The sequence below is a fragment of the Neoarius graeffei genome, chromosome 24 (genome assembly GCF_027579695.1).
Source record: "Neoarius graeffei isolate fNeoGra1 chromosome 24, fNeoGra1.pri, whole genome shotgun sequence".
NCBI classification, from domain to species: domain Eukaryota; kingdom Metazoa; phylum Chordata; class Actinopteri; order Siluriformes; family Ariidae; genus Neoarius; species Neoarius graeffei.
Window position 1 is genome coordinate 17,168,058 of NC_083592.1, and position 144,179 is coordinate 17,312,236.

At 41.7% G+C, this 144,179-nt stretch overlaps 2 protein-coding genes across 6 annotated transcripts in view; both read left to right on the forward strand.

The window, feature by feature from the left end:
* The first annotated feature begins 8,253 nt into the window (after positions 1 to 8,253).
* clip1a (CAP-GLY domain containing linker protein 1a) lies at positions 8,254 to 85,838 on the forward strand. 3 transcript variants are annotated; one of them, XM_060906826.1, is made up of 26 exons: positions 8,254 to 8,384; positions 21,502 to 21,736; positions 21,940 to 22,499; positions 22,978 to 23,102; positions 23,236 to 23,449; positions 29,078 to 29,275; positions 29,407 to 29,510; positions 33,871 to 33,931; positions 37,659 to 37,763; positions 43,477 to 44,394; positions 44,527 to 44,643; positions 46,458 to 46,515; positions 46,927 to 47,010; positions 47,113 to 47,269; positions 50,574 to 50,739; positions 52,237 to 52,452; positions 65,662 to 68,190; positions 71,425 to 71,562; positions 74,410 to 74,516; positions 77,026 to 77,146; positions 78,854 to 78,906; positions 79,193 to 79,310; positions 79,918 to 80,095; positions 80,432 to 80,484; positions 82,416 to 82,543; positions 85,095 to 85,838. In XM_060906826.1, exons 2-26 carry the CDS (start codon positions 21,649 to 21,651, stop codon positions 85,321 to 85,323), a joined length of 6,825 nt encoding a protein of 2,274 aa, XP_060762809.1. In that variant the 5' UTR covers positions 8,254 to 8,384; positions 21,502 to 21,648; the 3' UTR covers positions 85,324 to 85,838. The 3 variants fall into 3 exon arrangements, with proteins under 3 accessions (XP_060762809.1, XP_060762810.1, XP_060762811.1); XM_060906827.1 differs by lacking the exon at positions 37,659 to 37,763 and having other exon boundaries at positions 8,255 to 8,384; XM_060906828.1 differs by lacking the exon at positions 65,662 to 68,190 and having other exon boundaries at positions 8,261 to 8,384.
* Positions 85,839 to 93,537: 7,699 nt separating this feature from the next.
* The window catches only part of kntc1 (kinetochore associated 1), a 145,122-nt gene continuing 94,480 nt past the window's right edge, over positions 93,538 to 144,179 (forward strand). For 2 of the 3 annotated variants that reach the window (XM_060906837.1, XM_060906839.1), the window contains exons 1-19: positions 93,538 to 93,945; positions 112,586 to 112,706; positions 112,998 to 113,113; positions 113,274 to 113,352; positions 118,335 to 118,412; positions 118,526 to 118,560; positions 118,655 to 118,765; positions 124,296 to 124,389; positions 124,484 to 124,536; positions 124,810 to 124,922; positions 130,814 to 130,865; positions 131,120 to 131,224; positions 131,337 to 131,380; positions 132,930 to 132,995; positions 133,090 to 133,165; positions 133,639 to 133,764; positions 138,174 to 138,340; positions 140,261 to 140,372; positions 142,407 to 142,550. In XM_060906837.1, coding sequence (XP_060762820.1) covers positions 93,820 to 93,945; positions 112,586 to 112,706; positions 112,998 to 113,113; positions 113,274 to 113,352; positions 118,335 to 118,412; positions 118,526 to 118,560; positions 118,655 to 118,765; positions 124,296 to 124,389; positions 124,484 to 124,536; positions 124,810 to 124,922; positions 130,814 to 130,865; positions 131,120 to 131,224; positions 131,337 to 131,380; positions 132,930 to 132,995; positions 133,090 to 133,165; positions 133,639 to 133,764; positions 138,174 to 138,340; positions 140,261 to 140,372; positions 142,407 to 142,550 — 1,818 coding nt within the window. In that variant the 5' untranslated portion in view covers positions 93,538 to 93,819. The remainder of the gene's footprint in view (positions 93,946 to 112,585; positions 112,707 to 112,997; positions 113,114 to 113,273; positions 113,353 to 118,334; positions 118,413 to 118,525; positions 118,561 to 118,654; positions 118,766 to 124,295; positions 124,390 to 124,483; positions 124,537 to 124,809; positions 124,923 to 130,813; positions 130,866 to 131,119; positions 131,225 to 131,336; positions 131,381 to 132,929; positions 132,996 to 133,089; positions 133,166 to 133,638; positions 133,765 to 138,173; positions 138,341 to 140,260; positions 140,373 to 142,406; positions 142,551 to 144,179) is intronic. The other variant, XM_060906838.1, reaches the window with a different exon arrangement.

Sequence of the window (144,179 nt, forward strand, 5' to 3'; positions counted from 1 at the left end):
ACCAGTAGCAAACTGAGGCATTTCAGGGAGGCGGGTCAACCACAGGCTCTGGGAAACGGTTGGGCTTAATATCTTGGCCAGACCAATAGCTCGGAGAGCTTTGAAGTCGCGTTAGCCAGGCTAGGACGGAGTTTTCTTTTCTTTTTTGATCGGGTAGTGTGACGAAAAAAATGTGCAGGTTGCTGCACTGCTATTTCAAACGGCTATGATAAACTCCCCTGCCTCTATGCCCTATGGACAGTCTGGCTAATGTACACGAACACACTTACACAAATTTGTACTGCTCATGAACGTGTACATGTTCACAAGCTGACCATTAGCTTAACCCTGAAACAGAACAACAGGGTAGGAAGCTGCTTATGTTATTCAGCATCACGACTGCAAAGTGCACAATCACCTTACTACTACTGATATACAATATCATTAAACTTGACGTAACTACATTGCTTACCAGCATTCACATAAGAATTTCACAATAATAAACTGAATCCCTAGCTACATCTGCAACGGCTAAAATCCTCCTACCGCTCACTCTCGTGGCTAACATTGGCTAACGAGGAGTTTAGCTGCTATCACCAAATAACAACACATTAATAAACCTACTGGGCAGAATGGATCTTCAAATGCCGGACGAAATTGGAGGTCGTGGTCTGGCTGTCAGAAATCGTCACATTGCAAATCTTGCACTGCACCATTCATCGTTTACCTTCTAGGCAGTAGCCCTTGAAGCCGAAAGTGATTACTCTTGGGATGGCTGACATGATGATATGATGTGAAATCTGTGAACACATCGTGGCATGGGGCGTGGTATATAGCCCACGCAGAGAGCGTGCCTGATGGACAGGGTGGTGACAACGCAACGGCAGTGCAATCAAAATTACTGAAGTATGTGCATATTACATTTTATTTTCACAATAAAAACACGATGGAAATAACACTCAAGTCACTCAAGTCATCGTAAGTCAAGTCAAGTCCCGAGTCTTAAACTTCCGAGTCCGAGTCAAGTCTCAAGTATTTTCATGTTTTGTCAAGTCAAGTCACAAGTCATGAAAACAGTGACTCGAGTCGACTCGAGTCCAAGTCCCCACCTCTCAAGTCCCCACCTCTGCACTGGTCACATGATTGTGTTCTTTTGTGGAGAGACTGTGAGATTACTGGGAATCACCTGCACTTGAGAAGTGACTGATCCCTGCACGCAAAGCTCGCAGAGCCCCATATTTACGAGAATATAGTAAGACATTGACCTGATTTTTGATGGCTTTTGAGACTGTACAATGTCCATATGTACGACGAACGACAAACATGTACCACCACAGGGTACCTGATTGTAAGTGCAAGGTACCATATCTCAAACATTTGACCACTGGACAATGAAATTTGTATCTTTATTTACATAAGCTAGATGGGTTTTTATCCAACACTTATTTTTAATTTGCTTTTTAAAAAAATAACATGGGATTATTTACTAACAAATTTTATGGAAAATATTCACGACAGTTTCATATAAAACTTCTTTAAAGTTTTTAATTAGTCCACCAGTTTGTTGGACAGTTGACAGTTTCTGTCATGTAAGGGCGATAGATGGATGTAAGTGCAGGAAGTCTTATTGAAAACACGCAAGCAAATTGATCCAAAATGTAGACAAAGACAGAGTCGAAAAACAGGCAGTGGTTATGTGAGGCATAGACAGGATATCATAGGTAATACAATACTCACAGTCCAAAAACACAAACAGGGTTAAAAACGCGACAAAATACAAGGCTTGGTAATGGCAGACACAGGGTACAGATTGCATACTTTGTAAAGTCTGCGTGTTACTGAGAGTTCTTATGTGCTGTGATTGCACTCTAATCAAGAACAGGTGCATGGTAATTAGTCCTAGTGGCACTCTGAGCTCCAACACGCATGGACATGAGAGATGGACCCAGATAACTCTTTGACATATCAAGTTTGATATTCGATCGTAACTATAGAGTAATGATGTAAAGTGAAGACGCTGCTTCACTGCTGTCCACCAGGCACCCAGCAGAGTCACACCATAATAAATGCTGTGGTGTTGTTTCTGGCGCATGGCATGCAGTGTCAAAGAAAGGAATAAATATGTATTCATAACTGCGGCATGTATCTCATTATTGGTATCACTATCACAAAACAATGCTACAATTTATTAATGCGAAATACACTACACTACATAATTCGATGGTTCATATGCTATAATATTATTCTATTCAAGTAGATTTTGCACCCTTGCAAATATTTTACTCATACACTCATCGGGAGCTCCGCTTTTAGGCAGTGCCTAAATATCTATATTAGTTACGGATCACCATGACTGGCATGCACTATGGGTTATATGATACAACCACATTTTAACTGTTAAAAATGGCTCTTTAGGCCACACCAATTCAATTAGTTCAGTGGTCGAAATACTTTTTTCCAGTGTTCTGCAATATTGCAGAATGTTAAAATTTTGTTCTGCAATTTGGAAATATTTTCTGCAAATACACAAGCCTCCATACTACACCCTTCTCAACCTAATAATGCCTATATTTACATCATATCTAGCTTTACAACTCATAGCATTACTGTAATTCTTTATTCTCTCACTCTATTTTTAATTTCAGTCTTCACAGATCCTTCTCTGCAGCAAAGTTATCATTCCATGATACCTCCACAGGTCTTTCATCCCCCTCGCCCTGACACTAAGGGCTACTACAACTTGAAGTACACCAATTAATTCATAAATATACTAGTTATCACACCCACACATTATCCTTCCACACAACATACTAATAAAGGTATCACCACAATAAAAAATAGAACACAACTGTTCTTCAAGAAACAAAACATTAATTTTCATGTTACACGTCATGTTACATTTTGTCAAGATTAAGTTTCTAGCTTGAACAATAGATTGTTACCCAAAATGTACTTCATTCACAGTGTTTGCATCTGCAACCTGTAGTTTTAAATTGAAAGCAAGGTTTCAATTCTAGGGGCTGCACGGTGGTGTAGTGGTTAGCGCTGTTGCCTCTCAGCAAGAAGGTCCGGGTTCGAGCCCCGTGGCCGGCGAGGGCCTTTCTGTGCGGAGTTTGCATGTTCTCCCCGTGTCCGCGTGGGTTTCCTCCGGGTGCTCCGGTTTCCCCCACAGTCCAAAGACATGCAGGTTAGGTTAACTGGTGACTCTAAATTGACCGTAGGTGTGAATGTGAGTGTGAATGGTTGTCTGTGTCTATGTGTCAGCCCTGTGATGACCTGGCGACTTGTCCAGGGTGTACCCTGCCTTTCGCCCGTAGTCAGCTGGGATAGGCTCCAGCTTGCCTGCGACCCTGTAGAACAGGATAAAGCAGCTAGAGATAATGAGATGAGATGAGATGAGGTTTCAATTCTACACTCTGTTACATCTTATGATGATGCAAAGAATTGATGCCATTAAGGAATAAAACCCAACTGGCAAATGGAAAGACGTTTGGGTTCATGGTGTTTGCCTGGCTTCTAAAGTGCAAGGTCATGAACCGAACTGAGAACTACTGCAGGGGCTTCACTGCTCTAAACTAACAACAGAGAACTGGGTACAAACTAATCATGGCAGAACTGAGAGCTACAGAACTGAACCTATGAGCTTTGTCTTCGAGGGCAACTGTTTTACTTTGTGCTAGTCTGCACCACAGGCAAGACAGCACTAGTAAAAAAAAAAATAGAACATGTACACAAAACATGTATTAGTGTAGCTTGGTATGAGAAAACAAAATATTCAAAAGTATCTATGAATAAAGGTAAAATACTGTTGCTGTCTTCAAAAGGGATATAATATCTGTATAATTTTGCATGATTCAACAATACAATATATACAAACCTATACAATTTACCAATATATATGTATGCAAGATAAGAACTAGTCAGAGTCTTCGCTTTCTGAACCAGATCCCGTCTTCATTTTTGTCACCCTCACGGACGCGCGATCTGTCGCTGTTGTTGTTGGAGTCACGCTGGCTGCCGGTTTTGCCGAGATACGATAAAATCGTCCTTGTTTTCTTGGCGTTTTTGTCGGACTCTTGCCCCAAAGAAACAATCCTCTTCTTGGGAGCCATGTTTGTTGTGCCGCATTGAATTCTGGGAGATGCATGGTGGAAACTGCCGAACACTGCCGAGGTAGTTGTCGGGTCCTCCCGGCGGGTATTAAAAGTGACGAAATCTTACATTGGAAAATGGCAACTGCCCTTATTTGGTTGTTGTCGCCTTTCTTTGGTATTACGTAAATATTGCTCAACTTTGACCTGGAAAACGCCGTCAGGTTCGCGCGGTGCAGGTTTCAGTTTATTTACAGCGCCGCTAGTTTGCTAAATTGAGAACCATTGAATCCTGAGCCTGATTTTTTCATTCTGCAAAATTGCAGGTTGTTTAATTTTTCTTCTGCAATCTTGAAAATCATTCTGCAAAATGTAGACTGCAGACGGGTATTTCGAACACTGTAGTTGGTTCTCGGAATCGCCGCTTGAAGAAAATGCAAAATGAAAAAAAAAATCGAAATCAAACTCCCGCCAACAGAAAAGGTCACGTGATGTCGAAAACCAATCAAATCGCCCCTTTCACTTTCGATAAAGACTTATGGAAGAAACATGCCTGTGGAGGGGAGTCCTGCAAAGCCTGTGATTGTTAGGATATTCAGCAAACAGAAGCGTAAAATCTTTGACAGGTGTGTTGAAATTCTGTTTACTGGTTTGCCTGTATTGTTTGGTCTATTTCCACCACTAATTTTACCATCAGAGCATTTTTTAAATTTTATTTTTATTTCGCCTGCTCGCTTAATATTTTTCCTGAAAAAATCAGAGAACCAACTAATTAAATTGGTGTGGCCTTAGTAGCTTTCAAATGACACCAGGCACCACTTGTGAAAGAAGCTATGGAAGTTGGCCGTTTTAGCTGACTTTGGAGCTCTATTTCCAGTTAAACAGTGCATTTAACACGGTGGTGTAGTGGGTAGCACGGTTGCCTCACAGCAAAAAGTTTCTGGGTTCAAACTCAGTGGCTGGCAGGGGCCTTTCTGTGTGGAATTTTCATGTTGTCTGTGTGGGTTTGCTCCGGTTTCCCCCACAGTCCAAAGACACGCAGTTAGGTTAACGTGGGGTGGGCTTGAGCAAGGTACCTAACCCCTGACTGCTCCCTGGGTGCTCTAGTGCGGCTGCCCACTGCTCTGGGTGTGTGTGTTCACTGCTTCAGATGGGTTAAATGCAGAGGATGAATTTCACTGTGCTTGAAGTGTGCATGTGACAAATAAAGGTTTCTTCTTCTTCATAAAATTGTTCTTCAGGTGCTTAATTATTTTTCCTAGAGCAGAGACTTTGTTTATTCAATCAGATGTTGGGGAGAATCAATCAATCAGTCAATAAGATAAGGTGAACCTGTAGTATGTTTTGTTTACAATATTAAACCTTTGCTCTGCTACTGGGTAGGGTGGAGGCTGTTAAAATGAGTCTCCTGCCAAGACTTTTATTCTTGTTTCAGTCTCTTCCAATCAGGATTCCGACATCAGCTTTTAATATGTTAGACAGGCTTATATCTAAATTTATATGGCAGAATAGGAGACCAAGAGTGAGACTTAAAACACTTACTCTCGGGAAGGATAGGGGTGGCCTTGGCCTCCCTAATATAAAACACTACTACTGGGCAGCGCAATTAAATGCGATAGTAGCCTGGATTAGTATGGACACAGAGACAGGATGGGTTGATATAGAACAAAATTCACTACCAGGCATACCTTTATCTGTTTTGGCTTTCCTTAGTAAGCAGTCTCAAAAGAAGGTGACAATTAAGAATATATGGGTGAAACACACTTTAAATGTATGGTTGACAGTTCAAAAGAGAATTAGGGGAACAGATGCCCTTTCGAGGGCCATGCAAATAGTTGGAAACCCAGAATTTCCACCTTCAATTACTGATATCACTTTTAAGAGATGGGCACAAATAGACTTAAAGATTATTGATCAATTATTTTGTGATAATATTTTACAGCCATTTTCATATTTCCAGGATAAATTCTTATTAGCCCAAACTGATATGTTTAGGTATTTTCAGATTAGGCATTACATTATGAACCATAAAGATTGGAATACAATTAAAAATACTCCAACAAACATGGAAAAATACTTCATTAATATAATCAAACATAAGTCACCTACCAAAAATCATGTCTCTCATATTTATCGAAACTTGATGTTGGACATACCAGGTAATACTTTTTACATTAAAAGGAAATGGGAGCTAGAACTAAACATCGTGATTGAGGACAATGAATGGGAAAAAATATGTATGAGATGTCACAAGGGCATTAATAGTAACATGTGGAAGGAGTTTGATTGGAAGATGAAGACAAGATTCTTTAAGACACCCCTGGTGGTTTCAACATTTATAAATGATCCTGATGTAATGAACTGCTGGAGGGAGTGTGGAAAGGTTGGAGACCATTCACATATATTCTGGGATTGCCCAGAGATCATTTTTTTCTGGCAGGGCATAAAGAATGAGATAGATAAAATTTTGGACATTGACTTATCATTTAACCCAAGTCAATTCCTACTCGATCAGACTCCTGAAAACATGTACACTAAAGACCAACAGTATTTGTTGCATATACTATTGATGACAGCAAGAAAAATAGTGACATTAAATTGGAGGAAACCACAGCCACCTACAGTGACTCAGTGGAAACAGAAGCTGAGGGAGGTGTATGAAATGGAGGCTTTGTCTGCTCAACTACAATTGAGGTCTGATGTCTTTTTGAGGAGATGGTCACCTGTAGTAGATTACCTCTTTACTTGAGAGAAAACCCAAATTATGTGCCTTGATGTTTTTTTTTTTTGCTCTCTGAGTGCTGCAGGGTCAAATATGTTTGTTATTTACACTGCTAGGCTTATTATATAGTCTTGTCAAGGAATTTCATGTTCTGTATTGTGTTGTTTAATAAAAAATTAAAGTTCAAAAAAAAAAAAAAACCTTTGCTCTGAGCAATTTTTTAATTATTTAATTTTATACAGACAAAATACAGGGGGCGGCACGGTGGTGTAGTGGTTAGTGCTGTCGCTTCACAGCAAGAAGGTCCGGGTTCGAGCCCCGTGGCTGGCGAGGGCCTTTCTGTGCGGAGTTTGCATGTTCTCCCCGTGTCCGCGTGGGTTTCCTCCAGGTGCTCCGGTTTCCCCCACAGTCCAAAGACATGCAGGTTAGGCTAACTGGTGACTCTAAATTGACCGTAGGTGTGAATGTGAGTGTGAATGGTTGTCTGTGTCTATGTGTCAGCCCTGTGATGACCTGGCGACTTGTCCAGGGTGTACCTTGCCTTTGGCCCGTAGTCAGCTGGGATAGGCTCCAGCTTGCCTGCGACCCTGTAGAACAGGATAAAGCGGCTAGAGATGATGAGATGAGTTAACACTACTGCATGTCTGGGTGAAACCGGCGTACCCAGATAAAACCCACGGAGACACGGGGAGAACATGCAGACTCCATACAGAAAGGCCCCAGTCGGCCACTGGGCTTGAACCCAGGACCTTCTTGCTGTGAGGCGACAGTGCTAACCACCACATCACCCATAAATCAGAATTTAATCATCAATTTAGAATTTTTCTCATTCTCATCTCATTGTCTCTAGCCGCTTTATCCTGTTCTACAGGGTCGCAGGCAAGCTGGAGCCTATCCCAGCTGACTACGGGCGAAAGGCGGGGTACACCCTGGACAAGTCGCCAGGTCATCACAGGGCTGACACATAGACACAGACAACCATTCACACTCACATTCACACCTACGGTCAATTTAGAGTCACCAGTTAACCTAACCTGCATGTCTTTGGACTGTGGGGGAAACCGGAGCACCCGGAGGAAACCCACGCGGACACGGGGAGAACATGCAAACTCCGCACAGAAAGGCCCTCGCCGGCCACGGGGCTCGAACCCGGGCCTTCTTGCTGTGAGGCGACAGCGCTAACCACTACACCACCGTGCCACCCGCAATTTAGAATTTTTATTCAATAAAAGTTTATTCAAAATATTCTGGAAATCGAATTGTGGCCAGATTGTGTGGCTATGTTGTCACACCCTTCATAATAATGCTAATAAGAACAATCGTGACAAACCCACTTGACTTTTGATCTCATACAATGAACCCATGAATGACAAGCAAGCCATTATTAGCGCTAAACTACTTTGGCACACTACTTAGGGCTCGAGTTTGCGGTTTAGAACGCGACCTGAGGTCCAGCGTTGCCACTCGAGCTACGTCACAACGCTACTGATATCTGAAGTTCCCCGGTTTAAAAAAAATCCTAACGAGGCGAAGTCAGAGGGTTTCATCCCGCTTACACACGTCGAGCTGCCCGTTTCCTCGGGATATCACAGGTAAATAAATGGCCCCCGGTTCGGATTTAGGCGAGTGTGGTGTTTTAAAGAGGACCGAGATGGAACCGGGTTCATTTTTAAGCCGCTAGCTTAGCTAGCTGAAGGAATTTCCTGGAAAATGCTAACCTTAGCACGCAAGCTAGATGCCGTTAGCTAGCTGTTTTCGTTTGCAAATTCGCTGTGTGTGTGTGTGTGTGTGTGTGTGTGTGTATAGACGTGGCCATGCTGCCGGTTAGCATGAGAGAAGTGACATTGCGGAATGTCTGAGCTCTGTCAGGTCAACATTACACACACACACTGCCTGTGGTGTTGGACTTTCTCACCTACTCTAAATAGAAAGGCATTTTATATGTTTACAGTCAGTCAGGACTGTCATGGTTCTCTAAAAGCGACTGTTTAATGGTTTCTATTTACCTGCTAATTGTGTTTTTGCCTTAGAACTGAGGCAGGATTCAGATTAATGACCTTGCTACACACAGCACTTTTTTTTATCAATGCACCTACACCACCGTTCAAAAGTTTGGGGTCACCCAGACAATTTTGTGTTTTCCATGAAAAGTCACACTTTTATTTACCACCGTAAATTGTAAAATGAATAGAAAATATAGTCAAGACATTTTTCTGGCCATTTAGAGCATTTAATCGACCCCCACAAATGTGATGCTCCAGAAACTCAATCTGCTCAAAGGAAGGTCAGTTTTATAGCTTCTCTAAAGAGCTAAACTGTTTTCAGCTGTGCTAACATGATTGTACAAGGGTTTTCTAATCATCCATTAGCCTTCTGAGGCAATGAGCAAACACATTGTACCATTAGAACACTGGAGTGAGAGTTGCTGGAAATGGGCCTCTATACACCTATGGAGATATTGCACCAAAAACCAGACATTTGCAGCTAGAATAGTCATTTACCACATTAGCAATGTATAGAGTGTATTTCTGATTAGTTTAAAGTGATCTTCATTGAAAAGAACAGTGCTTTTCTTTCAAAAATAAGGAAATTTCAAAGTGACCCCAAACTTTTGAACGGTAGCGTAGTTCCAAAGCAGCTTTGCAGAAATCCAGGTCTCGCTTTAGATCCTTAATAAACAAACAATGTAGCAATGGCGAAGAAAACCCCTTGAGACAACAGACTCGAAAGGGATCTTCATCCTTATACTCTGCCTGACACCAGATAGCGTGATCATAAATCATTACAGAGTACAGGATTACGAATAAAGTCGAACAGATCTGAATGAGTCATGTCACTCCTGTGGCATGAGCACAGGACAGTGCTTATGATGACACTGGCAGTTCCTGGGTACTAATATACACTGTCCGGATGAAATGAACCACTGACGAAAGGTGAGACTTTGTGAAAATCTGTTTCATCCCCAAGTGAGAACATGAATAGCTATAGAAGGTGAGACACACGTGTCAAAAGCTCCAAGCCTTTGAAGAGAGGCTGAAGATGAATTGGAGAAAGTGAGAACAGCCACAGCAAGAGAAGTGTGTCAGGGTCAGGGAGCAAGAGAGCATGATATTAGGTACATGTGTAGGTTTTAAAAGGATGAACGTTGTGATCAGAATACCAGCAGGAACTCCAGAAGGTCTTTAACTGTTGGGGGTCGTGCCTGGAGGACGCTCTGGACTCTTGCAGTGGTGCTTTTGTGGCTGGGGACTGCAGTTGACTTGCTGACTTTGGGACTACGGTTGTCGTGAACGGTTTTGCGCTCGGGTTTCCGTCGGTGGGCGGTTTCTAGCATCAACGGAGCTGACTTTGTTAGGACTGCTGATGTTATCGTCATCTTGTCTGTTGTTGCCCAAATGAGGATGGGTTCCCTTTTGAGTCTGGTTCCTCTCAAGGTTTCTTCCTCATGTCGTCTGAGGGAGTTTTTCCTTGCCACCGTCACCACAGGCTTGCTCATTGGGGATAGATTAGGGATAAAATTAGCTCATTATTTTAAGTCGTTCGAATTCTGTAAAGCTGCTTTGCGACAATGTTTATTGTTAAAAGCGCTATACAAATAAACTTGACTTGAACTGTGACAGCATTACAGAAAAAGGAGCGCTCGAAAGTAATACAGGCAACCATTTTGATTATTTTCTAAAGTGGGACCTAATTGCTTAACAAGTTAACCTTGTGAAGTGACTGATCACTCTGGATCATAACGAACAAAACGCATTAGAACGGTTAAAAATGGCTCTTGTAGTAACTTTCAGATGTCACCAGTCCATTGAGAAAGAGGCTGTGGAATTTGGACATTGTAGCCCACTTTGGAGTGCTATTTGCAGTTAAAATGATCCCTCAAGGCGTCAATAATTTTTCCCAGATCAGAAACTTTTTCTTTATTCAATCAAATATGGGGGCCTGTCTGTCCTGTCTGACCTTTTCTTTCTTTCTTTCTTTCTTTCTTTCTTTCTTTCTTTCTTTCTTTCTTTCTTTCTTTCTTTCTTTCTTTCTTTCTTTCTTTCTTTCTTTCTTTCTTTCTTTCTTTCTTTCTTTCTTTCTTTCTTTCTTTCTTTCTTTCTTTCTTTCTTTCTTTCTTTCTTTCTTTCTTTCTTTCTTTCTTTCTTTCTTTCTTTCTTTCTTCCTTCCTTCCCTCACTCCCTGTAATACATTTTGTTTGTTCATCTTTATAGCTTGAATATTGCCAGGACATGACACCAAGTCCATGTTTGGATGTTTTACAGACCTCATGCAAACATAAAATTATCTTTTTATGATTTACCATGATGATAAATCCGGGAGTGTGTGGCATTCAGTCAGGGTTCCCGCTGATGCTTGTCACACTCGTCATTGACAAACATAATCCATCAGTGACGAAGAAAAAGTTACTAGCAGTCATCAGTGATTTAATGTATTTGTCATCATTATCAGAAGTAATTTTTTTTAATAGAAATTCCTCCATTTGCTGAAATCCAACCACAGTGAAGAGATGGCGGAAGGCCGGGTGTAAACAATGAGCACGTGCTTGTGACCAATAAAAAAATTGACGACCAAATGGGCGTCAAGCTTTTGACCAGTCGCAATGCGTCTTAATCAGGCTGGTGTGGTGTTGTAATTAACTACATGTGAACCAAACAATGGTGCCGTCTCAGCTGATTAAGTTTTCTTGGGTGGCTTTCTTCAAGCACTGAAGATTATTTAAGGGCCGATACAGCCATGAGGGAGGTACACTCGGAGCCCCGACCGTCGCCTAGCACATCAGACAGTGTCAGTAATATAGGGGTTGGTAAAAAAAAAACCCGCCAAAGTGAAAATGCTGTCAGCCGCAGCAAGCGACTGAAGGGAGCTCTGTTTTGGGCGGCATGGCGTGTTGAGTCTCTGTGGCTAACGTGTGATGTAAAACATGATGTCCTTCTGTGTTTTGCTTCTAAATTGGTGGGAAATTTGGATTCCTTCACAGGGTTCTCGCCAGCGCTTTATATGGTTGCGGCCCGCTACGCTAAAATTTCAGACCGCAACGGTAATTTCCCCCCGCTACGCTAAATTTTTAATATAGCGTAACGGTTGTTTTCAGTTGTTCATCACCATCGCCAAAAGTTTTTTTTTTTTTCCTGCGCACTTGAGCAGTTTTCAAGGTGTCAAAATCAGCCTACGTTTGTTAGGAAACCCATGCCTGGAAATCAGTTCCGAGAGAGAGAGAGAGAGAGAGAGAGAGAGAGATCCTGGCGATAACTTTCTCTTGAGCTGGACTTCGGTGAATGACAATGGATGACGGACCCCCTCGCAAAAAAAGAGACATTCGCTCTTTCTTCACAGTTAGAAATGTAAGTGCACCACTTCTACAGGTTTTCCATCACGCTTGAAAACTTAACCCAAAGCCCTTTGATGAATGAAAACGTCTACTTTGTAAGCAGGTTTAGCAATATGACAGGGCGCACGTATCGGATGATTAGCGCTAATTTACTGGATCCCACTGTGGCTAACATTAACACACTGGTAATCTGCCTGCATGCCATCCATCGTTATATTTCTATAAGGAGACAGGCACAAGAGAGGTTGGAGGAGATGAAGGAAAGGACATAGGAGGCAGAGGAAAGGAGGTAGCAGATAAACGGGCAGAGGATGGAGGTAGGCCTAGTGGGGGAGAGCCCGCTGTTGGAGATAGAGGAGGAGATGGAGGAAGACGAGCAGAGGCTGAGGCCAAAGATGTAACAATTTTCCATCAAGGATATACAACATAAAAAATGCAATTTATCCCCTCCAGGAACGTCAAATATGGCCAATTTTGGGCATGATTTTTCAAAATCTCCGCACCATCCCCCCGCTCGGTCGCTACGCTCCCTCGCCATAACCCATTACGCTAAAAAAAAATCCTGGTGAGAACCCTGCTTCACTATTGGTTGTTCCAGGATTCTTCTTGACTCTCTGTTCAATTGTAAATCAAGTTTTGTGTTGACGTAAAGGCAAAAGGGAGTCCTCATACCTTTTGAATAATTCCATGCTAAAATAACCTTCAGTAAGCTCAAACTAAAGGGGTTTATTTTAGCTTGATGGTGCACACGGTGCCCAAAATCAAGTATTTTCTGGAGTGCAGCCTAAATTTTATGTGTGATGGAGAGGCCTGCATATGTACAAATATTTGAATTGCGCCAGTTTGCATCAAGTCCACTTTGATATGTCGTTAACGAAGAAAAAATACAGACTAAGAAAAAGCAAAGAATAGACTTATTTGACTTGATTTTTCAAAGAAAAAAGTGGAGTATTTTTTGGAACGCCGGGGAACCCTGTTCAGTGACACAATTGCAGCTTTACACTTAGTGTAGTGTAGATGATGGGCAGTACAGTATATGATGTATAGTATGTGTATAACATGTAGATATGGAACCTGTATTAAACAGAGTCTGAGTTCAGGCAATGATGTGAGGCGTTAAGTGTCTTTGGACTCCTTGTCCTGAAGATCCTGTGCTGGCATCCACTTCAAGCTCTTACACTGCCTGCCATAATGCACACTGCCGTCGTGTGTCCTAATAAAGTCATAAAGGGGAACCAAAATGGTAATGACATCATTGTCATTTCCACACTTCACTAAGGAGTTTGTTTCTTTGTGTGTGAGCATCGTCTTGTTAATGGCAACCAGCCAGTCTCTGGTATCTCCAGCGAGAAAAATAGACTGAACTTCAGATTAACTTTAATTAATGCTTGAAAGTATGATGCGTGTCTTAGTCCGAGTCCAGGTCAGAAGGATACCATGTAATACGTTATGTAATCCTGTGTGGCACACTGTTCTGTCATTTATGTTTAGTATTTTTGACAGAATTGTGATTCTTTTTATAAATTGAACATTTCTGTTGAACTACAAAAAGACTTTTGGGAATCCTCCATACTGTTATCTGTACTAGACCAATTGAAAGGTATGTTATGCTTAACAAGAAGTAGGCTAAAATCGGAAGCTACAGTGGTGCTTGAAAGCTTGTGAACCCTTTAGAATTTTCTATATTTCTGCATAAATATGACCCTAAAACATCAGATTTTCACACAAGTCCTAAAAGTAGACAAAGAGAACCCAGTTAAACAAATGAGACAAAAATATTCTACTTGGTCATTTATTTATTGAGGAAAATGATCCAATATTACATATCTGGGAGTGGCAAAAGTATGTGAACCTTTGCTTTCAGTATCTGGTGTGACCCCCTTGTGCAGCAATAACTGCAACTAAACATTTCCGGTAACTGTTGATCAGTCCTGCACACCGGCTTGGAGGAATTTTAGCCCATTCCTCTGTACAGAACAGCTTCAACTCTGGGATGTTGGTGGGTTTCCTCACATGAACTACTCGCTTCAGGTCCTTCCACAACATTTCAATTGGATTAAGGTCAGGACTTTGACTTGGCCATTCCAAACCATTAACTTTTTTATTCTTTTTTTAACCATTTCTTTGGTAGAACGACTTGTGTGCTTAGGGTCGTTGTCTTGCTGCATGACCCACCTTCTCTTGAGATTCAGTTCATGGAGAGATGTCCTGAGAATTTTCCTTTAGAATTTGCTGGTATAATTCAGAATTCATTGTTCCATCAATGATGGCAAGCCGTCCTGGCCCAGATGCAGCAAAACAGACCCAAACCATGATACTACCACCACCATGTTTCACAGATGGGATAAGGTTCTTATGCTGAAATGCAGTGTTTTCCTTTCTCCAAACATAACGCTTCTCATTTAAACCGAAAAGTTCTATTTTAGCTTTTTCATCCACAAAACGTTTTTCCAGTAGCCTTCTGGCTTGTCCACGTGATCTTTAGCAAATTGCAGACGAGCAGCAATGTTCTTTTTGGAGAGCAGTGGCTTTCTCCTTGCAGCCCTGCCATGCAACCATTGTTCAATTTTCTCCTGATGGTGGTCTCATGAACATTTAACATTAGCCAATGTGAGCGAGGCCTTCAGTTGCTTAGAAGTTGCCCTGGGGTCCTTTGTGACCTCGCCGACCATTACATGCCTTGTTCCTGGAGTGATCTTTGTTGGTTGACCACTCCTGGGGAGGGTAACAATGGTCTTGAATTTCCTCCATTTGTACACAATCTGTCTGACTGTGGATTGGTGGAGTCCAAACTCTTTAGAGATGGTTTTGTAACCTTTTCCAGCCTGATGAGCATCAACAACGCTTTTTCTGAGGTTCTCAGAAATCTCCTTTGTTTGTGCCATGAGACACTTCCACAAACGTGTGTTGTGAAGATCAGACTTTGATAGATCGCTGTTCTTTAAATAAAACAGGGTGCCCACTCACACCTGATTGCCATCCCATTAATTGAGAACACCTGACTCTAATTTCACCTTCAAATTAACTGCTAATCCTAGAGGTTCACATACTTTAGCCACTCACAGATATGTAATATTGGATCATTTTCCTCAATAAATGAATGACCAAGTATAATATTTTTGTCTCATTTGTTTAACTGGGTTCTCTTTATCTACTTTTATGACTTTTGTGTGAAAATCTGATGTTTTAGGTCATATTTATGTAGAAATATAGAAAATCCTAAAGGGTTCACAAACTTTCAAGCACCACTGTATGAAAAGTATGAGAAGCTTATTGTGTGTATTAATGGCGGATCATGGAAATGAATCTATGAATGAAGTACTTGAGTCAGCTGATTTTATATAGGTGCAACCTACCTACCGGAACGACGTCAGTCGGACATCCATGACCAGTCTTCTCCACAAATTTCTATCTTCCATTGCTTTCGTTAGAAGTTCTTTCAGGATATTTGTGTCCTCTATCAATTGGTCAATGAAAGTGCATGATCTTTAAGATCGCTTGCCATGTTTGGGTTCCCACAGGATGACTTGGTGTATTATTTTTGCAGTATTGTGTAGTGTATGAAGACTGCATTCTCTCCTGATAATGTTCCTGGATGAACCATATTCTAATTTCCCTCTCAAAGGTGGAAAGTCTTTTGGCCATGAGCTGTGATGTTCTCTTGTTGTACATTAAGACATTGAGTCTGATTAATGCCAAGTGTTTTAACTGTGGGGTGAATGTTTTGTGCTTGCATTTAAGTTATTGAGCTGTTTTTGTGCTTTACTCAAGCTTATTAATATACAGTCATGGTCATAAGTTTACATACAGTGATATGGCAATATTTGGGTTTTCAGTAATTTCTTTGAACTGTTCTTTTTCTGTGGCAGAATGTACAGCATACATTTAAAAAAAAAAACACTAGAATTTGGTGCACAAGTTTTTAATTTTTTTTTGGTTTTCTGAAATCAACACGGTTAAAATTATACATACGTGGTCAAAAATATACATACAACACACCTAATATTTGGATAAAATGTTTCTTCACAAGATTCACCTTGACCAGAAATTTTTGTTTACCATGAACAAGCTTCTGGCAGAATTCTGGTTGGATATTTCATGACTACATGGTAGAATTGGTAGAGTTCAATTAATTAATTAAAAAATTTTTTTCCTTGGCATGAACTCTACTTATAAGCACGGTCCATATATTTTCAATAGGGTTGAAGTCAGGGCTTGTTTTAAGCTTAACGTTGGCTTGCTTTATCCTCCACAACCAGCTCTGATGCATGTTTGGGTTCGTTGTCCTGTTGTAAGTCTCAAGTTGTGTTCAAGTTTCTGATGGTTTATGCTGAAGAATTCTGAGGTAGTCCTTCATTATTCCATCCACTTTGTGCAATGAACCAGTTCCACTGGCAGCAAAACAGCTCCAGAGCATAATGATCATACCACCACCACCACCAGTTAGTACAGTGTCCCTTTGTACATTGTCGTTGTGGCCAAACAACTCAGTCTTTGTCTCATCTGACCATACAGCTTTCCTCCAGAAGGTTTATTTCTTTGTCCGTGTGGTCAGCTTCAAACTTTAGTTCAGCTTGAAGGTGTCAATTTCAAAGCAGGGAGTTATTTTTTTGAATAGCAGCCTCTTAGTCCACGGTGATCTGAAATGTAGACAGTGATCCATCAGCTGCCAGTTCATGGCAGGGCTGTGCCATGGAGGTTCCTGGGTTGTTCCTGACCTTCCAAACCAACTACTTTTCAGCTGAGGGTGACAGTTTGGGTTTCCTTGAAGCAAAGTGGCTTGGCAAAGTGACTACACGTCACAATAACTTGGATACAATTGTTTGAACTAATCTTGGAATTTGCAGTTTTTTAGAAATTGCTCCAAGAGACATTCCGGAGTTGTGTACATCTGCGATCCTCTTTCTTGGCTCTGCACTGAGCTCCTTGGACTTTCCCATTGTATTGTGTGTTGGTCAATCCAGTGAGTGCTGTAAACAAGCCCTTTTTATGAAGCTACAGAGAAGCTACCAGCTGTTGTCAATCATGATCACTAACAGGAAGTTAAGAGATCTCGACCTTGGCAAGATAAGACTTGTTGGAAGTTTCAGCACCTCTGAATTAATAATCTAAGTGAGCGTATGTATAATTTTGACCCTGTGTTGATTTCAGAAAACCAAAAGAAAATTAAAGCTTGTGCACTAAATTCCAGTATTTTTTATTTATTTATTTAATTTTTTTTTTTATAAATTAAAGATGTATGCTGTACAATCATTCTGCCACAGAAAAAAACAGTTAAGAGAAATTACCATTCATATCCAAGATGACAGACATGTCACTGTATGTAAACATCTGACCACAACTGAACCTGTTTAACACTCGTCCTACCAACAGCCGGACCATGTGTTGGTGCGCAGGTGCAGTGCAGCAAGGGGTAGGATTTGGAAAATGCTACAGAGAGTCATGAAAGTGTTCCGGAATTTCCCGGAATTCCGGGTTTTTAGATTTTCCACCAGATTTTTTTCTGCTAATGACCCGGAAATCCAGATATTTGACACAACTCTTGAAAACCTCCGGTTTTCTGAATGGAGAAATTTATTTTTTGGATTTTTCGCGTTGCTAGACACAGCATCGTCCTTGCATGGGCACAGTCCTTAAATAGCCCAAACACAGTTCATTGATTAAAGACAGGTGTTCTTTGTTAATGGCGCGCGTGCCGGAGCTCGTTAGGCACGCGCACCAAGGCGTGCCTTCAAGTGCATGTGCTAAGGCGCGCAAGACTGACCCCGTTCTGCGCAAGCGCAACACAATCGCACTAGAAAGCATGTTCAAGCTGCCAGTGTAGCTGCAGTCTTTTTAGTTGTGAATTACGAGTATTTTCTCTTGTGTTAATAATTCGCCATGTCAGAATAAGCACAACTTTCCTCCTTCTTTCGACGTGAAGAGAGGTAAGCAATTTATTATTTATATATATATATATATAATTTTTTCTTCCCCCATCAAAGTTGTATTTTGTGGTTTTGAAGCTAAGTTTTAGTGCCGTTTCTAGAACACAACATCAAGAAAACGTGGAAGAAACAGCAATAATGGAAGAGCCGGTTTCTAAACTACCTAAAACTAGCAATGGTAATTATTTTTTGTTACATAATGCACTCAGGCTGCCAGTCAGTGTGTGACACACACACACCCTACGCCCCTGATTTACATGAGAAATTTGGTATTCATTGGTGTGTTTAAATTTACAGACAATACGAACTAATGTAAACAATTGGCTTCAACTCGCATAAATATGAATTGGAAATTTTTAGTTCACTTTAGCTTCTGCAAACGCACAACTCTACTAAAAGATTGATAAATGAGGCTCAATGTCCCAAAGATTGAAACCTGAAAGCTTTAGAAACTCTAACAGACCTTTACTTTTTAACAATATTGTTTTGGGATTTTGCTGAGTTTACCTTCAACTGTCTGATTTTTTTTCAAAGTAATGAACTGTGTAGCCAGGAAAATCACCGCGTTTTCTAAATGCACTCCTGAAAATTACTCATTAACTAGGGGAATTAAATTTGATATTTTTGACATGTTAATCATTAATGTACATGAAAGAAAAAGGCTTAAAAGTTATAACTTGTTTTAGTGAAAATAAGTACCAGAATGCAGGGTTTTGCGTGTTATGTTATTAAAATATTTTTGGGGGACGTTGCACAGCCCCCCCCCCCCCCCCCCCAGGTTTTTTTTCCTTTGCTCCAATTTCATCTCTATACAAAACGCCACATCAAGAAATGCATGAATCAGTTGAACCACATTATCCTTAAACGCATCAGTTGAAACATTTTCGTTTGCAAAAGTCAGTAGTTTTTTCTGCTTTTTGCTGAGTGAAGTAAAACCTTTTGGAATTTGGTTGAAGTGTGACTTGTGACTGATGAAGTGAATCAGGTGTGTTTCCCTTAGAATCAGATGTGTGCCTTATGCAATAGAACAGCCTTTCTCAACCGGGGTGCCATCTGGCTTCGTTAGGGGTGCCGTCAAAAAATTATATATTCTAACACTGAAATAAATAAAATGAATTAAAATTCCAAAAAACAATAGTTACACTAATGCAGATCATTGCCGCCCTCATACCCTACATCATCAAAATTTGTCTCACGGCCCCCTTTCCCATGTCACAACGTCACTGCCGGGGTCAGCGTATGGTCAGTGTGACTGTGTATATTTTATATTGGGGTGCCTTGAGAATTTGCATACTTCTGAAGGGTACCGTGACTGAAAAAAGGTTGAGAAACGCTGCAATAGAATCCTGAGAGAGAGACTTTTTAAGCAACTTTTGATGCAGTTTTGGAGATGGTTTCTCATTATTTTTCAGCAACAGTCCTTGTTGATATTTGGTGTCTGAACATGTTTTCTGCAGGCAAAATACACAGAGGTCCTTTTGTCAAGATTCAGAATCTGCTTCATCACGATGACTTGTGTGACATGTGATTCCTCATTAGTCGAGGGTATTTTTACGTTTGAAAGTTTTACGTGTATGCTTTTAAAAGCATGTTTTCTACACTGCTTCAGTCATGAATACCAATGCTTTATTATGGACACTATTTGCCTGATTATTAAGGGGTTTATTAGATTATTCACAAACAAGTTCCAGCAGGATGTCACCCAACATGTCGGGCATGTTTTCCTACCTTATCTTCAACAAGTACACAGTGCAGCACACACTGAACTTTCTCATCATACACAATTCTCTCTGATTTTGACTCTATAAGAGAGCCATCCTTTTTTTTTTTTTTTTTTTCTTCTTTAAGTCGAGGTATGTCAAGTCCTCTCATTCTGCATGTGTGAATTATTTTTTCTGCCAGTATTTCACTTAGTCTGAGTGTCACACAGTCTAACTGATGTGGGAACATCTGGCCTCCTCGTGGCATTTATCGGTGTTTCTTACGGAGTCTGGTTTTGCAGACATAATGTAAACATACCCGTTCAGTCACCTCAGCCTGGCCTGCCTGATCTTGCTTAAGCTGGGCATATAGTGTGCGAATTTTTTTTTTTTTCAATCGCGGTATTCAGCTGCTGCTCACACTGTATGAGTGAATCGCAGGGGTAAACAGCACGCAGCTTATGATTCCTGTTCTCACACTATACGATCCGATGCTCGGATGCGATCTGACTGCTCACACTGTACTTCCATACACGACTCGTCGGATTCTTGTATCTGGAACTGCAACGTGAAAAAGAAGAAGAGGAGACCGGAAGTCTCTGTTTTCTCTTCCGTATCTGTGTTCGCGCATGTGTAGTGTGACAGGTTGAGGTAAATTGGCTCGTGACACTGCTTCAACAGTGCAATAGCCTCACGATGGGCGACCAGGATTTCAAACAGGTTTGATTTTTATCCGATCGATCGGGAGGAGGTCGTGAGGTGTTAATCGCTTGTCGTTACCCCATGTATACTACACGATCCGAGACGCACGATTGAGCCAAAACTCGGCCCGATCTCCAAAATAGTCGCACGAGTGAAAATCGTGTCAAAATCGGGCCAAAACTCGCACAGTGTATGCCCAGCATTAGCGTTTAGGAGATTCAGTTTCTCAAAACGATTTCATGGCTTTGCTCAGACCAGATGACCCACAGCAGTTAAGTTCTTGTGACTTGTCACAAATCAACTGCAGTCGGTGTTCAGTGCTGCTTGAAACGCTGCAGCATTTCAGCATTCAGAGTAACTCGGACTGCCTGCAGAACATAGCTGCTGAACACATTACTCACGAGAGTGTAAAACAAGCGCAGGCATGAGTTTGACTTGCCTCTAACACTCCTCCCTTGTAGCCTGTGTTGACTTCAACGCTTCTTTGAAAAGGAAGTGTTACTTCCACATGTGACACGCCTCCCACAGATGTCCAGTAACGCTTCAGAAGCATATTCAGCCTTTTGTTTTCTTCATGAAACTGAAGCCTGCTGCATTAATAAGTAACTTTTTAACAAGACCAAATATACCTGAGCGGTCGTCACTGTGCCTTGGCGTTCCACCACAGTTAAGTGTGGTCTGACCTCAGAGCAGAGACAGAGCTGTATTTCTGCAAACTGAAATCCTACAAACCTACACGACTATGATAGTCTAGTTAAAGTTCCTAAGGTAAGAGTGTTACTGTAAAACCAGGCAGTATAGTAGAGAACTGTTCCACCAGTGGGCCAATTTGGGCCACTGAGCAAAGCCCTTGACCCCTAACTGATCTAGTGGTGCCCAGAAGGCCTTGTACTTCCTTTTATGTGTGAATTTATATGACCAGTGAAAGGCTGCATTTTAATTGAATACTGCCAAATTTCAAGAAGCAGCGTTTAGACTATATTTTATTGACTTCCTGCTTTCATTTTGCTGATGCTGCTTTTTTTTTCTTCCCTTTTCACTCTCTTTACAGAATCGCCACTTTTCTTACTCCACTTCTCCTTTTTGCCTTTTTATGGTCCCACTTGTAAAATTGTAAATGTGGTGCTGCAAGTTATAAGACCGAGTCAATGTTTTGTAACAAAGTGAAGCCAGCTGACAAGGAACACACAGAGGAATTATGAGTACGGCCAAGCCCAGCGGACTCAAAGCCCCCAGTAAGATCAGCAGACCAGCTGGGACCGGGACCACCAAGACGTCCCCATCAAGTAAGTCCAGTTCTCCTTTAGTACTGTGTGGATTCTAGCCACCTGTTTGTATATGAACTTGGAATTCTTCTGGAAGAAACTAAATGGCTATGCCAGAAATTTGGTCAAAATACTTTTTTATTGTTAAATTTTATCCAAATTAATTCTCACCCATTTTGTCAGGTTTAGTATGGTATATTTTGTCTTTTCTTTCATTTTATTAGCTACTGCTAAAGCAGTTCCAGGTGATAAAGCTTCATCTGAAAATCCGGATGCAGCTGAAGAGTTTAAAGTCGGGGATCGAGTATGGGTGAATGGGAACAAGCCGGGCTACATTCAGTTCCTAGGAGAGACGCAGTTTGCTCCGGGACAATGGGCCGGCATTGTGTTGGATGAGCCAATAGGAAAAAACGATGGCTCTGTGGCAGGAGTGCGCTACTTTCAATCCGAGCCTTTGAGGGGTATTTTTACACGACCTTCCAAACTTTCAAGAACTGAAGGTGAAGCTAACGGAACAACGACAGCACCTGCATCTCCAACACCCTCCACGACGGCTCCGGCGGCGGCTCCGGCGGCTGCTCCAGCAGCGGCTCCGGCGGCTGCTCCAGCAGCTGATCCGGCGGCTGCTCCAGCAGCTGATCCGGCAACTAACGTAGCAACCAAAAAAGCGACCAAGCCTGCCTCAAACCTGACCCGCTCTAATTCCGAATCAGTGTCCAACCTATCGGAGGCTGGTTCAGTGAAGAAAGGAGAACGGGAGCTGAAGATGGGTGACCGTGTCTTGGTGAGAGTGTTTTTATGTAAAAAAAATTTTATGCTATGATATGGCCTAACCTGAACTGAAGTTATTATTACCAAAGATGCATGTTATGGATGCTGCTTTCCCCCCCCCTCTTTCTCTGTCCTTTAAATGTAAAGAATGTCAGCTACTAAGGAGACAATGCGTGGTTTTTTTGTTTTTTGTTTTTTTTTAATTTAATAGAAAGTACTATTGCTGCTGCTGATGATAGATATTATGGTGTAATCTGATTAACAATGCTGGCTACAAACAAGAAACAAAACAAGAAGCTTAATACAAGTTACTTATGATGTTATTACGAATGTTCTCTACAAATAAAGAACATGGTGGTTCAGTGTGAAATGTTCTTTTTAGCTGGATTAGTTAAACATCTTGATACAGAGAGCTCGGTGTAAGCTTTAAAGCTAAATATCTACTAACAATTTATTAATTTATATATTAATGGTCACAATCTATATCATAGGTTGGTGGTACCAAAGCTGGTGCAGTACGCTTCTTGGGGGAAACAGATTTTGCCAAAGGTGAGTGGTGTGGAGTCGAGCTGGATGAGCCATTGGGGAAGAACGATGGTGCAGTGGCTGGAACCAGGTACATGAGTCGTCCTTTTTAAAAATGTATTTATTTTATAAATGTATTTCTTTATTTACTTTTTTTTTTTTTTTTAGTTTACTGAACGCAAATATCAGGACTTACAAAGTATGATTTCTCTTGTGGTTTCCAGGTACTTCCAGTGTCAGCCCAAGTACGGCCTTTTTGCCCCAGTGCACAAAGTGACCCGCATTGGCTTCCCTTCCACTACTCCAGCCAAGGCAAAGGCTACAGCGCGGAAGGTGACTACATCAGCAGGTTTGAAACGCAGCCCAAGCTCCTCCTCAATCAGCTCTATGAGTTCTGTGGCCTCGTCTGTAAGCGGCAAGCCCAGCCGCACTGGTCTGGTGAGTCACAATTGCCCTAAACCTGCTTTTTACGCTCATTAACAGACCAAATTCTTGTTCGAACCAGTACAACAGTCCTGGGAAAACCCATCATTTGTCATTCTTGCAAACAGTTGAAAGAGATGGAAAATTTGGGCTTGTACAGGTTTTCTTCCTGTAACATACTTTGATACATCAAATTTAATAAGCCATAAATGCTTCAATACAGTACAAGCAACTGATACCTTGTGATATGTGATGTAAATGTAGTGTATGTTATTGTGGTAATAAACACACACATGGACACTCGTTGCACTCAGCATGCGGAATTGATTGTTAGCACACGGCAGCAGCTGATGTAAGCAGAGCTAAATAAAATGTTCTGTGACGCCCTGATTAACTAATAGACCCCTTGCACTGACGTCACGCTTGTTAGCGACTGTCGCCACCCTTGTCCTTGGGGACAAGCGGACTTTGTTTACATACTGTTCATATGCTGAAGCCATACGAAGATGTCCAGTGTCTGTTGCTGTTGTCTGAAGAAAACTACAGCTAAAAAAGCTCTACTACCGGATTACTTGGATAATCTTAGTCAGAAAGAAGCAAAGGATAGATATGCATGGAAATTAGAGTTTATTAGCGGTTATGATCCGTACACAATTCCTCAAAACGATTGGAGTGATATAGGTTTGTGGCCTAGAGTTAGCTACATAGATGTTGGAATGTACCTTTTTTCCGAAGAGCCCCTCCATGGAAGGGGAAAAAAAAAAAACCTACAAAAGCAAGAAAACCCTCTTTGTGGGAATAATTTTTCCCGACATCAGCTTTTGGGAACAGGATGTTGCGAAAGCCAAAGCATTTACTCTCAAAGGACTACTACCATTGACTAGACGCCCTCCATGACTCGCCAACCCCAAGTACATCTAGTTACAGAGCTATTTGCACTCTAACAAAGTATCAATGTATAAATGATATTGTTAATATCTGAAGTGTTATTTGTAAAATAACAAAATATCTTGCTCTAGACTTTCAAATACAATATTGTAAGATTTTATTTTTACCTAATAGTGGATGGTATGATAATTACAAACGCTAACAGAATCAGCACATTCCAGTTGTAGCTATAGTCATATAGTAACTATCATCACCCTTGTAATAATAATTTCAGCAAACGGTTAATGTTCAGTTCCCTCTTCATTTATTCTCAATGCAAAAGGCACAACTGTGTCACACAGGTTGAGAAGTGTGCAACTGACAGTAATGATTTTATCCAAAACAGTTTTTTTCCTGCCTTTGTCGATTTATTTCCATTTCACATGCATGCAGCTGTTGTAAAGTGAAGTCTGTTTGCGTAGAGCACTCTCGAACTGTAGGTTCATTATAGGGATGGCAAAAACTAAAAAAAATCTTGACCGACCACCATGCCTCATTAGCCGGTTAAAATCGGTTAACCTATGAGTTTAAAATTCTAGAATTGGAATTATTACAGGGATGTAAACGGCGCGCCTTTTGGCGGATGCCGCCCTCTCCACGGCTGAATCGCGCAGATCCGACCTTCCTTTCCCAAGGGGGGGGCGTTGGAGCGTCCGACCACAACTTCATCAAAGCAAATTCTGCATATCAGCAAATGCCGCCACAGTCCACGAAACACAGGAAGTACAAGCACGAGAAGAAAACAGCAAATCAGAAAGCTGCGCCCGTGCTGAAGCCGCACAAAATTTAATGTGCGCATTCTGATCTACTGATTGCGCAGCTTCCGCGCAAACGTGCGCAGCCCCCCGATCCACTGCCCTCCTTTCACACACCCCACGCCTCATGGACTGCAACGGCACCCGCCTATTTAGTAATTTTAATACAGAATCCACCTTGAAATTACAATCAGACACTCCAACGCCCCCCCCCCCAAAAAAAAACAAACAAACAAACAAACGGATCTGCGCGATTAAAAAAAAAAAAAAGTCGGCATCTGCGCTTTTAGTTTGTGTGGAGAGATATGATCTGCAATAACATGCATTGTTGGCTACAGACCGAAACATACTTTCAGAATGCACTGGCCAAGGCAGGACTAAACTCCATGTGCCTTCTAATAATTAAAAAAAAAAACAATAGTAATTTGTAAGCTAAAAAGCCGGTGTCTACACTTTTCTTTCACCGAGTGGCAGCTGGGCGGGACATGACTGAATGGGTGTTTCTGATTTGTCAGCTGTCTGCTCCAAAATCGGCAGCTTCAAAACGATTGATTTTTTTTTTTTTTTTTTTTTTAACCGACAACCAAAAAAAATTAACGGGTTGACATTGACCGGTGGTTGACCGAATCAAACGGTCATCGGTTAACATCCCTAGTTCATTACTACACTCAGGGCTCGACATTAACGCTTGTCCGGGACAAGTGATACTTTGTCGGACAAGTTCATCGTCTCAGTTACTTGTCCGATCGGACAAGTGCCAAAATACGCCGATATTCGGGTTACATATCAAATTTATCAGTTTATTCACATGATTTCCGAAGCATCTCACTCGACATATTGTTTTGATGACTCGCCGGATGTTTCTATTCGGAAAGAGCGATGTGCACATGCGCAATATTCAGACCCTCCAGGATTTCGCGATGTTGCGATTTGCAACATCAACGCAAATTCAACCAATCCCCGCGAATTCAGGGCGGTGTTGCAATTATACTGTATCCAATCACCGCAACTTTCCTGCAAATTTGACCAATCGTTGGCGTCGTCTTGAGGTGACGTCGACAAACTACCTTCCGCCTTACTTCCGTGTAGACGTTCAAGAGAAGCAGCATGTGCGAGTCAGTGTTTATGTAGGCTTAAATTCTGTTACTGAAAGTGTGTTATGTTTACAGTGAAGCACTGTGTGCACTTTATTTTTTACTTAATTCAAGAAATTAATGGATGCCAACATTTTTGCCAAAATGGTATTTTATTTTCCATTGTTTAGGCAGCTTCAGCATCATACTGTGAGATTCTGTTCAAATTGTTTTTTTTTCTATGAAGCCTGAGCCATTTATTTTATTAGTTTATAATTATTGTTTAATTTAGTCTTCAGGAGAGACTGCCTGCACACAGTACTAGTATTAGTTTTTTTTTTCTTACATGAAAGCTGAGGCATTTATATTATATTTTAAGGTAACTTCATGTTGTGCTGTGAGATTCTATGCACTTTAACTTTTGAACCAACAGGTGCATTTGGATAAGTAAAGCCTGTTTTTCTGCATTTTTGTAGTCCTGGTAATCTTTTATATTGGTGAAGTTGTTTATAGGACCATTTCTCAGTGTCTTTGTTTTTTAATCAATAGTTTCAGTAATAACTTAATATTTAACACATCACTCAATTTTAATCACAGAAAGAGAAAATCGCAACAATTTCTCGCAACTTTCACTTCCTCCCGCAATGTAATCGCAACAAAACCCTAAAAAACACCCCGCAACTTTCATCACAATTTTTTGGAAAACCTCCCGCAACATCAGACATTTTAGCCTGCAACAATCACAAAAAAGGGCCGTGAAATCCTGGGGGAACTGAATATTCCACTTGCGAAACCGGCCGATACCGCTTCGTGTATTTGAGCTGAAAAGTAAACGGTCGTTTATGATTGGTTTTAATCGTGTCATACACGTGGATTTGTTGACATTTCTGTTGGCGGGATCATTATTCAACTGTATATTTACGTTGAGTATGTGGTAATTTCCAAATCTTTGAATTGTTGTTGGTGTTCATTATAAAAATTGAGACATTTTAGAAAATGTCCCTCCTGAAGTTCGGCTTCACAAAGAAGTCTAGTGAATCCGAGGCATCTGGTGCTGAAAAGAAGAGGAAACAATCACAGCAGAACTATGAAAGCAAGAGAGAGTGGAAATTTCTCAATTCTTGGAAGGATGAATTTGAATGGGTCCAAGACACCGGAGATGGAATGCAATGTTCTCTATGCATATCGCATCCTACTTATGCTGATGTCTCGAACAGCATGTTTAAAGGTACAGCTTCATATAGACGAGACATTCTAGTGTCTCATGGCAAGAGTACAAGCCACAAGCGGTGTGATACAAATGCAGTAAAGATTGTTGGGTTACAAATAGTTTGTGTTTTTTTGTTTGTTTTTGTTTGTTTGTTTTTTGTTTTTTCCCCCCTTTCTCACAAATATTTCTTCGGACAAGTCAACTTCACATTCGGACAAGTAAATTTCCTTTCAACTTGCCCGACAGGACAAGTGGTTTCAAAAGTTAATGTAGAGCCCTGTACACTCTGGCTCCATGGTGACACTTTGCACAGGACTGGGTTCCTCTGATAACAGAAGCAAAGCTTCAGCGCTCTCTGCTCTTAATCTTTTCTGTTCTTTCAGGATACATCACGCATGTCGCTCCTTCTTGGTGTGTGGTTTATTTATTTATTTAGGGCGGCACGGCGGTGTAGTGGTTAGCGCCGTCGCCTCACAGCAAGAAGGTCCGGGTTCGAGCCCCGTGGCCGGCGAGGGCCTTTCTGTGCGGAGTTTGCATGTTCTCCCTGTGTCCGCGTGGGTTTCCTCCGGGTGCTCCGGTTTTCCCCACAGTCCAAAGACATGCAGGTTAGGTTAACTGGTGACTCTAAATTAACCGTAGGTGTGAATGTGAGTGTGAATGGTTGTCTGTGTCAGCCCTGTGATGACCTGGCGACTTGTCCAGGGTGTATCCCGCCTTTTGCCCGTAGTCAGCTGGGATAGGCTCCAGCTTGCCTGCGACCCTGTAGAAGGATAAAGCGGCTAGAGATGATGAGATTGATTTATTTATTAAACTGGGTTATGTCTGAGTTGTTTGCTTGGTGCTCAATCTGGGTTTTCCGTGTCGAATAAGGAAGCTGATTCATCTATAAGAAAATTGAACACTTTCATGAAGACACTAACTCAAATGCGAGCAGAAAAAAACCCCCGGATTCTTCTGCAAACTCTTCCATACTCCCTTCCGACTTTCTATTATCTAAATACAAGTTCTTACCGGAAATAAAATGATCGCTATAAACTTCGCAAATTTCTCTGGAGTTTTCAGGCTAAGCTCCTCTTGTCCTATTCTCTTTAACCACTCATTTCTTCGTTGTCCTTGAAGCATTTGCTTCTTTAACATTTTAGGGAAATGATAGGGAAACGGTAATAACGTTTATCTAGTTCTCTTTGAACAACAGTGCAAAAATGAACCATATTTAAGACAGATTAAACCTTGCTTACGTGAAAGACGGCATCTGTTTGTCCCCCAGGTGAAATTATCACGTGATGCGTGACGTCATGCGAAAGGTGTCTACTAAGTAGTTTACTTTTGTCAGGATCAGATTTAGTATCGGTATTGACGAGGACCAAAAACAGATACTCGTATCTGGTCTGAAAAATGTGGTGTTGATGCATCCCTTTATAAATGTTTGGAGGAGATTTGTAATATTTTTATTTATTAAATTTCGGTGAGATTCTCATTCAAATAAGCATCCATTAACTCCTGAGAATTGAGTTCAGTCAGTAAATCACAACCTTAACCTTATCCACTGATCCATCGGCACCAAGTAACAGAACTGAAAAAGCGTTCACGTTAGGAGGAAGAAGACTAATATAAATAGGAATTTCTATTTATAATATAATCAGTTTTACGTCGCTGTCCCTTTTTTATGTCCATGTAGCTGACTGAAACATCATCACGGTACACGCGGAAGATTTCGGGAACAACTGCACTTCAGGAGGCTCTGAAGGAGAAGCAGCAGCACATTGAGCAGCTCCTTGCCGAGCGTGACCTGGAGCGGGCCGAGGTTGCGAAAGCCACCAGCCAAGTCGGAGAAGTGGAGCAGGAGCTCACAATTCTCAGAAAAGGTCAAGAACAGGTCAGGAACTTTTACAACTAACATGGTTAATAGTAGTTGGTAGTGGTGTAATACTTTGGAATATGTATATAATGTTTGGTGTTTTTGTGTCCCCCCCCCCCCTTATTTTTTATTAACGGCTATGTGAATAGTATGTGGCTGAGATGGAGGCCAAAATGGATCAGTTGCGTGCCCTGGTGGAGGCTGCAGACAGGGACAAGGTGGAGCTTTTGAATCAGCTAGAGGAAGAGAGGAGGTGAGGTGGACAGCTGGATTACTCTGGCTGTGGATGAAAGGCTTTGTGCAACAAGGGGAAAGTTTAAATCAGGATGAATCATTTTGGGTCTTGTTCCACCTTTTATTGTGCTTATAGTTCCCAACAAAAACAAATGGAAATGTTTTCGGGGGAAGAAAAATTTGCACTAACCTGGCTGCATACAGTGGTGCTTGAAAGTATGTGAACCCTTTAGAATTTCAGTGTTTCCCACGGAAGTTTGTGCCACTGTGTTTAGTGGCACAGCTCAGACTCTTGGTAGGACTCCGAGCTGTGCGTGAGTCATGCTCCCCGGAAGAGAATTTTGTATGTTTTTAAAGTTAAATGCATCAATTTGGTGTGGGTTGAGAGCAAAAATTAAGAGGTTAGATATATGAAGAGCATTGTGCTTTAGTAATTTAATCCTAAACTCACTGGTTGTATTGGTACAATCAAAGTCGGAATATTAAAGAGTCGTCTTTATGGCAATATTGCAGATTATTACACATGCAGGCGACTTTTTCCATGGAATAAAAACACATTTTGTTGCCTTCTAGTGGGTTTATTGATGGCATGCAGTATTATCATATCGCTTATCCTCCATGTATTACACCACTGTACCTGATGGAGAATGAGTGTGCAATATTGTTATCCTTTGCCTAAAAGTTTGGCTGGGGATATAGAAACAGGTTCCATCCACCCGGCTGTCCGTCCGTCCGGTCACGTTTTCTTTTCTGGGCCATATCTTTTAAAACTACTGAAGATATCGTCATGAAGCTTTGTATGCATATCAAGCAACATGTGAACTGGTGCATTTTTGCTATTTTGGATTTTTGAAAAAAAGGATTTTTCAAATTTTTACATAAATAGATTTTGACTTGGTTTCGAAGAGCAATGTTTGGAAACGAGCATTGGAGCATATATCCAAAACTATTCATGATACGGATTTGAAACTTGGTATACATGTTACCAAGGTGATGTAGATGTGCCTTTTCATACTAAGAAATTTGAGAGATTTTTATTTTTCATGTTTCCATGGAAACAATTTCAGTCTTAGTCTCTCAGATTAGTCTTGGGGGTAGGTTTTGTTTCCAGAGCAGAACTTGAAAACTGAGTGGTATAGTCTTGAAAGTTGGTATACGTGTTGATTTAAGTAATGTATATGTGCCTTTTGATACTAGGAAATGTGAGATTTTAATTTTTAGCTCACTTGGACCAAAAGCCATGGGCTGCTGAGGTCAGTGTAAAGCGGTAGGGTTGGTTTCCTGCAGCAGAACTTAGAAAAATGTGACAAATAATATCTTGAAGCTTGGTATATAGGGCGGGGGATATAGATGACCCTGTCTTCTTGTTATATTGCACGTTGTCAAGACAACACGACGTCACACGCAAAGATCAAAACTTTTCTGTTGTGCATGCGCACGATCGTTTCTTTGTCGTCCAGGAGAGAGAGAAGACGGGGTTAATTCAGTGTTAGGTTTAAGCAATAAATAAACTGAAACTAAAGACACGCTGAACACCCGAAAGGCTACCAAAACTCTTATATATTCTTCATGGGGGCGGCATGGTGGTGTAGTGGTTAGCGCTGTCGCCTCACAGCAAGAAGGTCCAGGTTCGAGCCCTGTGGCCGACGAGGGCCTTTCTGTGTGGCATTTGCATGTTCTCCTCGTGTCTGCGTGGGTTTCCTCTGGGTGCTCCAGTTTTCCCCACAGTCCAAAGACATGCAGGTTAGGTTAACTGGTGACTCTAAATTGACGGTAGGTGTGAATGGTTGTCTGTGTCTATGTGTCAGCCCTGTGATGACCTGGCGACTTGTCCAGGGTGTACCCCGCCTTTCGCCCGTAGTCAGCTGGGATAGGCTCCAGCTTGCCTGCGACCCTGTAGAACAGGATAAAGCGGCTAGAGATGATATGAGAGATTCTTCACGCATATTTGGAAGAGAAAAACATACCAACGGACATTGAAAAACTGGAAAAGAGACCCGTTGGAGATGGAAAACTTCCATGCTAGTGAGTGACTGTTTGTAAACAAACATGGCTGCGAGGTTTGCTTCATTAAAAGCCGAATATTTAAAGAGACAGATGCGCTGAACTCCTGAAAGGCTACAAAAACTTCATTGGATATTCTTCATGCATATTTACAAGAGAAAAACTGCAACAAAGAGCAATAGCGGAAATATTGTCAAAGTTCTACTTGGAGGTGAGGAAAAGTGACAGACTTTTACAAGAGGACTTCACTCATGGACTTCACTCAGCAAAGCCCTTTTGTTTTGAACAACTGCAATGTAACAATTAACTACTACCAAAAGTAACTGAACTTGAACTGTGAACCTGTATGTACCTTGTATACAAGTTGGGTGGTTGTTCAGGCTTTTTGGACTTGTACTATTATTGTTAGAACTTTGTACATTGGATTGACAGAACATTGAATTACATTTGATCAGAATCAGCATTCGATACTGGTAAGTTACCCCCCCTGTTCTTAACTTTTTGTTATATATATATATATATATATATATATATATATATATATATATATATATATATATATATATATAAAATTGTTCCATCGAATGTGTATGAATAATAATGGCAGGCTTTTTTGTGGTATATCAGATGTATTCCATTCAGTTAACATGATACTGAACTCGTTGATGAGTTCAGTATCATGCTAGCTGAATGGAATATATCTGATGTACCACAAAAAAAGCCAGCCAATATTATTTAAATACCTGTATAAAAAGGGCTAATGTGAGGGAGGCCTTTTGTTGCTTAGAAGTTCCCGGAGTTCCTTTGTGACTTTGCAGCCTATTACACGCCTTGTTCTAGGATAGATCTTTGATGCTTGACCACTCCTGGAGAGGGTAACAGTGGTCTTGAATTTCCTCCATCTGTCTGACTGTGGATTGGTGGAGTCCAAACTCTTTAGGCTGGTAAACTTTTCCAGCCTGATGAACATCAGCTACTCTTTTTCTGAAGTCCTCAGAAATCACCTTTTGTTTGTGCAATAATACAGTACACTTCCACAAACATGCGTTGTGAAGATCAGATTTTGATAGATCAGGGCTCGACGTTAAGGATTGCCCAGGGCAAGTGAAACATGCATTTGGGCACGTGGGATATGTGCCCGACTGGGCAAGTTGGAATGAGCATATATGATGAACTAGCACTACAAAAATTAGGCTTTTTGATCTTTTATTTCAGTTCCTAAAAGCGTCCCTCACTTCGTATCTGCCATCATTTCTTGGTTGTTTTCTTAGTCTCGGTTTCATTTACTGCTTTGCAAGTTATTTTATATACCCCCGCTGTTGTAGTATGGTACTCGTTTGTTGTTGGTTCCCCCCCTTTCCTTTTCCCTTTAAACCTAGAAATGGATGATTAAAAAAAAAAAAGATATTCTCAAACACAGTACTGTTCAAAAGTCTTGGCACCCTGTTTTCTTCATACAAACCTTGTTATAGATTTCTATTTTATGATTTCTACATTATCGAGTAATGAGCCTACAGTCTGAGAGAGAGAGTTCTACACACACACTTAACTTTACAGCAGTTGCATGTATGTGAAATGGAAATAACTCTACTAAGGCAGGAAAAACTATTTTGGATAAAATTGTTATTGTCCATTACAAGTAAAAGTAACCAATAACCAAACTTCAGCTTAATGTGTGGTCTTCATTTTATGTTGCAATTCACAACTATTCTATGGCTTTCCAAAAAAAAAGTAGTACTCGCAAAATAGGGGGCAAATGATAATATTGCGGGGCAAGTGGAAATTAACACACACACACCCCCACCGGGCAAGTGGGTTTAAAAGTTAATGTCGATCCCTGTTCTTTAAATAAAACGGACACCTGATTGTCACCCCATTGATTAGAAACACCTGTTGATTTTATGCAGAAGTAGAGAAAATTGTAAAGGGTTCACAAACTTTCAAGCACCATTGTATATCCAGTGTATTTCACTGTATAAGAAACTGCACTCCTTTGTTTCTCATTAGAAATTGTGAAAACTGGGCCAGACTAGTTAGCTTTTTCTTCTGTGGCAAGCATAACCAATAGCACAGTGGGAAGTACTTACCGCTGTAGTTTACTGAGGCTGACTTGACTGGAAATGTTCGAATGAAAACCAGACTTTTTTTTTCTCCCAAACATGTATCTTTTGGGAGTTTGTTGATTTGAGTCCTCCTGTTGGCTATACGAATACAAAAGACACTTGGGCCATTTCTGTTAAATCTAATATGATTTAAATACTTCAAAGGAAGGAGAGCAAATGTCTAGTTCTTTTCTATTGTTAGTTATAAAACTAATCACGCTCAGGGTGTGAATTTGATACTGAATCTAATTAAACCTTTTTCTCCACCAACAGAAAAGTGGAGGACCTTCAGTTTCGTGTGGAAGAAGCTTGTATTACCAAAGGAGATTTAGAGGTAAAGAGGCTTGTTGATGCAGATTACAGCACGCACACATGTATAAGCAAAACCTTTTTATTATACAATTCTTGAGTTTTCATATGTCGCATGCAGTTCACTGTAGGTTTGAGTTTCTGTGGTGTAGAGATGCTGAAAAGATTCCCTCGTTATTTTTCATTTCTCCTGCACCTCCTTTTCATATTTCCTCCACTCTTTCCTCTTCACCCAAAAAATTAGAACATGGAGCAGGGGACTGAAGTCGTCCTGCTTAACAGCAATACACTTGTGTTTCAAAACTCATGTTAATTCTTGAAATGTTTGTTGATTCGCAGTGGTTTTTTTTTAAATATTCGTAAATGACAGTTGTTGATGAAACAAATGACTTTCCTCATACCTTTTTACCATGATGCCAAGAAGATTTTTTTTTAAAACAATAAATCAGACACTTGGCTTGATGACAATACCCCATTTTTGTCATTTGACCTATTAAGCTATTATTTGGCTACTTTCACAGTACAAAAATGACCAAATGCAGTGAGCCATTTATCGATAAGGAGGAATACAAAAAGTATTCCAGAATTATAAAGTGGTATTTGATCTGAGAGCAGGAATGGACTAAAAATGATTTTAGGCCATACATTTAAATGGTATAAAGCTTGAGGAGGAGAGCTTCTCATTACTGGATTGATGATGAGGTTTTCAGTATTTTAAATAACATTTGTGACAAGTAGGAGAAAGATGATGCGAATGGACGTTACATGGTTGATGTCTTAGATGGAGAAAAACTTGCATGTAGGGTGCAGTGTTATTTGTTGGTTGATTACAGGCTTTTATTTAATTTCCTTTAATTTATCTTAATTTCCCTGAGGGAACCCTCCCGAAGGGATCAATAAAGTTCTATCTAATCTAAGTTCTATCTTATGTTGGTTGGTAGAAGGATTAGACCTGGGAATAGAAGAAAGCTTGGACAGTAACGTGAGCGTTAGAGATACTAATCCATTGGCTGACCTTGTTCCATTTGCAGTGAAGCGAAAATTGTTCGTTTGGTTTTCCTGATATTCATTTAATATTGTATTATTTCAGCAGGTAAGAAAAACAGATTTGGGTCTATTACTGATTATGCCATTTTTAGAAAAAAAATTTAATTCGATGCTAACTAAAGTTATAGAGGGGGAGAAGTTATAATGTAGCAGTATAGAATGGACAATTTGAACAGTATTTTTTTTTTTTTTTTTAAACCTGCACTTTGGTTAATCTTCTGATCATCTCCTGTTACAGAACCCTATGGTGGTGTCTTCCTATCAGAACGGGTTTCATATAAAATCATTTTTGTGAGGTAACAAGCTGTAATTACCAAGAGACTCCTTATTTTCTGTCTTTGGTCGTTTTGAGAGTTTCGTTCCTTCATTCATTCATCTACGGTATATCACATTGTCCTGGTTTGGGTTGCGGTGGACTAATGACTGACTAATGGATGAATTAATATTTTCTAACTTGTGTTTGTAAAGGCTACTAACTGAAAACGCAGGACTCATCAGCTGTCTGTTGTCTGGCTTCCTATAACGTTATGGAATTTGAGTCTGTAATGCATGGCTATAACTGTGAACAAAACAATCAAACGACTGTTCATGTTCTCTACTTTTCCTACAGTAAACCGTCTGAAGAGCTCTGCCACAGTACACTGTTTAAATGGTATTTATGTGTATTACAGTAGTGCTGGCTAGCTTATGACTATGTATGAATTGAATAATGATTAATTTATTAGACCGTTAAACTTAACATCCCAGCTCATTTAATGTCCTAGTGTGCAACAGCTGAAAATGTGGGGCCTTTATCTTATAAGGTAATAGATGAATGAAGTGAACAGGAAATGTCATGAATGCGCTCTGTGCTTACAGTGCAGGCCATATGTAATTTGCTTTAAACGGGTATATAAAGTGCATCAAGTAGAAATCGCGGCCTCTTTTACACCAGAAGTATTAGCAAATTAAATGTCATGTTATTTACACTTTGGAGCCTTTTTTTTTTTTTTTGAATGCCTGACTTAATCTGTGACCAACTGCTGTTTGCCAAATTGTAGTTATGTTCTTAGTGCTGTCAGTTTGTGAAGGTTTAAATGATTGAGAACACTGCCTGCTTCCCAGGCCTCTTCAAATTGTTTAATTCTTCATTGGAGTTCACAAACTCCAGTTGGAGATATCTTATGACCCACAACGGTACAGTCAGCGGTCCTGTTACTGAGGGCTGTGTGTAAAAAGGGCTGCGATTCCTCCAGTGTTGATGTTAATGCTGAATCTGAGTGAAAGCTTACATTGCACACTTCAATCATTCTTCATTCTTTCATTTGAAATTCCCTGAGCTGGATATTGAAAGAAACTGGACATTGATTCTTTTCCTATAACAGCATGTCTCCATAGGTGTTTTTTTTTTTTTTAAATAAATAGAAATTCCACTTCTGCTGCAACAATTTGCCAACTCTTCAATATGTATTATTCTTTATTACGGAATGACACATACTTTAACAAGCTATGACCAATTGATACACAGCACTTTATCTTGAAGTTCATAAAAAATGCCGCTTATGTTACTAAGAAACTCCCAAGTCCTTCATGTAAGACTTTCACATGGTAGAAACCATAGTTGCAGCTTTACCTCTAACTGTTACAAAGCACTAACGCTGGAGACTCCTTCCAAAAATGTTAAACGTCTCCTCTTGGAAAGATGACTTCTCATCTCATCATCTCTAGCTGCTTTATCCTGTTCTACAGGGTCGCAGGCAAGCTGGAGCCTATCCTAGCTGGCTACGGGCGAAAGGCGGGGTACACCCTGGACAAGTCGCCAGGTAATCACAGGGCTGACACATAGACACAGACAACCATTCACACCTATGGTCAATTTAGAGTCACCAGTTAACCTAACCTGCATGCCTTTGGACTGTGGGGGAAACCGGAGCACCCGGAGGAAACCCATGCGGACACGGGGAGAACATGCAAACTCCGCACAGAAAGGCCCTCGCCGGCCACAGGGCTCGAACCCGGACCTTCTTGCTGTGAGGCGACAGCGCTAACCACTACACCACCGTGCCGCCCGGAAAGATTACTTTTTTTTTTTAATCCTTTTTATTATTAGCTAATTATCTTTTTATTAATAGATTATGTTGAGCGTCCTCCAGGCAAATTCCTCTGAATTAACGGTTACTACAGAAACAGTGTATAAGAGGTTTATCCTCAATGTAACCATTGATTTGCATAGCAAGAAGTACTGTTCTCTGAGCTGCTGTTATAGAAAATGAATCAACACCTTCTGACCAATCAGAGGCAGGTCTAGATAAAATGGCTTTCTTTTAATAGTTTTAAAACGAGACCTTTTATTTCGTCTAAGGTCATCATGAAGTTTCTCGGAACAACTTTTAATGGGTCTTCAGTAGCTGTGAAGATCTCCATAGATTCTGTCCTTGTTGTGTTGCAGTTGTTTTATGTGCTTGCTCACTCACACATTTCATCCTTTACAAAAACCTGCTGTTTATATTGTCCAGGTATTTCCACTGATGGAAAGCTCGACATGTTTCTGCGTTCAGCATTGTCCTCATGCATCCTTACCTGATTTTTTTTTTAAAAAAACATTTACCTGCATGTGACCCCTCACCCCATTTCCCTTCCCATTTCTCACCTTGTGCATTGGGCTGGCATGTGATGGTGGCACTGGTTGTGTTTTCTTCCTCTCTCCCCCCCCCCTGTACTAACAGACGCAGACCAGACGGGAGCATGCCCTCCTTAAGGAGCTCGAACAAAGTCTGCTCTTTGAAAAGACCAAAGCTGAGAAACTCCAGAGGGAGTTAGAAGACTCTAGGGTAATGGATCTCTGTGTGCTTTGACCAGGTTGCTCAGGATATTTCAGGGCCGAAATGAAGTTAAGAATCTTGGCTGTTCATTCAGTGCCTTGATTAAATCAAATGAAAAATATTTGACACAATTCTCTACACACAGCATTTTAAATACAATTAGGCCTATTTACTTGCGTTTGAACCATTTTTAAAATGCTAGTATTTTCTATAGCCATTCCTGTTCAGACCTGGGGCAAATATATACTTGATTATAATGGTCTTGGATCTGATTGCATTATTTGGCAGGAAAATCTTTTTTTCTTTATTTTATTTGTTTTTGGTAAGAGACTAGCAAAACATCTTTATCAACAATTATTTAGTGTTTTAACGTATTAATATACTGATTTGTCGTTTTGGATTTCATTATGTACATAAGATCATTAAGTTCACATTTGTATTGAGAGTGGGCCATATGACAAATGTATCACTCTATTTAAAGACCTTTGTGTTAGACAGTTTATATCAGAATAGGCAGGTTTACTCAAACTACCAACAAAGCAGTAGTGCTGCTTTGTTGGTAGTTTTGAGTAAAAAAAAAATGTCGACAAAATTAGGTTAAATTAACATTTTTTACAATTTAAAAAATTGGTACAAAATTAGAACAGCAACTTCTTTATTCATCACACGCTTGTGAAATTCCTCTCTGCATTTGACCCATCTGAAGCAGTGAACACGCACACATGCGCGCATGTGCACATACCCAGAGCAGTGGGCAGCCATGCTAACAGCACCCGGGGAGCGGTTGGGAGTTAGGTGCCTCACTCAAGGGCACCTCAGCCCAAGGCCGTCCCATATTAACCTAACCGTGTGTCTTTGAACTGTGGGGGAAACCGGAGCACCTGGAGGAAACCCACGCAGACAAGGGGAGAACATGCAAACTCCACATAGAAAGGCTCCTTCCAGCCGCTGGGTTCGAACCCAGAACCTTCTGGTTGATGATCAAATTAACTTTGATAATCAAATCAACTGTATCCAGCTGTTTCTCAGACATGTATTGGTAACATACACTGCGTGATCAAAAAAAGAAAGTTGCTGTTTGGATTTAAATAAATACTTAAGAGCCTTTGATTGGATAATTACTGCAGTGATCAGTATGTTTCAGCTGGCAACAATTCTTTAAACCCTAACTGATACAGGGAATAGCTTCTCGTTTCTTAAACAAACATGTCGGAAGATGTATCCCATGGTCATGGAAAAGATGTTACTCTATTACAGAAGGGTCACATTATTGGCCTGCATCAAGCAAAGAAGATGGCTAAGGAGATTGCTGAAATGACTGGAATTGGGTTAAGAACTATGCAACGCATTGTGAAAACCCTGACTGACCATAATCAGAGATCAGTAACGTTTTGGTGAAGTTGAATCATAAAAAAATCGACAGCAAAACTCTCAACTATGTTTGTTTAATAGTGAAATTAGGAACATTTTGACACACAGTGCAATGAGAATTTACAAGATTGGGACTAAACAGCTGTGTGGTCATAAGAAAACCACTTGTTAGTGAAGATAATCAGGAGAAAAGGCTTTAGTTTGTGCAGGAGCATAAAGATTGACTTCTGGAGTAATTGAAAAAGGTCCTGTGGTCTGATGAGTCCAGGTTTACCCTATTCCAGAGCGATGGGGAAGAAGGGAAGCACATGAAGCAATGCATCCATCATGCATAGTGGCCACTGTACAAGTGTTATGATGTCTACTCAAATGGACTGAATGACCAGGTTATCTCATCAATGGATCCCCCCCCCCTTCCCTGATGGCACGCAAATATTCCAGGATGACAATGTCAGGATTAATCAGGCTCTGATTGGCTTGAATTGGTTTAGAAAGCATGAAGAATCCTTTTCACACATGATTTGGCACCACAGGGTCCTGAACTAAACCCATTGAAAGTCTTTGGGATGTGCTGTAGAAAACTTTATGGAGTGGTTTGACTTTCCTGCCATCAATACAAGATCTCAGCGAAAAATTAATGCAGCTCTGAATGGAAATAAATGTTGTGATGTTGCTTAAGGTTGTCGAAACACTGCCACAACAAATGTGCACCATAATCAAAGCTAAAGGCGGTCCAACAAAATATTAGTGTGTGACTTTTTTGGGGGGGGGGGTCAGGCAGTGTAATTTCTCATGATGTTTATCACTACAACCCCTGGTAAAAAAAATATGGAATCACTATTCTTGGAGGATGTTCATTCAGCTCTTTTACTTTGTAGCAAAAAAAACAAATCACAGATATGACAAATTATTTTATTTAACAGCTGAACATTCTGGCTTTGTAAAATGTACCTCAAAAAAATTAAATGAAATTGTAATTAATGGCACATTTTTTTTAAATTTATTTATTTATGATCAAGTCGAGAAATTATGAAATCACTGAATGATGAGGAAAACATTATGGAATCACCCTATAACTTGCATTTCTAAAACAAAAACCCGCACAAACCTAAATATGCAAAATAGTGTGCAGTTAAGAGAGTGCTTGTAGACCTTAACAAACTGTTGCACCTGGCTGGCTGACAGGAAGCATGGCCCCAACGAGAGAGCCGTCAGTTGAAACAATGGAAAGGGTTATAATAAAACTCCTTAAAGAAGGTAATTCAGCACAGAGTGTGGCAAAAGATGTTGGTTGTTCCCAGTCAGCTGTGTCTAAAATTTGGAGCAAGTATAAACAAAATGGGAAGGTTGTAAAAGGGATACATACGGGTAGCCCAAGGAGGATATCAAAGCTTCAGGACAGGAAACTCAAAGCAATATGCCTTGAAAATAGAAAATGCACAACAAAAGAAACAGGTGTTGCCAGGCAAAACAAACCTTGCCCGGTAGCACTTAGGATGAATATGAAGGAAGATATTGTGAAAAAAAGAGGTATCCTGTGGGTACATGTGGATACCATGTCCATGCAGTGTGTGTGTGTGTGTAATAATTAATTACTAGGAGGTAGTAGTTCGAAACTGAAACCTCCGAACCGAGGCTGATATACACACGCTGTCGCCATGACCAAAACACTTATTTCCCAGAAATGGCCCAGGGCTAGAGCTCAGTGGAATGGACTTTTACCTCTGTAATAAGCATAAACATGTCTGAAAACGATTTCTTTAGTCCATTTATTTCGAATGATGAACTGAATTGTATACACTCACTGGCCATTTTAATTGGAACACGTGTATGCACATGCGCAGTGCTGTTCTGGTGATGCACAGTGCGTGATTGTTGCACTCTTCCATAGGAGTGTATGAGGCAGTAGCCACAAAAACCTTGACCTTGACTGGATGACCCCCAGAATGTTGGAGGTTCTATTTGAGACCAGTGCCCATCTATCCTGAAATTTTCATGAAGATTGGTCCAGCTGTTTTCCCATAATACCGTTAACAAAGAAACCTGATTGAAAATAATACCTTGCCCCCTGGTGGACTCTGTTCTGAGCGAGGTAATGAAAAACAAATGGGCAGAAACAGGAGTCAATGATTGTGACCCAACTGTAAGAAATCGGCTGAACGAAATGGGATTGACCTACAGAAAAGCCAAACATAAACCATCATTAACACCTAAACAGAAGAAAACAAGGTTCCAGTGGGCTGAAGAGAAGCAGTCATGGACTGTGGATGATTTGGATGAAGGTGATATTCAGTGATGAATCACGAATCTGCATTGGCCAACAAGATGATGGAACTTTTTGTTTGGTGCCGTTCCAATGAAACATAAAAATGACTGCCTGAAAAAAAAAAAAAAAAAGCAAATTTCCAGTCATTGATGATCTGGGGTTGCATGTCAGGTAAAGGACCTGGGGAGGTGGCAGTCATTTACCACCAAAATTTCAATATACACCTGTGCATTTATTCTAGAGAATAAATGCACAGGTGTACATTGAAATTTTGGACACTTCTCATTCCATCAATCGAAAGTACTTTTGGTGGTGATGAAGTCATTTTTCAGGATGATGCATCTTGCCACAGACCAAAGAGCATTCAAACTTTCTTCAGGAAAGGCAGATCAACTCTGTGACATGGCCAGCAAACAGTCCGGATCTCAATCCAATTGAAAATTTATGGTGGAAATTGAAAAAAATCGTCCATGACAAGGCTCCATCCTGCAAAGCTGATCTGCCAACTGCTATACGAGAAAGTTGGAAACTGACTGATAAAGAATATTGTTTTTCATTAGTGAAGTCCACGCCTCAAAGAATTCAAGCGGTCATAAAAGCCAGAGGAGGTGCAACAAAGTACTAATTGAGATTTATTTATTTATTTATTTATTTATTTATTCATTCATTCATAATTCCATAAAGTGTTTTTTTTTTTTCTCATCATTGAGTGATTTTTTTTCCATATTTTTTTCCTCTACTTGCACTTAAAGTGCCATTAATTACACCAATTTCATTTAATTTTTTTGAGGTATATTTTACAAAGCCAGAATGTTCAGCTGTTAAATAAAATAATTTTATCATATCCATAATTTTTTTTTTTTTGCTACAAAGTAAAACAGCTGAATGAATATCCTCCAAGAGTAGTGATTCCATGTTTTTTTGCCAGGGTTGTATATTGCCTAGATATAGTAAGCACAATGTTAAATATACTAATGTGTGTTTTTAAAAAGAAAGACAAACCAGCATGTATAAAATTTAATAAGAAATTGATCTGGATTAAATCGTATTTAGCTTTGCTTGTGTAATATTTATATTGACATTCACTTAAACGTGACCTTGAACTTAATGTGTCTGAGGCTAACAAATCATGGTGTAAGGCAAAAGATAAACAGAGTAGCTTTTAAAAATGGATTTAAATTTTGTTGTAAATAAAATCCCCTGCCAATTTCTTGATGCCAGGACAAGCATCTGTTCTGAAGTCACAAAATTTAAAGTATTTTTAAAAATTCAATAAGCTGTTAGCATAAAGGCAAATGGTTGTATGTTTGACCGAGGTCTGACTGGATTATTACATTGTAAAATTATACACAGTAGGTTTTTGGAAAGTAGCAACACGGACTCTTATCAGGCTAATCAAGATTTACACGTGAACGACTGGGTAAATTATATTGGATGGAGATATATATAATTTATTTATTTTTTGGTGGGGATGCTGTTTTGCTGATTCCCCCCCCCCCCCCCCCCCCCCCCCATATGAATTTTATTGTAGCCAAATTACGAAGTTTGTTTTCAGAATTGATCAATCAGTAAATTTTGTATTTGCTAGTTACTATAAGCCCAAGCAAGTTGTCTTAAGGTCTTTTTGTTTTCTGAGCTTAGTGCCAGAGGAAACTTAAAGCAAAGACGCATGATGCTGAGTTACACTCAGTCCTCTGCATTTTTCCTCTTTTTAGGGTGTTTTATGAAATGCTTTCCTAGCTTTGCTACTTCCACCCCTACCCCCCCCCAAAAAAAAACAAAACTACCCTTGCATTCACTCAGTACCCTATGAACAAGATATGGTGTAGGCAATCTATCCTCACCTATTTGATCTGTTTAGAACACCATGGCTGCACTGAAATAATCCCCAGACCATGTACTTCTTGTTCCCTGTTAGTGTCCTTGAATCCTGTTTTGCTAATTAACTCATTTTTGGTTTACAAGAGATCATAGCATAATCTCTCTCTCTCACTCTCTCACACACACACACACACACACACACCCCTTTTGCACACTTGGAAAATGTTGTTTTTCTGTGGGACTACCGGTTGTCCCTGTCTTTAGGTTGCTACGGTCTCTGAGAAGTCTCGCATCCTTGAACTGGAAAGGGACCTTGCTTTGAGGGACAAAGAAGTGGCTGCCCTTCGGCAGCACTTGGAGGCTGGTCCTGGACAAGCAACTTCTACTGGGGACCCGACAGCTCCAGTCCTCCAGGAAGAGCTCAGTTTGCTTCGTACCCAACTCTCCTCTCAAGCTGCTAGCCATGAGACAGCACTAGCTATCTTGCGTACAAAGCTGGAAACTGAAACAAAAGCACATTGTGAGGCTTTGGCTCAACTCCAGGCCTCTTCGGCACTTTTATCAAAAGATAACGAGCAGCTTCGTACCCGATTGGCCGAGGCAGAAAAGGAGAACGCAGAGGTCAATGAGCTGTGGCGCGCCAAGCTAGCTTCAGCCATCACTTCTCATCAGCAAGCTATGGAGGCGCTTAAGGCCTCCTCAGGTGAGGGAACTGGAGAATCAGAGGCAGCCGAGCTTGTTAATTTGCGAGAAACCTTGGAAGGGCTAAAGTTGGAGCACAAACTACAGCGAGAGGAAAGTCTAGCCAAGTACACTGCTGAGGCTAAGAGGTGGACACAAGATGTTGATGAGCTCCGGAAACGGCTGCATGCCGTGACTGAGGAGAAGGAGCGTCTTGTGGAATCTCTCCGCACTAACCTGGAGAGTGCAGAGGATCAGCACCTGGTTGAATTGGAGGAAGCTTTGGGCAAGCTACACAATGCTGAGATCAGGGTAAAAGAGCTAGAGGAGGGTAACTCTAAATTGGGAGACCAGTTGGAGGAGAAAACTCAGGAGGTCCAGGACCAGAACACTCTAATTCAGACCCTTCAGTCTCACCAGAACCAAGGTGATGAGGCGGTCCAGAGTCTGTTAGTTCGAGTTCAGGAAGCAGAGGGCAATGCCCTTGTGCAAGAGAGAAAGGTAGGTTACTTTCTAACAGCTATTATTAATGAATTATTTAATGACCAGTGGTTTGTTGTAGCAATGTCAAATAGATCTACATTTAATTATTTGGAGGTTTTCTATACACTTCCAGTTCACATTTCATCCTAGGTTACTGAGATGACTGTTGTGTTGGACAGCAAGCAGAAGGAGCTGGATGGGCTGCAACAGAACTTGGCCTCACTGCAGCAAACGAAGAGCTCGTTGGAGCAAGAGCTTTCTGACTTGGTAGGAGATTAATTTACAATCCATTAACAGAAAAGTTGGGATTTTATTTTATTTTTTCCCCAAAATGCAATTAAAAATTTACATTTTTTTTAAATTCACATGAACCTTTATTTAACTGACAAAGTACAAAGAAAGGATTTTCAATAGTTTTATTGACCAACGTAATTATGTTTTGTAAATATAAACAGAGTTAGAATTTGATGCCTGCAACTTTTGTCAGTTAAAATAAAGGCTCACACAAATTAACAAATCACTTTTTTTTTTTTTTATTCATTTTTTTTTATTCATACTTTCATGACCTATGGTCATGAGCTTTGGGTAATGACCGAAAGAACAAGATCGCGGATACAAGCGGCCGAAATGAGTTTCCTTCGCAGGGTGGCTGGGCACTCCCTTAGAGGTAGGGTGAGAAGCACAGTCACTCGGGAGGAGCTCGGAGTAGAGCCGCTGCTCCTCCACATCGAGAGGAATCAGCTGAGGTGGCTCAGGCATCTTTTTCGGATGCCTCCTGTATGCCTCCCTGGGGAGGTGTTCCAGGCATGTCCCCCCGGGAGGAGGCCCCGGGGAAGACCCAGGACACGCTGGAGGGACTATGTCTCTCGGCTGGCCTGGGAACGCCTCGGTGTTCTTCCCGAGGAGCTGGCCGAGGCGTCTGGGGAAAGGGAAGTTTGGGCTTCCCTGCTTAGACTGCTGCCTCCGCGACCCGGTCCCGGATAAAGCGGAAGAAGACGAGACGAGACTTTTTTTTTAATTGCATTTTGGAAAATATCCCAACTTTTCTGGAAATGGGGTTGTATTAGCGGTGGCGAGTGGTTTGGATGTTTTCATATACTGAAGAGAATGTAGCATCTGCAAATATTTTCGATCTAATGTTGTATAAGAGTGACACTCTGGTCTAATTGTACGAGGTGTATCAGTTAGTGGTGGACAAATCAGTAGCTGGGCACATTTTATGCCCAGACTCTTAGTATTTCATTTGTAATTGCCTGGATGGCGTAAAGGAAAACGTACTCCATATTGAGTTTCACAAAACAAAATTTTTCATTGTTTATGTAGTTGTGCTTAAACTTGATGTACTTTTATGGTGATGCGACTCACCTTGATACTGTAACTAGAGCACATGGTGCTTGTTATGAAACTGACTATGATGCACGATCTTATTGATACAAAAACTTTTTTTGGCAGATTAAGAAGCGTAAAAATGAATGAAGGATTATTATCTGAATCGGTGCGTTGTGTTACGCGATCAGTTGTGTGTGAATTTTCCCTTACTTTGTATGAATGCACTTGATGTGGCAGGGTAGTTGGCGAGTAATGGAAGGTCACGTAATGTGATTTATTTATTTACTTTATTTTACGTGAGCTGTGTACAGGGGCGGCACGGTGGTGTAGTGGTTAGCGCTGTCGCCTCACAGCAAGAAGGTCCTGGGTTCGAGCCCCGGGGCCGGCGAGGGCCTTTCTGTGTGGAGTTTGCATGTTCTCCCCGTGTCCGCGTGGGTTTCCTCCGGGTGCTCCGGTTTCCCCCACAGTCCAAAGACATGCAGGTTAGGTTAACTGGTGACTCTAAATTGACCGTAGGTGTGAGTGTGAATGGTTGTGTGTGTCTATGTGTTAGCCCTGTGATGACCTGGCGACTTGTCCAGGGTGTACCCCGCCTTTTGCCCGTAGTCAGCTGGGATAGGCTCCAGCTTGCCTGCGACCTTGTAGAAGGATAAAGCGGCTAGAGATAATGAGATGAGCTGTGTACATTTTATATGAATTGTACGGGTTTCTGTATCTTGTCACTGTGGCATGAAGATCTTTTTGTTTTGTAGAAGCAAAAAGTTACAGCATCCTTCGACGAACAGTCAGCATCTTCACAAGCTGTTCAGAGTAAGTGTGTGCTCTGGGTTGGGTTTGGTTTTTTCTTTTCCCTTCTCCCCATTCAGTTTTAGCATTTTGATGTGGATGTGTTTTTGGACTTAAGAAATCTTTCTCTTATTCTCTTTTATTTCTTTTTATACTAAATTGCATTGAAAACTTGAATTATGTAATGAAAGTCATTATAGAATGTCAGGAGCCAAAATGAACACGAGCTTGCCATCAGAATGTCTTTGTGTGTTAGATTTATCATTGTTATTTAGGCAAAAGTGTTATTTCAGCCCTTTGTATTAAACATTGTTTAAATACAAATTGCAGGTAATGAAATGTAGATAACGCCAAGATTTGTGTTTATTGCTCACCCTTTCAAATTATAAATGAATTTGCTGCCTTTTTTCTTTTTATTTTTTTTCCTTCTTCCAGAGTTACAGGAGATGCTCTCTAAAAAGGAGGAACAATGCACATCTCTTTCGAGCGAAACGGAAACGCTCAAGATTCAGCTCTCTGGTAAGATCAGTGATGATCGTGTTAATCTTGATCGGTTATTTCCCCCCCCCCGTACATAATTTCCAACAAACTGGCACTTTTTTCTCCCCTCTTTCTCCTCAGGTTTGGAAGCCAAGTTGAAGTCGGGCGAAGAGAAGCTTGAGCAGCTAACCAAAGATAAAGCTAAGCTTGAAGGCAACATCAGTGAGCTGATAAAGTCATCTGGAGACAGCTCTACTCAGCTGACCAAGATGAATGAAGATCTCACTCAGAAAGAGAGGTGAGCTGTAATATCCATTCACACTTGAACATGTGTGCTTGTGGATGGAACGAGATGAACATGTGTGCTTGTGGATGGAACGAGATGAACATGTACGGTGGTGTTTGAAAGTTTGGGAACCCTTTAGAATTTTCTATATTTCTGCGTAAATGTAGCCAAAAATATCAGATTTTCACACAAGTCCTACAAGTAGATAAAGAGAACCCAGTTCAACAAATGAGACAAAACTCCTTGGTCATTTATTTATTGACTCAAATGATCAAATATTGCATATCTGTGAGTGGCAAAAGTATGTGAGCGTCCAGGATTGGCAGTTAATTTGAAGGTGAAATTAGAGTCGGGTGTTTCCAATCAATGGGGTGACAGTCAAGGTGTGAGTGTTTGCCCCATGTTGTTTGAAGAACAGGGCTCTGTCAAAGTCTGATCTTCACAGTGCATGCGTGTGGAAGTGCATCACTGCATGAACAAATGGAGATTTCTGAGGACCTCAGAGAAAGTGTAGTTGATGCTCATCGGGCTGGAAAAGGTTACCAGCCAAAAGAGTTTGGACAGTCAGACAGATCCAAGAAATTCAAGAATACACTTGCCCTCCCCAGGAGTGGTCAAGCAACAAAGTACTTCAAGACCAAGGCGTGTAATAGTCCGTAAGGTCACAAAGGAACTCGGGGTAACTTCACCGCAACTAAAGGCCTCTCACATTTGAGTTCATGAGTCCACCATCAGGAGAACACTGAACAGCAATGGTGTGCATGGCAGGGTTGCAAGGGGAACGCTACTGCTCTCCAGAAAGAACATTGTTACCCAATTACAGTTTGCTAAAGATGACCTGGACAAGCCAGAAGCTGATTGGGAAAAATGTTTGTGGAGGAATGAGACCAAAATAGAACTTTTTGGTTTAAATGAGAAACTTGTTTAGAGAGAGGAAAATGCTGCATTCCAGCATAAGAACCTTCACCCATCTGTGAAACATGGTGGTGGTAGCATCATTGTTTGTACCTATTTTGCTGCATCTGGCCCAGGATGACTTGCCATTATCGATTGGAACGATCAATTCTGAATCATTCCAGCGAAATTGTAAAGGAAAATATCAGGATGTCTGTCTGTGAACTGAATCTCAAGAGAAAGTGGATCATGCAGCAAGACAAGGATCTGCACACAAGTCGTTCGAGCAAAGACTGGTTAAAGAGGAATAAAATGAACGTTTTGGAATGGCTAAGTCCAAAGTCCTGACTTTAATCCAGTAGAAATGTTGTGCGAGCAGTTCATGTGAGGAAACCCACCAACATCCCGGAGCTAAAGCTGTTCTGTATAGAGGAACAGGCTAAAACGAACAACAGTTACGGAAATGTTTAGTTGCAGTTATTGCTGCTGAAAGCAAAGGTTCACATACTTTCTTTCGTCAGATCAAGATTCCTTAATTATGAAAGAAAGAAAGAATGAATTAGAAAATCAGTGAGAAGATCTCCCAGAATGCTTTGTTCTTGCCATGGTTTAGACTCATTTCAGACAAACACTAAAAACTTGACTGAGTACTAAAATCGACTTGGCTTTGCTGTACAATAGACTACGTTCGGACTGCACCCTGAAACGACCCATATCCGATTTTTTTTTTTTTTTTTGCCCATATGCGACCTGTATCCGATTTGTTATTGACAATCTGAACAACACAGATCCGATTTTTTTCACATGCGACCCAGGCCGCTTGGATATGTGGTCCGAATTCCGATTCATATCCGTTATTTTCACATGCGACTGCAATCTGACCGGACAGGTCGCATTCATGCGACCTACACGTCATCAACAAGAGACAAACGTCACTATTCTGCGTTGTCTAATCCCGCCTCTTTGGTGGAAAACAACAACAATGACGACATGCGCTACATGAACAGGCGCGCACACAGTTTGTCTCGCGCTCCCTCGCACACTCCGTCATATGCGCGATGCAGACATTAATGTTTCGCGTGCACGTGCTTGCTCACTTGCTCTAGATTCCGGGAGATATCCTCCAATTTGCGGGCATCAGGGAGCCGCTATCAATATGCGGGAGACTCCCGGAACTTCCGGGAGACTTGGGATGTCTGCACTAGACAGTGTTTATGTAGAGAGCATGCGCACTTCAATCAATCTTTCAACGGAGGTTGCTGCCACGGCCCCACTCACTCACACTCTCTCTCTCTCTCTCTCTCTCTCTCTCTCACTCACTCTCTCACACACACACACACACACACACACACACACACCCTCTCTCTCACACAGAGACTCTCTCTCTCTCTCACACACACACACACACACACCCACCCTCTCTCTCACACAGAGACTCTCTCTCTCACACACACACACACACACACACACACACACACACACACACACACACACACACACACACACACACAACCTCTCACACAAAGACACTCTCACTCACACACAGCACACGATGTGCTTATTACGTGTCAATTTGCGCATGCGGGACACTTTTGGGTCGTTTTCCGTTCATATTGGAGATCGCATACGAGTCTCATATAATTGGTAATGTGAACGGCCTAACAAAAAAATCGGATTTCACAACAAATCGGATATGGGTTGTTTCAGGTTGCAGTCTGAACTCCTGTTCTAACAGGGCTTTAGCCTTATGGTTGACAGTCAAGCAGAGGTATTCACACGTTTCTCCCCATGTCCCAGTTTTTTGAGAACTCGCACCCCCTTCAACATCTTTTAGGATGTGTTTAATGAAACCATAACTGCATTTTCTGCACTCCCTCGCAGAAGGGCTACTGTAGAACATAATGCGCACGTGCACAAATATTCTGAAGAGTAGATGATGTGACTGCAGTGCAGAAGAGCAAAGCAATTTCAGTTATTCAGTTCTAATTGGCAAGAATTCAATCCCACATAAAGCACAGGTGCGCCACATCAGCACACCTTTCCGGCAGAGTTCAAAACATCTGTGCAGCGGTCAGTCATCTTTATGAGGGGGAGAGAGGCTGCTCTTTTGGTGTATTTTTGCTAAAATGTGAAGCTCCTGTGCAAAATGCGTAAAAGTTGACAGGTCTGAAACGGTCATTTATAGATTTCTTATTTTTCATATCGCCCATGCCTCAGTTTGAATACCTCGGTCCTTGACCAAAACCCATTTGAACTAGTGTGAGGCAATGGGGTTTTTTTTTTTTTTTTGAGAATTCACTCCACACCTGTAAGTCGTCTGCTAAGTGCTGTCAATCACATTTCTATTGGGGAATAGTTGGCTCTTTTGAAATTAATTTCATCTCTTCAGCAAATTGACAAATATTTGTAATTTCATTCACAGGAGACTCGAAGAGCTTCACAATCAGCTTTCAGAGCAGAAGGAGTTGGTTGCTCGGTCTGAGGAGAGCAGGAGTCAGGAGCAGGCTCGAGCGAAGCAGGAGCTGAAGGACACCAACGAGAGACACCAGGAAGAAGTTTCCAAACTACAGGAGCTCATCAAACAGCTGGTATGAGCAGAATACACACTGTCTGAGTTTTCCTGAAGTGTAATATAGTTTAAGCAAAGTTATAACACTGCACTGTTGAATTCTTGATACTCATTAGTCAGAAGGTTCCTGAATTTTCCATGACAGCAGCTCTGAATGTAGTTCTGGCTGCAAGGTAAATCACAAGGTTTATAGTAATGTGCTTGTTCTCTTGTTATTGTTTCTATAGTAGCAGCTTGTGCTATAATCTAAACTTAATAGGGGTGAAATTGTTGTAATTTAATTAAGGTTTCTGTTAGACGATTACCCATCATTTATGGAAGGAGTCGGCACTTTGTAGTCAGCAGTAAAGCTGCAACATTAAGTTTTCTGCTATGGGAAAGTCTTTAGGGCAGAGAGCTGGTGCTTTTGTGGTTTCTCAGTACCACGTTGCACTTTTGTCTTAAAGGAACAGTCCACCGTACTTCCATAATGAAATATGCTCTTATCTGAATTGAGACGAGCTGCTCCGTACCTCTCCGAGCTTTGCGCGACCTCCCAGTCAGTCAGACGCGCTGTCACTCCTGTTAGCAATGTAGCTAGGCTCAGTATGGCCAGTGGTATTTTTTGGGGCTGTAGTTAGATGCGACCAAACTCTTCCACGTTTTTCCCGTTTACATAGGTTTATATGACCAGTGACATGAAACAAGTTCAGTTACACAAATTGAAACGTAGCGATTGTCTATGCTATGGAAAGTCCGCACTATAATGACAGGCGTACTAACACCTTCTGCGCGCTTCGGCAGCGCATTGATACGGAGCTCAGATATCAATGCGCTGCCGAAGCGCGCAGAAGGTGTTAGTACGCCTGTCATTATAGTGCGGACTTTCCATAGCATAGACAATCGCTACGTTTCAATTTGTGTAACTGAACTTGTTTCATGTCACTGGTCATATAAACCTATGTAAACAGGAAAAACGTGGAAGAGTTTGGTCGCATCTAACTACAGCCCCAAAAAATACCATTGGCCATACTGAGCCTAGCTACATTGCTAACAGGAGTGACAGTGCGTCTGACTGACTGGGAGGTCGCGCAAAGCTCGGAGAGGTACGGAGCAGCTCGTCTCAATTCAGATGAGCATATTTCATTATGGAAGTACGTTGGACTGTTCCTTTAAGTTCAGTGGAAAGTGAGGGAATGACTGTTTGTTTATAGCTGCTATAATGAAAGTGATGACATGAACTAACTTGTTTCATGGACATTCTAGATCCTTAAATATAACTATAAATGGATAAAAAATGATTTGCATGATGTTCTTTTAATAAAAAGTATTCTAATGTGCCCCAAGTTAGCGATACAAAACTTTAGAACATTGTTTATAGGAAAATAATCTGCTTCAGTTTGGTAACAGTGTCGCACCACCATAACACACACTGTTATGTTTCGTTTACCTTCAGCTGTGTTACATTCACTGTCTTTGTGTGTATATGAACAGTGGGTTTTTTTTTCCCACTAAAGACTTGCCATGTGTTGTGCAGGAGAAGAATGTTGAAGAGACTCAAGTTAAAGTTCATGAAGCTAAGGCCTCTGGAGAGGAAGCACTTGCTAGTGCCTTACAGAACCATGCAAAGGAGCTACAGGAGTTACAAGGTCAGGTTGAAACAGCACAGCAGCAACGCTGCATCTCTGAGGAGAAGTGCCAAATACTTAAAGAAGAGGTGGAAGAGTTGGTGCCCTTTAAAGAAAAGGCTCAGGTATGGAAAAAAATGTCTAATGGTGGACCACTTGTGTATTCTTTTAGTTGCTGATGTTGGTGTGAACCAACTATTAACCCAAAAGCCACCTGAAACACTCAAGCAAAAGAAATGAGATGCTCAGGAGAAAATGGGCAGGGTGAAATGGCACACAGATGAGCTGACCTCTCCCTCTATGGCTCTCAGATAAATCCACTAGATCACTCGGTGCTTATTGCACTCCGTTCATATTATGGAGATTGCTGATTTGCTGTCAAAATGCACAACACAGTGAAAGCACTTTTAGTTTGGAAATGGTTTGTTTGAAGCCACTGATGGCATTCCCCCTCTGAATATGAGCAGTATTCATAGCATTGTTTGCTGTATTTTCAGTTTCATTTAAAGCTGAGACATTGGCCAGTATTGACTGTTAGTGGTAGATGTTGTAAATGGTGCTGGGGTTTCTGTAGTTAGTGTACCTGATTGCAACAGCTCTCATGCAATCATACATCATGATTGCACAGCTTTTGGCAAGGGAAGACAATGTGACAGTTGTGGTCAGAAGTTTGCATACAGTGCCATGAATGTTATCTTGGATATGAACATCATGGCAATATTTGGACTTTCAGTAATTTCTTTGAACTGTTCTTTTTCTGTGGCAGAATAAATCTTAAAAAAAACAAAACTAGAATTTGGTGCACAAGTTTTAATTTTCTTTGGGTTTTCGGAAATCAACACAGGGTCACAATTATACATAAATGGTCAAACATTTACATACGCTCACTTATGCTACGTTCACACTGCAAGGCTTAATGCTCAATTCCGATTTTTTTGTGAAATCCGATTTTTTTGTGAGGTCATTCACATTAACAAATATATGCGACTTGTATGTGATCCTCAGTATGAACGAAAAGCGACCTAAAAGTGTTCCGCATGCGCATTGCAGGATACGACGACGTCACACGCAGTGAGCATGGCCAGTGTTTACGGAAGTAAAACCGCCCGGTTGCGGTATGACCCATCCAATCTAGGTTGAATAGCTGCATCCCCCCAAATGGAAATCAGCTCCCTAACCTCTGCATCCTTCCATTGAGAAGATTCAGAACCTTCACAGCCCGAAGCGTCCCTCGCATTGATGTCATGCGCAGGGGCGCAGATACGTTTTTTTGAACTGGGTGGGGACAAAGCTGCCAGCAAACCAACCCCAACCCCGATATGCCTGTCAAACTTGTTGTTAGTAACCATAGCAACCAAGCTCGAGCTCGCAACCTGTGCAGTCTGCGCAGCTCAACCAACCGAATATCAGTCTTTCTTTTGTTTTATGTGATTTGTTGCAACTATGTATACACTGCCGTGCACCTCAATAAACCGAATGGTAATTAGTCTTTTGATTTTTCCGTGAGGTTTGCCTTATGCAAAGAAAGACAGCATAGACGTTTTTTCCTCCCTATAAGTGGGGGGGGACCGAGCGAGGTGAATTTAAATCTGGGTGGGACGAATCCCCCCCTCTATCTGCGCCCGTGATTATGCGCCATGTTGTTGTAACTTTTTTTGAGAGACCCGCCGCCTACTTCAGCGCAGAATAGTGACGTTTGTGGCTTGTTGATGACGTGTAAGTCGGATGAATGCGACCTGGCGGTTCAGACTGAAGTCGCATATGAAAAGAGCGGATAGGAATCGGAATTAGCACCACATATCCAAACGGCCTGGGTCGGATTTGAAAAAATCGGATCTGTGTCGTTCATATTGTCAATAAAAGATCGGATACAGGTCACATATGGGCGTAAAGATCGGATTTGAGTCACTTCAGCCTGCAGTGTGAACGTAGCCTTAGATTATTAATTCAGAGGTGCTGAAACTTCCAAAATGTCTCTTATCTTGCCAAGGCTGAGGTCTCTTAACTTCCTGTTAGTGATCATGATTAACTACAGCTGGTAGCTTCTCTGTGCCTTCATAAAGGGTTTGTTTATAGCACTCATTGAATTGACCAACACACAGTAAAATGCAAAAGTCCAAGGAGCTCAGTGCAGATCTGAGAAAGAGGATTGCAGATATACACAACTCCGGAATGTCTCTTGGAGCCATTTCAAAACAACCGCAGACCCCAAGATCAGTTCAAACAATTGTGTCCAAGTTATTGTGAGGTGTAGTCACTTTGTCAAGCCAGTTTGCTTCAAGAAAACCCAAACTGTCACCCTCAGCTGAAAGGAAGTTGGTTTGGAAGGTCAGGAACAACCCAGGAACCTCCATGGCACAGCCCTGCCATGAACTGGCAGCTGATGGATCACTGTCTACAGTTCAGATCGCCATGGACTAAGAGGCTGCTATCCAAGAAATAACCCCCTGCTCCAAAATTGACACCTTCAAGCTTCAACCACACGGATAAAGAAAAAAAAGCCTTCTGGAGGAAAGCTGTATGGTCAGATGAGACAAAGATTGAGTTGTTTGGCCGCAATGACCACCATGTACAGAGGGACACTGTACCAGCTGGTGGTGGTGGTAGGATCATCATGCTCTGGGGCTGTTTTGCTGGAACTGGTTCATTGCACAAATTGTTGGATTAATGAAGGAGGAGGACTACCTCAGAATTCTTCAGCATAAATCATCAGAAAGTTGTACATGGCTTGGGACTTACAACAGACAATGAACCCAAACACGCATCAGAGCTGGTTGTGGAGGATAATGCAGGCTAACATTAAGATTAAAACAAGCCCTGACTTCAACCCTATTGAAAATATATGAACCGCGCTTATAAGTAGAGTCCATGCCAAGAAATAAATTTAATTGAACTCCATCATGAAGAGTCGTGAAATATCCAACCAGAATTCTGCCAGAAGCTTGTTCATGGTAAACAAAAATTGTCTGGTCCAAAGTGAATCTTGCAAAGAAACGTTTTACCCAAATATTAGGTGTGCTGTATGTATATTAGGGTGCATCAGTTGCCCTCACTTTCATAAAATCTGATGCATTTTTGTTTGGGTGTTCCTTTTCACCAATAAAGACATCCTGTAAAAAATTTTTGACCATATTCACAAGTCTAATGGTGGCACCATGAGGTTCATTTTTTTTTACCAAAAAATGCTTATTTTATGTTTTCGTGTAAGGTTTGAATCACAATGTTGAACTCCATTTATTGATTTCTTGTGACCCAGAGATCATGTTAAGAACCTTTGCAAGGGATTGAGAAGCATTAATGTGATTCATAATACATTTGTATTGTTTAAAAGTAGTTGAACAATGATTCAATGAACAGCTAAAACTCAAACTGTGCTTGATAATATATTTAGAATATGTACTAAAAATGTGTATCCAAGATATTTGGTATACTCTATAAGGTGCCATAATGTTTCATGAAAAGTGATTTGAAATTTTGTCACAAGTCATAAAATAGCAGCTTTTTCCATAACTTTGAGCTCCTGGTGCCACCATTAAACTTTTTGAATTTTGTCAAAATATTTCACCCAGTGTGTTTTCTTACCAAAAGGAACATAAAAACAAAAATGCATCATGATCGGAGGAACTTTTCATTTTTAGGGGGCAACTGATGCACCCTAATGTATATTTTTGATTATTATGTATAATTTTAACCCTGTGTTTATTTCAGAAAACCTAAAGAAAATTAAAACTTGTGCACTACATTCCAGTGTGTTTTTTTTTTTTTTTTTTTTTTTCCTTTTTCTTTTTAAATTAAAGATGTATGCTGTACATTCTGCCACAGAAAAAGAACAGTTCAAAGAAATTACTGAAAGCCCAAATATTGCCATGACATTCATATCCAAGATGACCTTTGTCACTGTATGTAAACTTCTGACCACCACTGTATATAGTGCACTGGGTGTCAAAGTGGCGTCTGGGGACCGGGGGTTTGTAAAGCACAGGCCGTAGTGAAAATTACAACCCACTGTTATCAAAGTAATTATATTTATTATCGAATTCTTAGACTTCTTATTCTGTTTAACTGGTCACTTGAATTAAATTGATATAAAATTTAATAACTGACAAACTGAAAAGGTCAATAAATAATATTTACGTGAACCTAGTGGCTGAAGTATACTTGCTTTCAACGACAAATACACAAGATGGCTACCATATGCTGTAGTTGTTTGGCGCATCGTTTGTGCACGTCCTGAAAAATGAACGTGAAGCATCTACGTTATACTGGATCCAGTGTTTCTCCTGGTGCTGGATGAGGATGGTCACCTGCAGACCTGCAGGACCCCTCCCCACGGCTCCTATTACAGAGCATTTGGACCTGAACAAACAGTTTAAGAGTCATTTAAATATTCACATTCATTTTAGAACAATAATTGGGCGTATCAAATGCTCGCTGGCCAGTTTTTACAGTAGAATTGCCTCCTGTTATGCTATTAGGCCGACCCCCACCCCCACCCCTCCCAAAAAAAATAAAAATGGTAGGGGACACACTGGGATCAATGTAATACTATGTCAACAGCTGACTAAATGAAATTGCATACTTGTGTCCTTTTTTTTTTTTTTAAAGATATTTTTTGGGCTTTTTTCACCTTTATTGGATAGGACAGTGTAGAGACAGGAAATGAGTGGGAGAGAGAGATGGGGAGGGATCGGGAAATGACCTCGGGTCGGAATCGAACCCGGGTCCCCGGATTTATGGTATGGCGCCTTATCCGCCTGAGCCACGACGCCCCTACTTGTGTCCTGTTTTAGACCATGACCAAGTATTAACACTAACCATTTTTCCTTTTACAGTTAGTGTTCGAACTTTCAAAACCTCTTGTATAGCTTTCAGACCTACCAACAGGTTGGTTTTGTGTACCAGTCTTCGAGATTTTTAGATTAGTAACATGGTTTTGAATGTAAACGTAAGTGCATTTGATTTGATTTGTTCAGGTCCAAATGCTCTGTAATCGGAGCCGTGGGATCATGATGATGGCAGAAAGTGTTAGAGACCGAACTCGGCAGTGTGTTTTAAAAACCCTGAGTGCTTTGCAGTTCGTCTCGGAAACCAGATAGGCAGAGATGATGTGGCTCTGACATGCCATCTAGTGACTGTTACTTTTAATCTTCCAGCTGCACATAAACTACACAGGTGATTTTTGTGAACAAAGCTGCTTACATTGCTGCTGCTTCTGCACGTGCATGCAAGTCTACACCAGGCTTCTGTCAGTGGAAAGTTCTGGAAATCAGTATTGTTAGATTGTGAAGTCAGTTTTCTGTTTCCCTATTTAATAAAGATTTGCAAGCAGGCACCAAGACTTAAAGGGGAACTGAAGTCATTTTTAAACTTGCTTTATTTCTTAATTAGCATGTTATTCAATTACGTTTTCGGTTTTAGTAACCTTATATCGTGACCCGTATTGGCAACTAATTGCAATTAAATATTATACTTGTCGGCCTATTCGGTTTTTAGCCATGTTGAATTTAGTTCGCTTGGTCCACGGCAGGCGTCGCTTACCCGCGCGATTTTCACGAGACTTGTGCAAGACTTCGAAATGTGAAGTGTCAGCCAGGTGTCGGTGCTACCATTTTGAAAACTGTTTTTTAAACAAAATCTCATCTCATTATCTCTAGCTGCTTTATCCTGTTCTACAGGGACACAGGCAAGCTGAAGCCTATCCCAGCTGACTACGGGCGAAAGGCAGGGTACACCCTGGATAAGTCGCCAGCTCATCACAGGGCTGACACATAGACACAGACAACCATTCACACTCACATTCACACCTACGGTCAATTTAGAGTCACCAGTTAACCTAACCTGCATGTCTTTGGACTGTGGGGGAAACTGGAGCACCTGGAGGAAACCCACGTGGACACGGGGAGAACATGCAAACTCCACACAGAAAGGCCCTTGTCGGCCACGGGGCTCGAACCCGGACCTTCTTGCTGTGAGGTGACAGCGCTAGCCACTACACCACCGTGGTGCCCTCCAAACAAAATATTGCACAAAAATTAGTTTAAATGACAATTATTGCCTACTTTCTTTAAACTTTCCTGATTGCTATCAAAACAAACAACTAACTTCTGGCTTGATTACGTCAGCGTTCGAAAGAGGGCGTGCGCGTCTTTTGACATCGGCAGATGTTGGTCACTTTGATTTCTGCTGTACGTTTTACTTCCGTCCTACGATGTCTCGCACAGGTCTCAACGAATCTCGTTTACGGCCATCGCTTTGACCTATGGACTTGTACAGCACATTTCAGACACTCATAACTTGCTATAGCAGTGACAAAATAGCTATCAAAAATGCATTCCTATATTTAATAAAATGAGAAATAGAATTTTGATGATAAATTTGCCTTCAGTTCTCCTTTAATGAGAGAGGTAGATGGATTTTATTAAAGAAGCTTCATGAATATACACCGGTGTTGTCCGAGACACGCGCTCTCTCTCTGCATGCCCCAAAAAACCAACACTTTCACTGATTATCTGGTTTCTCACAACAAAAAGGTCTTTCTCAAAACCTTTAATGCATAACGTAGATAAGGATGTTCGTATGGATGGGGGGACACTTTTCCTGATGGAGGGGGGGAAAAAAGGATTTCACATATTCTGAAATAATAATTTTATGAAGCTCTTAACCATTCTTCACGATCTTGTACACATTTGAACGCAAGTGACAACAGTAGGTCTCGCTCCACACCCATGAGAGACAAACTACAAGTGAGACAATGACTTGCTCACTAGTGTTAGAAATGAGCATAAGGCCATCAGGTTTATTCTCATACGTTGGGTCCTGTTTGCCTTTTTGGACTTTTTAATACTTTGTCTGTATTTGTTTTCTGAATTTACAATTCATACTGTTAGGGCAGCTCTTGTATCAGTTCTGACTGACTCTGACATCCTCGGGATAGGGAATGTCTGTTGTGGTTAGGGTTGTTTTACAATCTGGGTACAAAGTTTGTCACAGGGGTCCAAAATTCAAATTGATTCAAACTGGTTCTTGTACCAGTTTTTAAGTGAAGGACAAGTTAAAGAACAGATTTCAGGTAACTTTTTGACGTGTGTATGGTAGTTTTGTGTAATCTGCTATAAGATGGGAGAAACAAATGAAGGGATTCTCGGAGAGGACATTTTTTTTTGACAATTCAGAATCCACTACTTCCATAGTGCTTTTAAATATAAGGCTGTAAGCTTTGTGTTAGTTGTCTCTAATATTTATGTCCCAGTATCTTGACCACATTTTAGGATGAAAATAATCATTTTTTAGATATGTTATTTTATATTGAAAAATTAGCTGTCTTGGAGAAGACATTTTTTTTGACACAATTACATACTAATTTGATCAAAATAGTCTGAAAACTTACTGGCATTCAACATTAAAACTTAACTATGTTTCCAATGATATGGAACCAAATATTTGTTTTATGGTATAAAGAATGATTTAAGTGCATCCCTTTTGGAGCTACCTGTGGTCAAAAAAAGCACTTTTTCTAAATGACACGAGTAATTTTGCTAAATATGACGTATATTGCTATACATTCACCAAAAATAACGTTATCACCAAATTTTTTTTTTTTTACATGGTAAATAGAGCTATCACAGGGCTACAATAAACAACCAAGTTTATTTAGTCAAGCCTTTTGATATTGAAGATAAGTGTTAAATGTGATTTTTAGCTTGCGTACCCTGATTGTAAAACAACCCGTTAGCTATTTATTCTGAATGTGGTGCTGACAAAGCAAAGAAAGGTGTGTGTTTTTGTTTTTTTTTTTTTAAATTTATTCCTTGGATCATTTATGAGGATTATTATTTTAAACACCCCCACCAAACAGTCTTTAAAGGTCCCATGGCATGGTGGTTTGTTGATGCTTTAAACGGGCTCGTGGAGGTTTCCGGATGTTATATCCGCAGCCTTTCTCGAAATGAACCCTCGGCACGTAGATATAGCCTCCTGGGAGAAAGCCCCATTTCAGCGCTTTTCCCAGTGCGTCGTTTTACTAATGAGAAGCAGGAGGCGGGGAAGGGTAGAGGGTGGGGACGGGTCTTATTAATATTCTATGACATGTAAACGTGTTACCTCTGATTGGCTAACAGCACTGTGATGCTACCTCCAGTGGGTCAGAACAAGCGGATGTGGGTGTCTTACTATGGCGAGAGAGAAGGAACAAACCGCGAAGGGAAAAATACCGCGCGCTGACGTCATTAAGGTGCGACGCGAGGAAATAAAATAAATTCAACAAATGTTTGGGTTTTTACTGAACAAACAAATAAAATGAACAAGTGACTTAAAAAAAAAGAATGTGGGTGTCTTTGTAAAAACTGTTTTGATTGGCTGTTATAACAGAGCATGCTGCATGCTTTTTGGTTTTGTAGCGCAGAGTACCTGGCTAACTGCAGGAAGCGGTTAGCTGCACAGCTAATGTAGCCATTGCAAGGCTAACGCACCGATTTTAAAACACGGCAAAACGACTTAACAGTTATACACTTACTTGTTCGGTGTTTGTGGCTGATGTGGCAGGGATGCTTGGTACGGACCCAAGCTTCAGTGACAGTTGATGTGCAAAACCTGCCCTGTACTGTCCCAAGTTGTGGAAACATTCATCAGGAAAATGCTTCCGACAAACATACACCGTCTTAGGTAGACTCGACGGCGTATTATTGGAGTAAATAAAATTAAGCCACTGCGTCTTCAGGGGCTCTCCCGTCGGCAGTAAAAACAGACTCCTTTCTGTGTTGTCACATCCATGTACAGCGCAACTTCCATGTTTGGTAGCAACTTTTGAGCTGGGCGGGCAATCCATACAGTGGGTGGGAATCCAGAGGGGGGGCGTGGGGATCATCTCCTTTGCTGACGTAGGCAAGGGAAGAGTTTATCAACGCGTCGTTTTGACGCGCCATTCTCAAATGTTGGGCATAGTTTGGTTTACCCATTATGAAATTTCTAGCCACTTGGGTGACTTAAGAAGGTCAGAGGAACTCATTTTAACGTTAAAAAAACCTCAGAAAATGAAAATTTCATGCCATGGGACCTTTAATACACTTTTTTTGTTGTTGTTCAGATTTGCTCTATTTGTACCTGTAAATTTACTTGGATTGTGTGAATATGTACAAGCTTTGATATTGGTCCTGTATTGATGGCTCCAACATTTGCATTTTTCCATCATCCCATCTTAAGGTTTTTAGATCACCACTGGGGCATTGTTGGTTTTCATCTTGCACGTTACAGCTAACTCATTTTTCATTTATGGTCTTTCTTCAAATTCACCTTTCAGTGTGGGAAATAAGGAATTTTAAGCAGACTGTCACAGGACAGACAAGTCTGAAATGTTGTCTGTCCGTCCAAATTTCTGCCTGTCCGAATGAAGGGCCAAAGGCCTGGAACAATGTAGCTGAGGATCCGAGGCCCTAATGAAGCTGAAGGGCTTTAGATGCCTGGTAATGGTTTCTCAGCTGTTTCCAGGCACATTTTTGTGATCTTCAAAGGCCAAATTATGCTAGATGTTAGTTGCTAATTACACTACAAATTGAATATCAGATTCAAGAAAAACATGCTTAAAGTTCTACCCAAGAAAACGGTAGCACACACAGGTCAGTTCCATGTCTAGGAAAAAGTATGAGGGGCAAGGATGTTGCAGTTGGTTACAACTTACTGGTACTCATATATATATACTCACCGGCCACTTTATTAGGTACACCATGCTAGTAATGGGTTGGACCCCCTTTTGCCTTCAGAACTGCCTCAATTCTTCGTGGCATAGATTCAACAAGGTGCTGGAAGCATTCCTCAGAGAGTTTGGTCCATATTGACATGATGGCATCACACAGTTGGCGCAGATTTGTCGGCTGCACATCCATGATGCGAATCTCCCGTTCCACCACATCCCAAAGATGCTCTATTGGATTGAGATCTGGTGACTGTGGAGGCCATTTGAGTACAGTGAACTCATTGTCATGTTCAAGAAACCAGTCTGAGATGATTCCAGCTTTATGACATGGCGCATTATCCTGCTGAAAGTAGCCATCAGAAGTTGGGTACATTGTGGTCATAAAGGGATGGACATGGTCAGCAACAATACTCAGGTAGGCTGTGGCGTTGCAACGATGCTCAATTGGTACCAAGGGGCCCAAAGAGTGCCAAGAAAATATTCCCCACACCATTACACCACCACCACCAGCCTGAACCGTTGATATAAGGCAGGATGGATCCATGCTTTCATGTTGTTGACGCCAAATTCTGACCCTACCATTCGAATGTTGCAGCAGAAATCGAGACTCATCAGACCAGGCAACATTTTTCCAATCTTCTATTGTCCAATTTCGATGAGCTTGTGCAAATTGTAGCCTCAGTTTCCTGTTCTTAGCTGAAAGGAGTGGCACCCGGCGTGGTCTTCTGCTGCTGTAGCCCATCTGCCTCAAAGTTCGACGTACTGTGCGTTCAGAGATGCTCTTCTGCCTACCTTGGTTGTAACGGGTGGTTATTTGAGTCACTGTTGCCTTTCTATCAGCTCGAACCAGTCTGGCCATTCTCCTCTGACCTCTGGCATCAACAAGGCATTTCCGCCCACAGAACTGCCGCTCACTGGATATTTTTTCTTTTTCGGACCATTCTCTGTAAACCCTAGAGATGGTTGTGCGTGAAAATCCCAGTAGATCAGCAGTTTCTGAAATACTCAGACCAGCCCTTCTGGCACCAACAACCATGCCACGTTCAAAGTCACTCAAATCACCTTTCTTCCCCATACTGATGCTCGGTTTGAACTGCAGGAGATTGCCTTGACCATGTCTACATGCCTAAATGCACTGAGTTGCCGCCATGTGATTGGCTGATTAGAAATTAAGTGTTAACGAGCAGTTGGACAGGTGTACCTAATAAAGTGGCCTGTGTGTGTGTGTGTGTGTGTGTGTGTGTATATATATATATATATATATATATATATATATATATATATATATATATATATATGTATGTATGTACTCATGAAACATTGTCAACAATGACTCTTATTTAGGGCGGCACGGTGGTGTAGTGGTTAGCGCTGTCGCCTCACAGCAAGAAGGTCCTGGGTTCGAGCCCCGGGGCCGGCGAGGGCCTTTCTGTGCGGAGTTTGCATGTTCTCCCCGTGTCCGCGTGGGTTTCCTCCGGGTGCTCCGGTTGCTCCGGTTTCCCCCACAGAGAATGAGATGAGACTCTTATTTATTTTTTTATACGATGTTTATAATAAGTCTATAAGAAACTTGGTAATTAACAATACAACTATTCTTACACAACAGAGTTAAAATTGAGGATGAGATTCCAAGTAACTTTGTAACAAAATGACTTAATGACGCAAAACTAGACATGGTAACATCATTTGGCATTCAGACTAAAATCTGCTGGACTAGAACTTAGAAGAAGAAAACTATTAAAATATAAATCTACATCCTCTAAAGTATATGACTATGACTGTCATTCTTATTATGAATGGGGAAAAAAAATGCACATAATAATAACTGAACCACTGATTAGCAGTTTGGCACTTAACATAATACCGTACTGCAAAGTTTCATGTAAGCTGAACTCTTAATCAACTGACTGGATCAATCAGATACTGTCAACACTAGTTCAACTGGATTGTGCAATAAAAACAAGAGTGAATACTGGTGTATTATTATTGTCTTATTCAGTGTGCTACTCTGGGAGAGGGAGGTGCCTGTAAATTTTGGCGGGGCTAGGACCTTCAGTGGCCGGGTTACGAATTTTGAAATCCCCGCATGCAAGAGAGGCTGGAACAAGGGCTAGCGCTAAAGTTTTCCGCGCTTCATCCTGACGACGGATCGGGCCGAGCCTGGGCTCGTTTGAAAGGTCTCGAGGAGAGGGACGTGCCTGTAAAGTTTGGCGGCGCTGGGACTTTGGTTGGCCGAGTTATGAATTTTTGAAGGCTGGCTCGAGCCAGGGCTCATGTTAAAGTTTTTTGGGGGCTCCGGGGTGAATAGTAGGCCATGCATGGGCTGATTCGAAAGGCCTCGGGGAGAGGGACGTGCCTGCCAAATGTCACAGGGCTAGGAGCTTCGGTGGCGGAGTTATGAATTTTTAAAGTCGGGCCTGCGGTGGCCCCCGTTTCACAGGTCATGTTAAGACATAATGTATTCACCCAGTGTAACATTTGGAAGAAGATTAGAAGTAGATTAGACCCATCGCTTTAGAATTTTTCATGGACTGTCCGGTTTGATGCTTTTGAAATACAGACAGACGAATACAAAAATTACCGGTAAATGTCCGCCAGTCCAGCCTTATTTCCCACACTGCCTTTTCACTCTTGATATTAGTGTAAAACCACTTTACAACTTAAATCACTTCTGCTGACTATTTGGTTGGGCTTTTTTTTTCTTCTCCATTCCTAGCTGCTTGTCTCTGTGGCTTCTTTCCACAGTGTACACCGTGTGAGATATGGGTGTGATTTTATTATTTTCCTTTAACCACTAACCTAGATAGGAATAATAAAGTGAAGTCAGGTGAAATAGGGCCATCAGGTAACATGGACACCAAGTTTGGAGCGAGCATGCGTTTTAAATTTTCAGTCAGTTTCTAATAAACTTGATATTCTTGCCACAACTGGACTTGACATGGAGCAAATCAGTTGATTTGCCCTAAATTGTGTGTGTGTGGGGGGGGCATTTGCATTTTTGGAGATAAAGCAAACAGCATAGTGAGTGTCTTTAAAGTTTAGGATGAAAATCTTTGTGACCTTTTAATTAAGCTGCTGAGATTTGCGAAATAGTCATTTTTGCTGAAAAAAAAAAGATTTTCAGTAACTGGTCCATTTTTAGCAAAGACAAAGAATGTATGTCACATGTATTCAGATTTGTGTGATTTTTAAAGCTGTATTATGCAAAATTATGGTTGCTCACTTCAGCTCGGTGGCACATTTTATAGCAGTCGGTCTCATTTAGAAGGGAGACAACTGACGCTTTTTCTTAAATGTTTTTAACAGAATAATATAGATACTAAATATAAAAACTAAACATGCATCATATGCAAAATTCATTTTAAGAGTTGCAAAGAGTCCTAACGTAGCCATCTTCACCTAAATTAGTGCTCTTCACACACAAGGTTGTTCATGTTGAATTAAATTAATCTTGACACTAAATACATACCTCATTTTAATCTACATGTACATTTTTTTTTTCCCCATTGTTTGAGAACTTGTGCCATGTGATGTTGCTTCTTTTCCCCTGTTTCCTTTGTTTTTTGCATCAGGATTTTATTTAACATTTAAAAAAAAAATCAACATAACCTTCTCCCTTTCTTTTTTTCCCCCCTCCCTCACTCAGTCTCTCACTACTGAATTGGCTTGTTCCATGCAAGGGGCTGAGAAGCTTGCTTCTGAGGTTCATGATCTCAGGTTGTTGTCTGAGCGTCTGTCTAAGGAAAGGGATGATGTTCTTGCTCAGAAGGAAAATGCGGAAAAGCAGATTTTAGAATATCGCGTGACGATCTCTAGCCTGGAGGAGGTTCAGAAAGATCTCTCGTCAAAAAATGATGAGCTGAAAGCATCTAATGAACGAGTAACAAATGAAGTGAAGGAACTGCGTTCCAGCAGTCAGCAGATGTATGAAGAAAAGTCATCTCTCAACAATGAGAGAGAGCAGCTTTCCAAAGATGTACAGAAATTAATACAAATCCAGGAAGAAATGAAAGCTGAGAATGCAAGCCTGAAAGAGACTAAAGCACAGCAGATTATTCAAGTAGAAGATCTTGAAAAGCGTAACGCGCAGCAACAAGAAGTTGTACTGAAATATCAGCAGGAGCTTCAGCAACATGAGAAAAATAGTGCAGATCTGGCCCAAAAGCACACCAAGGTCTGTGAGGATAGGGATGAGCTTCAGCAGGAGCTGCAGTCCTCTAGATTGCTGTGTGCAAAAAATGCAGAGCTTCAATCAAAGTTGCAGGCTGAGAAAGAGGAGCTCTCTGCTCAGAACGTTGCATTGCAGGCAGAAACTGAACTTCTCCGTAATGAGAATGAAAAGGTGGGATCAGATCTCAAAACTGCCAATTCAGATAAAGAGTCTCTTGCAGCTGAAAAATCAGAACTTCAAAACCAACTCGATGCCACGAAGACAACACTGGAGCAGTTCAGGAGGGACAACGCTGAGCTCCAGGCCTCCAAGAACAGCTTTGCCAGAATGCTTGAAGAAATCAAAACTAGCAGGGAAGTCACAGACTCTGAGAGGCTTTTACTTATGGAAGAAAAGGAAAACCTCCTTGAAACCCAGAGGAAAATGTCTTCTGAGAAGCAAGACCTTACCAAACAAATTGAAGTGCTGATTGAAAAGTTGCGTCTCAGCACTGAAGAAGCCAAAGCCGCCAACGAGAAGATCAAGCTCGATACAGCAGCTTTTGCTCAGGAGAGGCAAATGATTAACGCAAAGCTGTCAGAGACTGAAAAGATTCTTCAGACCCTTGAAGAGGAAAAAAACAGCTTACAGTCTGCTCTTAAAAAACAAAATCATGAACGGCAGCATGTGGAACAAGAAATGAGCAACTTGAAGGAGAAGTATGAAAAGGAAATATCAGAACAGGCTTCTGTCTTGGAAAAGAAAATTCAGTCAGAAGCTGACTTATTAAGTGAGAAGAACAGTCTGAAGTTGGAGCTGGACAAAACGAAGCTGATAAATGAGCAGATAGATTCAGAGATGATGAAACTGAGGCAAGATAATAATGATTTACAGACTCTTCTGCAGAAAAAGAGCTCTGATGTAGAATCTCTAGAGAAGTCCAATGTCGGCTTAACTGAACAAAATCAGAAATTACAGCTTAACTTGGATCACATAAAGGAGGAATATACACAAAATGCTGATACCTTTGAAAAAGAGAAGCTTTCCTTGAACAGTGTGATGGAGGAGCTGAAGAAGACGAACAGTGATCTGCTCCAGAAAGTTGAACATCTCTCAGATCAGAACAGCTTACTCTCTGAAGCCAAGAACAACTTGGAAGCTCATCAACAAGCACTAGAAATGGATAAGAATGAATTCTCTGTTGTGAAGGAAGAACTTTCTAAAAAAGTTGAGGAACTAATGAATAAGGTTACTGATTCTGAAAAAGAGAGAACCAGCCTTTTGGAAGTCAAGTGCAAGCTTGATGGTGAACTTGTGGCCATCAGGATGGAAAAACAGAAGGCAGAAATGGGACAACAATTGCTTAGCACTAAAGTAGAGCAGTTATGGAACTCTTTAAATGGAATGTGTTTGGAGAGAGAAGCTAATTTACAAAACCTTAACCAGACTTCAGTTTCTAGTTGTCAAAAAGTTGAAGAAATATTCAGTGCACTTCAGAAAGTGAGTGAAGAGAGAACCTCTCTTGCCAAAGAAATTGAGCTTTTAAAAACTGAGCAGAAGAGGAGTGAAGAAGACAGATCAGATCTGGCTGTTGCAAAAGAGGTTCTCGCTTCCAAAATTGCAGAACTAGAGACCACCATCATGTGCCTTATTAAAGAGAAGACGGACCTCCTGGAATCCCATGGATCTCTGGAACAGGAAGTCGTGTCTCTTCGTCAAAGCGTGGAAACTGGTGACAAAAAGCGCTCCGAAGAGCTGCTTAAAATAGAAGAACTGAAGAAATCGCAGCTTGAGTTGGAAGCAAAGTTACAAAATCTTCATAACGACAACGTTAAGCTGGAGGAGCAACAGCAAGCTGCGGAAAAGCAGGTGATGGTTTTAGGCAAAGCCAAGGATGAGATGGTCTCCAGCCTGGCTGCGATGCAAGCTGAGAGGGATTCTCTGCAGGCAGAAAAGGAGGTGGCCAACGTTATGGTGACTCAACTTGAGGCCCAAAACAAAAGTGCTCTAGCAAAGCAGTTTGAGGTATTCTGCAACTAAAAACAGGCTCCTCAGACCTAGTGGTACACTTCTGTAGTTGAATTGCTTCCTGCATATTAACAGGCTTGCCTTGCTTTATCACTTTAATCTCACCCTTTAGTTGTTTTCCATTAACATGCATGTTGCTAACTCAGTCTAATTATTCTGTACCTGCAAGTAGGCCAACCAACCACGTCATTGTATCAGGGATGAATCGGGTTGGGTCATGGATGAGTTCAAGGCAAATCTGTAACAGAGCCAAGGTCTGAGCACATTCCTCGAAACATGTTGAAGGGTAGAGAAGAATGCTGGTGCAAAATTGATAGAACCTGAAGAAAGGATGATAAACTGAGAGATTTTAGCAAGTAGTAGTGACCTTTGACCTGGCTCCTTTTATACAACTCCAATTCCAAAAAAAAGTCGGGACGCGATGTTAACTATACATAAAAACAATGCTGTAATTTGCAAGTCATGGAAACCCTATATTTCATTGAAAATAGTACAAAGACAGCATATCAAATGTTGAAACTTTTTTTTTTTTTTTTTTAACTGTTTGCTCATTTTGAATTTGCAACATGTTTCAAATAAGTTGGGACAGGGGCATGTTTATCACTCTTGCATCACCTCTACTTTTAACAACACTCTGTAAATGTTTGGTAACTGAGGAGACCAATTACTGTAGTTTTGAAAGAGAAATTTCCCATTGTTGCCTGATGTACAATTTCAGCTCAACAATTTGGGGTCTCCTTTGTCGTATTTTGTGCTTCATAATATGCCAAATGTTTTCAATGGGAGACAGGTCTGGACTGCAGGCAGGCCAGTTTAGCACCCGGACTCTCTCACTACAGAGCCATGCAGTTTTAATATGTGCAGAAAGCGGTCTGGCATTGTCTTGCTGAAATCTTTTTCCCTGAAAGATTTTGTCTGGATGGCAGCATATTGCTCTGAAACGTGTATATATCATTCAGCATTAATGATGCCTTCCCAGATGTACAAGCTACCCATGTCATGTGCACTAATGCACCCTCGTACATAGCATAGATGCTGGCTTTTGAACTGTGCGGTTATAACAAGCCGGATGGTCCCTCTTCTCTTTAGCCTGCAGGATGTGGTGTCCATGATTTCTAAAAGGAATTTCTACTTTTGATTCGTCAGACCTCGGGACAATTTTCCACTTCGCCTCGGTCCGTTGTAAAAGAGTTCGGGCCCAGAGAAGAGGGCAGCGATTCTGGATATTTATATCTGGTTTTAACTTGCGTTTGTGGATGCAGTAATGAACTGTGTTCACAGACTATGGTTTTCTGAAATGTTCCTGAGCCCATACAGTGATTTTTCCACAACAGACACATGTCTGCTTTTAATGCAGTGTTGCCTGAGGGCCTGAAGCTCACAGGCATCCAATGTCCGTTTTCAGCCTTGTCTCTTGCATACAGAGATTTCTCCAGATTCTCTGAATTTTTTAATGATATGTACCATAGATGATGTGATCCCCAAATTCTTTGCAATTTTACATTGAGGAACGTTATTCTTAATTTGTTGCACTATTTGCCCACATAGTCTTTCACAGAGCAGTGAACCCCTCCCCATCTTTACTTCTGAGAGACTCCGCCTCTCTGTTATGCTCTTTTTATACCCAGTTGTTACTGATCTGTTGCCAGTTAACCAAATTTAGTTTTTTTTTTAAGCATTACACAACACTTTTTCAGTCTTTTGTTACCCCTGTCCCAACTTTTCTGAAACATGTTGCTGACATCAAATTCAAAATGAGCGCGCATATTTAAAAAAAAACAATAAAATTTCTCAGTTTCAACATTTCAAATGTTGTCTTTGTACTATTTTCAATGAAATATATAGGCTTTCCATGATTTGCAAATCTTCCCTTTTTTTTCTTTTATTTTTTAGTTATTTATTTTTTAAAATTTGTTTTACAGTGTCCAAACTTTTTTGGGATTGGAGTTGTAGTTAATAAAGGGCAGTGTTGAGGGCAGCGTCATTGCGGTAATATTGTAGTATATTGTTAGATTCAATTGAAAGTATTACAGAGGTGCTAACATCTACAGCAGTATCATTCACCATTTTTGCCCCCTTGCCATAGTGATATGGGAGACGCCTGATGACTATACTTTTCTGTTTTCTTATTTAAAGCAGTGGTCAGGCCAAACGTGAATAAAACTCACTGGGGGGGTGGACGCAGGACATGAAAGACATCTGCGCAGTTGCTTCTAATAGAGGTTACTTTTGTTTGCGTTTTTTTTTTTTTTTTTTTAATCTAGATCATCTTTGACAAGTGAATTCACAAACTGCGATCTTGTGAGCCAATAGAAAACAGGAAGGCGGGATTGTGGCCTCATTTGTTGGTTAAAAATGTAGTGATCACAACTGACTGCTTTGCTGTTTTCTTATTGTTGCATGGTGCAAGTTGTAAATAAAATGAAGAAATTTTTTTCCGTCCCCTAACATACATGATTTTTGAGGAGTACATTAAAGTTGGCACCTCAAGTTCAAACTATATAGTAGGATTAGCTGTTTGTGCAGCATGTCATACCAAGCCATATTGCATTCATAAGTCATAAGAGGGTGGGTTAAACAGAATAGACTAGAATGGTTCTTTATTAAACATGAGCAGCTCTTTGATTGCTAAAAAAATTGCTAAAAATGCTAGTTAAGAATAAATTTGGGCTGTTTGACAAAAGCAGCCAATAAATAATCAATGAATTTCATATTTGACATTTATTTCGTCAAAAAAAATGGTCATTGAAGAGGGAATGTTACGCACCTTGTTAATATTACTCAAGTAATATATGATGTGTTAGTCTCAACAGTACCAGGGGTTTAATTTTCCTAACGCATGGCCTACTCATCCTCATGATTGTATTAAATTTAACACCTCCATTTCAGGCTGTATTTGATTTGTTCAGATCTGTTTTAACAATAACCAATAAGATTTTTGCATGACACGTTAATTCACTGACTGAACACTCGACACCAGTCTTTTCTACACCCTGTAGATTTGTGAAAGCTTTAAAACTGAAGACAAAGAATTGCAAATTCACTTTTCTAAAATCCTTAAAGCATGATTTCAAATTTACTGAAGGAACACTAACATTTAGAAGTTGCGCATTAATGGTTGAAACGAGTTCATCTTGGCTTCTGTAACAGTTTGGATTGACTCACTCTCTCTAAGCCCGATACCATCTGACGTTTCTGGAAGTTACCTTTTCCTCTTATGTTCTGTTCTAGGCTGCAGAGAGTGCTGGGCACACAGCACAGGCCCTGGACAAACTGACCCAGGAAAAGATTGCTTTGCAAAAGGAAAAAATGGCGGCAGAGGCTCTCGTCCAGGAGTTTAAAAATGCCAAAGAAGACATGCAGAGTCAGGTGAGTGGATGGATGAAGGCATGGACCTGGTCATGTCATTGGTCTGATTTGATTTGATTTCTGCAGTTACATGTAGAAAAGTGACTGTATGCTTTTGCATTTTTGTAAAAAATAATAATAACTAAGATTGTAAATTGGTTCATACACTGATCAGCCATAACATTATGACCACTGACGGGTGACATGAATAACATTTGATTATCTCCTTACAGTGGCACCTGTCAAGGGGTGGGATATATTAGGCAGCAAGAGAACCATTAGGTCTTGAAGTTGATGTGTTGGAAGCAGGAAATATTGGCAAGCATAAGGATCTGAGTGACTTTGACAAAGGCCAAATTGTGATGGCGAGATGACGGTGTCTGAGCATCTCCAAAATGGCACATCCTGTGGGGTGTTCCCGGTATGCAGTGGTTAGTAGGCCTGCCTACCAAAAGAGGTTCATGGAAGGACAACCGGCGACAGGGTCATGGGTGTCGAAGGCTCATTGCTTCGCCTGGGGAATGAAGGCTAGCCCATATGGTCCAATCCCACAGAAGAGCTACTGTAGCACAAACTGCTGAAAAAGTTAACACTGGCATCTTTCTGTTTTAGCAATCACAATTTAGCCCTTGTCAAAGTCGCTCGGATCCTTACGCTTGCCCGTTTTTCCTGCTTCCAACACCTCAACTTTTGAGAGCTGACTGTTCTGTTGCTGCCTAATATATCCCACCCCTTGACAGGTGCTATTGTAATGAGAGAATCAATGTCATTCACTTCACCTGTCAGTGGTCAGAATGTTATTGCTGATCGGTGTATATCAAAAAGATTTTCCTTATGGGTCTATGGAAAATAACAGTTACTGTGAATTAAAATAACAATGGAATATGGCACTTTTTAGTAATAAATCACTATATAGAATGCGACCTGATGGCTAAAGTAGAGTGAGGGACTGTTTTGGAAATAACTGAGAAATTTGTCAAGCACCATATTCCATTTCTACTTTAATTTCTTCTCTAAAGATACTATACAATTGTACAAGCGCATACAGTGCCTTGCAAAAGTATTCATACCCCTTGAACTTTTTTCACGTTTTTCCACCTTACAACCACGAACTTAAAAGGTTTTTTTTTATTGAGATTTTATGTGATAGACCAACACGGAGTAGCACATAATTGTGAAGTAAAACGATAAATGGTCTTCAAAATTTTAAGCAAATAAAAATCTGAAAAATGTGATGTGCATTAGTATTCAGCCACCCTGCATCAATACTTTGTAGAGCCACCTTTTGCTGCAATTACAGCTGCAAGTCTTTTGTGGTATATCTCTACCAGCTTTGCACATCTAGACACTGAAATATTTGCCCATTCTTCTTTGCAAAATGGCTCAAGCTCAGCCAGATTGGATGGAGAGCGTCTGTGAACAGCAATTTTCATGTCTTGCCACAGATGCTCAATGGGATTTAAGTCTGGACTTTGACTGGGCCATTCTAACACATGAATATTCTTTGATCTAAACCATTCCATTGTAGCTCTGGCTGTATGTTTAGGGTCATTGTCTTGCTGGAAGGTGAATCTTCTTCCCAGTCTCAAGTCTTTTGCAACCTCCAACAGGTTTTCTTCCAGGATTGCCCTGTATTTAGCTCCATCCATCTTCCCATCAACTCTGACCAGCTTCCCTGTCCCTGCTGAAGAAAAGCATCCCCATAGCATGATGCTGCCACCACCATGTTTCACAGTGGGGATGGTGTGTGCAGGGTGATGAGCAGTGTTAGTTTTCCGCCACACATGGCACTTTGCGTTTAGGCCAAAAAGTTCAACTTCGGTCTCATCTGACCAAAGCACCTTCTTCCACATGTTTGCTGTGTCCCCTACATGGCTTCTGGCAAACTGCAAACGGGACGACTTATGCCTGTCTTTCAACAATGGCTTTCTTCTTGCCACTCTTCCAAAAAGGCCAGATTTGTGGAGTGTACGACTTATAGTTGTCCTGTGCACAGATTCTCCCACCTGAGCTGTGGATTTCTGCAGCTCCTCCAGAGTGATCATGGGCCTCTTGGCTGCTTCTCTGACCAGTGCTCTCCTTGCTCGCTCTGTCAGTTTAGGTGGACGGCCATGTCTTGGTAGGTTTGCAGTTGTGCCATACTTTTTCCATTTTTGAATGATGGATTGAACAGTGCTTCTTGAGATGTTCAGAGCTTGGGATATTTTTTTAATAACCTAACCCTGCTTTAAACTTCTCCAGAACTTTATCCCTGACCTGTCTGGCGAGTTCTTTGGTCTTCATGATGCTGTTTGTTCTTCAGTGTTTTCTAACAAACTACTGAGGCCTTCACAGAACAAGTGTATTTATGCTGAGAGTAAATTACACACAGTAGGACTCCATTAACTAATTAGATGACTTCTGAAGGCAGTGGATTGTATTTAGAGGGATCAGAGTACAGGGGGCTGAATACTAATGCACACTTTTTTTTTCAGATTTTTATTTGTTTAAAATTTTGAAGACCATTTATCATTTTCGTTTCACTTCACAATTATGTGCTACTCTGTGTTGGTCTATCACATAAAATCTCAATAAAAAACTTTTTAAGTTTGTGGTTGTAAGGTGGAAAAATGTGAAAAAGTTCAAGGGGTATGAATACTTTTGCAAGGCACTGTATTTATCCTCATGTCATCTCAGGGAGATTTTCTTTACTGCTGTCGCCCCTGGCTTTTTCATTAGACATCAGAATCTACATCGAGTTTTTTGTAAAGCTGCTTTGTGACAGTTGGTAAAAACTCAATACAATAAACACTGAAACTCAAACAACAATACTTGCTGTAATAAGATTTTGTTTCTATAATCTGAAATTGTTTTCTGTCTCTGATGCAGCTGGACAACCTCTCAAAACAGAACTCGCAAAACCAACAGGAGCTGAGTAAATCCAAAGAACAGCTGATCTCCGAGAAGGACAGGATCAGCAGTCTTTGCAAAGAAATGTGAGTAACTGTTCTTTACTGCAGGGGTTTTCAAAGTGTGGGAGCAAATAAACAACAGCGCCCCCCTTACAATTTTTGTTGTTGCTATACTTAATGTTCCTTAAATATCTGTGCTTTTTGAAAACATCTTTTTTTACACATTTAAAACATATGAGCTTTATTAAAACATCTTGTTTTACACATTTTAAACATCTGTGATTTTTGAAAACATCTTTTTTTTTTAACACATTTTAAACATCTGTGCTTTTTAAAACATCTTTTTTTTTTTTACACATTTTAAACGTGCTTTTTTAAAACCTCTTTACACATTTTAAACATCTGTGCTTTTTTAAAACCTCTTTACACATTTTAAACATCTGTGCTTTTTAAAACCTCTTTTTTACACATTTAAACATCTGTGCTTTTTAAAACATCTTTTTTTACACATTTTAAACGTGCTTTTTTAAAACCTCTTTACACATTTTAAACATCTGTGCTTTTTTAAAACCTCTTTACACATTTTAAACATCTGTGCTTTTTAAAACCTCTTTTTTACACATTTTAAACATCTGTGCTTTTTAAAACATTTTTTTTAAACATCTTAAATGTCTGTGCTTTTTTTTTTTTTTTTAAACATCTTGTTTTACACATTTTAAACATCTCATAGCATCGTTAGCTAGCACCTCTTGGCAGACAACACACTGTGGCAGTGGAGCATCTTCAGATCCAGTCCATGAAAATCCAAACTTTAAATAATCGTGGTCATACTTCCTCCTTTTTTTGCTTGGTCCAGACTCTGTCTCCTCACTCACTGTAGCTTTAGGTACTAAAAATCGATCCATTTTGTCTCTGGCAAAGGCTAGCTGAAGTTCGCTAAATGTCCGCAATAGTAACTTATTCTGGTTTATTTTTCCTGACGTTGCGCCCCCCCGAAGAACTCTGGCGCCCCCTAGGGGAGGCGCGCCCCACACTTTGAAAAGCCCTGCTTTACTGTAATTCATAAATTTTATTCAGTGTCCGTTTAGGGGCTTGTATTTTTTTAAATTATGATACATTTATAATCGGTGTGTGTGGGCGGGCTTTGCATAAGCTATGTGTTCTGTGGGATCTGTGATCACTTTCATTTCTTCCTGTATATTTCAATTAAATGAATATTTGGGGTATTGTATCTCAATACTTGTGTGTATTACACGTTTTCAGAAGTTATAAATGCCATGTTGCTCTTTCACGCCAACATTTTCCAACAGCTGTCAGTAGATGGATGTATTGGTTGGCCATAGCACAAAAAATATGCATTAAGACGTGTGGTAGCCTGAGAAACCCTTTCACATGGCAAAATGTTTCTCCTTTGAGTTTCTCTACCACAAGTGTTTTAAAGTGCATATTCTGGACCAATTTCATGGTTTTGTTTTTTTAATATGAAAGTATGTCCCTTTACACACTCATCCAAAAGGGTAATTTTGCACAAGGCCATCTGTCTACAGCAGAAAAAATAAAATAAAACGCATCTGGAAAAATCCCAAGGGAGTCTGGAGCCAGATTTGTGACGTTCTCTGCGGAAGCGCCAGCAGGCTGCGCGAGCTTTGCACGGTTTCAGTGCACAGCCTGTGTAGACCAAGCGCTCCCATTTCTCTCTCATTGTCCAGTCTTTTGGAAAACAATGAGTACTAATCCCATCAAGATTGGTGTTGCTACATCTTCCTACGATACATCTGTTAACCATTTTAATAATTACACGATAACGTTGAAGAACTTTGCAGAAAACCACCAGGTCGTTTTCTCATAAACCAGTGCTGACGTAGGATTCAGAAGGAGGCGTCCCGCAGATGACGTCACGAAAATCAATGTTTGCCGGGAAATTCAAATACCAAGTTTTTTTCAGAGGTGGACCAATTCGCCTCAAATGGCTTGATTTCAACTGAATTTTTCTGGTATTGCGCAAGGTAAAAAAAAATTGCAGAGAATGCAGAATGTTTGACCAAAGTTTAATATAAAATAGGAGAATTACATTGATCTTGCTCCTGAATTTACCCGTGATATGCACTTTTAAAGTCTGGTTACCCCTAAAAGTGAAAAGTCTCAATAATATAATTCTGACTTTGGTGCAGGAGCATCAGACATTTTGATAGCCAGTAACTGATTACAAACTGAACTGATGAGGCTTATGTCCATTTAACTATGGCATACATCCTGCAGTTTGTTTAGTCACTGTTTCAGGAAATCACACTTTAGCTAGACATCTTTCTGGCTCTTTGCCTAGTATGAAATTTGCATGAAGACTACGAACATGGGGTTAGAAATAAATTTTCACTTTGTTTTGGTGAAATATATTTATGCTTTCTTAAAATTGAGGTGTCAACAAACAGCAGATTTCTAATACAGCTAGTGCCAGGGTTATTTGTTATTGGAGAATTCGTACTAGTCTAGATTAGAAATGGAGAATCACCGATTGAGTACCTCTTTTGTCTCTGTGCCAATGTCCAACGTTATTTTTGTGTATCTGTTTATGGTTGTTGATCATCTCTCTCAGTGAGGAGCTGAAAAAAGCAGCATCTGAAAGTGCCCTGGCTGTGGAAGCTGTGAAGCAGGAAAAGGCCAAGCTGGCTGAAGAGCTGTCCAGCAGCCGGAAGGAAAATGATGGTCAGCAAAAAGTATGTTTACAAAAACAAGCACTTTTATACACTGCCTGGCCAAAAAAATAGGCAAAGAGCCTTAAAAGCCTTTGATTTAGATTAATTACTACAGTGATTTTATATGTTTCAGCTAGCAACAATTCTTTTAACTCTAACTGATGCAGTGAGTATCTTCTCATTTCTTAAACATGTTGGAAGACGTATCCTGGGGTCATGGAAAAGATGTTACTCTGTTAGAGTGGTGAAATTATGGGCCTGCATCAAGCAAAGAAAATAACTAAGGAGATTGCTGAAATGGCTGGAATTAGGTTAAAAACGTCAACGCATTATTAAAACTTGGAAGGATAGTGGTGAACCATCAACTTTGTGGAAGAAATTTGGTTGGGGGGAAAACAAAATAATAACTGACCCTGTTTGGAGACCACTTGAATGCTTGAAGTCGAATCATGAAAAATTGACAGCAGAACTTGCGACTGTGTTCAATAATGAAAGTAAGAGCATTTCAACACACAATGCGATGAGAATTCTCAGGATTGGAACTAAACAGCTGTGTGTCCATAACAAAACCACTTGTTTGAGAATAATCGGAAGAAAAGGCTTCAGTTAGCTAGGGAGCTGGAGCAATGGAAAAAGGTCATGTGGTCGGATGAGTCCAGGTTTACCCTATTCCAGAGCGATGGGTTCTGTCAAGGTAAGAAGGGAAGAACATGAAGCGATGCATAGTGGCCACTGTACACACCTCTGTAGGCAGTGTTATCAGTTGGTCAGGTTGAGGCTCAGCAATGTTATGTGGCAATAAAATGAAGTTGGCTCACTACCCGAATGTACTGAATGACCAGGTTATCGCATCAATGGAATATTCCAGGACGACAATGTCAGGATTCGTTGGGCTCAGATTGGTTCAGGAAGTATGAGGAATCATTTTCACATATGAATTCGCCACCACAGAGTCCTGACCTTAACCCAGTTTGAAAGTGTTTCTGATGTGCAGGAGAAGACATTATGAAGTTATTTGATTCTCCCACCATCAATAGAAAATCTCAGGGGGAAAAATGAATGCAACTCCGGTTGGAAATTGTCTAAACAATGCCATGGCAAACTTGCACCATAATCAAACCTAAAGTCTAATATCCAGTGAAATTATATAGTGTACTTTTTATCCCCTGCTGCCCGAAAGGCCCGAAGGGGGATTGTCGTGACGATGTCTGTCCATACGTCCCGGAAAGGGTGATCACCTTCTGAAATTAATTCCTCTTACAATTTTTGGAGGAATTTCACGAAACTTGACAGGATTCTTTGTTATATGTCGGTAATACACATTTCGTTCAATTCAGTCACATTTTACCCGAGTTTTGGCCCCTGATTACCAAACTTGTACTTTGACAGTTTCATGAGGGGTGTATTAAGCACTTGTAGCATAGATACAGTTGCCAGCGGGAGATATTGTGCTATTGAGATATTGTGTCAGAGGTCCCCCCCCCCCCCCCCCTTTTTTTTTTTTTTTTTGGTCAGACATTTTATTTTTAACTTTATTTTGCACTTGAGGTTATATGATGTGCTGTATAGTAATTTGGGCAGCTGGGATATACTGACCTGCACATTGTTTACAGTGAACTGATTCATCCTAATTTTGATAACATTTAAATACGTTTTATGATCAGAAACCTTAAGCTTAAATACATTCCTTGAAATGGAGAAAAGAGAATCTGTTATTTTACTTTGCAGCTCAAGGAACACTTGGAACGCCTCAATAGTCAGATAAAGGACATGGAAAAGAGGTGAGAAACAGGACATTTCCTGAGTCATTGCCTCATTGCTTTCCCTGCTGTAGTCCTGAACTGATTTTTTGAGTTGATCTTGGAAATGCCACATGATTTAAACCTCTGCTCTGCTCTTCCCTTTACTGAAGGAAAAGTTTTGTCCCATAATGCCACTTGTCAGCAAAATTGATGTGTTGAAATCCAATTCATCTTTCTGTATTTTTACGGGAATTATCCCGTAAAAATTATTTCTCTCACTTTTTAAAAAAAATTTTTTTTTATTTATTTGTTTACGTTTAAACAGGGAACTCGCCCTGAAGAACGAATCAGACACAGAGAAATCTGCTTTACAGCACTCTATCCAGAAAAACAGTGCCTTGATTTTAGAAAAGAACAGAGAACTAGAAACGCTGAAGAATGAGGTAATGTATATGATCTTTACCTATAACATCCTTTTTCAACAACTGGATCTGTATTGAAAAACAAAATCGGTTAGTTTTAATTTGAATCAGCATGTACTGGTTGTTGTAAAGATTGGTTTAAACAAAATGTAGCTTTTGGATCATATACAAAGGCAGAAGCAGCAATAACAAACTTGGATTTTCTGAAACTGACTAAGAATTTGCTTTTCCTTTTTGCTTTACAATTCGTTTGACCATCGGTTTAGATACAACACTTGGAAATTATGTCGAAGCAATTCTGCTATAGGATTGTAATGACTGGAAATTGGCAGGAAATTTGTCGGGAGAGAGAAATGTTACATAAGTGTGTGGCATATAGTATGGGTTATGAAATATTACTTACTTGGTTACACATGACCAAGGGCATGTTCACAAGGAGTTTTTGGCATCTGTTGTAAAATAATATAAATATACAGTCAGTGCCAGAAATATTGGCACCCTTAGTAAAAATGGGTTACAAGGGTTATGAATTAAGGTCCTTGAGCTTAAAACTAATAAAATAAAACTCTTTAAAAATGTGGTTAGTTTCTTGTCCATTTTCTTGTAATGCTTTTCCTCTTGCGAGCAGGTATCGGTGCTGCGTCACGAGAGTGCAGCTGCAAGCACTCTCCAGAGCACTGTGAAGTCTTTAGAAAGTGATAAAGCTCAACTGCAGGAGCGAGTGCGCACTCTGGAGAAGAGCTTAACAGCAGCTCAGACACTGACTCCTGCAGCTCAGGCATCAAGTTCTGCAGACATCCCCACAGGTAAGCATGTAACGTGTTTATTTAAAAAAAAAAAAGTATTCCAAGTATAAAATTGTTCTTTTATAAACTTATGAAAAATTGCTTTGTTACATCTATTAGCTATCTAAATATCATTTAATTTGATCTTGAAAGATGCGGGTTGTGTAACAGAAGCCAGAAGGAAACTTGGTTTTTGTATTATGTGGAGGTTTTTTTTTTTTGTCAGTTTAAAAATCAGACTTTGCACTGACCAGCTACAAAAAATTTCAAACAGACAACAAAAAAATACCCCAGCAGTAATCAATATGGAAAGCACTGATGAGAAACTGGTCTTAATAAAGATCACTGTGCCTGTAGGGTCTTCTGCTCTGGACGAGATGAGAGAGGCGAAGGAAACGGCTGAGTGTCAGGTACTCAAAATTTCCCGTGTATTACTCTTGTATCAAATCTTCCCCACTGATAACTGAATCACATTGTTATAAAGAAAGGATAGCAATCGGACAATTATTTATTTTGGTGTTTTAACGCCTTTTACAATTGTGTGCAGTTTTTCACATACCATGTGATTTTTAATTGTGTTGAGACAAGGCATTTAATTTAGTTGCCTGATGAAAGCATTAAATAATAACTCAAGTTCACATCTCGGAGGTTGAACAAATTCAGACTGTAGTAGTGCTTTAAATTTGTTAAATCTACAATGCCACATTCATGGTCAGACGGTTAGAGTTCATACATCAGATTTTGTGACGTTTGGCCAGTAGGGTGCATCAGTTGCCCTCACTTTCATAAAATCTGATGCATTTTTGTTTGGGTGTTCCTTTTCACCAATAAAGACATCCTGTAAAAATTTTTGACCATATTCAAAAGTCTAATGGTGGCACCATGAGGTTCATTTTTTTGCCAAAAAAACGCTTATTTTATGTTTTCGCGTAAGGTTTGAATCACAGTGTTGGACTCCATTTATTGATTTCTTGTGACCCAGAGATCATGTTAAGAACCTTTGCAAGGGATTGAGAAGCATTAATGTGATTCATAATACATTTGTATTGTTTAAAAGTAGTTGAACAATGATTCAATGAACAGCTAAAACTCAAACTGTGCTTGATAATATATTTAGAATATGTACTAAAAATGTGTATCTAAGATATTTGGTATACTCCATAAGGTGCCATAATGTTTCATGAAAAGTGATCGAAATTTTGTCATAAAAGTCATAAAATAGCAGCTTTTTCCATAACTTTGAGCTCCTGGTGCCACCATTAAACTTTTGAATTTTGTCAAAATATTTCACCCAGTGTGTTTTCTTACCAAAAGGAACATAAAAACAAAAATGCATCATGATCGGAGGAACTTTTTTCATTTTTAGGGGGCAACTGATGCACCCTATTGGCCAGTGCTAAATCTAAAGCTTTAAAGCTGATTGGCCGAGAGGATCATTGTGTTGTTCATTTCTCAGGAGAAACCTTTATCTAAATACAACACGCAGATGATGAAATAATGGCTTCTTCTCACTATTTAGTTCCCTACATGTTCAAATTGCTAGACATTGACCTAAACATGGATCATTTCCAGGAAGACTGTAGTGTGATCAAAATCGTGCGCTACTTTATAACAATGACCACGTCAGATGTGAGTCTGTTGATATGGATCCCTCAATTAGGCAGACAGACAGGTGTGTGTGTGTGTGTGTGTGTATTGTGATTATTATATAAATGTTGTATAACACTAAAATGCATTTTTGCTTCAAGCATTGAAAATGTAATCCACATGCACAAAGTGAACAACTACAACCCTTATTTTACTTCGGTCACTGTTCCATAGCTACTGAGCTTATAATGTAGCTCCATATTTCATAACGGGTACATTGTGGTCAGGATGTGGATTTCAGAAGAATGAACTTGAAAATACTATAGCAGAGCCAATAAGCAAATGGGGGTGGGGTGGGGGGTATTTGTAGTTCAGCAACTCTGGTTGTGACTTCTGGAGCAAATCCTTGTTTGTGGTTTATCCAATCGCATGCAGGGCAAATATTTAGCTGAAAGCAGCTTATCAGACGAGATTATCTACAGGCCTCGTGACATTAGTTCAGATTTTTCACTTTATTTAACCGCTCTGCTCTGACTTGGCAGAACAGCAACATGGGTTTGTTTTCAGTAGTTGCTGATACAATGTTTAAATACAGTGTTACTGTACAGAGAAGGATTGTGTTTATTCTCTCTGCCATTGGTGCAAACTATGAGTCCAGTGTTGCTGTGGATACGTTTTGAACTGCAGTAATGAGCATGCCATAAAATGTGGCTAAAGTGGCAATTATTCATGATGATTTTATGTTGTGTGGCAGGTTGAATTCCTGAACTCGGTCATCGTGGATCTGCAGCGCAAGAATGAGGACCTGAAATCGAAGCTGGAGAAGATGGCCGAGGCAGCACTTAATGGAAACGCAGCCAGTGAGATGGACGACCACGAAAGGTGAACTGCATGGTCTTCCTCCCTTCAGTCATCCAGTCTAATACTCCAGAGTATTTACACGTTAACGTTTTAACACTGCTTTCACAATAGTAGGTCGGTTTGTTTGTTTTATTTATGGGTTGTTTTACAATCAGGGTACGCAAGCTAAAAATCACATTTAACACTTATTATCTTCAATATCAAAAGGCTTGACTAAATAAACTTGGTTGTTTATTGTAGCCCTGTGATAGCTCTATTTACCATGCAAAAAATATTTGGTGATAACGTTATTTTTGGTGAATGTATGGCAATATATGTCATATTTAGCAAAATTACTCATGTCATTTAGAAAAAGTGTTTTTTTGACCACCGGTAGCTCCAAAAGGGATGCACTTAAATCATTCTTTATACCATAAAACAAATATTTGGTTCCATATCATTGGAAACATAGTTAAGTTTTAATGTTGAATGCCAGTAAGTTTTCAGACTATTTTGATCAAATTAGTATGTAATTGTGTCAAAAAAAGTCCTCTCCAAGACAGCTAATTTTTCAATATAAAATAACATATCTAAAATGATTATTTTCATCCTAAAATGTGGTCAAGATATTGGGACATAAATATTAGAGACAACTAACACAAAGCTTACAGCCTTATATTTAAAAGCACTATGGAAGTAGTGGATTCTGAATTGTCAAAAAAAAAATGTCCTCTCCGAGAATCACTTCATTTGTTTTTCCCATCTTATAGCAGATTACACAAAACTACCATACACACATGTCAAAAAATTACCTGAAATCTGTTCTTTAACTTGTCCTTCACTTAAAAACTGGTACAAGAACCAGTTTGAATCAATTTGAATTTTGGACCCCTGTGACAAACTTTGTACCCAGATTGTAAAACAACCCTTATTCATTCCTTCTAAACTGCCAGCATGTAGTTTCCATGCAGCTCTATGTGAAATGACCGCTTTTACAAAGGCTCAGAATGAACTTCAGCTTGGAAAAGTGCAGAATATCAAGCACTGCCTTTTTTTTTTTTTTTTTTTTAAAGGCCACAAACTTGGTTGGTAACCCAGAAAACTCAATCACTGAAAACAAAGTGCATCTGGGGAAAAAAAAAGTTTTGTTAGTGAGTGAATTGAAGGAGTTTTATTATCCCCTGCTGGCCGAAAGGCCCGAAGGGGAATTATGTTGTGGCGATTTCCTTCCGTCCGTCCAGGGAAGGGTGCTCACCTTCTGAAATTAACTCCTCTCACAATTTTTGGAGGAATTTCACGAAAGTTGGCAAAAGGCATCGTTGCATGTCATTACTATGCATATCGTTATTTTGTTCAATTCAGTCACGTTTTACCAGAGTTGTAGTCTTTGATTAACAACCTTGTACTTTCACAATTTCATGAAGGTGTGCTTGCCTTCTGAAATCAACTCCTCTCGCAATTTTTGGACGAATTTCTTGAAGTTTGGCAAAAGGCCTCGTTATATGACGGTAATACGCATATTGCGATTTAATTTCGTTTGTGAAGATTTTACCAGAATTTTGACCCTTGATTAAACAACTTTGACAATTTCATGAGGGTGTACGTTCTTCTGAAATCAAGTCCTCTCACAATTTCTGGAGGAATTTCACCAAACATGGCAAAAGGCTTTGTTATGGCAGTTATACGCAGATTGAAATTTCGTTTAATTTGGGCAAATTTTACCAGTTATGCCCTTGATTATTAACAAACTTGTACTTTGGCAATTTGATCAAGGTGTACTTGCTTTCTGAAATCAACTTCCGTCACAATTTTTTATTATCCCCTGCTGGTCAAAAGGCCCGAAGGGGGATTATGTCATGGCGATGTCCGTCCCAGGAAGGGTACTCACCTTCTGAAATCAACTCCTCTCACAATTTTTGGAGGAATTTCACGAAACTTGACAGGATTCTTTGTTATATGTCGGTAATACGCATATTGCAATTTTGTTCAATTCAGTTGCATTTTACCGGAGTTATGGCACAGTTGCCAGTGGGGGATATTGTGCTCTCAGAGCACTCTTGAGAAATGTTAAATTGAAAAGATCAATTCTGAAAATATTTCAACATTTGCAATATAAGTAAAATTAACCTGTCTGTTTATATACAGACTGGAGCTGCATCCAATCAAGTTGCACAAACGGATCCTTTTAATTTATCTCCAAAGCTACAGCACAGACAAACAAGCTCCTCACCAGCAAAACTACACCAAACGTTGTATTTTGTATATGATATGTCTTTACTGATGCTGATAAATCTAGTCTAGATAGCAAGCTAGGCTAGTTAGCTGATAGTTAGGACTGGTAAGAGTTTTTGTGTGAAAGCAGCCCAAGTGTTCACTCATGAACTATAAGGAGACGTAAAGTTATTGTCTGCTGACATAATTATTTTTTCCTTTTATAATGGTTTAACAATATTTCCCAGTTTGGCTTTGATTTTAAATGCCATAAGATGATGTGCTCCTCGTCACAGTGTACCATATCCAACCGATCTGAAAAAATGTAGGACATTTTATCAAGTCATTTACTTTAACAGCATAATGTGCATCCCCCCCGCAGCTTGTCCGAGTCTAAAGCCAAAAAGAAACCACCACCGCGCCTCTTCTGTGACATCTGTGACTGTTTTGACCTCCATGACACAGAGGACTGTCCAACGCAAGAGCAGCTGCCAGATTCTCCTCCTCACACAACCTACCACGGCAGCGCCAGCGAAGAGAGGCCGTACTGCGACATCTGTGAGGTGTTCGGCCACTGGACCGAGTCATGCAACGATGACCAGACCTTCTAAGTTGGCAATACCCTTTTGCAATACCGCACACGCCTTCAACAACACGTTGCACAAGTGTAGAAATGTCCATCTGTTGTGTGTGTGTGCGCATTCACTCATTTGCCATGCATCTCTACACAGTCCTCAGATTTTTTTTTTTTAAACAGTGTGTCTGATTTAATGGCTTTAAGTTGTATTCATGAATGAGACTATATTGAATTCTTTAAGAGACTGTTAAAAGATTTTCATCTTGTTTTTTAATCTGTAATGTGGGTGATGGATCTTAGCTTAGTCACCATTAATTTTTGGACCTGTTCCAGTCACTGCGTTGTCCTAAGTGCTTGAAAGAAAAGGGCGTGACAATGCTAATGCACTTTACTCCAACATCCTCTTCCCTGATTTCAGCTCAATGAAGAACAAGACGGTTTCGTAAACAGAATGTAATTCAAGGTTCTATTAATGCTGTTACTTTTTAGTGGTTTTTTTTTTTTGAATATTATACATCTGTATAAATGAAATAAATATTGTTGAAATCATGTTTTTGATCATGGCCCATCATTCTATAATTCATCTTTTATGAAAAATTGTTTGAACTCAACACCAAACGCTGAATTAGTATTGTAGATGGAGAATTGGCCAGTTCTGTACTGCAAATCATTTAGATTCAGTCACCCACATGAGTTACTCATCCAAATGCTAACATTATACTAATTAACCCCAAATACACCTGGGCTAAAGACAGTTGAACTCGGTTTTTCTCAGCTCCACACATTTCATGTTGCTGTACATTTCCTGTGTTGAGTCAATTTGGGTGTCTACTTTTATTTTCATGAGAGGTAATTTCAAAAATGCAAATTAAGACTTTTTTTTTTTTTAAATATATTTTCAGCAGGCCAAAAATTTGACAACGTTTACTTTGTGTTTGGCCTTTTAAACACTAAACTTGGATTAACCTCTTGGCATATCCTCTCACAAGCTTCTCATAATATTTTGCCAGGATTTTTGCCTGACAGAACTGATGTAACTCAGCATTGTGGATCTCATTGCTCAGACACCTTTTTATTTCAGTCCACTCCAATACTTTCACTTTAAACCTTTTTGTTCCAACTTCGGAGGTCTGGATAGGATCATTGTCTTGCTGGAAGACTGAGTTGGGAACTAACTTTAACTTGCGGTCTGTCTTGAGGTGTTTCATGGTTTCTAGATGTCTTCTGTATGCCATCTGGTATCTTTTCCAGCAAAATATGCCCACAACATGATGTCTCTCCCCCCCCCCCCCCCCCCCCCCCATGCTTTGTGTGGGATGGTATTTTAAAAGCCTCAATCTTTTCCTTCCATGCATAGCACTGATTGTTATAGCCAAAGTTTAATTTTTGTTTCATCTGTCCAGAAAACACTCCTCTAAAAAGCAACTGCAAAACTCTTGTGGTTTTTAGATTTTTTTTTTTAATGTTGGTCAGCATCCTTGCGCAACAACCTTTCAGACCATGATGAAGTTGAATACTTATGATGGATGTATGTACATTAGGGTGCATCAGTTGCCCTCACTTTCATAAAATCTGATGCATTTTTGTTTGGGTGTTCCTTTTCACCAATAAAGACATCCTGTAAAAATTTTTGACCATATTCAAAAGTCTAATGGTGGCACCATGAGGTTCATTTTTTGCCAAAAAACACTTATGTTTTCGCGTAAGGTTTGAATCACAATGTTGGACTCCATTTATTGATTTATTGTGACCCAGAGATCATGTTAAGAACCTTTGCAAGGGATTGAGAAGCATTAATGTGATTCATAATACATTTGTACTGTTTAAAAGTAGTTGAACAATGATTCAATGAACAGCTAAAACTCAAACTGTGCTTGATAATATATTTAGAATATGTACTAAAAATGTGTATCTAAGATATTTGGTATACTCCGTAAGGTGCCATAATGTTTCATGAAAAGTGATCGAAATTTTGTCATAAAAGTCATAAAATAGCAGCTTTTTCCATAACTTTGAGCTTCTGGTGCCACCATTAAACTTTTGAATTTTGTCAAAATATTTCACCCAGTATGTTTTCTTACCAAAAGGAACATAAAAACAAAAATGCATCATGATCGGAGGAACTTTTCATTTTTAGGGGGCAACTGATGCACCCTAATGTACATTGTTACCTCATGCCTTCAGCAGTTCCTTTTTTGTTGACCTTGGGGACAGTTGAACCTTTTGGGCCAAATATTTGTTGACGTTGAGTTAATTTGTGCCTCATTCCTGAATGATTTTACCTTGCAGCTAAGCTGGTGGAAAATGTTCTCCACTTAACTTGGGAAATGTCTTCAGACTAGAAATGTGCATCAGGAAAGGGATTGTGCTGGACCCAACAAAGATGCAGAATTATTATTTTTAAAAAAATATATGATCCTTTGAAGTCTCATTGGTGACAAGTTAAAAAATGTGTGGCCATGATTTAACAACCTTTGGGAACAACAAACCCCTCCTAGAACTGCCACCTTGTTGTGGTGGAGGGGTTTGTGTGCTTGAATGATCCTAGGAGCTATGTTGTCGGGGGCATTATGCCCCTGTCAGGGTTTCCCAAGGCAGACAGGTCCTAGGTGACAGGCCAGACTAAGAGCAGTTCACCAAAACCCCTATGGAGAAAAATCCGAGGCCCGGGATGACGCAGCCGGGGCCCCACCCTGGAGCCAGGCCCGGGGTTGGGGCTCGTATGCGAGCGCCTGGTGGCCGGGCCTTTGCCCATGGGGCCCGGCCGGGCTCAGCCCGAAGAGGTGACGTGGGCCCGACCTCCTGTGGGTTCACCACCCACAGAGGTAGCAGTAGGGGACTGGTGCAATGTGGATTGGGTGGCAGTCGAAGGCAGGGGCCTCGACGACCTGATCCCCGGACACAGCGGCTGGCTGTTGGGACATGGAATGTCACTTCGCTGGGGGGGAAAGAGCCTGAGCTTGTGCGGGAGGTTGAGAGGTACCGGCTAGAGATAGTCGGGCTCACCTCCACGCACAGCTTGGGCTCTGGAACCCAGCTCCTCGAGAGGGGCTGGACTCTCCACTTCTCTGGAGTCGCCCGTGGTGAGCGGCGGCGGGCTGGTGTGGGCTTGCTTATAGCTCCCCAGCTCAGCCGCCATGTGTTGGAGTTTACCCCAGTGAACGAGAGGGTCGCCTCTCTGCGCCTTCGGATTGGGGAGAGGGCTCTTGCTGTTGTTTGTGCCTACGGCCCAAATGGCAGTATAGAGTATCCGGCCTTCTTGGAGTCCCTGGGAGAGGTACTGAGGAGTGCTCAGACTGGGGACTCCATTGTGTTACTGGGGGACTTCAATGCTCATGTGGGAGATGACAGTGACACCTGGAGGGGCGTGGTTGGGAGGAACGGCCTCCCCGATCTGAACCCGAGTGGTGTTTTGTTATTGGACTTCTGTGCTAGTCACGGTTTGTCCATAACGAACACCATGTTCGAGCATAGGGGTGTCCATAAGTGCACGTGGCACCAGGACACCTTAGGTCGGAGGTCAATGATAGACTTTGTAGTCGTTTCATCTGATCTCCGGCCCTATGTCTTGGACACTCGGGTGAAGAGAGGGGTTGAGCTGTCAACTGATCACCACCTGGTGGTGAGTTGGATCCGCTGGCGGTGGAGGAAGCTGGACAGACCTGGCAGGCCCAAACGTATGGTGAGGGTCTGCTGGGAACATCTGGCAGAGCACTCTGTTGGGGAGGTCTTTAACTCCCACCTCCGGGAGAGCTTTTCCCAGCTTCCGAGGGAGGCGGGGGACATTGAGTCTGAGTGGACCATGTTCTCTACCTCCATTGTGGACGCAGCTGTTCGGAGCTGTGGCCGCAAGGTCTCCGGTGCCTGTCGTGGCGGCAATCCCCGAACCCGGTGGTGGACACCAGAAGTAAGGGATGCCATCAAGCTGAAGAAGGAGTCCTATCGGGCCATGTTAACCTCCAGGACTCCCGAGGCAGCTGACTGGTATCGGCAGGCCAGGCGTGCTGCAGCTCGGGCAGTTGCGGAGGCAAAAACTCGGAACTGGGAGGAGTTCGGGGAGGCCATGGAGAAGGACTATCAGTCGGCCTCGAAGAAATTCTGGCAAACCGTCCGGCGCCTCAGGAGGGGGAAGCAGTACTCTGCCAACACTGTTTACAGTGCGGGTGGGGAGCTGTTGACCTCGACTGGGGACATTGTCGGGCGGTGGAAGGAATACTTTGAGGATCTCCTCAATCCCACCGTCATGTCTTCCACTGAGGAGACTGAGGCTGATGACTCAGAGGTGGACTCGTCCATTACCCAAGCCGAAGTCACTGAGGTGGTTTGCAAGCTCCTCGGTGGCAAGGCACCGGGGGTGGATGAGATCCGCCCTGAGTATCTCAAGTCTCTGGATGTTGTGGGGCTGTCTTGGTTGACACGCCTCTGCAACATCGCGTGGCGGTCAGGGACAGTGCCTCTGGAGTGGCAGACTGGGGTGGTGGTCCCTCTTTTTAAGAAAGGGGACCGGAGAGTGTGCCCCAATTATAGGGGAATCACACTTCTCAGCCTCCCAGGGAAGGTTTACTCCAGGGTACTGGAGAGGAGAATTCGACCAATAGTCGAACCTCGGATCCAGGAGGAACAATGCAGTTTTCGTCCTGGTCGCGGAACACTGGACCAGCTCTATACCCTTCATAGGGTGCTCGAGGGTTCATGGGAGTTTGCCCAACCAGTCCACATGTGCTTTGTGGATCTGGAGAAGGCATTCGACCATGTCCCCCGTAGTATTCTGTGGGGGGTGCTTCAGGAGTATGGGGTTCGGGGCTCTTTGCTAAGGGCTGTCCGGTCCCTGTACGAACGGAGCAGGAGTCTGGTTCGCATTGCCGGCAGTAAGTCAGACCTGTTCCCAGTGCATGTTGGACTCCGGCAGGGGTGCCCTTTGTCACCGGTTCTGTTCATAATTTTTATGGACAGAATTTCTAGGCGCAGCCAGGGGCCAGAAGGAATCCTGTTTGGGAACCACAGGATTTCATCTCTGCTTTTTGCGGATGATGTTGTCCTGTTGGCTTCTTCAAACCAGGACCTTCAGCATGCACTGGGGCGGTTTGCAGTCGAGTGTGAAGCGGCTGGGATGAGAATCAGCACCTCCAAGTCCGAGGCCATGGTTCTCGACCAGAAAAGGGTGGCTTGCCCTCTCCAAGTTGGTGGAGAAGTTCTGCCTCAAGTGGAGGAGTTTAAGTATCTCGGGATCTTGTTCACGAGTGAGGGAAGGATGGAGCGTGAGATCGACAGGCGGATCGGTGCAGCCTCCGCAGTGATGCGGTCGCTTTACCGGTCCGTCGTGGTGAAGAAGGAGCTGAGCCAAAAGGCGAAGCTCTCAATTTACCGGTCGATCTACGTTCCGACTCTCACCTATGGTCATGAGCTTTGGGTAATGACCGAAAGAACAAGATCGCGGATACAAGCGGCTGAAATGAGTTTCCTTCGCAGGGTGGCTGGGCGCTCCCTTAGAGATAGGGTGAGAAGCACAGTCACTCGGGAGGAGCTCGGAGTAGAGCCGCTGCTGCTCCACATCGAGAGGAATCAGCTGAGGTGGCTTGGGCATCTTTTTCGGATGCCTCCTGGATGCCTCCCTGGGGAGGTGTTCCAGGCATGTCCCCCCGGGAGGAGGCCCCGGGGAAGACCCAGGACACGCTGGAGGGACTATGTCTCTCGGCTGGCCTGGGAACGCCTCGGTGTTCTTCCCGAGGAGCTGGCCGAGGTGTCTGGGGAAAGGGAAGTTTGGGCTTCCCTGCTTAGACTGCTGCCTCCGCGACCCGGTCCCGGATAAAGCGGAAGAAGACGAGACGAGACGAGACGAGGGGAACAACAAACTTAATTGGCTTCATGTTACCAAGTCATGGTCATGCATTAGGATCTTGTTTCCACATTTTATCCATCATAACCCCACATTTTTTAATGAAGTGGGGATGTCTTCATTCAGGCTCTGAAGAAGATGGTATCTGAAATCAGCTGTTGACAGTCAATCCTGACAGTGTGGAACAATCCTCATGACACACAAACAAACTCATACATGGTGATTTATAGTTCAAACCTTACCAAATAGGATTAGGAAGATAAATAGGGTATACATAACTTTTTTTTTTAGAAGTGTCCTTTGAAAAGAGAGAAATTATTATTCAGTGTCACCAGTTCCCTTTGGAGCTTTAATAAAATTAACTGAAAAGTCTTTATGAGCTGAAACATCTAGAACAGGGGTTTTCAAAGTGTGGGAGAGTCAGCCCCCCAGAGAGCAAATAAACAGCAGCACCCCCCTTACAATTTTTGTTGTTGCTATACTTAATGTTCCATTCATATTTAACAAAAATGGTTGTTGTACACATTTTAATTTTTTTTCTTTTACACATTTTAAATATCTGTGCTTTTTGAAAACATCTTTTTTTTTTACACATTTAAAACATATGAGCTTTTTAAAAACTTTTTTTTACACATTTTAAACATCTGTGCTTTTTGAAAACATTTTTTTACACATTTTAAACATCTGTGCTTTTTTAAAACCTTTTTAACACATTTTAAACATCTGTGCTTTTTTCAAAACATTTTTTTACACATTTTAAACATCTGTACTTTTTTTTTTTAAACATCTTGTTTTACACATTTTAAACATCTCATAGCATCGTTAGCTAGCACCTCTTGGCAGACAACACACTGTGGCAGTGGAGCATCTTCAGATCCAGTCCATGAAAATCCAACCTTTAAATAATCGTGGTTGTACTTCCTTCTTTTTTTTGCTTGGCCCAGACTCTGTCTCCTCACTCACTGTAGCTTTAGGTACAAAAAATCGATCCATTTTGTCTCTAGTAAAGGTTAGCTGAAGTTCGCTAAATGTCCGCAGTAGTAACTTAGGCCCTGTCCACACAGCAACGGATTCAGGTGAATCCAATACAATTGTTTATCGTTTCGGCCTGGCGTCCACATGGCACCGGCGTTTTGGGTGCCCCAAAACGCAATCTTTTGAGAATGGGTTCCAGAGTGGAAAGATCTGGCAACGTTGCCGTTGCGAAGTCGTCTGGATGAGTGGAACGGATTTGTTTACGATGACGTCACAACCACATGTGCTTCATGCCGGGTAGAAGTGTAACAAACTCGATGCGAGTTGTCAACAAATCCTATAACTTGGTTCATGAAACGCGCTTACAAAATATTTTCACTGTGAATATTTATTGTGTAATGGTGCAAAGTGAGAGAGAGAGAGAGAGAGAGAGAATAGCCCTTAGGCAGAGTCAATCCCGCCAGCAAAAATAGGGAAAAAAAGGAGCGATCTCACCTCTTCAGATGTTGGTTTAAGTCCTACAATACATTCCTCAAAAAGGGCGTAGAAGAACAAATTAATCCATCAACATGTAGCATTCAATTTGTTCCAGACCATTAAAGACGCTGCCTTCCGCGTAGAATCATACGTCATCCTCGCCGCCATATTGGATAGGTCAAAGCGGAGAATAAAGATGCCTCATTCATGTGCTGCGTTTAACTGTACCAACAGGTTTACCGTCCAAACGAGATCACATGGGATTACCTTTCACAGGTGAGACTGGAAAAATACTTTTCATTGTATTTGGTCATTATAATGTAATTTTACGAACAGATTTTTCTGACTTTGTGGCTAATATGAAGTCTCGCGCATAATAGTTTATGTGCATGCGTCCTTACTACTATTATTCTGGTGTCTCCGAAGGGACCGTCTTACAGCGCCCCTAGAGGTGTGGCATGTGTATTGCATCGTTTTCAGCAAGCGTTGCGTTGCCATACGGACCTGATATTTTACTGATCGTTGCCCATTTGGACGCGATATTTTTTTAAATAACATCTCGTTGCCATTGTCGTGTGGATGTAGCCTTATTCTGGTTTATTTTTCCTCACGTTGCGCTCCCCCTGAAGAACTCTGGCGCCCCCTAGGGGAGGCGCGCCCCACACTTTGAAAAGTCCTGTTCTAGAACTCGAGTGCATTAAAAGCTGCACTTCATGATGTCGGACAGAAGATGGCGCTGGTGGTGTAACAGTGCGCTGTGCTGAAAAGCTAATTTTCAATACGTTTGGAATGAAAACTTTATTGCTTCGGTGGGTAAAAAAATCCGTTTCGAAAAAAAAATTTAGTTTCGAAACCATGAACAGATTTTCGAGATAACAGGAGAAGAAAAAAACGCCGAGCTCTCCAAACATGCTAAAGAGAAACCGGAAGTGAGCTTCGAACTACAGGAAGTGCGCGTGCAGGGCGCCAAATGTGAGATTGTTATGGCGATGCCTTGGAGAGAGCCGTGATTATAAAGATTACATTTATTGTATATTCCTGCGAATAAAAGTGTAATGAATTTTTATGAGAGTTTTAAGTTTTTTGAAACAGAATTAAAAGGTGACGCGGCGTTTCTTTTTGTTGTGAATGAAGTCTAACAGTGTCTGAGTCTTAGCTCCGGTTATCAGTAGCCGCAGCTGGAAAAGGTCAGAACCCAAACTGCGACCGGATTAAACCTCAGAGCTGGGTTTATTTTCAGTCATGTGGAATAACATCGAGCTGTTGGTGAATGAGGACACGAACACGGTGCGGCTGTGCGGGGAGCAGGAGCCGGACAGCGCCCTGTATCAGCTGGACACTCTGGTCAGGATCTCCGCCTCGGGAAAGGTAACGAGCCGGTGGGGTTGGTGTGCCAATAGATTTCCCTGCCTAGTCCAGTATAAGCGTTCAAATGAACAGTCAGGAAATGACAATTCCACAATAATTTAATTTCCTTCTCAAAATCAGCAGTTTCACAGATAAACCAAGTTAACAATTGACAGCTATATTAGGCTCCATTTATGCTTTGGTATCCAATACAACAGGGCTTTTCAAAGTATGGGACGCGCCTCCCCTAGGGGGCGCCAGAGTTCTTCAGGGGAGCGCAACGTGAGGAAAAATAAACCAGGATAAGTTACTATTGCGGACATTTAGCGAACTTCAGCTAGCCTTTGCCAGAGACAAACGCTACGTTCACACTGCAAGGCTTAATGCTCAATTCCGATTTTTTTGTGAAATCCGAATTTTTTGTGAGGTCGTTCACATTAACAAATATATGCGACTTGTATGTGATCCTCAGTATGAACGAAAAGCGACCTAAAAGTGTTCCGCATGCGCACTGCAGGATACGACGACGTCACACGCAGTGAGCATGGTCAGTGTTTACGGAAGTAAAACCGCCCGGTTGCGGTATGACCCATCCAATCTAGGTTGAATAGCTGCATCCCCCCAAATGGAAATCAGCTCCCTAACCTCTGCGTCCTTCCATTGAGAAGATTCAGAACCTTCACAGCCCGAAGCGTCCCTCGCATTGATGTCATGCGCAGGGGCGCAGATACGTTTTTTGAACTGGGGGGGGGGACAAAAAACTGGGGGGGGGGGGGGGGGACAAAGCTGCCAGCAAACCAACCCCAACCCCGATATGCCTGTCAAACTTGTTGTTAGTAACCATAGCAACCAAGCTCGAGCTCGCAACCTGTGCAGTCTGCGCAGCTCAACCAACCGAATATCAGTCTTTGTTTTGTTTTATGTGAGTTGTTGCAACTATGTATACACTGCCGTGCACCTCAATAAACCGAATGGTAATTAGTCTTTTGATTTTTCCGTGAGGTTTGCCTTATGCAAAGAAAGACAGCATAGACGTTTTTCCTCCCTATAAGTGGGGGGGACCGAACGAGGTGAATTTAAATATGACTCGTCCCACCCTCTATCTGCGCCCGTGATTATGCGCCATGTTGTTGTAACTTTTTTGAGAGACCCGCCGCCTACTTCAGCGCAGAATAGTGACGTTTGTGGCTTGTTGATGACGTGTAAGTCGGATGAATGCGACCTGGCGGTTCAGACTGAAGTCGCATATGAAAAGAGCGGATAGGAATCGGAATTAGCACCACATATCCAAACGGCCTGGGTCGGATTTGAAAAAATCGGATCTGTGTCGTTCATATTGTCAATAAAAGATCGGATACAGGTCACATATGGGCGAAAAGATCGGATTTGAGTCACTTCAGCCTGCAGTGTGAACGTAGCCAAAATGGATCGATTTTTAGTACCTAAAGCTACAGTGAGTGAGGAGACAGAGTCTAGGCCAAGCAAAAAAAGAAGGAAGTATGACCACGATTATTTAAAGTTTGGATTTTCATGGACTGGATCTGAAGATGCTCCACTGCCACAGTGTGTTGTCTGCCAAGAGGTGCTAGCTAACGATGCTATGAGATGTTTAAAATGTGTAAAACAAGATGTTTAAAAAAAAAGCACAGATGTTTAAAATGTGTAAAAAAAAATGTTTAAAAATGCATAGATGTTTAAAATGTGTAAAAAAAGTTTTCAAAAAGCACAGATGTTTAAAATGTGTAAAAAAGAGGTTTTAAAAAAAGCTGATGTTTTAAGTGTGTAAAAAAACGTTTTCAAAAAGCACAGATGTTTAAAATGTGTAAAAGAAAAAAATCAAAATGTGTACAACAACCATTTTTTTTTAAATACGAATGGAACATTAAGTATAGCAACAACAAAAATTGTAAGGGGGCGCTGTTGTTTATTTGCTCTCTGAGAGGGGCTGACTCTCCCACACTTTGAAAACCCCTGCAATACAATACTCAAGTTCTTGAGAGAAGTTTACAGCAAGGGTATGATTTCAGCTGAATCTATACAAATCAACTGTGTAGAGGTTGTGTGTGTGTGATTCTAATGCCGCTTTTCCACTACAAACGCGGCTGAGTCGGGCTGAGCCGTGCCGTGCTGAGTCGGGCTGAGCGGGGCTGTTGGAGTTGCATTTCGACTACAACCGCGCTGAACCGTGCTGGCTGGAAGTGGGTGGACACATTGGGTGGAGTTAGCGAAAGTGGGTGGACGTCACGTGATGTCGTTAAGCAGCGCAAACAGTGACATCAGTGAGCTTTTAAGCGGTAGTCTCACGACCCGAATAGTAAACAATAAACATGGAGGGCATGGAGTCGTTAGTGTTGCTGGTCTTGGTGCTGTGGCTTGTTGTCACCGACAACGCGGACAGATACTGGCAAGAGCGTATAGATGAGGCGAGGCGCATAAGGCTTCATAATTCTCGTAATTCGTAATTATTCTCCTTCCGGGTTTGCGGTGTTTACAGATCCCAGCGCGCTCGCGGGGCGTGTGTGGGCATGTGAGGACACTCCTCCTCACCAATCAGTGCACAGGGGAGTGTCTGCTCACGCCCCCAGCCTCACTCGGCACGGCTTGGCTCGCTTCAGCCCCACTCCAAAACGGTGCGAGTTTTAGGGGCTAAGCAGGGCTGAAACGAGCTGAGTCGTGCTGGTTTTTGGTAGTCGAAACGCGAGCCGTGTCGGGCTGAAGTGAGCTGAAGTGAGCTGAAAAAGGGTAGTGGAAAAGGGCCATAAGGTGAGTACGATTTCTGTTTGAGAGAGTGACTATAGCCTCGGTCACAACCGGCCGTACGTGCTCCTACGGCCGGTCTACGTGCAAAAAAACGCAAGAAACACATGGAGGGCGCGCGTGTGACGTGCTGATTTTCGAGCCGTAGACTGGCTGCAGACCGGCTGCAGAGGTTCTTTGTCATGTCAAACAAACTCTACGGGCGCTTACATTTTTTTCAGGTTGCAAGACAAACTTGCAGCCAACGTGCGTCTTTCTCCACGAACAAAAAAAACGCAGCGATTTGGGGAAACGCCAAAAATCGCACAGCCAAAAAAATCGTACGTCTGGTTGTGACTTAGGCTTATGGAATGAGATGTGTGTGTGTGTTCTGAGTTAGGTGTATTTCTGTGAAACACAGTGTTGACACTCTTGTTGTGAATACAAACTATGACAAGAAAGATGTGATTTATTGTCCAGTATGAACCAAAAGTCTAGTTTTGAACATCACCTCTAACCAGAGAGAGAGAGACGTTTTGTGTAGCAGGGGCGAAATTTCCAGCGCCTCATCTCATTTCATTATCTCTAGCCGCTTTATCCTGTTCTACAGGGTCGCAGGCAAGCTGGAGCCTATCCCAGCTGACTACGGGCAAAAGGCGGGGTACACCCTGGACAAGTCGCCAGGTCATCACAGGGCTGACACATAGACACAGACAACCATTCACACTCACATTCACACCTACGGTCAATTTAGAGTCACCAGTTAACCTAACCTGCATGTCTTTGGATTGTGGGGGAAACCGGATCACCTGGAGGAAACCCACGGGGAGAACATGCAAACTCCGCACAGAAAGGGCCACGGGGCTCGAACCCGGACCTTCTTGCTGTGAGGCGACAGCGCTAACCACTACACCACCGTGCCGCCCTGATTGGCCAAATATTTATTATTTTTCCCTAGCAACCATACACGTTTGGCTATTTTGCTGCACTTCTGGGGCGCTTTGCCAAGCGCACAAGAAGAGAAATGATCCGAGTCTGTCGGTGGAAATTCACTGTTGAATGAGAGTTAGTTGGTGGAAATGTTGTTTAAATAATTCAGATTGTATGTAGGCACACACTAAGTAAAACTGACATTAATAATAAAATTTGTAAAAAAAAAAAAATTCCCCCCCAATTTGGGAGGGCGGCGCCCGAGCGCCCCCTATGGGCCAGCTGCCACTGTAACAAGCTTCATCAACTTTCCGACATTTAACCCTGGAACTAATCACGACAACATTCAGTAACTGGACTGCATTTCCGCAAAGAAAATGCAAAGTGTGCTTGCTGAGCTGTAGCAGAACAGAAGAAAAAAAAGAAGGAAAAAAAGGAAAAGACGAGTGCAGTTCAGACCCGATTGCATGAATGTGTCAGGGGAGTTGGTCTGAAATATCACATGAAGTTTGGTGCATCTTCGATGGAGCGTGTCTGAGTAGGATGACTCGATTTGTGAGTCCTATTCATTTTCTATGGGAAAAAACAACAAGGACGACAATGGGTGCATCGATTCAAAAGCTGTATACAAGCACACCACACCACTGGATATGTGGTGAAGTGTTATTGAGCAAAACTCTGTTCATTTGAATGGGGCCAAAAATCAATGGAAGCCTATGGAGGGGAAAAAGGATGTGTGAAAACCAAGAAAATACAAGTGCAGGTCTCAGATGAGGGGATGGATATGTGTGGGGACTTGCCCTGAGGCATCATATGAAGTCTCTTGAAGTTTGGTCACTCAGTTAAAAAATTTGACGCAGAGTGAAAGCTTTTTTCCCGAAACACCATTCATTTTCAATGGGGCCCAAAAGTGAATGGATGAAAAAGTGGGGCATGAAAAGAAAGGAAAAAATGAGTGCGGGTCAGAACCGAATGCATATATGTGTCTGGGGAGTTGGCCTGAGGTATCACATGAGGTTTGGTGCGTCTGCGATGAAGCGTGTCCGAGCAGGACGATTCGATATGTGAGCCCTATTCATTCTCTATGGGGGAAAAAAATGACAGAAAGACAAGAACGAGAGAACAGGTGTGTCGATCCAAAAGCTGAAAACAAGCACGCCATTCCAGATTGGGCCCTACGTTTCAGCGTTGGAACGGTGTCTCTATCTCGAAAGCCCTAGGAGGAGTAGTGGATCCAAAAAACGGGTGAAACGGAATAATAATAAAACTTAAGAACAATAGTGTGCTTTTGCAAGCACACTAATAATAATAAAGACTGTACACTAGTTGAAATTGTTTGTGTAACTTGTCAAACAACAATAAAACTTGAAGGAGTTCCCATGTGTATTGAGCTCTTTGTTGGCTGCTTTTCTTTCACTCCTGTGGTTCAGTTCATCTCGAACCATCTCAGCTGGGTTCAGGTCGAGTGATTGTGGAGGCCAGGTCAGCTGATGCAGCTCTCCTTCTTGGCTAAAAAAAAAATCCCTTACAGAGCCTATTGTTGCAAAATAAATGATGGTCCCAATAAGGCCAAGTTTACATTAGACCGTATCTGTCTCGTTTTCTTTGCGGATGCACTGTCCGTTTACATTAAACCACCTGGAAACGCCGGGAAACGGGAATCCGCCAGGGTCCACGTATTCAATCCAGATCGTGTCAGCTCCGGTGCTGTGTAAACATTGAGAATACGCGGATATGCTGTGCTGAGCTCTAGCTGGCGTCGTCATTGGACAACATCACTGACATCCACCTTCCTGATTCACTGGCGTTGGTCATGTGACGCGACTGCTGAAAAGCGGCGCGGACTTCCGCCTTGTATCACCTTTCATTAAAGAGTATAAAAGTATGAAAATACTGCAAATACTGATGCAAATACTGCCCATTGTGTAGTTATGATTGTCTTTAGGCCTGCCATCCTTCCACTTGCAAGTGGTAAGTGATATGCACTGGGATCACACACACAGCGGCTCAGTCCCGAATCACTGCTTGTGCACTATACTCGCGCGCTCTGTGAGCTGCGCAAGGCCGGAGTGCGCACCCTCCAGAGGGCACTCGCTGTTCAGGGCGGAGTGATTTGGAGCGCAGGATGCCTGCGGAGCCGAGCGTATCCGTGTCTTGGTGTTGCTGTGTGCATGCAAATCGTGTATTGGTGTTGCTGTGTGCACACTAATCGTTTTAAAAACGTTAATCTGATGATCCGCTGATACGGTCTAATGTAAACCCCGCCTAAGCCAGTATCTCACTGGGCTGCGACAGACAGTTGCAGGTCTTGTAAAGAGGGCAGCTACTTGGTAAAATTCTCAGACGATACAGCACTTCTGACTCTGCTCCAAGGGTCAGAGTCGGCCCATGGCAGCGCCCTGCCTGATTTTGTTAACTGGTGTGATGAAAAATTTCTTGACTTTTAATGTGAATAAAACAAAACACAAGAGCTTGTCCTTGATTTCAGAAAAAACGGTGTAAAACCTAAGGCAAGTTCAATTCATGGGAATGAGGTCGAAATTGTTGAAACTTACAAGTACCTAGGTACTGTGTTTGATTCCCAGTTGAAGTTTGATAAAAATACTGAATGTGTTGTCAAACGAGGCCAGCAAAGAATGCATTTATTAAGAAAGCTGAACTCCTTTTAGGTCTGTAACAGAATTTTGTGTGCGTTTTATCAGTCTTTTATCAAGAGCATTTTAACTTTCTCCTTCACCTGCTGGTTTGGTGGTCTGTCTTTAAAAGACAAAAGCAGCCTTTGCAGCATTGTAAAGGTCTGTTCTAAAATAATTTTTTGTAACTTTTATATTCATGTATGTGCAATGCATCTCTGTATGCCCACTTATCATTATTTATTTATTTGTATTTTTCTGTTACTTAACTGTGCCACTCCATACAATTATGCACTGCTGTCTGCTGCTTGTTGTCATGGTTGTTGGTGTTTTTTTTTATGTTCAGGAACTGCTTGAACTGAATTGCCCTCTTGAGGACTAATAAAGTTAACTGAACTGACAAATTGCGAACGTCATTTGCGAGAGAGTTTCAAAAGTGTCTTGAAACATTCGCGGGGCTTCTCAGTTTCCTCGCATGAGTCATAAAGTGTCGCTCCTTTGTCGCTGAAATTTTGAAAATGTTCAAAAAATTTGTGCGACAAAATTTCTCTCAAAATAGCCGCAAATGCGTCGCTGGTGTCGCAAAGCCGTCGCAAACCCTTCTCAAGTCAGTTTCCGTGAGGCTTCCTCTACTTCCCTGCCTGCCGAGGGAAAGCCAGGCTGCGACTAGTTGGAGACACAACGATTGCGGTAAAATATGCGAATATAAATTCAGTGTGATTCCAAGTGAAAATTGTCGCTAATTTGCATATTTTATCGCAATTGCTGTGTCTCCAACTAGTCGCGGGCTGTCTTAGCCCAGTGAGATACTACCCTTACTGGAGAACGCTGTATTAGTCATACTGGTTCAAAGTGCCTTCAGTTTTGAATAAATCACCATCACAGCTCCTCCTTCATGCTTGACGGTGGGAACCACATGCCCTCTCCCCCCCCCCCCCCCCCCCCCCCCCTTGTTTTATATTGGTAAATCTAAAAAGGTGTCTAATTATGGACTGAACCAGTAATTTTTATGATTAAAGTGATTCATATAGGTAGCAGTCTGAGTGAATGCAGTGTTTCCCACAGACCAGGTAGCAATTTGTGGTGCTCCACTGTGCCGATGAGGGAATCGTGCACGGTGATGTCATGGCGGAGTCGGTCACTGGGGTGTATGCAAAGTGTCTACAGCGGGCGGTGTTCAAACACACAGTATTTTTCTTCAGAGTCACCTGCTGGGACTATTTTAAAGCTGCAAGAAGCATTTGAGATTATTCAGTTCAATCTAAATTATTTTAAGTTCTTTAAGAGAAGACAGCTAAAACAATTTTTACCAGAACCCTGCCTGGTTTCATTCCTCGACCCAACTTTACATTACAGGGCAAGCCATTCGTTTGCTGGGCTTGATGTTGGTGGAAAACCTGTCTTTTATATTTATGAAAATTACTCACCAAAATTGAAGTTAAAGTTTAGTTTTTGCTAGAGATGCACTGATTGCAATTTTTTGGGCCGATTCCGATTTTCCATGGAGTGTGACCTGCCGATACTGATTTTGGCTGATTCTGATTTCATTTTTTCAAACCACTTCACAGCACACACAAAGACTATTTTCTTTTTATCTTTAATAGAACATTCTGCCAGATTTTCAGTAATAAATTTTCAACACCTCAAAGGTTGAAAACAAACAAAAAGACATTGTTCTTTGTAAAATCTTTCTTCATGTTTGGTATTAACATATTAATTCCTGAAATAGGAAATTCACACAAACATTTTTTTCTTTTCCCATCCAATATCTCACACAAAAACAACTTCCCCCTCATATATTATTTGCCTACTGCTATGGAACACACTTTCATAAGCCTATTTAGATCTGAAAACTTATGCCTTTATAGAACAATCCATTTCTTCATTCAATAGATAGTTTTCACATGACGTCACAGAGTCGGGGAGTCCCTGGTGGCGGCCATCTTGGAGGGCAAGCTTACCGTACGGGTCACTGAGCACACATTGTAGCGCGCGAGTTACATTCATTTATATATTATTTACATTTATTTAAAGCTAGCAATGGTGCAAACTTGTTGTATTCACGGCTGTCGTAATAGGTCAGATGATGAAGTCAAGCGGAGCTTTTATGGAATTCCCACTGTACGGGAGCACGAAGGCAAGCAAACAAACTCAGCATACAAAGGAGAAATCTATGGCTTGCGAGAATCAACCGCAAGGATTATCAGCCTTCCAAACACAGCAAAGTCTGGTCCGATCATTTTATAAGTGGTAAGTTGTTTAAATAAACAATCAATTGTGTTTGTTTGTTTTTGGAAACCAAAACATCATGTGAACAATCTCTGGAGAATGCCTAACTGGAACCGCTGAGTGTACATTTACATTGTAATGTACACTTAATATCGCTCGTTTGTCACGTTTCTATTTGACACTTGTCACTTCACTCACGCAAGGGTCATTTTTGAAAAACATTTTTAGGTCTATTCTGTAGTCCTGAGCGGTGTGCAGGACTGCGCAAATGTGCGCAGCTTCCCGATTTAAACTGTTTTTTTCTCATCCTTATACTTCCTGTTTCATGGACTGTAACGGATTTGCTTATTTAGTAATTTTAATACAGAATTTACTTTGAAATTGTAATCAGACACTCCAACGCCCCCCCCCCCCGAAAAAAAAAATCGGATCTGCGCAATTCAGGCGGCATCCGCCAAAAGGCGCACTGTGAATATATAAAGTTGTATATATCAGACAGCCTTTAAAGTTTGATGAAGTCAGTTTCAGGCTTTGGAGTAGGCTTTGGCAGTTTCAGGCTTTGGCAGCCCTGCATAGTCACTTGAAAATGCATCTTTGTCCACTTCGTAGGGGTCAATTCCCCCAATCAAGGCCAGTTTGGCTGCATACCGTGAGATGTGTATCTATATACTTCTGTTTGTTTGATTTTGCCGACATTGATCTTTATTTTAGAAAACTGACTATATAACTTCATAAATTCGTCCGAGATAATGTAGCCAGTAGTGGCGATGGTCCGTTTTGTTTGCCCTCCAAGATGGCGGCTGGGGGGCGTTCCCCGGAATGCCGTGACGTCAGTGAAAACTATATCAAAATCCAAAAATAATTTCCAGTCATACTTATACTATAGCCATTCTATCATCTTTGTCAAATGTGTATTTGTAGAGTAATTTCCAATGGAATCAAGTGTAACCAAGGTCGTAAAACAAACAAAGACATTTTTTTCTCTCTCTCTTTGTACAAATCTAACTAGATGTTTGGTAATAGGCTAACGTATTAATTCCTGTAATGGGAAATTCACACAACCACAAACGTTTTCTTCTTTTCACATCCAGTATCTGGCACAAAAAAAATTCACTATATTTGGATATCCAAATATAGTGAAATTTTTTATTAATTTATTTTTGTTAACGGCGCGCACGCGCCGGAGCTCGTTAGGCGCGCAGGACTGACACTGTTCTGCGCAAGCGCAACACAATCGCACTAGAAAGCATGTTCAAGCTGCCAGTGTAGCTGCAGTCTTTTTAGTTGCAAATTACGAGTATTTCCACTTTCATCTCTATGTGATACACAAGTTTTAATTGGCATATTTTAATTTTGATCAGCCGGTCGCCGGTCATGGCCGATCACGTGAAAATTGGCCGATTCCGATTGGCATCCAGTCAGTCGGTGCATCTCTGGTTTTTACCTTAGTTTTTTGCATTTTTGGTGGCAATCTTTCAATCATTCTTTAGTTGACATTCAAGGAATAAATTGCAAAAAACAAGCTGGAGGTTTTTATTTTAAATATTGAACTCAACACTTACCTCAACCAATACTAAAATGAAATAAATAGTATAATGTAACAAAATAATAATAAAATATCATAATTAGATGTAAGAAACCACTTAAGGTAACACCAAGGCAACTAACAATAATGAAAAAGCATTACCCTAATTGGTGCAAAGTCTGCATGCCCTATCAGAACATTTAATTCTGCGTGGCTTCCTGAAAAAAAAAAAAACTCCAGTGCCCTATCGTAAGGGAAGTGATTGCTGAAGCGGGATAAACAGGATAATGCAATAAGGCTGGTTCCTCGCGTCAGGCTGCTACTGTATGCATCAAAATTGGTTTATAGCCTGACTCAGGGATGTCCATTTCCTGTAAGCCAAGAAGGCTATGATAAAGCTCATCACGAGCACGACGTAGGCTACCTTTTTAAAATAAGGGGTTGGAAGGCGAATCGGGAAGGCTGCGTTATTTTTAATTAGCCTAACAGGCCTACTCGCAGTCCGCGTATGCGCAACGGCAGGCCTGTGGACACGCCTCTCTGTGTGTGGGTGTGTGCGCGCGTGAACGAGAAGAAAGAGCACTATGAATGAATGGAACGATACGCAACAGAACTCTGACAAGTCTTCGGCAGACTCCTGCATTCAGGCTCATCTCCAGCCGTCTTGACCACGTCTTGCCACTGGAATCTGATGATCCTGTTCAAGAGAGTGTGGATGATGCTGCGCAAGTTCTCTACACTATAATCAAAGTCAACGCGCAAGTCACGACTTCCCGATCCATCTATCTTGATAGCGCTTGCAAGTCCTGTGGCGACAGGCGAGCGGTGACATAGCAGGTGTGGAATCACTGGCAGCTACAGTCGCAAACCTGCACACAGGCGGCTCAGGACACTGGTCGTCTTCCAATGATCGAAGCAGCTGCGGAACCCGGCAACACCCTGAGTGACTGAGCAGCCCTATTTAGGATTGCACTGCTCACCTCCCACAGTGAGGAAGGGTCTAGAAAAGGTGACCTAAACATTGCCTGCTTCAACATACCTGGGCCAGCTAACCGCGGCTGGCAGGGATCCTACATAGCGGTCGAAATAATAAGAAATTTACAAAGGTGTCCAGGCTTACTGTAGCTGCCTGGAATGTTCGTACATTATTAGACAATGCAAGTTCTGCTAGACCGGACAGAAGGACTGCCCTTGTTGCAAGTGAACTCAAGCGCTATAACGTCGACATTGCTGCTCTTTCAGAAACAAGATTTGCTGATGAAGGGCAACTCACTGAAAAGGGAGCGGGCTATTCTTTTTTCTGGAGTGGACGTAAAATTGAAGAACGCCGTGAAGCTGGAGTAGGCTTTGCCATCAAGTCTAATTTAGTAAGAAAGCTTGAAAGTTTACCAAAAGGTGTTAATAACAGACTAATGGTCATGCATCTCCCACTCTCAGACAAGAAGCACGCAACCTTAATTAGTGCGTATGCACCTACCATGACAAATCCTGATGAGGTAAAGGACAAATTTTATGAAGAACTTGATTCACTGATATCAAGTGTCCCTAGAGCAGACAAGGTACTAGTTCTTGGGGACTTCAATGCCAGAGTTGGATCTGATTACGAGGTATGGAATGGTACCATTGGTAGACATGGGGTGGGAAAGAGCAATAGTAATGGCCTCCTTCTTCTTCAGACCTGCAGATCACACGACCTCATCATTACAAACACACTATTTCAGCTCGCAACCAGGAAGAAGACCACTTGGATGCATCCGAGGTCCAAACACTGGCATATGCTGGATTATGTCATCACCAGAAGGACAGATCAAGGTGATATACGTGTAACTAAAGCAATGTGCGGGGCTGAGTGCTGGACAGACCACTGCCTAGTCATCTCTAAGCTTGACATTCACATCAAACCAAAGCGCAGACCTCAAGGAAAGACAACACCTCCCAAGAGACTGAACACTTCAAAGTTGAAAGAGGAGCAAACGGCCAACAGCCTTATTAGCGATCTCAATAATAAGCTTGCTAACCTTACTTCCGAAAATACATCTGTAGAGGAAGAGTGGGAAACTCTCAAGAACATGGTGTATACCTCATCATCAGAAAAGCTGGGTCTAGTTAAAAGAAAACATCAAGACTGGTTCGATGAAAATGATGTTCAAATAAAATCCCTATTGGACAAGAAGCATAGACTCCATCTTGCCTTTCATTGCAATCCAAACTCAGAGTCAAAAAAATCTGCGTTTATAGAATGTCGGCGCAAAGTACAACTTAAACTCCGTGTCATACAAGACCAATGGCTAAGTGTAAAGGCAGATGAAATACAGTCGTATGCAGATTGTCATGACACGAAAAGATTCTATGATGCTCTTAAAATTGTTTTTGGTCCTACACAATCTGGATCCTCACCACTTCTATCTTCTGATGGTAAAACACTGTTGATAGATCGTTCCCAAATTCTTGATCGCTGGGCAGAACATTTCGACTCTGTGCTGAATCGGCCCTCTTCAATAAATGAAGCAGCAATCAACCGGCTGCCACAAATAGAAATTAACAAAGAGCTTGACTTGCCACCTACCACCAAAGAAGTGACCAAAGCTATTAACCAGCTCTCATGTGGTAAAGCCCCTGGTGCAGATGCTATCCCCACTGAGATATACAGATCAGGTGGACCAGTGTTAACCCAAAAGTTGACTGAGCTCTTCTCATTATGCTGGAGCAAAGGAAGTCTTCCTCAAGATTTTAAGAATGCCTCCATCGTTCATTTGTATAAGCGAAAGGGAAATAGACAGGACTGCAACAACCACAGAGGGATATCGCTGCTCTCTACTGCAGGGAAAATCCTAGCCAGAGTGTTACTGAACCGTCTCATAAAGCACTTAGAGCAAGGCTTACTCCCAGAAAGTCAATGTGGCTTCAGGGATGGCAGAGGTACAGTCGATATGATATTCGCTGTAAGACAACTTCAAGAAAAGTGCCAAGAACAGCACTGGAATCTCTACGCTATCTTTGTAGACCTGACAAAAGCGTTTGATACTGTCAGTCGAGAAGGACTGTGGCAAATCATGGCTAAGTATGGCTGTCCTCCAACCTTTATCACCATGATACGTCAGTTTCATGATGGCACATGTGATCGATGATGGCCAAACCTCTAATTGTTTTCCCGTCAGCAATGGAGTAAAACAGGGATGTGTTCTGGCTCCTACACTGTTTTCCATCATGTTCTCAGCCATGCTTTCCGATGCATTCACTGACGAAGATCTTGGTCTTGAAATTTGGTACAGAACTGATGGCAAACTTTTTAATCCGAGACGTCTGAAAGCATCAACCAAGGTACAACTGACAAAGATAGTTGATCTGCTCTTTGCTGACGACTGTGCCTTAATTGCTACTACCGAAGTGCAGTCACAGCAAACTATGGATATATTTTCGGGAGCATGTGATAATTTTGGTCTCACCATCAGCACCAAGCAGACGGAAGTATTGCACCAACCTGCACCTGGTGCAACATTCATAGAGCCTAACATCAAGGTCAAGGGTACCAAACTTGAATCAGTCGACAGTTTCACATACCTTGGTAGCATAGTTTCTCACTGCGTCCATATAGACGATGAAATTAACAACCGTATTGCGAAAGCCAGTGCAGCATTTGGCAGGCTAAGACACACAGTATGGGACAGAAGAGGTATCACTCTGGCAACCAAGCTCAAAGTCTATAAAGCAGTTGTCCTCACCATTCTCTTGTATGCATGTGAAACCTGGACAGTCTACAGCAGGCATGCACGCAAATTACAGCACTTCCATACAACAAGACTACGGAAAATTCAAAAAATCAAGCGGCAAGAAAAAATTCCCGACACAGAGGTCCTAAAGAGAGCAGACTTACCATCCATTCATACTCTTCTACAGAAAAATCAACTTCGTTGGGCTGGTCACTTACACAGAATGCCTGACTTCAGAATTCCAAAACAGCTTTTTTATGGCGAGCTCTCAACAGCCAAGAGGACTGTAGGTGGACAGAAAGAGATACAAGGACGTCCTTAAATCTTCCCTTAAGGCTACGAACATTAACTGGGAAAGTTGGGAAGCCTATGCCAGCGATCATGCAAACTGGCGTCATATGATCAATCTTGGTGCAAACTATGCAGAACAAACAAGAACACTCACTGCTCAGGAAAAGAGAGCCATCAGGAAAGCCAGGTCAGCCAGCGCCTCAATTACAACAGAGAGCGACTACAAGTGCCACCTTTGCAATGGCTACTTTCGTGCCCGGATTGGACTTATCAGCCATCTTTGGACACACCGAAATCAACTTTCAACATAGAAGGAAGTCTTGGTCTTCATCGTTACGATGGACGAACAACAACACACAACGGAATTTTTTTTTTCAAAATCACGAGTCTGATTGTGTGGCGCTAGGAATCCATTGTGTGGCGCTGCGCCACACAATGGTCTATGTATGGGAAACCCTGGAATGACAGTATAAACAGAATGAACAATGTAAACGGGAACAGCAGTCTGACAGTATAGTAGGCAGGGCTCTACAGTGCGCACATTTCACTCGCATTTGCGAACGAATTTTTCGGCATGCGAACGACGAAAAAAACCCACGCGTATTCGTGCGAGGGCTTCTTGCGGCCGACAGTTTAGGAAAGCACTGAGCACAGACGCGACGAGTATATTAGATACATTTAGATACATTCTAAAATGTATCAAACGTTAAACTGCAAAGTATGTAAATCCAGCGCTGGATAGCCTCCCTAATATAGTGTAACGAGTAACGGCCTGTATTGTTGCAAGTGTGTGTGTTCAGTGTTGTGTACGTGTGTGTGTGTTCTGCCTGCGCCTTGCTCCCTGTCTGTAGTTGCGTGCATTGCCCGTCTTGCACCTGCGGTGGTTCCCACGGTAGCCGGGGAGGGGGAGTGAAAAAGTTACATTTTTTTGCCGTTCTGCTACATCTTTCTGTGATTGCCCCTCTTTCCCACAGTTGTATGTTGTGGATGTAGCATTAGGTGGGAAAAGTGCTTTTTAGGGATTCATCAGATCATTCATCTGAGAGATAACAGAGCTGGTTCGGACCGAGCTGAGAAATATATTCGCTATGCAGAGAATAACGGCGTTTTTTAAAAGCAATGATGGTGGAAACAAGAATAAAAGAACGGACGAGGAAGAAAGTGTAGTGAAGAAAGGTAGAACAACAGGAGAAGGTGCGGGAAAATTATATAATGAGATGGAAAGCACACACCCCAGTGCAAACATTTACGTAGATGGGAACATACAACACAGCAGAAAAACAAATAATATATATGTGTGTGTATATATGTATATATGTGTATATATATATATATATATACACACACACACACACACACACACACAACTGGGCGTGTTGAGTTGCAGATGTTAATTGCACATTAGTTATAGAAACTCAGTTCAGCTACAAAACTCAGGATATTGCACTGTATTTGGTATTGCATTGTATTGGGTATGGATGTAAAAGTGTAGAAATATAAATATAAAATATACAAAAGCTATAAAAACTAAAAAGTTGCTCTGTGAGGTTGCACTGTAATAAGTATTGCACTGTATCAGGTAAGTGTGAGAATATTGTCCTTTTAGGTCCTTGTTGGTGCATTGTTGCACCTGCCAGAAGTGGCATCAGTCAGTGCATGTAATTAGCCTTTTTCACATTACGTCACTTGCAGAAGAACCTCACATCCGTTTTCAGCCTTTTGAATGGAAGAAGAGGCGGCATGCTAATCTGCTGGCTAACAAGTAGCAACCATAGAAAGTCAGTAAACTTCCTTTCCAAAACAAGGCGGATAGGTGACTGGAATGGTCGCTAACAATACGTAACGATAAACAACAATGCGCAATATTATTATCAATCTTATCTGTGAATGACAGTTTTGTTAACATATGTTGCCGCCGTATACCTCTTCTTCCATTCAAAAGGCTGAAAACGGATATGAGTTCCCCTGCAAGTGACGTAATGTGAAAAAGGCTAATTGTTCAAGGTGGTTATGGCCTGTGGGAAAAAACTGTTTTTGAGTCTGTTGGTCCTTGCTGTGATGCACCTGTAACGCCTGCCTGAGGGCAGCAAGTCAAAGAACTCAGAGCCAGGGTGGGAGCTGTCCTTGATGATGATGTTAGCTCTGCTGAGCTCTGCTCTCTGTTTAGCTACTGTTTGTTTATTCATTCAGTTGTTCGTTATTCACTTTATTCATTCGTTCATTCATTCATTCTCAATTGAATTTTGCGTTTTATGTGTTGGTGTGTCTAAGGTTTGCGCTGCAACAAACCTCTAAAATGAAAACCTGCTTGTGCCCCTATTTTTTCCCCTGTGCTCCTAAAATTTTTAACTTAGGAGCACATGTGCTCCTGAAAAAAAAGTTGGTGTAGAGCCCTGATAGTAGGGCAAGATAGCACGATATAAACAGAATTATCAGTATAAATATGGCAGTATGAGCAGAATTTACAGTATGCATAAATATGGCAGATATGACAGTGTAAACACTATTGAGGTATTTCACCTGACGTCACAGGGTCACGTGACGCCCCGGTGTCCGCCATTTTGGACGGCAAGCTAGCTAATGTCAACAACAGTAGCTAGTATGTTACTGTAGCAATGTTTACGTTCAGTCATTTGGATGACTGTTAAAACCTTTCAGTCTCAAGTTTTTCCTTTACTGTATTTACTAGTTTACTGAGCCAGCGAGCCCCGGAGCGCTAGCTAGCCGGCCAGCCAGCCCCGGAGCGCGCTCAGTAAACTAGTAAATACAGTAAAGGAAAAACTTATAACGGGCCATGTCTCAACAGACTAAGAAGTTATTTCAATGACATTTAATAACATTTTGTTTATCCTGAGGACCGAAAGTAAATGAAAATGTGAAAAAATCTTAGCTGTCAGTGAACAATCCTGGTAGAAGCAGGTAAATGTCATTCTCTAAGCCTGCTAACCTCAATTTTTGCAAATGCCTCTCCCAGGGGCGTCACTAGACCCAAGACCATACTGGGGCACAAAAGGGGCACAGGAAATGTATGCGAAGCGCGCGAGCTAAAAATTTTGCACTATATTTATATTTATATTTATATTTTTTATATAATATATATTACATTTTATGTAATATATATTATATTTTATGTAATATATATTTATATATTGATATTTATATTTAGAAACGGCCTGCTTAAAACTAGTCACTAGAGCTGTAAAACTCAAAATGATTACGAGGACACTGAATCCAGGTCAATCATTTAATAATAACAGTATGAATATTTGCAACATTTGTGATAATAGCAATGTAATACTTATACTGTTGGTAATATTGTAAAAGAACATATTAACATACAATACAACACCGCCGAGTTTTTAAACTCAACCAAGAGTACTTAATGGCCAACAGTATTCACACTTGATACCTTTTAAATCACCAAACATATCTTTGTAAGCACACGCATTTTCAGCATTGAACATCTCTAAACACAATCCAAAAGCCTCTAAAAGCACCACTGTGTGTGTGTGTGTGTGTGTGTGTGTGTGTGTGTGTGTGTGTGTGTGTGTGTGTGTTACAAAAATGACAGTGGAATTACTGTCTACTAACCTGTAAACAGTTGAAAAACACGGAGAGATGGTTTCCCCTGCTCTGAATTTCATTGCATCTGAGGGCTGCTGGAGTCTGCGGTCCCCATAGCAACCAAGATGTTACTCATGTCACGCGCACACTTTTTTCACATTGCTTAGTGTGCGCGAGGCCAGCCAAAACTACCAATGTAAAAGCATTGTAGATGGTCTTCTTCGCGCATCGGTTAGCCTACCCCACGTTATGAATTAATTAAATTGCAGCTATTCCCAAGTTTAAAATTCAGAGCGTTTCGTCACTGGATTTTTTTTACTGGGGCACTACAGATCTATACTGGGGCACGTGCCCCAGTAAAATACCCCTGGCGACGCCGATGGCCTCTCCCTCTGCTCGCCCTGTAAATGCCCTACGTCGCTGGATAGTGAAGGTGTTTTCTGCATATCGCTCCTTTTTCTTTTATGTTTTTCGTTTGTCGCCTTCCTCGCATTCAAACTGATTCGAGCCGTGCCATCCAAAATGGCAGCATCACATGACTTGGTCACGTGAGTGAAATACCTCAATAGCAGTGAAGTGTAAACAGTTTTTATATAGTGCAGTTGAGTAAAAAAAATAACGTGTAGACAGTATTGTAAACATTTTTTACATAGTGCAATTGAATTTCGTTGAAGTTCATTAAAGTGGCTGGTGACATTTGGTTTGTGTATTAAGGGAAGGGGGTACTGGCCTGGGAGGGAGTTCAGCATCCTGACGGCTTGGTGGATGAATTACATATTACAGATATGTAATATTGGATCATTTTTCTCAATAAATAAATGACCAAGTGTAATATTTTTCTCTCATTTGTTTAACTGGGTTCTCTTTATCTACTTTTAGGACTTGTGTGAAAATCTGATGTTGTTTTCGATCATATGCAGAAATATAGAAAATTCTAAAGGGTTCACAAACTTTCAAGCACCGCTGTTGGGGATTAAATGCTCACAGGCGGCTGAAGTGAAGATTAATCTGTCCGCCCCCTTTTTTTTTTTTTTTTTTTTTAGGTGCTGCCTGACTCCAATATCTATGCCTCAAATAATGCGAATTGCTGCGTTGTTGTGGCTGACAGCACCGTGGTCCTTTTTGACCCCAGTTTCCAGACTGTTCTGCATCACCTGTATTTTGGTAAATGCACCTACAGCCATCATGGCACCTCATGTCTGAAAACCAGGACATGGCACTAGATACAGTGGTAATTTATTCATTCACTGGCAATGGTCAACTCACGTTAGATTCGTCATCATGACAAGCAGGAATCTTTTAACTGTATGTCAAGATCTGTCATGATCATAATGCATATTCATATCATGAGATATTGATGATTTGAATCCTGCTATAGTGTATTGTAGTATAGTACATGACTAATAAAGCGAGTAAAGTGAAACTGATTAAAAGCTGTGTGTACTTTATGTGCAGATACGTTCGTGGATGCTGCAAGTGTTTGTCCTCAGGGACAGTTTTTGTTTGTTGGTGAGAGAAACGGCAACCTTCATATCATATACATCCCCCTGAAGAAAACCATCCTGAGTAAAGTAAGTGGGTGACGAAAATCATCTTTGAGATACCATGTCCATTTGATGAAGCATTTGACTTTCTCAGCTCCATTACTGTTAATTTAAGAATGTCTGTCTTATTTAGTAGTTTAATAGCTGTTCAGTGGTACATTGTTACATGCCACTAATATTTTCCCAGGCTCTACAGCGAAATCCTGCAAATGACCACGAAACGACCTACAAGAGCCTGATACTACATGAAGCACAGAGCTCTCCAGGTACTCTGAGAACTGGAACAAATCGCTGTTGTCTGTTTTTTGATCTGAACCAAGAATGTTTACAGGCTCATGTTTACAGGCTCTGTGTAAACCACTCAGGGTTTCCCATACGTAGACCATTGTGTGGCGCAGCGCCACACAATGGGTTCCTATCGCCACACAATCAGACTGGCGATTTTGGGGGAAAAAAAAAAATTCCGTTGCATATCGTTCCGTTCATTCATAGTGCTCCTTTCTTCTCGTTCACGTGCACGCACACACCCACAGAGAGAGAGAGGCGTGTACACAGGCCTGCCGTTGCGCATATACCCAGACTGCAAGTAGGCCTGTTAGGCTAATTAAAAATAACGCAGCCGTCCCGATTCACCTTCCAACCCCTTATTTTAAAAGGTAGCCTACGTCGTGCTCGTGATGAGCTTTATCATAGCCTTCTTGGCTTACAGGAAACTGACATCCCTGAGTCTGGCTATAAACCAATTTTGATGCATACAGTAGCAGCTTGACGCGAGGAACCGGCCTTATTGCATTATCCCGTTTATCCCGCTTCAGCAATGACTTCCCTTACAATAGGGCACTTGAGTTTTTTTTTTTTTTCCCAGGAAGCCACGCAGAATTAAATGTTCTGATAGGGCATGCAGGCTTTGCACCAATTAGGGTAATGCTTTTTCATTATTGTTAGTTGCCTTGGTGTTACCTTAAGTGGTTTCTTATATCTAATTATGATATTTTATTATTATTTTGTTACATTATACTATTTTTCATTTTAGTATTGGTTGAGGTAAGTGTTGAGTTCAGTATTTAAAATAAAAACCTCCAGCTTGTTTTTTGCAATTTATTCCTTGAATGTCAACTAAAGAATGATTGCCACCAAAAAGGCAAAAAACTAAGGTAAAAACCAGAGATGCACCGATTGACTGACTGCTGATCGGAATTGGCCGATTTTCACGTGATCGGCCATGACCGGCAACCGGCCGGTCAAAATTAAAATGTGCTGATTTTCTGCCGATCAAAACTTGTGTATCACATAGAGATGTAAGTGGAAATACTTGTAATTCGCAACTAAAAAGACTGCAGCTACACTGGCAGCTTGAACATGCTTTCGAGTGCGATTGTGTTGCGCTTGCACAGAACAGTGTCAGTCCTGCGCGCCTAATGAGCTCTGGCGCGCGTGCGCCATTAATAAAAAAAAAAATTTAATTATATTTGGATATCCAAATATAGTGAATTTTTTTTTTTTTTTGTGCCAGATATTGGATGTGAAAAGAAGAAAATGTTTGTGGTTGTGTGAATTTCCCATTACAGGAATTAATACGTTAGCCTATTACCAAACATCTAGTTAGATTTGTACAAAGACTACGTTCAGACTGCATCCTGAAACAACCCATATCCGATTTTTTTGCCCATATGCAACCTGTATCCGATTTGTTATTGACAATCTGAACGACACAGATCCGATTTTTTCACATGCGACCCAGGCCGCTTGGATATGTGGTCCTAAATCCGATGCATATCCGATATTTTCACATGCGACTGCAGTCTGACCGAACAGGTCGCATTCATGCGACCTACACGTCATCAACAAGAGACAAACGTCACTATTCTGCGTTGGCTAATCCCGCCTCTTTGGTGGAAAACAACAACATTTGTACAGTTTTCAGAATTTAAATAGACTTTTAGAGAATTGATCAAGCTAATGGTGGATTTGGTAGGGACCTGGATGTTGATCTGTTAGCCTGATTAAATAAAACAGTTTCTATAACTGATTTATAACTTAAACCATCCTGTATTACAAGATTATAAGATTGTTCTGGAAATTTCCAGTAATTTGACACCTTCGGTCTCATTAGTCTGCTGTTAATCAGATTATTGTGTGAGTTCCGCCACTGCCACAAAAACCACATCGCCAGGTCTCGCCTCATCTCCATCGCAAACTGCACTGGTGTTTATGCACCTTGAGCCAGCGCTGAGAGAAGTTGCAGAATTCAGCTGGCTATAAACAATCTAAATAAATATTTATAAAAATGTAGAAAAAGTTTATTAATATGACGAAACAAATATGTGCAAATTATTAAGCCTGAATTAAGAGTTTGGTAATACAGCGGCCGTATCCCAAATGACTGCCTACTGAAGCTCGAGTGCACTATATAGAGTTTAAAAATCCATTACTTCCTAGTAACATGTAGTGCACTTATATAGAAATTAGAGAGACATTTAGGAGTCAACCCTCATTACCAGGCTACACGTTTTCATTTCAGTTCAGAAACAAAAACACACACGAGACCTCACACTTTAACACTAACCAGATAATTAAACAAACAAAAAAAAAAGAAATCATTAAACTTGAAAAGTGCGCTTTTTTTTGTTTACGTATTACGTAGATGTGCTTATTACGTGTCAATTTGCGCATGCGGGACACTTTTGGGTCGTTTTCCGTTCATATTGGAGATCGCATACAAGTCTCATATAATTGGTAATGTGAATGGCCATTGAATGAAGAAATGGGTTGTTCTATAAGGCATAAGTTTTCAGATCTAAATAGGCTTATGAAAGTGTGTTCCATAGCAGTAGGCAAATAATATATGAGGGGGAAGTTGTTTTTGTGCCAGATGGGAAAAGAAAAAATGTTTGTGTGAATTTCCTATTTCAGGAATTAATATATTAATACCAAACATGAAGAAAAATTTTACAAAGAACAATGTCTCTTTGTTTGTTTTCAACCTTTGAGGTGTTGAAAATTTATTACTGAAAATCTGGCAGAATGTTCTATTAAAGAAAAGATAAAAAGAAAAGTCTTTGTGTGTGCTGTGAAGTGGTTTGAAAAAAATGAAATCGGAATCGGCCAAAATCGGTATCGGCAGGTCACACTCCATGGAAAATCGGAATCGGCTCAAAAAATTGCAATTGGTGCATCTCTAGTAAAAACTAAACTTGAACTTCAATTTTGGTGAGTAATTTTCATAAATTTAAAAGACAGGTTTTCCACCAACATCAAGCCCAGCAAACTAATGGCCTGCCCTGTAATGTAAAGTTGGGTCGAGGAATGAAACCAGGCAGGGTTCTGGTAAAAATTGTTTTAGCTGTCTTCTCTTAAAGAACTTAAAAGAATTTAGATTGAATTGAATAATCTCAAATGCTTCTTGTAGCTTTAAAATAGTCCCAGCAGGTGACTCTGAAGAAAAATACTGTGTGTTTGAACACCGCCCGCTGTAAACACTTTGCATACACCCCAATGACCGACTCCACCGACCGCCATGACACCACCGCGCACGAGTCCCTCATCAGCACAGTGGAGCACCACAAATTGCTACCTGGTCTGTGGGAAACACTGCCACTGTGTCGTCACTTTTTCACAACATCAAAATTAGTTTGTTTGATGTTTTCCTACAACCAAATGTGGTGGGTTTTTTTTTTCCCTTTCGTATCACAGGAATGTTAATGAGTTACCTTTTTATGTTAATTAAAGAACGATACAATACTTTTTATCCACTTTGAGTTGCATCTAATTTTGTGGGACTTTTGTGAAACACGAGCCCTTGCGCTGCTTGACGAGCAACAAAAGGAAACAGTCTCCCTGTTTTTTTCCTCACTTGTGTTGGAAAACTGACTGGAGATGACTTCTATAAATGTTAAACATCACTGAAGAGAAAACTTCACATCAGTAATTGTTATACCCCCACTCTGAAGGAGGGGGTGCATACTGGTTTACCTCTGTCCGTCCGTATTTCCGTCTGTCCAAGACACCCTTTTTCCCAGCAACCACAAGTCATAGCCGCTTGGGGTACTATACCATTTCCAGGTCTGTCGCACATCGGCTTCCTGTTTACCGACTGAATGTATTTACGAGACGTATAGGATGGATTTTGACTTTATTTCAAGAAGCAAAATTCTGTTTCAAAATGGCAGTTTATCAGGATGCTATTTGAAATCCCTGGCAGGGTTTTTTCTAGAAAAATTTAGTATGAGGGCGCTCACCATGGTGAGGGAGCGAAGCGGGGGGGGGAGATGGTGCCGGTTGCCCTCCCCCCGCCGTGCAAAGCCTTTGAAAAATGCTCCAATGGGACATTCTGAGGCTATCTGAGAGGGAAATTGTAACAAATTGTCTGTCAACATTGAAAAAGAAAGAAGTAATCTTCTTCTGCCCCGGACAGTCTTTGGCTTTCTTCTGCTTCGTGCCGCGGGATGACATCTTTAAATGCCCAAGTGTCAACAAAAACAACTCGCGAACTACTTCTGTCAAAAGCTCCCGCGCCGGTGGGTGAAAGGTCATTCAGTCTCGAGAAATCTCGCTCTACAAGTCAGCCGACCTTGTATGTAACCCATGTCAAATCTTGCGAGAGCAGCCGCGACAAGTAAACAACTAAACAACATGGCGCCTCAGTCTGGAAAACGCCAATTCGGATTGTTTTTGCACCGTCTGGCGGTGTATCTACTATGATTGGAATATTTTTGGAGCAATTATAACGTATTTGATGATCAGACACATTGTCACATAGTGTTGCTGGGATGTTTTCACGGAGTCGGTAAGGGGGCGCATGCCGAGAGTAAGAGGGCGCAGCGCCCCTGTTCCCCCGTTTAGACGAAAGCTTGCCTGGGGAGACACTGCTCTTTACTTGTACTTGCTCCTCTACAACGCTCTTTCTCTCGTGGACTCGTCCTCCAGCAGTAATCAGGCAGTGTGTGTTTTTTGTTTTGTTTTTGTTTTTTTTTTGACGAGTCTGGCTTTGAAGGGAGAGGGTGGGATTTTTCATGTGGATACTTGGAAAATCTCGTTCATTCTTGCTGGTTTGTCAAATTACCTACCCTGCCTTGAATATAAAGGTCCTTGCAGCTGAAGCCACTGTCAGAGCAGCTGTTCTAGAACATTAATCAACAATTTCTGACCAGTCAAAATCAAGAATTCCTCAGCGCAGTGGTATAAAAATGTTTGTTTAAAGCTGTTGGCCGAGTGTCGGTTGTTAACTTGGTTTGTCTCTAATTCTTAGGATTATACCATCTTTTTGTCATTGTTCACCATGGATTCTTGCACGTGTCCAATCTTGCTCTGGAGAAGATGCAGAAAGGTTTGTGAAAGTTTCTGCTCTACTGCACAAATCAGTACAGCAGTCACGGTTAGTGTTCTGTAATTATGTTAGAGTGCATGAGCATTTTCTTTTTTCTCTCTTTATATCAATAGCGATTGAAAACGTGGATCTCAGTACCTTACATGAGGTATGTTTGAATGATCTCATTTTCACAACATTTTAGCTGTGTATGAAAGTTTGACGGCTTTATATATATATATATATTTTTTTTTTCCCTGCAGATTCAAAGTAACATCCACATGGACTTCTGCTCTACTAAAGAGATCAGTAAAGAGGGCTGTATCTCGGCAGCGTTGGCCAGCTTCGGCAGCGAGGTCCACCTCATGATTGGGGTAATGTGAACTCTCACAGAACCATGCTTGATTTTACGTTGAGAGCAAAAATAAAAATGAGGCGTTTCTTCTGTACATTGTGATGTGTCAAACTCACTCGACTGTTTCTCCTGAAGCACATTTGCCTCAGCTAACTTTGGTGTGGGATTAGTGATGTAGCTGATGGTAACATTTGAAGCATTTGGCTGCGTTAGTCGTGCTGTGAATCACCTGACTGGTTTAGTTTAATGGCCGGTGCGTCTAAGTTTACTCTTGCCACGCCAAAATTGATTATTTTCTTATAACGACACATCCTGAAGTGTTTTATTCCTCTTATACTACATCATTTTAGCAGTTGATCTCTCACTAGCCCCCTCCACTTTGATATTACGACAAAAAAAAAAAGAAATTGGCTTCTCACTGGATCTTTGCAATAACTCCAATGTGTGCTGTCATGTTGTCTTGACAACATGCAATATTGTAAACCATGTTGCATGCTCATTCTCCATTGAGTAGAGTGATGTAATGCACACAGAATAAGCAATATGCTAACAATATTGCATGCTACTGAACCAAATTCATGTAACCTGCTAGAAAGGAATAGAATGTTTTTATTCCATGGAAAATGTGTCCTGTATGTATAATATTTGGCCATATTGTTTAAAAGGTCAGTTACTCTATATTAATTTCTTGTTTATGGAACTGTTGTATTAAGCAGTATCACACTCACGGTCATGCTGGTGTACTGAACATGAGCATAGCTGTGGCAGTCGGGCAGCTGAAGCATAGCTGCGCTGATATTCAGTACAACAGCACTGTGATGAGTGTGATATTTCAAGTATATCATTATAAAGGTATGCTGCTACAGACAATTCACAGCTTTGTTTTGGTTAAGAATAGGGATGCACCGATACATTGGTCAAATATTGGTATCGGCCGATATTCCCCTTGTTGACTACCATTGGCCTATCAGTGAATCTGCCGACATCAGTCGCTGATGTTCTGGTTATTTGCGGTCAGACTTGGACAGTAGTCCAATAGTAGCAACATGCACAGATAAAACCTTTTGCACAAGGCAAAAGGTGCCGAGCGCACCTGTGGCTTGTCTTCAAAGTGAGTGGAAAAATATCGGCTGTGTGGGGAGTATTTCACCGTCTCGGAGACAAATCCGCGATATGCAGTTTGTAAGACATGTTCGAGTGACATTTCATGAGGAGGTGCTATATCTAAGAATTTTAACAAACCTCATCAACTATCTGAAAAACAGACACGAGGGAGAATACAACAATTACCTGAAAGCAGATTTTTTTTTTAAATGGCGCGACGAACTGGACAAGAAGAGGGAACAAACTGCCACCAGCAGAACTCAGTCCTTGCCCATGTTCCAGCTTAGTTTGTGCTCAATAGACATGAACATTTACATTTTGTGTTTTTCATACAGAATACAAAAGAGCCCTATTTATCTGACTCATTATTTTTAAATTATATATTTATTATAATTAATGTATTATTTAAATATTTTATATTATAAATTATATTATATATAACTTAAATATTATATATTATTTTATTATTGTGGTGGAGGGGTTTGTGTGCTTGAATGATCCTAGGAGTTATGTTGTCGGGGGCATTACACCCCTGTTAGGGTCGTCCTAGGTGACAGGCCAGACTAAGAGCAGTTCACCAAAACCCCTTATGGATAACAATCGATCAAGGACCGTGACGTCGCCCGGTATGGCGCAGCCGGGGCCCCACCCTGGAGCCAGGCCCAGGGTTGGGGCTCGTATGCGAGCGCTTGGTGGCCGGGCCTTTGCCCACGGGGCCCAGCTGGGCTCGGCCCGAAGCGGTGACGTGGGCCCGACCTCCTGTGGGTTCACCACCCACAGAGGTAGCCGTAGGGGGCTGGTGCAATGTGGATTGGGCGGCAGTCGAAGGCAGGGGCCTCGACGACCTGATCCCCGAACACAGCGGCCAGCTGTTGGGACATGGAATGTCACTTCGCTGGGGGGGGAAAGAGCCTGAGCTTGTGCGGGAGGTTGAGAGGTGCCAGCTAGAGATAGTCGGGCTCACCTCCACTCACAGCTTGGGCTCCGGAACCCACCTCCTTGAGAGGGGCTGGACTCTCCACTTCTCTGCAGTTGCCCATGGTGAACGGCGGCGGGCTGGTGTGGGCTTGCTTATAGCTCCCCAGCTCAGCCGACATGTGTTGGAGTTTACCCCAGTGAAAGAGAGGGTCGCCTCTCTGGTCAAGGTAAAGGTATCTTTATTGTCCCAAAACAGGGAAATGGGTTTGTAGCCAGAAAGATGCACACAAAGATATTCACAAACAGTACACAACAACAGACAACATGTCATGGGCAGGGTCCATACAAATTAAACATGAGCACTAGACAATTACTAACATGGAGTTAAATGCCATTCAGCACCTGGATGGCAATGGCGCCTTAGGATCGGGGAGAGGGCTCTTACTGTTGTTTGTGCCTACGGGCCGAATAGCAGTATAGAGTATCTGGCCTTCTTGGAGTCCCTGGGAGAGGTACTGAGAGGTGCTCAGACTGGGGACTCCATTGTTCTACTGGGGGACTTCAACGCTCACGTGGGCGATGACAGTGACACTTGGAGGGGCGTGATTTGGGAGGAACGGCCTCCCCGATCTGAACCCGAGTGGTGTTTTGTTATTGGACTTCTGTGCTAGTCACGGTTTGTCCATAACGAACACAATGTTCGAGCATAGGGGCGTCCATAAGTGCACGTGGCACCAGGACACCTTAGGTCGGAGGTCGATGATCGACTTTGTTGTCGTTTCATCGGATCTCCGGCCCTATGTCTTGGACACTCGGGTGAAGAGAGGGGTTGAGCTGTCAACTGATCACCACCTGGTGGTGAGTTGGGTCCACTGGCGGAGGAGGAAGCCGGACAGACCTGGCAGGCCCAAATGCATGGTGAGGGTCTGCTGGGAACGTCTGCCCGAGCACTCTGTCAGGGAGGTCTTTAACTCCCACCTCTGGGAGAGCTTCTCCCAGCTTCCGAGGGAGGCAGGGGACATCGAGTCTGAGTGGACCATGTTCTTTGCCTGCATTGTCGACGCGACTGTTCGGAGCTGTGGCCGCAAGGTCTCCGGTGCCTGTCGTGGCGGCAGTCCCTGAACCTGGTGGTGGACACCGGAAGTAAGGGATGCTGTCAAGCTGAAGGAGTCCTATCGGGCCATGTTGGCCTCCGGGACTCCTGAGGCAGCTGATGGGTATCGGCAGGCCAGGCGTGCCGCAGCTTGGGCAGTTGCGGAGGCAAAAACTCGGAGCTGGGAGGAGTTCGGTGAGGCCATGGAGGAGGACTATGGTAGGCCTCGAAGAAATTCTGGCAAATCGTCCAGCGCCCCAGGAGGGGGAAGCAGTACTCTGCCAACACTGTTTACAGTGCGGGTGGGGAGCTGTTGACCTCGACTGGGGACATTGTCGGGCGGTGGAAGGAATACTTTGAGGATCTCCTCAATCTCACTGTCGCGTCTTCCATTGAGGAAGCGGAGGCTGATGACTCAGAGGTGGACTCGTCCATTACCCAAGCTGAAGTCACTGAGGTGGTTAGCAAGCTCCTCGGTGGCAAGGCACCGGGGGTGGATGAGCTCTGCCCCGAGTATCTCAAGTTTCTGGATGTTGTGGGGCTGTCTTGGCTGACACGCCTCTGCAACATCGCGTGGCGGTCGGGGACAGTGCCTCTGGAGTGGCAGACTGGGGTGGTGGTCCCTCTTTTTAAGAAAGGGGACCGGAGAGTGTGCTCCAATTATAGGGGAATCACACTTCTCAGCCTCCCAGGGAAGGTTTACTCCAGGGTATTGGAGAGGAGAATTCGGCCAATAGTCGAACCTCGGATCCAGGAGGAACAATGCGGTTTTCATCCTGGCCGCGGAACACTGGACCAGCTCTATACCCTTCATAGGGTGCTCGAGGGTTCATGGGAGTTTGCCCAACCAGTCCACATGTGCTTTGTGGATTTGGAGAAGGCATTCGACCGTGTCCCTCGTGGTATTCTGTGGGGGGTGCTTCGGGAGTATGGGGTTCGGGGCTCTTTGCTAAGGGCTGTCCGGTCTCTGTACGAACGGAGCAGGAGTCTGGTTCGCATTGCCGGCAGTAAGTCAGACCTGTTCCCAGTGCATGTTGGACTCCGGCAGGGCTGCCCTTTGTCACCGGTTCTATTCATAATTTTTATGGACAGAATTTCTAGGCGCAGCCAGGGGCCGGAAGGAATCCTGTTTGGGAACCACAGGATTTCATCTCTGCTTTTTGCAGATGATGATGTCCTGTTGGCTTCTGCAAAACAGGACCTTCAGCATGCACTGGGGCAGTTTGCAGTCGAGTGTGAAGTGGCTGGGATGATCATCAGCACCTCCAAGTCAGAGGCCATGGTTCTCGACCGAAAAAGGGTGGCTTGCCCTCTCCAGGTTGGTGGAGAAGTCCTGCCTCAAGTGGAGGAGTTTAAGTATCTCGGGATCTTGTTCACGAGTGAGGGAAGGATGGAGCATGAGATCGACAGGTGGATCGCTGCGGCCTCCGCAGTGATGCGGTCGCTTTACCAGTCCATCGTGGTGAAGAAGGAGCTGAGCCAAAAGGCGAAGCTCTCGATTTACCGGTCGATCTACGTTCCGACTCTCACCTATGGTCATGAGCTTTGGGTAATGACCGAAAGAACAAGATCGCGGATACAAGCGGCCGAAATGAGTTTCCTTCGCAGGGTGGCTGGGCGCTTCCTTGGAGTGAGAAGCACAGTCACTCGGGAGGAGCTCGGAGTAGAGCCGCTGCTCCTCCACATCGAGAGGAATCAGCTGAGGTGGCTTGGGCATCTCTTTCGGATGCCTCCTGGACGCCTCCCTGGGGAGGTGTTCCAGGCATGTCCCCCCGGGGAAGACCCAGGACACGCTGGAGGGACTGTGTCTCTCGGCTGGCCTGGGAACGCCTCGGTTTTCTTCCCGAGGAGCTGGCCGAGGTGTCTGGGGAAAGGGAAGTTTGGGCTAACATGCTCAGACTGCTGCCTCTGCGACCCGGCCCCGGATAAGCGGAAGAAGTCGAGAAGAGAGAGATTATTTTTCTCTTCTAGTCACTTTTACATTTATATTTAATTCATGTTTCACCAAAAGGATGTTTTTGTTGGGCTATGTAAATACAGAAAATTCTTCTTAAGTAGCCAATTGTATAACCGGCTAAAGGAATTTTGAAGCAGGTTTTCAAATAATTAATTGTTAAAGGTTATTAAATATTGTTTTCATAAATTTGTCCAACTGAGTATGTGCTCATTTGAAGACAGTGTAACGATGAGTTATTTTTTAGAATGATTTCTTTGTTTCCCTGTGGAATAAATAACAAAACATAATAACATCAAAAAACCCTTAACTATCGGTGTATATATTGGTTGTCGGCCAAATTCTTATTTTAAAAATTGGTCTCGGCCTCGAATTTCCCAATCGGTGTATCCCTAGTTAAGAAATCCTTCTTCATGCTGCAGGCTGAGGTTGTTAAATGCTGGAATTTAACTTCAGACCATTTCCCAACTTTGCTCAAAGGCTCATGGCGAAAAAAGTATTTCCCAATGGTGCATGGAGCATGATCAGAGGACGCTGTCGCTGGGCAATGTTCTGGACTCAACATTAATGCCAGGTAATGCTTTGTGTCAAAATATTAAAGCGTTAAGCTTGCTTTGGAAGTTAATGTGGTCTTTGGAACTCATTTGATGTGTTTCTGTCTTCCTCAGATGTGAAGAAGATTCAAGTGGTGGACAATTTGATGTATGTGCTAAATGAAGAGGTGAGAAACAAATAATTTTCCATTTATTCATCTAACAGATGATCAGTTCTTGGTTTCCAGTAGTGCAGTTTTCATCTGGATAATGCTGGTTAAACAGAATAAGCGTCTTTGCGGGATGCTCACATTTTACCTTTTAGTCGTTTGAGTGATGCTCAAACAAGTAAAGAAACCTAACCCGGCCTACGTAAAGTCTTTACTTACAGTAGTAAGTAGCCTTACTTGCAGGCTACTTACAAAATTGTAGCATTTGATCTCTTGCTGTGCTGTATTCAGGACATGCTGAGTTTGTGGGACACTCGCTCACTGGTCATGCTGTGTTGCTGGCCTGATCTCCACATCCTTGACTTCCTCCTGATCACAGAAGGAGACTCGGGGTCCATTGGGATGTAAGTGTCTGCCGTTTTGATTTGTTTGTGTGTGCTGTGCCTTTTTTTCTATCATGAACACAACACGTGTATTAAAAATTAAGGGAAAAAGCGACGTTTCGATGCCGCTCGGACACTATTATCAAGCGAGTGTTCTAGGGGTGGCACGGTACACAAAACTCACGGTTTGGTACTACCTCGGTTCTGACCCTACAGTTCGGTACATTTTCGGTACAGTGCAGGAAAAAAAAAACAACCAAAAGGCTATCCTCAAAGGCAGCTTTTTATTGTTTAAATCCCCAGCTGAGATAGCTGCAACTTTCTGTAAGTAAAACAAGTGAGCAAGCACCACATTGAATTGTCATATATTGATATACCGTATTTATCCTAATAAACGCACCCGGGCGCGATGCAAAACATGAAGGGGGAGCGTCAATTTCGACCCTTAAATGACAAAAATCGAACATGACAAAATCATCGGAATTTAAAACATTTATTTTGAAACACATGAAAATACAGTTATATGTCCAAAAAGTCAATTAAACAATGTCCAGCTCGCTTATAAGGATAACACTGGTAAGTAAACTATTTGTAGTGACGTCACAATTCACGTCATCGTCGATGTTTATGAGCTCACAAAACAAAATGGCGTCCTCAAAACGATCCTTCACCGCTAGTTTTAAGTTAAAGGTTGTAGAACTGGCAGAGCAGAAAGGCAAACACTTAGCTGCAAAAACATTTAATGTTCACCGTAAACGTGTACAAGAGTGGTGCAAACAAAAGGTACGTCTCCACCCGTATTGATATCCGCAGCAGAGTGAATGTCCGTATTTTATACTGTCCATGTTTACTAACACGATTTCCGGTAAAAAAAAATCAGCGGTGAAATTGAACGTCTCTGTTGTGGTTTGTTGGATTTAAAGTTTGTTAAATGAAGAAAATGGTTGGTAAATACTATTCTAGCTCTGAAAATCGTGGAGGCGCGTCAAATAGGAAGGGTGCTTCTATAAGGATAAATACGGTACATGATTAGTCATATATTGATAGGTGCATCAGTGCAACACATGACCTTTTTGGGTACTTTAACATACTGTACAATACGCACAAGTGCCTAAACACTTTTTTACATTCACGTAGCTCAGTGAACATGAGCTATAGGCCTCACAGATCACAACATAACACTTTTTAAAACATTTGCATTTCACAATAATCAACTGTGTACAGCTGTGTACTGTCCACCTTCATTCAACTTTAAGGTTTTTCTTCAAAAAAACGAGTTTGTCTACACTCTCAGTGCTGAGTGCCGATCTGGTGGCACTGACTGTCACCTGCTGTTGAAAAAACCCTTTCACTGGGTACTGAAGTGGCAGGTATGACCAGGTAACTTTTTGCCAATACGGCTAGATTAGGATAAACAGACTCATGCCTTTTCCACCAGGAAAGCGGGTCAGAGTCAACTGAGGTGCAGTCCTTTGCCATGTAACCACTGACTTCTTCCTTCAACTGCTGTTGCAAATCAGGCTGGTTCCTTTGGTCAACTTTGAACAGTGAGCCAAAAAGTTCTGCCATGGCTGACCTCTTTGAAGGAGGTTGGGAGGAGGATACCTCTGACTCTTCTGCCATCCCTGGCAAAGCAGTGGCCTGGGCCTGTGAAGTAGATGGACTGTCCTCTTCTGCAGACAGGGGGGTGTCATTCTGCAAAATCAAATGACAAAGACAATAATATTAAAGAATTATGGAGTTAGAGCAGATTCCCTTAAGGAATAACATTTATAGTCAGTGTGTGTGTGTGTATATATATATATATATATATATATATATATATATATATATATATATATAAAACATATATAATAATGATAAGTGCAATCAGAGATGGCAACCTGGCCCCAAATTTGTGGATGTGCAGTAATGTTACATTACAATATTGAGACGGCCACCTACAGGCGTTTTTTAGTATTGCAGGTAGACAGTCATTGCAATACCTGGCTAAACCCCATCTGAAGCAGGTTCATAATAATAATAATAATAAGGTATAAGAAAATTATTTTCTGCTCTGCCCAGAACTTCTCTGATGAGATCTTCATGAACTTTCTGCTGACAGGCTGGATCCAAGTGATTGAGTGTTTTGAACCTGGGGTCCAGTGCTGTACATTTATTTAAGAAGTCCCGGAGGTCTGGGTCATCATATCGGCCTTGAAAGTTGTCCCTGATGGCATTTTTCATGTCTCTTGCAATTGGAGAATCAGCTGTATTTGTTTCTGTTGATTTCAGAAGTGTAGTTTGCAGTGGCAGGATCATGGAAAGAGATGGGGTGGTTTCTGTGCTGATTACTGCCGTGATGGTCTTCAGAGGCTTCATCACGTCAACTATGGCTTCTGCGTGGGACAGCTCCAGATCGGAAAGATTCCCGATGTCTTTGCTTCTCACATTCCTCTCTGCTAAGGCAGAATAAACAGCAGCTTGCTGCTCGAGATACCGCTCCACCATCTCGAAGCTCGAGTTCCACCGAGTTGCGACATCATTAATGAGGCAGTGTTTCGGCAAGCCCAGCATTTCTTGCTTGCACTCCAAAATGTAGGCTGCGGTGGTGCTGCGGTGGAAAAATGCGACAGTAGATCTCATTTTTGCAAGCACATGCGACACCTGCTTGATCTTGAGGGCTTTTTTTGCGGCCAGGTTGAGGGTGTGTGCAAAGCACGCGATATGCGGACCGAGCCCTGCTTCACTGACGGCATTAACAATGTTCCTCGCATTGTCTGTGGTGACAGCTATGGGCATCCCAGGTCTTTCTAACTTCCATTCGGTCACGACTTCGTTCAGCTTTTCAGCCAGATGGGTGCTTGTGTGTTGTTCGTGTAAGGGGCGCGTTTGCAGGACTATGGTCCTCATGTCCCACTCAGAGCTGATGAAATGAGCAGTGACGGTCAGGAAACTTTCGGTTGCCCGAGAAGTCCATGAATCCGTGGTGAGCGCAATAGAATGCGCAGCTTTTAACCCCTGTTCCACAATTTGTCTCGTTCTGTTGTACAAGGCTGGCACTACTGATTCTCTTACATGGCTGCGGGATGGAGGAGCATAGCGAGGTTCGAGCACATGTAATAAATATTTGAATCCCGCCTCTTCTACAGTGGAATATGGGCGCATAGCGGATGTGATGTAAATTCCAATTGCTTCGGTAATTTTTTTTTTTGCTCTGCAATGTATTTGTGTCAAGGGGCTGTTGTCAGACATTTGGGAGACGTAATTGGACACTTTTCTTCCGTCTCGTCCCGGTGATGGGGATGTCTGGGTGGTGTCGCCGGATATGTGTTAACATGTTTTGAAGTGTTCCCACTCACGTAATGAACAGATGTCGAACAACGACAGCAGACCGTCTTTGTTTTGTCAACCACTCGCTCACCATTGCTGTTATAACTCACGGGGAACCCGAAGTTATCCCACACCACTGACTTAAATGGTGATGGTGGGTCTTCTAGCTCTTCACCACTCGCCATTGTTAGCCCTCTCTCGCAACAACAACCACCACCTAACAGCGGTACCTTCCCACAGAGCAGAGTTTGTATTTGAAGGTGGAGTTTGCTACCTAGACCAATCCATGTCTATGGACATGGAAATTAGAATCAGAGCTTGCAGGTGGCAGTGGTTAAATGTGTTCTGAAGGAAACTCTTGCGAAATAATAGATCTGCGTTCAGATCAATATTAAACTTCTGTACCTTGTGTATTCTCCGTGAAAACACGCGCACCGAACCGTGACCCCCGTACCGTGACAGTTCGGTACGAATACATATACCGTGCCAGGCCTAGAGTGTTCATAAGCTAAGTCAATGTCAAACTATATAAAAATATATAAACCAGCCCTGTGATGACCTGGCGACTTGTCCAGGGTGTACCCTGCCTTTTGCCCGTAGTCAGCTGGGATAGGCTCCAGCTTGCCTGCGACCCTGTAGGACAGGATAAAGCGGCTAGAGATAATGAGATGAGATATATAAACCAAACACAGAATGAAACTGCGTTTTGCATCATACATCTGCCACGGGGACTCAACACGCCGCGCCCCTTGAAATGTAGCTCCCTTCAGTCGCTTGCCGGCTGACAGCATTTTGGCGTGGCGTGTTTTTTTTTTTCTTTCTTTTTCCCCCCTCCTTTTTCTTTACACCGACCCCTGTATTACTGACACCGTCCGATGTGCTAGGGGACGGTCGGGGCTCTGAGTGTACCTCCCCCATGGCTGTTACACGGGGGAGGTAGACTGTCGCCTCACAACAAGAAGGTTCTGGGTTCAAGCCCAGCGGCTGATGGGGCCTTTTTGTGTGGAGTTTGCATGTTCTCCCCGTGTCTGCGTGGGTTTTCTCCGGGTGCTCCAGTTTCCCCCACAGTCCAAAGGCATGCGGTTAGGTTAATATGGTGCAGCCATAGCCTTGGTTGGACTGAAGTGCGCTTGAGCAAGGGCACCTAACTCCCAACTGCTCCCTGGGTGCTATAGCATAGCTGCCCACTGCGCTGGGTATGTGTGTGTTCATTGCTCACTTGTGTGTGCATGTGTATGTTCACTGTTTCAGATGGGTTAAATGCAGAGGAGGACTTTCACTGTGTGCTCAAGGCTGTGCGTGATTGTATGTGTGACAAATAAAGGCTTCTTCGTTTTTCTCGGCTTACAACTTCTCAGTAAGTCCTGTCATATCGAAACTCAAGTGTATGTCAAGCCAACAAACACCGGCCTCCTTCTACATTATGAAAGTCACATTGACGACCGCTATAAACGATGCTTATTTAAAACAATGCTGGACAGAGCCTATCGACTACTGTCCTCATGGTCCTATTTTAATGATGAATGTGACCGTTTAAGGAATGTGTTCCTTCACCTGAAGTATCCACAAACCTGAACTGACAATACCGTTAAAGGATTTGTCGACTTTAAACTTTGTAAACATCCCGGTACACCGGAAGTTTAAAGAACCAGACATCGTCATAATCGCCATACCATTCAAGGACCAACGTTCAGCTAATGTCATCAGAAGGAGGTTACAAGACCTGGGTAACAAGATAAATATTAGAATTCGACCTTTATTTGTGAGCCGCAAACTCAACGATGCGCTAAACCTCCAAGAGGAAAAACCACCGATTGTAAATCAGCAACAGGTGGTATATAGTTTCAGTTGTGACTCTTGTGATGAGTTCTATAGGTTACATCTGTAGACTCTTCCATGAGCTTATCGAAGAGCATAAAGGCGTGTCTTCAAGCATCGGTAAACACTGTAGGATTGCACACGGTATTGCACCTAAAGACATTAACAAGACCTTTGTTGTCTTAATTAAGGAAGTGTCAGAGTAAATTCGACTGCTTATTGTATGAAATGCTCTACGTTAGAGAAAGGAGACCGATTCTCAACATGCAATCGGATTCCTTAGAGGCCAAACTTTTTGTTTAGCATTATGCTAATCTATTTTGATATGTTTTGACATTGACTGAGATTACGAACACTCGCGTGACAGTGGTGTCCAAGTGGCACCAAAACATTGCTTTTTTTTCCCTTAATTTTTAGTACACTTTGTTTTTCTAAATCTTCATTTATAAAAATACAGCAATCTAATTTAAATCCAAAGCAGCCTAACTGACCATTTAGTAAAATCTGCCAAGACATGAAAGCCAATATGTGTGCCCTGGAAAAGATTCAGGAACACAAGTTGTTGGTTTAAGACTGTTCTAGTTCAATTTAGCAAATACAACAGAAAAAAAAAAATAAACCCACTTGGTGTTGAACATCCGTGAGGTCAGGATTAGAGATGTGTACTGGTGTTAGAATACCTGGTTAACAGTTTCAGACCTGAATGTTCACTGAATCAGTTTTTGCTCATTTCAAATTTGTAAATATGCACATTCAGGGAGATTACATTTGTTTAATTCCAGAAAAGAGGGCACCAGTATGAAGATCATGACTTTGACTGCAGCCGATAGCAAGGTGCGTCATGTGTTTCTCTCGATTGTGTTTGGCATTTTGTACTTTATAGTCTGCAGATTTTCTTTCCTCCTCATTATACAATAGCTTCTATAATTTCCTACCCATGTAACTAATAGTAGTTAACTATTATGAATAATTTTATTACTTTTGATATCTCATGCTTTTGGAGAAAAAACCAGGTTGTTTTCATACGTTTAGTTTTGATTAGACTTGAAAGCATGTACTAATAATTCCTTCATGATGACCGGTGATAGCCTCATCTGAGGAAGCTTCTGGTTCAGTCCCTTCCGACTATGGAGGTTCTTTACTCACTTGAGATCTCCGCTGTATCATCGTTGGTACAAAATGCCATTAGTATGGTACGTCAGCAACCACAACCAGATTATTTCTTTCAATAAAATTGTAAATATCACTGTCCATTACAGATGTTATTTTTTTCTCTAATTGTTTTCATTCTCTAAATTAAATTAGGATGTCATCTATTTGCTGGAAGGAGTTTCAGATAATTCAACAAGGTGAGCTGAGAGGAGTTGGATTTTTCACACTGAGTTTGGAAAGGACAAGTTCTCCTGTAGTGCACAAAGCTATAATTTAATTATGTAGGCATGTAACGAGATATCGTGTGACAATAAATCGTGATGGAGATTTATGATGATTTGAATTGATGAGATAAAAAAATGAATCACGATTATCAGGCTGCGTAATTTCCGAGTTTTTCCTATCTGTAATTGTGTTAATCTGTAGCAATAACGTACAATAGTGGGAATGCTCATGACTTCACCCTGGGCAGAAGTAACACCGCTCTAATGCTGCAGGGGAAAAAAAACCAAAAACCACAACCCAGGTCTAAAATGGGGAAGAGCTCTTGTGTGATTGAATGTACAAATAGATTTAACAAGATATTGGAGCTCTCTTTTTACAGACTGCTCAAAACTAAAGAAAAATGGAGGTAGCTGCAAATGTTCATAAACGCTTTTAAGAAAAGGTCTATTTATTATTAACGTCTATCATTTTTATCCCCCGCTGGCCAAAAGGCCCGAGGGGGGATTATGTCATGGCAATGTCCATCCCAGGAAGGGTACTCACCTTCTGAAATCAACTCCTCTCACAATTTTTGAAGGAATTTCACGAAACTTAACAGGATTTTTTGTTATATGTCGGTAATGCGCATATTGCAATTTCATTCAATTCAGTCGCATTTTGCCAGAGTTATGGTAGAGTTGCCAGTGGGGGATATTGTGCTCTCAGAGCATTCTTGTGAAATAAAAGGAATATTTTAGTGAAGAGGCTGTTGCATTTCTCTCCAACACAAATGTGGGTAAATGATGGTTGTTGGTTATTAAGAAAATGTGAATTGTTTTACCTGTTGGGTTAGGTGATCTTGCAATGAGAAATGTGATCTGATCCAAGTGCATTACGATCTCACGGTAAGTTTATAGCAGTTCAAAAACTTGGGACACTTGGACAATCAGGAAGTAGCGAATAAGCAACCATATTTTCATACGACAGATCTTGTTGCTCTGTGATTTTTCTGCAGGTGGACGTTGCTGCATCTTCAAAGAAAGAATATTGTGGAAATGTCTCAAGCTGCAATATAATTTTATATTTTCGCAGTCTAGTAATCAGTAGGCTATAACTCCACCCCAAGCTGTAAACTCATGTTGTAAATTGTACATCACAAACTGGACTCCAGATCTTGGATATAACATGTAGTATGTTAGTTAAGGATATATCGGCTAAACTGGCACAGTGACCCTGTTCGAACTCCGTGTACAACTGCTATAAAAAGCAGCATAGTTGTACAGTTTTATTATTAGGATCAGTCTGGGCTCCGTTTTGTAGGCGAGAAAATGGGCACAAAATATAAAATAATTATACTGAAATGCTCTTACACAAATGGAGCAGGTATATGTTTGAAGTGCACGATTATCTTGTTTAGGTGTTGAGGAAAAAAGCAGTACGGTATCTGTAGCTTTTATGGTGAGAAGTGCACAGTTTTGTTCTTGTTTTTTTTTTTCTGATTGTGAACTTTCATTTATACTTTGTGTGCATGTCTGTATAAAGCAGTGCTGAGGGATCTGCCTTGGGTTTAGTCCTGAGACGTTTCACAGAGGCTCTTCCAGAGAACAGGTATAATTATATACTGTGTTTTAACAGTCGATTTATTTAATCCAGTCTCTTTGACAGTAACGTTGTAAAGTCCTTTTATTTCTCTCATCTGCAGGTTGAATAGACTTCTTTACAAACACAAGTTTGAAGAAGCTGAGAAATTTGCAATAGCCTTTGAGCTTGATGTTGAGGTAAAAAATAAAATAGAAAGAACATTGGCCTCTCGGCCTTGTAACTTTGAATCTTTTCTGGTTTTCACTTCGTTCCAATTTTTTGATGCTCATTTATTCAATTCAGGCTACATTTCACAAGGACATTTTGGTGGGGTTCAGGGGAAAAAAGCACCAAAATTTGTCAGTTTAGGGGGGAAAATGATTATCAGTATTTTTGAAATAACTTATTCTAACATGTTCATGCCTCAGACATTTTAGTGTCAGTCTGGAACAAAGTGGTCCAATGAGTTTTCCAGTTATTGCTGATTTAAAACAAAACAAAACAAAAAAACCCACCATCAGTCTCCACCAAGAAACTAGCAATACATAACGATGTGTTTTCTAATGACTGGCAAACTGTCCTTGTGTAAGCAATCTCAGTGTGACCTATTGAACACAGCATTTTATATGGGGTTTTATTTATTTTCCCCTTCTTTCCCCCTTTTCCCTAGCTGGTGTATAAGGTGAAGTTGGATTTTGTGATGGAAAAACTGGCTTTAGTGTCACTCAATGATCAAGATCATGAAGTGGGAATGAAGCTTGTCGAGGAAGCTAAAACAAACCTGATGAAGATTATGGTACGATCTTAACATGCATACATAATCTATACCAAGTAAAATAATTAAACCTGTGTGCACAGCGTATTTATATGGATGTATGGCAGTGTCATGTCAGACATCTAAATTCTGGCAGTCAAAATAACCAAAAATTAGGTTTTGACCTGAACGTTTTTTTTAATTTTATTTATTTATACCTTTACTTTCAACAAAATTCTGTAAACTTTGTCTACTTTCTAAAACTTGCCAAGGCTTTGAGTTGTAGATGCAGTTTAATAAACATGGCTGCAAAAACAACTGTAGAATATGAATCATGGTGTATATGAAGATAGACCTAGTTTTCTGATGTATTTTTTTGCATTTAAAAAAAGTTGATGCAAGAGAAGGCAATGAATAGTTTGTATATAGATAACCAATGTGTTTGTGAATCTCACTGCAGACAGGATAGAATATTTAAATGTAATTTAAAAAAAAATTTTAATACTTTGAGTGAAACAGGACTTTAAAATGTTTCTGGTTGAGATGCATGCAAAATAGAAATGTACGTTGAAGAAAACCTGGAGTTTTCAGAACTATTTATAGTATGAACGGCAAAACTTGACCATCTGAAGAGTAGGGCTGCAACGATTCACCACAGTGCACCGAAAATCGAGTTCATACCTGCTGTACCGATTATTGATCCATGTAGCTGTAATTTCGGTTCGATTCGGCGACATTTTTTATTTCAATTTTTACTGATTTATAAATGAGCTTTTACCGCGTAACCATTACACTTACGTTGTTAAACCGATGTGAGAAAGCGATCGGCTGGAATGGAGCACAGCTTTACTTCTAAATAAAACGTGCTATTTGATTGGTTTGGGCCCTTGCTCTTGTCCAATCAGAGTAGCCGACACTTTACATGGCAACGCTGTTGCTGGGAACCAGAATGGCGGAAGCCAAGCTTAAAGAGCCTTTGTCTCATCTTAAATCGAAAGTTTGGCTCCGTTTTGGTTTTCGAGAAGACACTAAGGACATTGCAATGTGCAATCACGTGTTATGTTGATGTGAAGTATAAGGGAGGGTCAACTACAAACCTTGCAAATCATTTAAAACGAAAACCCAACGTGGATGTAAACGAAGTAAGTGCTGCCGAATTGAAAACTGAAAGTGTTACGAAAGTAGTAAAACCAGGTACGCGGGGACAGTTAAAACTGACTGACTGTTGTCAACAGACCAAAACTGAATGAAACTAGAAATAAAACTATTTCGAAGGCTATTGGCGGCTACCTCGCCTATGATATGTGGCCATACTTTACCATACAGAATGATGGGTTTAAAAACATGATAAATGTTTTTGCATACGGATGCATACAGAGTCACACCCCTCCCCCCACTAGGGAAGTCTGACCACAACCTGGTTCATCTACAGCCGAAGTACCCCCCCCCGGTTCGAAGGCAGCCTGCAACAACTAGCTCCATCAGGAGGTGGTCCCCTGAAATGGAAGATGCCCTCAGAGACTGTTATGACACCACGGACTGGGATGTGCTGCTTAGCCCACACTGTGAGGACATAGAGGGTCTGACACACTGTCTGACGGATTACCTCAACTTCTGTGCAGACATGGTCTCCCCCGCTAAGACTGTACGGTGTTACCCTAATAACAAGCCATGGGCGACACAGGAAGTCAAAGCTGTCCTCAACAGGAAGAAGGCCGCCTTCAGGAGCAGGGACAGGGAGGCGATGAAAGCAGCACAGCAGGAGGTGAAACGCTGCGTGAGGGAAGCTAAGGACCGCTACAGGAGAAAGGTGGAGCAGAAGCTGAAGGAGAACAGCATTAGGGAGGTCTGGGAAGGTGTGAAAACCATCACAGGCCACGAAACAAAGGCCAGTCATTGAGGGAACAGTGGAGAGGGCGAATGAGCTGAATGACTTCTTCAACCGGTTCAACCAGCCCACATCCTCCCCACCCTCCCCCTCACTGCAGCCATCTCTCCTTCTTCCCTCAACACACCTCCCCCCAGTCATCGCAGCAGGCCCCCCCACACACACACCTCAACACAGATTCTTCCATGCATTACTGCAGACTAGGTCAGAGGTCAACTGAGGAAGCTTCACCCCAGGAAAGCAGCAGGCCCGGACAAGGTGTGTCCCCGACTACTGAAGACCTGCGCTGCTGAACTGGGTGAACTACTCCAACGCATCTTCAACCTCAGCCTGCAGCTGGGGAGAGTGCCCACCCTCTGGAAGACATCATGCATTGTTCCAGTTCCCAAGAAGAACCGGCCCAGCGAGCTGAACGATTTCCGACCGGTGGCACTCACTTCACATCTGATGAAGATGTTGGAGCGGCTCTTCCTTCCCAAGTGCAGGACTAACAGACTTAAAAACTCCTTTGTCCCTCAAGCCATCAGACTGTACAACTCCTCTCTGGGGAGGAGGAGGGGTAACAGGAGGACAGAGGACGGGAAGGAGCAGTAGCCTAGCCTGACAATAAGCAATACTGGACAATGTGCGATATAAATGTGCAATACCTCTCCTGCTGGACTTTTTTCATATCTTTTTAACATATTTGTATATGGAAATAATTTATTTATCTAGAAGTTTTCTGAAGACTTAATTTATCTAGTTCTCTTTTTTTTATTCTATTCTTTGTTTATCCTATAATGATGCTACTGGAATTTTAATTTCCCTGAGGGAACCCTCCCAAAGGGATCAATAAAGTTCTATCTAATCTAATCTTTGAGCCAAGATATTCCATTCCTAGTAGGACATATTTCAGTAAATGCTCAGGAATTCATCAATTCACGTTGCCAAAATATCCTTATTTTAACTTTTGTTTTAAGCATTTTACACTTGCATATCCTGTTCCCTAGTCAGCATTTGGAAAGTTTTCATCTTTCCAGACATTTCAATGGGATTTTATTAATTAAAGTTTAAAATCTGAGGTTTGTTTGTCCTTTTATATTTAGTTACAGAATCAAATGAAAATCAATCGAATCGAAGGGTCTGAATCGCGAATCGAATCAGTGTCTTAGTGGATCGTTGCAGCCCTACTGAAGAGTTTTCGCAGACTGTCAAACATATCAGGAAGTAGTCTGTAGTAAATATGAATAGGAGTAATGCTTCTACAGAATAAAGCATGAAGTTGGAATATTATATTTAAGCTTATGCCAAAATAAGCTTTTTTATATATATATATATATATATATATACAGGGATGTGATTTTTCCGCGAATTTGCGGAATTCCGCTTTTTTCACCTCAGAACTTGAAAAAAAAAATGCTTCCGATTTTTCCCTCAAATCCACATTCGTATCCTATTCGTTCCGACTTTGTTTGAAAGATGGCAGCCTCGGATTTGCATCTTTACGCCTCGATCACGGAGGCTGCCATCTTTCAACTCTTTGTTTGAAGCGAGCGCATTCATTGGTTGTTACAGAGCGATGGGCCAATCATGTACCTCGTTTCATCTCATTGACGTAATTACGTCATTTACGCAATTACATCATTGAGATGAAACGAGGTACGTGATTGGCCCATCGCTCTGTAACAACCAATGAACGCGCTTGTTAGATAGCTGTACATAAGCTCGCTTCAAACAGAGTTGAAAGATGGCAGCCTCCGTGATCGAGCGTAAAGATGCAAATCGAGTTAAAGAAATCGACAGAATAGTGAAAAACAAGTTCCGCTGGGAATGGTTGGAGAAAGAGGTTGCTACAGACGTTGGACATGAGACTCTGAGACATTTGTTCAGCGATTTCGTTCTTTGGGGAGAGGGCAGAGGTCTCTGGATGTCAAGTTTGGGGATGCTGGGACCTCCCCTGCCCGAGCTACGAGCGTCCAAAGTCGGGCTGGAGCCCGGGATAGAAACGAAACCTAAGCGGAGCGCCGCGGCTCGCCTCGGGGCGAATTACATCCCAAGGCGCGGGGCTAGCGGGCCCTGCCGCGCTGGTCCTTTGGGGTGGGGGTGTGTGTGAGTGAGAGTGTGTGTGAGAGCGAGAGAGAGAGTGTGTGAGAGCGAGAGAGAGAGAGTGTGAGAGCGAGAGAGAGCGCGAGAGTGTGTGTGTGTGTCAGAGTTGCATGTTGACCATTAAATTGGCTTGAATTTGTTAATCATGACAAGTTTTTTCTTGTGTGTTTGCTTGCCATTTTAGTACAATTTTTAAGTCAGAAAACCCCAAAACCCAGGAGCTTCGGGGGGCTTCCCCCCTTGTCCCCCCACCAGGGTGCTGCCCTGGACCAGTTGGGGGCCTGTGGCCCCCAGACCCCCGGCTAAAATTTTCAGATAATTTCACCAGCCCCAAATCACATCCCTGTATATAAGCAAATAATGTGTTGGATAAGTCGGAGTACCTGGGGATATACTTCTGAAAGTTAATTTCTTCAAGAGCCACAATCACACGTGTAATACTCCCTGCATGTGCATATCCCTCTTTTCTCTCCACCAGGACGAGCAGTATGTGGTACAATACTGTCTCAACGCTTTCTGGCCCACACTCTCTACAGCTGAAGAGATGCTGAACTACGCTGCTAATCGCTTCCCATCAGCCCACATCCACTCAGCTCTGGCCAAACTTGCCACCTTCTACAGCCTCTACGGTTCAGACAAATTTAAGTACGTTTTCTTGACTAGTCCTTGCATGCATGGGCTGGGATTAAATGGCGAGAAGTTTTCCAAATTAAAACGGCACTCAAAATATCAGTATGTTGCAGATTGTTTGTAATGTTTTGTGTACTCATTTAAAGCATCTTCCATTTTGCTTGTGCATTAAATAAAATGTCAGCTTTCATTAGTTTTCCATTTACCCCAGATGTAGTTGTTTGCTTCTTTAGTGTTCACACAAAGGCTGTAAAATTAATGTCACTAACAATTAGCCAGTTTCATTCAAGTAGTTTAAATTATTTACCTTTTTCTCTCGATAAACACCATGTTAAATATAAATAACTGGTGTATAGGAGCCATGGGTATTAAATAATGAGACTAATACTGTAATTAATTTATTTTTAATGAAGAAAGCCTACAGTTCAATTCCGTTCCCCTTCTGCGACTACACACTGCTGCGTTCTGGTCTTCTGCTGATCAAAGCAGTGCATTATTTGCCTCAGAAGCGCAGTTGTTTTTGTCTCCACTTCTGGACCAGACTCAAAGCAGGTTCCCTTGAGTGCAGACTTTTTATTTTTGGCAAAAGAATAAAGTCTCATGGTGCCAGGTCAGGTGAACAGGGAGGACACGATGCATTTCTCAGCTAAAAACTGCTCTACCGAGAGTGCCGTTGTTTCTTCAATCACCAAGAACTTCAAAATGATGTGTTGCTCAATTTTAGAATCTCAATTTTTACAACATGTTAGAAAAAAAAATGTCCATGACAAGCGATATACGCTTCTCATACAGTCACTTTCGGGGGTTGTTTTTGCTTCCTCATTGGTCAATGTATAAAACATGGTTTGCCCCAGTCACATTATTTAATAGCCACACTTTGTATATTTTGTTGATTTTTTACAAAACTAAATGTTGACACATGTATTTCAGTACATATCAAGTATTAAGATGCACTATATTGCCAAAAGTATTTGCTCACCCATCCAAATTATCGGAATGAGGTGTTCCAATCACTTCCATGGCCACAGGTGTAAAAAATGAAGCACCTAGGCATGCAGACTGTTTTTACAGTTTGGAGCTGGCCCCTTCCTCTTCCAACATGACTGTGCACCAGTGCACAAAGCAAGGTCCATAAAGACATGGATGACAGAGTCTGGTGTGGATGAACTTGACTGGCCTGCACAGAGTCCTGACCTCAGCCCGATGGAACACCTTTGGGATGAATTAGAGCGGAGACTGAGAGCCAGGCCTTCTCGTCCAACATCAGTGTGTGACCTCACAAATGCGCTTCTGGAAGAATGGTCAAAAATTCCCATAAACACACTCCTAAACCTTGTGGACAGCCTTCCCAGAAGAGTTGAAGCTGTTCTAGCTGCAAAGGGTGGACCGACGTCATATTGAACCCTATGTATTAGGAATGGGATGTCACTTAAGCTCATATGTAAGTCAAGGCAGGTGAGCAAATACTTTTGGCAATATAGTGTATGATCTTGGCGGCACGGTGGTGTAGTGGTTAGCACTGTCGCCTCACAGCAAGAAGGTCTTGGGTTCGAGCCCAGCGGCCGGCGAGGGCCTTTCCGTGTGGAGTTTGCATGTTCTGCCTGTGTCTGCGTGGGTTTTCTCCGGATGCTCCGGTTTCCCCCACAATCTAAAGACATGCAGGTTAGGTTAATTGGCTCGAAATTGACCATAGGTGTGAATGTGAGCGTGAATGGTTGTTAGTCTCTGTGCCAGCCCTGCAATGACCTGGGGACTTGTCCAGGGTGTACCCCGCCTCTCGTCCATAGTCAGCTGGGATAGGCTTTGGCTTGCCTGCGACCCTGTGGAACAGGATAAGCGTCTACATATAATGGATGGATGGAAGATATGATGTTTTTGCTCATCCCTAATCCACCTTTAGAGTCTTGGCGATATTTTCTCCCTCACTGTGTTTAGTGTTGTGTCCTGGATCGAGTTCCTGAACAGCAGAGGTTACCTGAAGGACATACTTGCACTTCTAAGAGAGGGGAACCTCAGCAGGGCGCAGTACCTGTGGCTTCGACATGAGGTACGTCTGCAGACAGTCCCACAAACATGTCCATTAGTGTCAACTATAGACCCCTTACGCGTGACGTCATGCATCACGTGATAATTTCACCTGGGGGACAGACAGCGTCTTTCCTGTACGCAAGGCTTAATCTGTCTGAAATATGGTTCATTTTTGTTCTGTTTTTGGTTGTTCCAATCGTTCAAATAGAGAAAAAGATAAAAGGTATTACCGTCTCCCTTGAACTTCTGATTGTGGCTTAGAAATTTGACTTGGGCATTTCTTTAGAAAGAAATGATCCAGAAGTAGGAGATTTTTTTCCCCTTCCCACAGTAGTAGTAAGAACCCGGTACGCCTTTTTATCTGTAACTGTCAGTGAATCCCTTTGTTTCACTGCAGGTTTGAGCCCACAAAACCATGCTATGTGAGAACAGCTCTCTCCAAGCCCTGCCATACAGTCTCAGTGTGCGGCCACGACCTTGCCATTTTCTTCATTTACAATCCACAGAGTTAAAGGTTTTTTGGGCATTCTTTGCAAGTGGTTAACCTGAGTGTAGGTTGTATTCAGTTACATGACTTTTGCTTGCTAGTTTACTTCCAGTGAATGAAGTGGTGGTCAGGCAAACCAATTTGGCTGCCGTTTATGTAAAGAGCTAGTGAAACCGTCTCCAACTATTTTCTTAGTTTAGAGGCCAATATACGGTCAAGATACGCTCAGAAAGTTGCTCTTTGCAATGGGATAGATCCTTACATGCTAACTAAGAAGGATTTTTCCGATGATTTGAAAAATGATCCATCCATTGAGTTCCCCCGACATCTCGAACTACCTAGTGCTGCAGACGTCGTTCTGCATGGACAAACGGATGAAAACCTGGAAGAGTAACTTTTTATATGTAGCCGAGTTAAAGAGCTTCAGATGAAGACACTACACAAATCCTGTAGCATTTTTGATACAGGGTAAGTAGCATTTTTGGGCTTTTTGTATGCATCTCTGCGGTGGTTGCTATGATGCTACAAGAATTAGTATCAAGTGTAAACATACCACAGCTGCTCAATTCTCAATCCTCCCTGCTCTTCTCTTCCAGCAAATGATGGGGATTTTTTTTTAAAACAGAAAACGCAGTGGGAAGGTACATTCCAACAGCTATGTAGGTAATGCTCGGCCACAAATCTACAGTCACTCGAACTGTTTCGAGGAATTTTGTACGGATAATAACCACTAATAAGCTCTAATTTCCCCATCAGTTTCAGTTGTAGTTTTCTTCCAGTTGCAGACATCTGACCTCTTCAATATCACTTGTCTTCAGTATGTATACAAATTTTGCTTGTCCACCAGGACAAGGGTAGCAACAGTTGCTAACGTGTGACATCCGTTCAAGGGGTCTATTTCAGTCACTGAAATTTTTCTAACAAGATAAGGGGAAAAAAGGCTAAAATACTGAGGACTTTTCCACCATAGGTTTAACACACCACTGGAAAACTCAGTTTTTGACCATTTGAGAAGTGAAATGTCCAAAGATTAAAGTATAACTTAAATCATGGAATTCATTGCCTTGCATGTTTAGCCAATGTCTGTTGTCGAAGATGTTGGATTTTGAAGGCAAGCATAGTATGGTGAGCCGTGTTTGCTTTATCAGTAAGTGTTTTTCACTCAGTGACCTTGCAGTTGTTTAATTCAGGCAAATAAATGAATGGTTTTCTGAATTATTTCTGAGTTTTGAAATTTGCATTACTAGTGACACGTCTTTCCCTCCATTTAACAAAGACAAACGGACAGACATCTGGGTGCACTGAACACTCAGTTTAAATTGAAAGAGATTCTTTGTTTTGGACCAAATATATTATTGCTCTATTTTTGTAATTGCATAAAAGCCAGATCTTGCCTATTGTTTTAAGTTTTTTTTTATTTGTTTTTGTTTTTTTTTTCCTGATTTTGTTTCAAAGGATATGGCCAAATCAGTTGTTATAACAACACTTAGCACTGTATATTCGGGTATTTAAATTGAGCAGTACAGAATCATGTAAAGATAATGTAAAGTGATTTGATCTTTTCAGGCTGAGCTTGTGGGAGAGTTTAATGAGAAATCGATACAGGCATTGTTGAGCTCCATCCCGTCAGACATCCCGTCTCAGGAGCTCTGTATCTGGTTAAAGGGTGTGGTGGTGCCCTTCATGTGGAGAGTGTTGCCTAAAGGACAGGTATGGTATATGATGATAATGGTGAGTGCTCAGTACTGTAATGCCAGTGTTGGATCCAGTATCAAAAGCTACATGCTTGGATTTTTATTTGTTCCTGTGGCAGATTTTAAGATAAAAACAATCCAAACATAGAGCTGAGAGTTGTGAGGAACTTGGACCTGAGCTCATTTCCTGAAAAAGTATGCAAATTCAGGAAAAGCACCCCCCCCTTTTTTTCTTGGCCCCCCGCTTTTCTTTTTTTCCACCCACTTTGGGAGATGCAGTTAATGAGTTTTAAACTGAATACAGAACCTTTTGAAAAACTCAAAATAATCTTTTCTAGGTTTGTAGGTTTTTCAAGTCTAGAACCCTTAAACCACCACCTACAATTACAAGTACATTATGATTATTGCGATAATAATAAAAGTTGGGCACCAAAGCACTGGTGACTATCTTAGTGGAGCTCCATACTTCAGAGAATATGGTGATGCATCCACCTGATTTTTGATGGCTTTTGCAACTGTACGATATCCGTAGGTATGGCGAACTTTCCCACAGGGAACCTGATTGTAAGTGCAAAGCAACGCATCTCAAACACTTGACCACCAGACAATGAAATTTGTATCTTTATTTACATAAGAGAGAGGCACGTTTTTTTTTTTTTTGTCTATTTTTAATTTACTTTTTTAAAAAATAACATGGGATTATTTGCCAACACATTTTACAGAAAATATGCATGACAGTTTCATATAAAATTAGTTTAAAATAGTTTGATTAGTCTAGTAGCTTGTTGGGTGGCACAGTGGTGTAGTGGTTAGCACTGTCGCCTCACAGCAGGAAGGTTCTGGGTTTGAGCCCAGTGGCCAACGGGGGCCTTTCTGTGTGGAGTTTGCATGTTCTCCCCGTGTCTGCGTGGGTTTCCTCCAGGTGCTCCGGTTTCCCCCACAGTCCAGAAACATGCAGGTTGTCTAATTAGGTTGTTTAATTGGTGGCTCTAAATTGTCCATAGGTGTGAATGTGAATGGTTGAGTGGAGAAGACCTCTATAATAATCCTGTAGAAGGCGACAGGAATGTTCCCCAGAGACTTTGCTGGCTGAAGCTGTCAGAGTGGCCACATCACTGTAGTGATATGCCAAAATGGATGGAGTAGCTTGTTGGACAATTGACAGTTTCTGTCATGTAAGGGCGATAGAGAGATATAAGTGTAGGAAGAGTTTTATTGAAAGCACGCTAGCAATCTCGTCTTCTTCCGCTTATCCGGGACCGGGTCGCGGAGGCAGCAGTCTAAGCATGGAAGCCCAAACTTCCCTTTCCCCAGACACCTCGGCCAGCTCCTCGGGAAGAACACCGAGGCGTTCCCAGGCCAGCCGAGAGACATAGTCCCTCCAGCGTGTCCTGGGTCTTCCCCGGGGCCTCCTCCCGGGGGGGACATGCCTGGAACACCTCCCCAGGGAGGCGTCCAGGAGGCATCTGAAAAAGATGCCCGAGCCACCTCAGCTGGTTCCTCTTGATGTGGAGGAGCAGCGGCTCTACTCCGAGCTCCTCCCGAGTGACTGTGCTTCTCACCCTATCTCTAAGGGAGCGCCCAGCCACCCTGCGAAGGAAACTCATTTCAGCCGCTTGTATCCGCGATCTTGTTCTTTCTGTCA

Bases quoted from the DNA above. Each gene is read 5' to 3' on its own strand.
- clip1a (XM_060906826.1), top strand. From the start codon at position 21,649: ATGAGTACGGCCAAGCCCAGCGGACTCAAAGCCCCCAGTAAGATCAGC. The intron at 44,395-44,526 runs GTAGGTTACTTT...ATTTCATCCTAG, and splicing joins CCCTTGTGCAAGAGAGAAAG to GTTACTGAGATGACTGTTGT. The intron at 79,311-79,917 runs GTAATGTATATG...TCTTGCGAGCAG, and splicing joins TAGAAACGCTGAAGAATGAG to GTATCGGTGCTGCGTCACGA.